Here is a 144,179-nt window from a genome sequence, read left to right on the forward strand (position 1 = left end):
TAAGGTAGCCTATAATGGTGAGGTTGTTTTAATAGTCAGATACCCTATAATGACAACATCTTTGGCTCGCCATTATAGGCTACCTATAGGTTATAACATTCTTGTCTCGACGTTATAGCCTATAATGGCGAGTATTAACTCGCTATTGTAGAATATAACATGAAGAATTAACTTGTCGTTATAGGTTGGCTATAACAACGAGACATGGATCTCATCTATAATGGCAAGACAGGAATGTCGATGTTATAGGCTATAAACTTGCAAATTGAAAACTAAATATTAGTTAAAAAAAATTTACATTAAAAAACTTCAAATATACATCCTCAAACATTCAACACACTTCAATATATTGACATACAATTTAAACATACATTTAACAATAACTTCAAATATATACTTCAAAAAACAAACATTATACACTTTAAAAAATAAACATACACTTCAAAAATGCAAACCCCCTATATCCTCTCCAAGCCCGCAACAACTATATTTTAAATACAAACCCACTACATCCTCTCTAAGCTTGCAATAAACACACTTCAAATACAAACCCCTTACACTCCCTATATCATCTCCAAGCCTAGAATAAACATATACACTTCTAATATTCATATAAATCAAAATTTAATTATAGAAATTATAACAAAAAGTTTAGAAATCAAAACATATACACTTTCTCCCTTGAAGTATCACCAACCTATGATATGAAGTCGATCATGTCTAGATGTTCACCTTGGCTGGAGGGTGGTGAACTGATCCATAGAAAATAAGAACACACATATCCTCATCGTGAATTATATGTTGACATATGTTAATTTTATACAAACAATATTAGATCAAACTAAACTGTACAAAATTAAATCATACAAGAATATTCACTATCATAAAAGAACAATATTAAATTTGATATATATTACAAATAACTAATTCAAAAGTTACAGATATATCAAATAAACAACAACAAAAAGATCATGTAGTTAAAATAACATGTTATGAAATATAAATAAGGGCTATATACATTTTTTAACTCATTTTTAAGAGAGAAAATGAACATAAAGGCAGAAAACAGAGCAATAACATATGCACTTATAGTATGTGAACTCTCGCAATGATATCGAGGTAGATCCAGTGAAGGCGGAAGCAATGATGGCATGTAAACCACTGAAGAGTATCACAGAAGTATGTAGTTTCTTAGGCTTAGCAGGCTATTACAGGTGATTCATTCAGGACTTTGCCAAAATAGCATCCCCCTATGACAAAGTTGTTAAGAAAGGAAGCCAAGTATGTGTGGACTTCGCAATGTGATGAAAGTTTCAGGATTTTGAAAGAGAAGTTGACTTCAACCCCAATTTTAGCCTTACCCAGTGGTTCAAGAGGCTTTATTCTATATAGTGATGCTTCTGGTATTGGTTTGGATTGTGTGTTGATGTAACATGATAGGGTAATTGCTTACGCCTCGAGACAGTTGGGGATCCATGAGCGAAATTACCTGACACATAACTTGGACCTAGCTATAACTGGTTTTGCATTGAAGCTATGGATGCATTATTTGTATGGTGAGACCATTGAGGTTTTCTCTGACCATAAAAGCCTCAAGTATATTTTTTTCGCAAAAATAATCGAATTTGAGGTGGAGGAGATGACTACAATTTCTGAAGGATTACGATTTCTCTATATCATACCATAAAAAAAGTCAATATTATTACAAATGCATTAAGCAAAAAGGCCTCAGTTTTTGTTTGATCAGCCAAGATTGGGATCTCCTGTAGAGTTTTATTGATTGACAACCATTTATGAAGAGTTTTGGCCATATTTTGTGTTCTAATCTGGTCGCCAGACTAGAGATATTAGACTGGATCGCTTTTGCTCCAAAAGCAAGTCCTGATTATGAGAAGTTGGTGATGTCAAAAACTAAAAAAGATGACTGTCAATTTAGAGAAAGCACATGAGAAGTGAGTAAGAAGTGTGAGATAAATGCATAAAAAATATAAAAAGAAATAAAAAAGAACATAGAAAAAGCATGTATGAAACATGTGGAAAGCATAAGAGGTGGGAGAATTGAGATTCTCATCAAGTTTCAAAAGCAAGGAGTATCGTGCTTCCGAAGCAAGTTTTTAGGAAGTGTGCTTCCCACCTATCTAAGAAGCTTTCAATAACTTTGGTTTGGAACCCACGAGCATAGCAAGAATTATCCCAATAAAATGATTGGCGAATAACACGTGAAGTTAACAATAAAAGCAACCCTATTGAGAAGGAAATAAGCTAATAATATTTGTCCTCTGTGATCATATATTAACAAACATTTACAAACTTGTGGTGTGATAAATGTGCCAAAAATTATAAACTTTAAAATGCATTCAGTTTCTAGTAAGTGCTCTAGTTGCTCTACCAGTAATTTATTGGTCCTCAATTATTGTCAATCATGGAGATGTCAATAACCAAAATGGCCTGAAAGTGCACACTATGATGCTCTCTTAAATGCAATAGTTGCACCCTAAAGTAAAAACCAGGTGCAGAAGTGTGAACTGCAATTGATTATGGGATACAACCAAGTCTGCACTTCTCATTTTTTTCTTGACCACCTTTTGCACTAAAGTAATCGACTACCACGACACGGTTACCCTGAGCAACCCCACAAAGAAAAAAAATAAATTTGATACAAGAGTGAAAAGAAGAAGAGGGTACACACCAACCAAGCTATACTATGTCACTATTTTTGGACTAAGGGACCTTTCAAGGTACATATAGATCTAATGAACGAGTCCTCAGAGGTCCATTGACTACAACATTTAGCATGCCCCATAATTGCTCTTAAAGTCATTCATGAACCCCACTAATGGCTCTTAAACCCTTGTATGCACCCACTAACGTCGAGAACATTGGGTTAGCCATAAAAATATTATTCAAAGCCAAGACCAAGACCAAACCAAACCAAACTAAGCAAATCTGAGTCTGAATCCAGATTCAAAGTTCAATTGACAAGCCCTTGAGGGCCTTTCCCTCAAAGTCAACTCTACATATTTTAAATCCAATGTGTTTCTTAAAAATGTTAGGGATTAAACATATTTCACAAAGTGAACTTTTCCTTCAAAATTCATTTCTCAAAAACTTAGTCAAAGAGAGGGTTATTTGGCCAAAGAGCTTGGTTGAAAAGGCTAGAAATTTTGAGCCAAACAACAATACATTGTGCATCTAAAATGTTGCATTCTTTAATATGAAGCATTGCACTAGGTTGAAGTAGTTTCCAGATTTCTCGCATGGGCAGAATTCATTGAAAATCCTCGACCTCTCGAATTGCTAGAGCCTGGAGAAACTGCCAGATTATGTTTGTCTGTTGGGTTCTCTTGAAACCCTTAGACTCTCTAGGTGTTCCAAAATTAGAGATGGCTGTGAACTGAGGTAAAGCGGGGCCCTGCCCCACCTCGCCCCGTTTGGACAAGGGATAGAGGACATGGAGGTGGGGATGAAGGTTAAAATCAAAGCCCATGCGGGGATGGACTTCTGCTTTCCCCACCTCACTCTGCCCCATTAGTAAAATAACTAAAATACCTTTAGGGATGACAGTGGACCGGGGATGGAGGACATGAAACAGAGATGGGGATTAAAATCAAAACCCGTGCAGGAATGAAGGCCAGGATGGAGAGCAAAATTTTGAGACAGGGTGGAGGTGGAGACCTTATCCCCCGCCTCCGCCCCAGTCCACTGCCATCCCTATACAAATTTGCAACTTTGTCTCAACAGTTGGGAGATTTTACGTCCTTGAACGAGCTTCTCCTTGACCACACCCTTTTGGAAGAACTACCTAAATTTACTACATCGTTAAAGAACCTTTGTCTTCTATGTATGGACTTAAGCGATCTGCAACGGATTCCAGATTCCATTGGATCATTGATGAAACTTGAGAAACTAAGTGTTGGAGGGTGTGAGAAAATTGCTGAATTATCAAAATCCATTGGGAAACTCGAGTCCTTGATGGTTCTTCGTGTGATCACTAAAAGAACGGGTTCAGTAGGGTCACTGACGAAGCTCAAGGAATTGGACTTGAGCAATTGAAGATCGTTCCACACGTTAACTCCGGCTGTTGGAAATGCAAAAATATCTTGCTGAGCTGCTCTTCGATGACACTACAAAGAATTATCAATCTATAAAGTTTCTAGGCAAATTTGAGTATCTATCAACAAAGGGATGTAAGAATCTCGAATTTCAAAAAATGAGAGCACATATTTAGAACTGCAATAGGTGCCTTCTTGATGAGGAAGTACATGCAACTGTATAATGAAGTCACAAACTTTTAGCATTTTATCCAATCAGTTGAATCTTTGGAAAGCTCGTTGTGTTCATTTTTACTGTAAAAGTTCATCTTTTTGTTTTCTTTTACAGTTGTTCTAAACTTCTAATGAGATATTATTTGCCTTGAGGGAAATAAAAATATTTCACTCCTATAAAAACACTGGTGCATATAAATTTTAGAAAAAATTGTAACCTTTTGCAACCTGGTTGAAGCCAAGGGCGTAGCTAGGGGGGGGCCGAAACAGTTAATTTTTTTTGTTTTTTTGTTTTAAAGCCCAGTCCTAGCCCCCTGATTCCATATGAAATAGTTTTTTATCCATTTTTGTAGCCCAGTCCAGTCCTAGCCCAGCCCTGACTGCAGCAAATAGTTTGATTTGTCCATATGAAATAGATTTTTATTAATAATTGTAGCCATTTTTTATTTTATCTCAAAAAAAAATTTCGGGGTTTATTATGTCATGAACTTTAATATCCTGAATGACTAAAAACAATGGGTATGGTTGATCTTATGGAGGTTTTTTTCCTGCCCTTATGTGTGAGAGAGCGAAGAGTGAGTGTGCGTGCATGGTCCCCCATTGGTGAAGGAGGATCAGGTGCAATGTGATTGCACACTTTTAGTTTGCCACTGCACCTGATAGCCAACAATCTTGAAGATATAGCCTGCTAGTTGTAGGACCCAACAGCGGATGCTGGGTGATCAAGTGTAGTAGCACAGTAAAAGTGTGCAATCACATTGCACCTGATCCTTCCTGACGACTTGTAAAAGAAAGGCATGGGGGCAGTGTAAACCACTCTGCTTTTCCGAATCCTCCGGGCAAAGGGCATCGATAGATGGTACCAGGTGGGCTCACACAAAAGTCTGGGTGCTTTCCTTTTTACCCAGAGAGAGAAAGAGAGAGATGGAACGAGTCGTGGCTCATTCTTGTGGCAAACCAGGCAGAATTTGAGCTTATATGATCCCAGATAAGCCAAATAAGACACCTATATTTCATGTTCACCCTATATATACATGAAAAATGTGTGTATACATTGTCATCGGGCTGTGGTGCACTCATGTGATAAACTTAGAAATATATTTTAAACAAGTACAACAATATATTGTTCAAATTTCATAAAATATCTAATTATCAAAAAAAATTCCCATCCGCATCCAAATTTGTAGATGTAAAACATGCATGGTTGCTTCTAGATAAATATGATAAAACAATGTAAAAGCCTGATTTACTTTAATAAAAAGTTAGATTTTGTTTTTAACGATTGGATCTATACAACTCATGATATAACCACCATAAGAGATGGACTTTCATTAATTACCACAATATGGAAGAAGGATTTTATAACATTTTCACAAGTTTCAGAACCGTTGATCTTTTGTAAAATCCAATTTATGTATTAAAATAAAAAAAATGCTATTTTTTTATCCTTAATTAAGCAAGGCATTTTAGCATTGATAGTTTCATTTGCAAGTCATTGAACACCTAAAGCGTGCAATGTGATTATTGCACCTGATACTGCCGCACCCTAGACCTCTTGCATGATCCTATGGGTGTAATGAAGCAAATGCCTCAGCCTGCATATATTATCGATATTTTGTATATTTGGTAAATAGAAAAGCCATGCTCATTAATCAAATAGCCAATTCTCTCTCTCTCTCTCTCTCTCTCTCTCTCTCTCTCTCTCTCTCTCTCTCTACACACACACAACCAGTGGCATTAAAAACAAAGCATACAATTATATGATTTGTTGATTTGTATAAATAGGGTATATAATATTAGGTCTTTGTTTTGATATTATCCTACCTGCGGGACTCACAGGACGAAATCATAGAGACAAACTAAGACCATTTGGGGTTTATTATGTCATGAATTTTAATATCCTGAATGACTAGCTGAATTCGCTCTAAAGGGAGTGGTATAGTGAATGAGAGAGCTCCTCAGAGGCTGAGATAAACAAGGATGCGTCATAAACTTACTGCAGAAGTTGTGGGATCTACCACCTAAGACAAATATTGGTAGTTATGTCTCCTAATTCTGATGACTAGGGATGTCAAGTCATTGTCACTCTAGAAACACAGTAATTAATAACATTTTTTATTGAAGCTTGTACCACCTACCATATCTCTAAATAAGAACCAAGTATGAATGGGTTATTGGGTCCTCTATTATTAAAGGGGTTTACCATATTTGCATATGCCTCATGCTAGTAGGCATCATCTACCCATTCTTACCTAGAGAGATGATAGGTTCTCATATTTGCGTATTATCATAACTCATTTAATATGCTCTGGTCTTTTAAACCGATTGAACATTTTACCAATGAAGGTAATCTCATGATTAAATAAGCATGTGTTTTTCCTTAGTACGGTGCAATATTGCACTTCGGGGTTTGTCATAAACCCCAATTCATCAACAAGTGTATGGGCATGCCTCGCATGTCATATAGTATAATAATAATAATTGTTCACATGCAATTTGTATGTCATTTCTTGTGGCATAGTAAACAAGCATATCATAATGTAGATCAGTACGACAACGCAACCACATGCAATATTATATTCTAACAGTAATCTACTACGAGAATTCAGGTTTTTCCTTAAAATTAAATCATTTGTATTTTAAAAACAACACATGCATATCACACATTCTCGATGAAAAATTCGGCAATTATCACCAGAATTGTAAGTCGGGATAATCCAGAATTTTCAAATGCATATGTATTAATGGCCTACTTTTGTACAATTTAATGCTCGTATATTACTATCTAAAAATATGCAATATGCATTGTCTGAAATACGAACATGTATTCATAAATGAAATATGTATACATAAATGTAAACTTGCGTATGTAAATAAAACATGTGTATGCAAATTTAATTATGCGTATGTAAATAAATCATGCGTACACAAATGAAATTATGCATACATAAATAAATCATTAAGTATACATATGTATATATATACATATATATATTGAAGTAAATAAAAATGCATACATTAGGACCGTACAAATATGGACATCGCATGTACTTCTCTACCTAAAAATACGTGCAATTTTTTGGTGAATCTGAATATATGAGAAGGCTTGTTGGTGCCTCGATATTTATGTTGAAGGTATGTGTGATATGTGGTTCTGACGATATAGGGGGGCAGCGAGATTGCGGTGAAGCACCTCGTGTGGGTGCAGTTATGAGCGGCAGGCGAGTCAACTGAACAACAATGGTCAGGATGCTCGATTGGGCTAAGCTAGCTTGGGATCTTGCTTGGCTGGGCTAAGCTCAGTTGAGCTCTGCTTAGTTGGGCCAAGCTTGCTTAAAACCGAAAGGGGGTGGGGGTGAGAGGGGCGTGGGAGGAGTCATGCAAGGGGGAAGAGAGGGATGCAATCGGCTCGGCCGACTGCTGCTGCTACTATTTGTAGAAAATAATAGAGGAAGGAGGCAGAGGGGGTTTAGGGCTTGGTGGTCATCGGCTGGAATGGGGTGGCCCAAGGGAGAGGTGGCACCAGGACGGTGCCATTGCTCAGGGAGGAGGGTCGGCACTAGGAAGGTGCTGCAACCCAAGGAAGGGGTGGCACCTTGTGGTGGTGCTGCTTCCAGGTGGAGGCAGGAGCATGATGCTCCCATTTTCACAGTAGACGAGAGAGGGAGGTGGAAGAGGGTGGGTCGACCACCTCCTCACCTACAGTGAGAGAGGGAGAGAGGGAGAGAGCAAGAGGGGAGAAAGAAAACATGAGAGAGATATAATTGCATGAAAGAGAGAGGGGGTTATAGGGTTTTAGAAGGGAGGGGTTGCGTGAATCGTGGAGTAGGGGTGATGGGTTTGGGTTGGGTCCATTTGGATCCAACCCCAACCCATGTGGGTTAAGGGATGTGAGTAAGAGATTTTGGGTTGGGTCCACTTGGATCCAACCCAAACCCATATGGGTTATGGGGGTTAAAGTTCTTGGATCCTCTCCTAGATCCAAGCCTACTATGACTTTCAAATCTACTGGGTCTAACTTACTCCAATTGGATATTCCAGACTCAAAATTACATAGGTTGTTTTTATCAAATCCTTACCAAGATCTAGATATGAATACCTCTATCGACCTCGTAAATCTAAGTTTAATAATTGGATAACCTAGATTCTCTCACTTAAATAAACTATTTAATTTTATTAATTAAATATGCTTAATAATTAATAGCTAAATAATTTATCCAAAAAATAGTAATATGATAATTTAACTAAATGCTCAAATAAGTGCCCAAAAACTCTTTTTATATATTAAAAAATTCTAAGAAATTTATGAACTTTACAGTATTGGAGTAGAGGAATTTGGATTCTATTAAATACATAAGTTGATAGTCAACTCCTTTAAGCATAGCCAAACTGGAGTAAATGGAGAGAGGTAGAGGGATTGCCTCTTTTTGACTCGGCTGACTTTCTTTTTTGTTGAACCAACCTTAGTAATAGGTATCATGGTCTACTTTAGAATGACTTGCACATCTTCAAGCTCTACATAGATTTGTGGTATAACCACCACATTAAATTGCCTTTCTTGAGAGAATATTCCATGGCATGGAATATGCACTTATTCAAATGTCCCAACAATATTAAGTTGTTGATGACCAGAAAAAGGGTTTTGGGATATTCCCATATCCCTATTACTTGTCGGTTATCAAGATAATCTTGGATAATATGCCTCAATGTAATGTATTATTTTGTGTAATGACCTAATGCTTTGTGAAACTTGCAAAACTATGAGGGATCCTTGCCCTTGAAGTGAAAATCATATTTCATTTAGATCCAATTAAGTTCCTTTAAAAAAAAATGGTTTTGATGGAAAGAATATCCGGATGGCATGTCTTATGAATTTCAATTTAAAGTATGTTCCTTAAAAATCAATTAAGTGCTAAGCTCTAGCCAATCATCTATCAAATTTACATCTAGATGATAAAACAAGAATCAAAGATGATTTCCCTGATGAAGACATCCTGAATTTGGAAGAAGACAATGATATTTGGGAATTGTATTTTGATGGATTGAGAAATGTTAATGGATTAAGAATTGGAATTGTGATCATAACCCCAAAAAAGAAAGAATGTCATATTCATTAAAACTAGACTTTCCTTGCACACATAATGATGTAGAGTATGAATCTTTGATCCAAGGATTAAATATTTTGATTGAATTGGGAGTTAAGAAAGTGAATGTATCGGGAGATTCAATGTTAATCATCAAAAAGGTCATTGAAAAATGGATGATGAAGCATGAGAAACTGATTTTATACAATAAAATTGTTAAAGATCTCATAATAAAATTTGATCTTTGTAATTTGTCCCACACTAGAAGAGAAAATAATCAATTTGTGGATGGTCTAGCCAACCTTACATCGAATATGAAATTGGAAAAGATCAAAAGTATCGATCATTTGAAATTGGAAAGATAGAAAGACCATCTTTGGAAGGGAGAAAAGAAGTAGCCCAAAAAGAAAAGAATGAGAAAGTTAATTTGGCATAAATAGATGACGAAAAACCATGGTTTTATGATATAAAGAATTTCTTGAAGAAGAGAGAATTTCCTGCAAAAACTACTTCTAGAGATAAGAGGCAACTCAGAGAAATGACAACTAAATATTTCATCATGTCAAGAGTTTCATACAAGAAAGAGTATAATAAGGAGCCCTTGAGGTGTATTGATAAAAAAAAGGCTCAAATCATAATGAAAGAATGTCACAATAGAATTTGTGAAAGGTATATTGTCTCTTGCAGGATGGCAAAGAAGTTACTTTGGACAGGATATTATTGGCTGACCTTAGATTTAGATTGCCATACCTATGTCAAAAGATGTCCATAATGCCAAATTCCTGGCAACATCATTCATGCATCTTCATCAACATTGTATTTTGTTGCATCACCTTGGCCTTTTTGCATGTGGGCATTTGATTTCATAGGACCCATATACCCTACAGCTTCAAATGGTCATCAATACATCCTCATTGCCATTGAGTATTTCACCAAGTGTGTAGAGACTATCTTATTGTCTAGTGTCTAAGGTCAACATGTTTCATCATTCATTTATAAAATTCTTGTCATTTTTTAATTCCAAAAGATTTAGTTTTTGACAACGACACTCATTTTAAAAATAAGAATATTGCAAAGATTTATAAAAATTTCAGCATTTCTCAATATTTTTCCAGTCCCTATTATCCTCAAGGGAATGGACAAGCTGGGGCAACTAATAAAACCTTGGCTGGCTATGTCCTCTTCTATGCAGATATAGTGTTTTGGCTATATCTCGCAAATTGTATGTTATATCGATGTGCAATTTAGTGTGTAGGAAAGCTATTATCTTCCTCTTCAAAAACAACTTTGAGTTCAGAGTCAAAATCAGCTATTTGATTAGTCAAAAATTGACTTGAAGTTGGTTATACTTTCCAAAATCATTTTCTTGAAACTAAATTTTGTTTCACTCAAACTTTTCACTTTGATGTCTGATCGAAGTAATTTTTTTTTAGTTGAAAAACTTAAAACCTCTAGTTATTAATGAAAACATTTAGAGGATGTAGTATTGAAAATTAAATATGGTAAAAACTGAGTTTTGGCCAAAATGCTTTGAAATATGCTTGAATTCATTGTGGTGGTTTTAGAAAAAGGGTTTTCTCTCATGATTCAAAGAAATTATGCCCAAAGTACTAATCAACCTTCCACAAAAAGGGCTCTTCGCGAAGTGTCTCTCTCCTTTCATGTGAGGATACTTCAGGTTCACATCCGAAAGCTTTAGAGTACAAACAAACCATCCCATTTCTGACGAGTCATCGAGGTGACTCTAATGTGTCAAGGCCAATATTTATGTTAGTTAGAAATCCAAAAAAAATTGGGTGTCAACAAATGCCCCACTTTAATATCGAGCGTGCAAAGCTCGGTTGATAACAAAAAAGTTGACACACCCAAAAATTGATCCAGTCAAAGCTGGAGGTTCTCTTCGCAAGAGAAGAATACATAGTCAGAGATAATGTGAAGTTGGTGGGGGTTTGATTTAGCATAATTTTGTTTGAATACTTCTTTACTCGAGGGTTACGACTACCTGAGCCAAGGTCATGTTGAACTTGTGTCGGTGCTCAACGATCTGTTGTGTTGGCTTTACTAGGACAAGTAAACAACTTGTTTCATAGGAGGGTGCCCCGAAGATGGGGGTCTTGCCAACGACCAACCATAAGCAAGAAAAGATACTTTTAATTTTTTAGAGAATTTGGTTGAAATCTTTGTTCTTGAATTTCTTTTCTTTTGTTGAGAAACTTGCAACTTGTAGTGGATACTCTATTAAAGCTCATGGGGTTCTTGTCTCATGGATAACTCAGACAATGAACATGTCTAAAATGTGATGACTTGTTCTGAGAACAAGGTTGAAAGACATGGATGTCTTTCCAAAAACATGTTTGCAAAGGTATAGAGATACCTTCGGGGAAGAGGGGGACCCTCTGAAGATTTTCATGATGTAATCTTGATTTTTTCTTGCATTCTTTTCAAAGATTTGATCACGACTTTAAGGTTTTCGAGATTTTTGATGTTTTTTCTAAAATTTTCATCATTTTTTTTAATAGTTTTGTAATAACTTGAGGTTTTAGATTTTTGAATGATTTTTACCCCTTTTATGGTTCACTTTCTCAAAAAGATATTCGTGTTGGGATAAAAGTGAAGAAAAAATGGTGATGGAGGTTTTAGATGCTTACCTTTTGAGCAAATCTGTGATGGGACAAAGGTAAGGATTTTCAAGAACCTCGAGGAATATTCACTGGATTTTAAGGATTTGTGTTTGAAATTTTATCCCATATAATTGATTTTCTTTGTGTACTTATTTCTATCGTGATAGGATGCAATAATTTTAATAATTTTATTAAAAAAATCATAGATTTTATAATGATTTTTTAATCATCTTTAGGATTTTTTATGTTGAGATATTTTTTCTTTACTTTTCATGATTTTTGGTGATTTTCAAGGATTTCTCGTGACCAATGATGGAATTTTTGTCAAGAATTTCCAATTTTGATGATTCTTGAATCATTATTTTTGAATTTTGATGCTTCAAAGAGAACATTTTCCTTGATTTTATCAAAATGTTCAAGGATTTTAGATGAATTATGCAATCTTTATTTTTAGGGATTTTCCTTGAATTTTTTGGAAATTTTCTTATATATTTTTATTTTCTATGATTTTGTTATGATTTGACTTTAATTATTTTCCTTTATATTCATTCTTTGACGCATGAATAAAAGGAGAAAAATAAAATTGAAAGATTCTGATTTGCTTGGAAAAATAAAAGTTTTTAAGCATTTAGAAAACATTTTGAGAGGATTTTGCAAAAGAAAATTTTGAAATTGGTGGGTTTTTTGGTCAATTTTTTTGAAAATGGGGTCAAATTGGATTTTTAGGAACATTTTGACAGCTCAAAGGGCATTTTTGCCAAGAGCTGGCGACAATATTACCCCCAATCCTATAAAAAGTGCTTGGGAGGGTTGGCTTACCTTAAAAAATGTGCACTTTTGGTCTTTCTCTTTCATTTTCCTCTCTTCTTTTTTTCATATCTCCCTCATCCAGATTTTTTTTTTCGAGATTCTTGGATAGATTTTCCACACAGTATGGTGCTTTAGATATAGGAGTTATACCAGGCTCCAAATCTATTAATAACTCCACGTCTCTTGGTGGCGATAAACCAGGCAAATCCTCGAGAAACACATGTGTGAACTTGTGAAAGGCCTTTACATTGTGAATCAATACCTTCTTGTAGTTCAAGGCAACCATTCTAGTGAGGAACATTTGACCACCATAATGTATGAACCTCAAGGCTTTCATAGAAGAAATCACTCTCCCATTACTAGAGGGTCGAACAACACAAAACTCGATTAGGAACTGACCAGGTCTCTCCAACAAGGCCCTGTGCCCACGACACTCCAAACTAGTGAAGTGCTCACAAAGCCAATTCATCCTCAGAATAACATCAAAGTCCATCATCTTGAGAAGGATGAGGTTCACTGAAAACACCTGACCTTCGATCGATATCGCAACTCTGAGGAGATGCAATATGTAATATGTCCTCGCTCCTAAAAGTGTGGCTATCGCCACACAACTATCCATCTCAACCGTTGGAGTGTCCAACAACTGAGTGAACACCTTTAACACAAAGAAATATGGCGCACTAGAGTCGAATAACACTCGCACATAAAAGTCAGTGATGTTAAAAGTACCTTCAATAACTTGATGACTCAAGTTTGCCTCGTCAGTTGTAGTCGTGTACACACAGCCCACAATCCTCTTCTATTGTTGGGCCTGCTGGGACTACTGATGTTGAGGATGTTGGAGTTGTATCTGCTGCGGTAACATCTATTGTTGCAAAGGTTGAGGAGCAGTCAGTCTCCTCAAACAAAACCTAATATAGTGGCACTTATGGCCACAATATAAACATGCACCCGTCTCTCTGGGACAAGGCTATCTCGCATGGTCCATCTGGCATCTCCAAGCAGATTATCTTTGTTGCTTCTGTGATTGCTACTACCTGCCCTTGAATCTCTGATGCTTTTGATAGGAGGGTAGCCTCTGATTCTTTCTTTGTTGGTTCTTCTAGAAGGGTTTCTTAAAGGACTTTTGGGAATCCTTCTTCATTTTGGAGGATGATGGGGATAACTCAACCTTGCTCTGATTCTTCTTTGAGGACCTCCAATCCTCATCAATGATGTTGGTTGCCTCAATCACCTCCAATTGTAACACCCCAAATTTTGTATCCCAAAGATCATGATTTTTTTGAAATACTTTTATGAAATTGCAGTGAAAAACTAAATGTGACAAAAACTTGGCATGTTACTTTTTTATTACTTTTACATCCACACATGCAATAAATTCATAAATTAAACATTCACAAACTAAATATATGTCTATTACACCCTATAATTAAAATAATGATGGTCCATTTAAAATTTAAATAAATGACCAGAGTTTCGAGCATTCTAAAATGCTCACAGACAGAAAACACTCAAAGGATGAGAAATGGCTTGGCTCGGTCTCCATCGCAACCTCCCACCATCGCGTGTGAAATCACTCGCTACCTGAAAATATTTTAAATCAATAGCGTCAGACAAACATGTCTTAGTAGAGTAGAGCTATTTAGAACACATAAACAAGAACCAGTAAGCAAGAATTACTTTGATTTTCCATATATTTAATATGATTAAATGCAACATAATATATAAACATCAATTTCTAAAATATCATTCAGGCATACATTTGCGAAGATGCATTCAATAAGTCATTCACTTAAACATGAATATTTAAAAATGCATGAACAATTAAAAATGCATGCACTTACCATCGTAGAAGCTAACTTTATGCATGAGCCATTTATTAGCTTTAATTACGTTTTCTTTCTTATATAATGCATGCCATGTCTATCTAATGCATAATTAAATTAAGTTACAATTTCTTATCCCTGTGGGTATAAACACAGACAATAGTCCTGGGTTAAGGCCATGGTAAAGATGACCTTTTCAATCAAGGGGTGGCTTTGACCTGGTCGGGCGCCATTCGCTAGTGTCAGGTGAGGGACACCAAGAACGAGAGAAGTTTTCATACTACCATCCTGATGCATTAGATTTTACTCATGAGATTATGTACCTCTACACTACAGTCTAATGTGGAGGGATCCCCTATCTTTATCGTTGGGGAGGAACAACCTTCCGTGCTCAATTCGATACCCACAAATACAAACTAGTACCACTTACCTTCTCTTAGAATGTATCAATCTTTTAATGTTATATGTTTAGCTTTTAATTACTTATTTTACATAAAACATTCACATAATAGTTTTATTCAAAGAATTCAGCCACTTTAGGTCCTATGGAAGCACATTTGAAATATTTAGTTCGATATCATTGCATATGCTTTATTCTTTTCAAAATCATGCGTATATGAATAAACAAGGCAATGAAGTTTCTTAAAAAATAAATGCATCAATTTATTCACATTGATAATTTCATGTACATGGCAGTTATATGAAAGAAATTACAGCATGTACAGTTCATTAACATTTTCCATTAATTCGCAATACAGATGCCTTGGTCCCTTAATTAGTGAAAAGCCATAAAGGCAAGCTTATGCATTCACTTAACATTCAGTTCATGCCCTATGGATGGGCACATAATTCCCTGCAGAAAATCTACTTTTGACAATGCATATATAGTCTGACATTCTTTTGCAAAGGCATGCATAACTGTGCACAAAATATGCAAGTGTTTGATAGTTGGTTCCTAAATCGATTTCAAACTTGTAAAAACCCAACTTTGTTCAACTGTTACAAAGGTTACAAAAAATTTTATAATTAACAGTCAGAGCTGAATTTCTCACAGTTTGTAGAGAATCTTGTTGGCTTTCCTATGCCATAAACCGTTCATAAAAATTCATCTGAATGAGGGAATTACGAACGTTTTGGTGTAGACCTCTACTTTTCTGTTTCGACTTTTACCAAACAGTGCTTAATCCATAAACATAGCTTAAAATTTTATAGTAGTTTAAAATTTTGTTAACTTTCCAATGCAACAAACTTCTCATAAAAACTCCTCCAAACGAGTTACGGGAAATATTTTTACTAATTAGATGTCAAGCCAAAAATAAGTAGTTACGGGAAATATGCATTCGGGTGGACCAAAACAGGCCACCAGAATTCATAATTTCAAAATATTTTTACATGAACATATAAAGAAAATTCATAAAAACCATAAAACACTATTTTTTTTTAATCTACCTTAGACATATCTCATTTTCGCAGTTGTTAGGCCAAAAAATAGACATGTCTCCTCGAAGCCTATTTCCTTAAAAATAGTTTCGGTAAAATTTGCAATAAAGCATATGAAAACACAAATTTTACCATTTAAAAAAATCATGCTAATCTTTACAGTACAATCACATGATCATTAACTACTATTTCTAATTAAGATTTGAAGGAAAATAATTAGGTATTATACGTATTTTCTAAAAATTACAGATTTTATTTCTAACAAAACTAATAGCACACATACATGTTTTTTTTTTACTTCACTAATTCAACTACTTTTGGAGGTGAATCTATTTCTTCTAAGAGAAATTGAAGTCAAGCCCTTATTCTTAAGTCCAATATGATTTTCTTACATAAGTTCATGTTTTATTATTTTATCAAAAGTTTGAATCGGGTTCTTAAACTCGATTTTAGAGAAATCAATTTTTAGAGGGGGTTTTCCTTTGAAAACTCCTTTCTATCTTATATTTCGACAACCCTAAGCCAAACCCACGTGTGGGAGGCATGGTTTAGGGTCTGTCCTTATAAAAAATTGGAGGAACTCGTGCCTACGAGTTTCAATTTATGTATAGAAGATAGAAATCCCTACCTCTTTAGTGAACTTCAACCATGAACCGGCTGCCCAAAGCGTGTGATGACCATGCCAACAGACTCCTTGTGCTCCTCACACACATGTGTGTACTCCTTGTTGGGCCAAGAGAGGATGCACAAGGAGTATGTAGGGAAGAAGAGAAGAAAAAGAAGGGAAATAAGGGAGCAAGCGGAAAAAAGGGAGCAAAGAGGGGGAAAATCTTCAAAATATCAAATAGCAGGGGCATGAGCCCCTCCTGTGTCTTGTAAGGGCAGTGTTAAGGCATACACATGGCACGTGTAACTGTTGTTGTGCGTAGTACTGCGGTGCGCATGGGATGCGTGTAACCGCTGCAGCACGTAGCACCGCAGCACACGTGGGGTGTGCACAATTGTCACCAGGCTAACGAACATGTGAGAATCACGCGGCCTTGCTGGCTGTGTGGGTCTGCTTCACGTGTGCAGGAAGTGAGGTTGTTGTGGAAGGCGGTCTAAACCTATAGCATGTGGTCGGGGTCGTGCAAGACTTGTTCAAAAGTGGCGTTAGTGGGGCAAGGCTACGACAATGGGGTGAATGATTTCAAGACACATCAATAGTGAAATGACACCCTACCAAAAATTGTGAAAAATTATGAAAATTGCTCAAAGAAATTATGGGTATTACACCACAGTGTCTCGGGTTGCTCCATGAAGACATTAATACGCAATCCATCGCAAAGTCCCCATGCTAACTTCAGTGCTCAGGCCTTATCAGTGGAGAATGTGTTAGAGCAGTACCACTCCAAATGATGAAACCTGCTCGTGTACCCGATTTTTCCTTGAAGAAAGGGGATCCAAATTCATAAACATCTTGTACGTAATTCCCTGTGTTGTTTGTGGTTATGCCTGGATCTGGGTTTGCACAGTCTAGGTGAGCTTCATGAGGGCTTATAAAATGAAGTCCCTTTGGATAATCCAATCTCCTAGATATCACAACATCTAGAAAAAATAATCAAATACCTGAATCACCATAAGAGCCCTCGGCTAAGTTACGATGCACTAAGCAAACAATCAATCACTACAATTACAAAGTCAATCTACCATAAAAGCATTATCTACCAAACCTCTACCCACTCTAACCAGGTTAGGCAGTTGACGGGATGCAACACTTGAGCTTTTGGATCAGATCTTGGACCATTATTGAAACTCTGCTCTGATACCAAGTCTCTAACGACCCCAAAAAATTAAGCCATTTTTTTTTAAATAGAACACACAACAGACTAACAAATTTTCAAATTTTTGAAATCATTTTGAGTAAAGCTCATCACATAGTGGAAGTAATACATTTTCACAAAAAAATGTTTGTATTGATGTGTATGATAAGTTTACAAAATTATAGTGGTGAACTTCAATAATTTTTTACAAAATTTACACTATAAATATTTTTGATGAAAACCCAAAATACACACAGAGCTCCAAGGAATAGAAAAATCCATGATCCAGCTCTAGGTATACTCCAGTTCATCGCATTCATCGTCATCGAACCCACCTACTTGTGGGTACCTGAAAAAATGAAAAAAAAAGCAAACGTGAGACAAACAACATGTTTCAACAGGTAACACAATCACTCATCTCACGATAGCGAACATGGATAGGTCGCCAAGCCAAACTGGTCTCCAATAAAGTCCAAGGCTAAACAAAAGTCTAAGTCTTGACTCCCTGTGGGATTTGACTCAACACAACTCCTAGCCCAAGAGGTAACACTACGAACCATGCACAACCTAAATGCATGTATATGTTTCTCTATTTAAGTTCTTTTGCTTTCTATAAAATGCACATAAACAATTATTTAATTTTGATAAGATTATTGTTTTCATGATGGTACCATTGCTCGGACCGTTATAGGCTCACCGGTCTACATGGGAGTGTATTTTCAACTAAGTTATTTTACATATTTTATTTTTAACCCCACAAGAACTTGGTTACAACAATACCAAGGTCCGAAACCCTTTATTTAGGTGTTTCTTTCCTTAAAAAAAGTCATAGTGTATTACCGCTAGTGTACGTAGCTGAACTTCCAACAAAAAGGAGTTTGTGTTCTCCAAGCCACCGTTGTTAGGGACTGGTCCATCATAGTATCCAAGGGGGGGGGGGGGGGGACAACAACAACACACCACTAGCAGCTGAGAAGGAGTCTGTTGTCAACTCAATACATCCCACAGGGTTAGTGCAAACTCGCTCTCAAGAAAAATACAATTACCCCATCTTTTAGGGCATAACTAAACTGAATTGTGTAACTTGTTTTATATTTAATTAAAATTCATTTTAAAATTTAGTTCACATCGTACCCTATAGTACACAGGGCCTTGCCCAACAAGCTATACTGAAATCTCTAACTTAAGAGAAAATTGTCTTTAATGAAGTTAGTGCAATCACCTCATTGCACTCTTAGGTCTCCTTCGTGCTTGAAGCCTTAAGCTCAATGAGTCTTTACTGCACCGTACAATAGGCTCAAACTTAAGAAAATCATTTCCCAAGGTCTAACGAGAAAATTGGAAAACTTTGTAAACCTCAAGTTTGCGAGACCCAAAACTCAAGTTTACGAAGATCCATACAAAAATCCAACGAACAACCACTTACCTTAACTAAGTTCAACCCACACACACACACACACACACACACACACACACACACACACACACACACACATATATATCAAACAGTTTACGTTATGCTTTAAATCTTTGAATGTATCATTTCTATTTTTTTTTTTAATAAAACCTAAAAATCTTCATAAACCACATTCGAAGCATGATTTTGTAATGAAGTGTATGTTAAGCTCTTTTTTTTTAAATTAAACTTAAGGTTTAAATTCATTTCCTAAGTTCCTATCATTCACAAACATTTTTAAAAAAGAACTCCTTTAATAAAATAAAATCCTAAATGATTTCAAGGGTTTGAATTAATTGAATATATATATATATATATATATATATATATATATATATATATATATATATATATATATATATATATATATATATATATATATATATATATATATATATATATTTGCTCTAGAGTTACGCATTCGTATATATATATATACATATATAGGGACAAGTACACATACATATACCTATACATGTATATATAGCCTCATACATGTACCTTGAAATTCTATCATTCACTGAATAATTTTCTCAAAAATTTCGAGGGTCGTACACCCTACCCTCCTTAAAAGGATTTCGTCCGCGAAATCACAAACACAAAACAACAAAAAGGTAGGGATAGATTTCCCCATACTAGCTTCAGGCTCCCATGTGCATTTTTTGATGCCATGGTGTTGGCAACACACTTTGACCAACAGAGTAGTCTTGGTATGCAAAAAATTATCTCAATGATTAATGATCTTGACAAGTTTCTCGTTCATTGTCACGACTTCTCCTTCGATGGAGCCTAATCAGCATAAACTGAATCTCCATTGGCTTTCTTCGGACAAAACTTAGCAATATGCCCTGGCTGCTCACACTTAAAGCACTTGCCATCATAGAGAGGGCAAACTCCGAAGGGATGATCTTTGTCGCATCATCGACACTTTTGCTGGACATTTGGTTGTTGCGATTTCTTTCATTGTTTGTGGTCTTCTTTACGCTTTTGCTTTTTTGTAGGTGGTGTGAAGTTCTTCCCGCTAGGATTCCTCTCACTAGTACTCGCATGAATCTTGATTTGTGGTCCGGTTTTATTCTGTTGGTTCTTCTGCTCCTCAATACAGTCTTCTTCCAACGATGTTGCTACCTCGATGACCTCATCGAGCGATTTTGGCCCACTAGTGAACACTTTGGTTCTCAAAGTTGGCTTCAACCCACAAGCAAACTTCATTGCTCGATCCTTTTTCATGACGTAAACATTTGGACAATATCGCTCCAAACAACGAAACTTAGTGATGTAGTCTGCCAGGGTTGTTGTCCTCTATTGTAGGTCTAATTTTTTTTGCATTTTCTTACTTCATTCATACTTAGAAAAATATGCAGAGTTAAAAACCTCTACAAAATCATCCCATGTAATGTTCTTATCTTGAAACTTAACCGCAGAAATCGTGTCCCACCACTTCTCAGTGTGGTCCTTCAAATGCTAGGTACCAAAGTTCACCTTCTGTTCCTCTGGGACAACGAAATTCGCTATTTTGGCTAAATTTCAAAATGTCAAATTCTGATTTTACAGTCATAATATGTTTGGCAGCATGTCATCATGCCTCATACTGCGTTTTATCATCATTGGATTCAATTTGAATTTCGAAATCTCAATTTTACATAGTTTTCCTTCAAAAAACCCTGATTTTAAAGATGTAACTTTAATTTTAGGGGTATTTTGGTCATTTTAACCTCAATTCCGAATTTCAAATTGTTTTCTACTGAATTTCTAGCATTTTCATCATTTCAAATATCAAGGAAGTATGAGAATAGGGTTTATATCCAATTAAGTCCAATAATTTCATAATATTATTGGAAAATCTTGGAAAAACCCACATATTTGAGCTAACCTTATTTCAAGTTTGGCAGGGACATTCAAAAGAAAGAGCTGAAGCCTGCAAATTTCTTTTACTTCCTTTATTTAGTGATGTAATAATGTAAATTTTGGAATAAGAGAGTTAATTTCCTGCTTAGACTAGGATGCATATCATATAGTTTGAATTTATGCAAATATCCTGCTTATGTGATGCATACATCTTATTTCAAAAGCACTATGGATGTTCACGAATGGCACGTGCACCAACTCTTAGGGAGTTGATGGACTCGGTGGGATCCATATTTACGGCCCTAGTCAGAATATGGACGAGACCCAGATCCATCATCTTTCTACTAGTCACATTGAGCCTACACTCTTAGGCTATCTTAAAATGCACATCATATTTCCAAAGTTTTCAAAATCATGTGCATCAAATCAACTAAATTCCGAATATATTCATGGCCACAGTCAGGATATGTGAAGGATTTATTTTGACTTCATACACATTTTTCAAACAAATTTCTTAGAAAAGCTTTCAAAGTGCATTCATTCACTCATATCATTTGTATCATGAAATCATTGGTTTTCTCGTGATTTTCCCAAGAAAGTTTCATTCTCAAGAAAATCGATTTCTCAAGAAACTCTGAGTATTTTCCAAAATCGGTTTTTCCAAAGTCAAGTTTTCACAGTTTTTCATGAAAACCAGTCTCTCAAGAAACTTCTAAGTTGGATTTCCAAAATCAAAGCTTTCCCTCGATTTTCCCTGGAAAATGTTATTTCCTTAAGATTTCCAAAAGAAGTTTCCAATTTTCCTCAAAGATCAAACTCAAATTCCAAGTGTTTCAAGGTAAAATTCCCAGGATTTCGATTCCCCAAGTTTTGAATTTTCTTCTCCAATGAGTTTTCCTATAAATCTTCCATCATTTTCCTAAGAAAACTCTCAAAGTCCAAGTTTTCCTAAGAAATATTTTCCTTTTCAAAAGGTTCATCTTTTCTCAAGAATCACTTCCATTTTCCCAGGATTTTCAATCATTCATGATTTTCCCACAACTTCATGAACTTTCCCGTGACTTCAAAAACCCTTTTTTTCACATGAGTTTTCCTGAGAAATTGACTTTCATCTTTTTCCTAAGAGAATCTTTTTAACTCCAAATATTTTCCAAGCATACATCATGTTTTCCCAAGCTGCATTTTCCAAAATCTCATAGCACATGCCTGAATTCTCTGTGCATTTAGGATAGAACATAACTTTGATAATTTCTCTAAGTCAAGCACAATTTTGGTCCTTGGTTCGATTACCCCTGTTAAAGGCGACAGGAACGGTTGAACCTCGTACCGACAGGTCGAGCCCCATCCCATGGATTTTTCCGCAATTTTCAAAACGGAGGCGAGTATTTCAAAAGCAATTTCCAAAATCCGGTCAAGTTTGAATCACGAAAGCGTTTCTCCCTTTCTCTCTTTCGCAAGGAAGGGAAGACGGGGAAAAATTTCGCGACGATAACAGGTTTGGCGACAGTGATGGGACCTGTCCTCGTCTGGTCAAAGTAGTGCTTGACTTAGTTCAATCATCGAAATTATGTTCACAAAATGTCAGCTCTTTACTTTTGCTATCATGCGAACCTAGGAGCCTAGATTCTGACCTAGCTGACATTGATTGCATATAGCTTAGGCATGGTTTGGTAGGACCATATTGAGGAGATATTTTCATGCTCACATAGACTTAGGTCTAAACACAACTCTCCTTAATTTAGGATCTGAATGCAAACAATGTATGCTTCTTCAAAAGATTTTCAAAAGTCTATCTCTCTAGGACTTAGAGCCCTCTATTTCTTGCATGTGATCATTTTTTCAAACCCCCATTACCTATCATTACCCGGTCTTCACGTTGTTGGGCTCTCTTCCAGAACCCTAGTTCGGGACAGAGCCTCACAACTGGGCCAACTATTTGGGTTAACACCCCCCTACCACGTACCGCGGGCCACAGTCCGAAGTATATCGGTAGGCGCTCAAGGATGTTGGAAAACCTTACCTTAGAACCGGAGTTGAAACTCTATGCCACGTACCTCGGATTTCGATTCGGGTATATCGGCATAACTGGATTGGACAAAGATGATCTGAACTTAGAGTTAGGATTAAGGTCCTACAACTGTTTTCAAAATGATGCATCTAGAGTCAACTTCTTAGGGAGTGCTGAATGTGCATAAATGTTTATGCAGGATGTGAGTTTGTATGCTACTTTTATTTCTCTCATATTTTTCCAAAAATATCTTTCCAAATATCCATATTCTCATCTTTTCCTTTATTTTCTAAAACCCTGGATGATTTTCAAATATCCCATTTCTTCCAAAACTCCAGGCGATTTTACATTCTACCTTTCTACTGGATCTCGAATTTCTAGCTGCATTTTTATCCTGCCTGCAAAATTTTTTTCAAAATTTTTCACATTTTCCTAAGTCTCATTCTGAGTCTTCCTCTGCTTTCAGTTCGATGGCATCCAGTCAAGTCGATCCTATCTTTCCTGAAGGTCACATCTCCTTCGAGGTGCGACAAGGTCGTCCTGAACATCGAGCCCTTAGCACCGGAACTTTCATTCCCCGGTGGTATTATTCCTGGCTAAAGAGCTTTTCCCAAATGTTCCCGGACCATTTGAGCGAGTGCGGATTGGAGCTGGCATCAGCAGTCGGAAAACAGACCATCAATGGCAACCTGATCCATGCAATGGCAGAGCGATGGAATCCTCGAACGTGTACCTTCTGGTTCCCGTGGGGAGAGATGACTGTTTTAATGGATGAATTTTCAGAAATCATGGGGTTGCCAGAACCAGCTGGTCGACCAAGCGACCCATTAGAGCATCAATTCCTTATCAATGTCAAGGGTTTGGACCCCCGAGACTCCTTAGCTCGTATGACAGGCCGCTGATCTTGGCCCCTGATCCAGTTAGAAGGAAATGAATATGTTGACCTACTTGAGTTGTACCGCCAGTACGGGACCTTCGTCGAAGTCAGCTCGCTTTCAAGAACAGCCAAAGAAAGGATTCAGAATGCAATGGTTCTATGCACTGTAGGACTGTCCCTTTTCTCAGATGGACAGAACTACATGGACATCAGGATAATCCAACTTATGAGAAGATGGGGAAGTCGGCAAACCAATCGCCTCTCTATAGCCATGGCAGCGCTCGCCTTCCTTTATCGAGGTCTGACTCGATTCTCACTTGGAGAATCCATTTTAGTTGAAGGATGCATCTACGCACTTCAGTCCTGGTTTTTCCAGCATGTTCCAGCCCGAGCAAGCTCTTTCAGATACAATGGTCAAGAACTCCTTCCAGTGGCGCAGTACCGGTCCATGATCAACAACATTCAAGAGGATGACGTTGTTTGGGACTATTTTGATCGGCAAATATCTCCTCCCAGATATACCTACGCTTATGGCAAGCGGTTCAAGTTGCTAGGACCATTCTTCTGCACTTATTACCAACCAGAGAGATGTGTTCGGCAGTTCTCTCAAAGGCAGCAGTACGTTGAAGCCCGACTGTTATCAGGAGCTATGGCAGAGTTTGATCTCACTTCCGCACAATGGTCTGGGGCATATCATTCTGCCCGATACGGCTGGGATTCCTTTGTCTCTCTTAAAATCTTTCCAGGTCCTAGAGTGTCTGCCGACTATCGTGAATGGTGGCAAATCGTCTGTCCTCCACCTCTTTGTCAAGATCAATAAAATCTTATTCTTCTCTTTTTAAATAAAATTCTCTTTCTTTCTATTATGGTTTGACGACCTCGCCTAGGTAACAAGGCATATTTTCGTTGTTTATTTCTTTTGCAGAAGGAATGACAACACAATTGTCGTGATTCCCACGACGACTCAGTCCCTAGTAATGGGACATCTTTTCCAAATTGTCTACCATATTTTTAGCAAATATTTCTTCCAAAAGCTAATTCCTTCATAATCTAATCAGGTCTTTGCCCTGCAGAGAGCATCCATACCATTTGATGGTTGAGACAAGATTAGGCAAAAGAACCACGGCATCCCAGTACTCATCAGCCTCGGAAGAAGAAATGGGTTCCCCCGGGTCTGAGAAGAGTCAAGAGCAGCAGCAAGAGGATGATGGCATAGACCCTCAAATGTATGCCATGTTCAGAAAAATGATGAATAAGATGATGAATGAGCAGCCCGGGACCAGCTCAGAAAGGAATCCATTCAGAGAAAAGTTCCATGGTCGTAGGAGTAAGAAGGCTCCCAAAAAGCAGATCCAGCCAGCAGAGATTTCAAATGAATCAGACTCAACTGAAAACACAGATGAAGAATATGAGGTGCCTCCGGCATTTCAGAAGCGTGGCCAAAGTAAAAGCCGCAGATCAAAGAGCAGAGATAAAGAAGAGCCTTTGCAAGCGCAGTTTAAAGAAATGGCCCGAGTTGTCAAAGATCTACAAGCCCGCGATAAGGGCAAGAAAGTCTTCACCAGTGAGGACTTCTATGACGGCTTAGAAGGGGATGATGATCTGGAGAATCTCCCCCGAAAATTCATCAAGTTCGATGGTTCTGGCGACCCAAAAGCGCACCTTGCCACTTTCTTTGCTGAATGCTCTCGGTTTAAGAGGGATAACCGGGCATTGTTTCTATGTTTCCCCCGCAGCTTGGAAGGAGTCGCAGCTAAGTGGTATGCTGAGCATATCAACCCCATCGAGCTCAAGGAGTTCGATAAAGTTGTGAATCTCTTTATTGAACGCTTCTTGTTCAACACAGAAGTGCTACCTACATTGAGTCATCTCTGCAATTTGAGACAGAACGAGAATGAAAAAGCATGGGACTTCATTCACAGATGGAGATCAGCCTGTAATAAGATGAGAGATCCTATCTCGGAAAGGCATGCATTGTCCTTGATCCTCAACAATTTTTCGCAGCCGTTAAGAGGATTGATCTCCACAGCACCATCCAGGACCTTCATTGAGTTGACTGAACGAGCCGAATGGCTCGAGCTGAGTGTGGAAAATGGAGTCTATGAAAGCTTCACCTTTTCCAAGAACAACTCCCATGGTGAGCAGAAGAAGAAAGCTCACTTCACTTATTCTGCCAGCAACAACAATAAAGGCCAAAATCGATATAAAGGGCAGAAGAAGGATTACTGCTATGGCTCAGGCAGTTCGAATAACAAGGACCAAAAGGCAAAGCCTGCTCCTCAGTACAGCAAGCCTCCTCAGCAGGATCAAGGACCGAAGCTGCGCGAGAAATCTAAACATGAAGGATGGAGTTACGACAGAAAGTTTACTCCTCTTTACCAATCACTCGAGGATGTGCTCGAGTACATGCTATCGAAAGAGATGGTCAAATTGCCCAGATTGGCCGATCCCCCTGTGCCCATGGGGAAATGGAAAGATCAGTTCTGCAAGTTCCACAGGACAGTGGGACACAACACTGAGAACTGCTTTGTTCTCAAAAACATCATGCAAGATCTCATTGAAAAGAATCTATTGGTAGAAGGAGAAGAAGAAGAGAAAATGGACATTCTCAATCACCCCTTCCCTTCACACACCACAGCTGTAGTGTCTGCACAACCATTTCTGCCGCATGAGCGTATCAAGCCATGTTCTGCGCAAGACCTACAAGTTCAGCACCAGGTATCGGTACTACGACAAGCAGCTCCAGATTCTAAGAAGATGGACTTAATTTCGGCATTCGATAAAATGAAAGTTGCGGAAGCACCTTTGAAGTCAGTTCCCAAATCAAAAAGAACTCCTGACTTCTTCAAGCAAATCGTTAGACCCAGGCTGGAGAATTCAAGTCAAAAGCCTCTGACCGCTCTATCCAATGTCTCCATCCTTGACTTGGCCAAGAATTCTAGCAAGCACCAGCAAGTACTGGATGATTTACTCAGGAAAATCAAAGTTAAGCCCAGTACCACTCCTGAAGACATGGCACAGATGGTGAACTCTGCCATGACCAATGCATCAATCACCTTCTCAGATGAGGACCTTCCAAAGCCTCATTCCTTTCATAATAATGCCTTATACATTGTCGTTCGAGTCAGAGGAATGACAGTTCCCCATGTGTTGGTCGACGGAGGCAGTAGCCTCAACATATGTCCTGAAATGACCGCAAAGGCCTTAGGGATCAAGGACGAGGAATACATTCCAGATCCCATCACTATCTATGGGTTTGACAATCATGGTCAAACGGCCAAGGGCAAGATATTCTTGGAGGTGTTTATCAACTATTCGGTGCACTCCGTCCTTTTCCACGTGGTTAATGTACCACCAACCTACAACTTGCTGCTTGGAAGGACATGGATTCACAATGCTAATGCAGTGCCTTCCACCCTACATCAATGTGTGAAGTGGTCCAAAGGTGGAATGATTACCACAATACTGGGAGAAGACCCAGAAGAAAGGCTCCCGCAGCCCATGATTCCCCGGCCATCATTCAATGCAGATATTCCCAGCATCAGGGAGAGTGAAGAGATCAATCTCGGAGAGAATCGAGAAATACTTCAGGCACCATCAGAGCCATCTCTGCACACAGTAGCCATAACACGATGGAAAGGTCCTCAATTCTTCAAGGTTGGAGGTCGAATCGACTACAACACCATTAAGGATCATCCCTTGTTTCCTCAATTCATGAAGTCAAGAAAGGGATTCGATTTGCTCCTGAAGCATGGCTATCAACCCTTCAAGGGACTCGGCAAAAACGAAGATGGCCGCATTGAGCCAATGATCCAGAAACATCGTCCCCACAGAGCAGGACTAGGGTTTGCCGGCGGAAGCTCATCAAAGAAGATTGTTTTTGTCAAAGGGGCACAATAAAGACCATTTGTTATTTTCTTTCTATTCTTTTCCAAATAAATGTCTCATTTTACCAATGTCATTGATCAATTCAATCAATAAAATTCCAAGTTTCTTTGTCTATCCAGATGCCATCTACTCCCTTTCTGTCTATCTCATCATTTCATAATTCAATGCCATTTTATGCATGATTCTCTTCAAATGATTGCTTGTCTTACTATAGGCCGATTTGTTTGAACCAGATTTCTTCTCCAAAATTTCAGAATGACTTCTCGGACAATCAAGAAGCTCGTTCTCAATCCCAAGGCCTTTCAGAAGTCGACAACAATTCACAGAATCAAAGCAAGCACCGGAAATGATAAGATTGCAAAGCAGTCAGATGATTGTGCTGAATACGATCAGTCCCTTCAGGAATTACCGGAGTTCACCGCAGTTCAGAAGCAGGACGAACCATCTCATCTAGTACAAGATCCAACTGAAGGTGTCAATATCGGTTCAGAGGAAGATCCAAAAATTCTCCAGATCGGAACCAGTCTGAGTCCAGAAGAAAAGAAAAGGCTTATAGATTTTCTCAAGCGGCATGAAGAAGTGTTCGCATGGACATATGAAGACATGCCAGGCTTAGACCCCAAATTAGTCGAGCACCGTCTTGTCTTAAAGCCGGATGCTAAGCCAGTCAAGCAGAAGCTGAGGAAAATGGATCCCAGAATAGAACAACAAGTCAAAGAAGGACTTGAAGATTTGCTCAGAGCAGGATTTATTCGAGCTATTGACTACCCAGATTGGTTAGCCAATATCGTCGTTGTCCCAAAGAAAAGCGGCAAAGTAAGGATCTGCATAGACTTCAGAGATCTCAGCAAGGCAACTCCGAAGGATGACTATCCACTTCCAAGCATCGATCTTCTAGTCGATAGCACGGCAGGACATGCCATGTTCTCTTTCATGGACGGATATTCCGGCTACAATCAGATTAAGTTGGCCGCCCGCGACCAATCAAAAAATTCCTTTACTACGCCTTGGGGCACTTTCTGCTATACGGTTATGCCTTTTGGGCTCAAGAATGCTGGAGCAACGTATCAACGGGCAATGACTGTCATCTTTCACGATCAGATGCGCAAAATCATGGATGCGTATGTTGATGATATTCTCGTGAAATCTAAAGAGGAAGAAGATCACCTCGAAGCACTTGATCAAGTCTTTAAGAGACTCATTCTTTACAAGTTAAGGCTTAACCCGCAAAAATGTGTCTTTGGAGTCGAATCAGGCAAACTGTTGGGTTTTCTGGTAAGCAAAAAGGAAATTGAAGTTGACCCGGCCAAAGCCAAAGCTATCATTGATATGACACCCCCGAAGAATCTCAAAGAACTGTGTAGCCTTCAGGGACGTATGCAGTCAATCCAGCGATTCATTTCCAATTTGGCGATGAGATGTGAGCCCTTCAACCACTTACTCAGAAAAGGAGTTAAGTTCGAATGGGGACCAGAATGTCAACAATCGTTCGATCGAATCAAGAAGTATCTCCTCAATCCTCCAATCCTGAAGCCGCCAGAATTGAGAAAACCTCTTTTGTTATACATCTCAGTTAATCAAGTCGCATGTGGTGGATTCTTGGCGCAATACAAAGAAGGCAGCTTGATAGAGCACGCCATTTATTACGTGAGTAAGACTTTCATAGATTATGAAAAGAGATACTCTCAAATAGAGAAGATCTGCCTAGCTCTGGTATGGATGTGTCAGAAGCTAAGACACTACCTGTTGGCATCAGAAGTCAAAATTTTGTCTAAACTCAATCCCCTCAAGTATATCTTAGAACAACCTTTCCTCAGCGGACGAGTCGCCAAATGGCAAGTCTTACTGATGCAGTATGACTTAGAATATGTCTCGCAGCAGTCAATCAAAGGCCAAGCAATCGCAGATCAATTGGCGGATTTTCCTCTGGCCGAAGAAGTGAAAGCCGAAGATGACTTCTCTGATGAGCAGATTTGCAATATCCAGCAATTTCCAGTCTGGAATTTATTTTTCGACGGTTCTAAGAACATGGCCGGCATAGGTATCGGAATCCTATTAATCACTCCTGAGAAGGAGATGATTCCATTTTCTCTCAAGTTAGATTTTCAATGTACCCACAATATGGCTGAATATGAAGCCCTGATTCAAGGTCTAAAGATTTTATTAGACTTCAATGTCAAGAGAGTACATGCCTACGGTGACTCATTACTTGTTGTCAATCAAGTCCGAGCCAAATGGCAAGTCAAAGATCAGAAGTTATTTCCCTATCAGAAAATTGTTTCAGCTCTCGTCAGCAAGTTCGAAGAATTCCAGTTATTTCACATCAAGAGAGATTTTAATCAAGTGGCCGATAGCCTAGCCAGTTTAGGCTCCATTATGGCATTCAAGAATGGAGAATCTTGTCGCTCTTTTGAAATTGGCAGACTTGACCAACCTGCTTTCACTCCAGCAGGACAGGTAAACCAAGCTGAGCAAAGGAAGAAGCCTTGGTATTACAACATCAAAACTTTCATAGAAACTGGCGAATTTCCTCCAGAACTCTCAAAGAAAGAGCAGCGAGCAATCCAGCGTATGTCTACTCGATACTTCATTTTGGCAAATGTCCTCTATCGTCGTGGATTCAGTTCAGAGTATTCCAGATGTTTAGATGAAGACGAAGCCAAAGAAGTCATGCGAGAAGCACACGAAGGCATCTGTGGTGGTCACGTTGGCTACCAAACCCTTGTCAAGCAAATCATAAGAGCAGGGTACTATTGGAAGACTATGCAACAAGACTGTTATCATTATGTGAAGAAGTGTGTACAATGTCAGATACATGCACCTTCCATCCATGCTCCAGCAACTTATTTACAGTCGGTTGTTTCTCCATGGCCGTTCTCCATGTGGGCCTTCGATGTCGTAGGTCCCATCACTCCTTCAGCTTCAAATGGCCATAAATATTTCCTCGCCGCAACAGAATATTTCACCAAGTGGGTAGAAGCTATCAGTCTCCGCACAGTAGAAGGCCGACATGTGGTCTCTTTTATTCACAAGAACATCCTTTGCCGTTTCGGCATCCCACATGACATTGTGTCAGACAACGGCAGTCATTTCAAGAATGAAAAGTTGAAGACATTCTGCTCAAAATTCAAGATCTATCACCATTTTTCCGCTCCATATTATCCTCAAAGGAATGGTCAGGCAGAGGCCACCAACAAGATTTTAATTCGTATTTTGGAGCGAACTGTGGAAACTGGCCGTGACTGGCATGAGAAGATCCACAATGCACTATGGGCCTACCAGACCACTATTCGAACTCCAATGAATGCTACTCCATCAGAACTGGTCTATGGAACAGAAGTAGTATTGCCGCTACATGTTCAGAAGCCCGCTTTGAAATTTGCTTCACTTCTGCAATTACCTCTTGATCAATACCAGCAACAACGACTAGTGCAGCTAGACTTACTCGACGAAAGAAGGCTAAAAGCAGCAGAGCATGCTCAATCCTATCGCCAGAGAGTAGCCAGGCAATACGCGAAATCTATCATCGAAAGAAGATTCAAAGTCAATGATTTAGTACTTCGATCCACATCTTATCTCAAGCATCGTCACGGCAGCAAATGGTCGCCAAATTGGGAAGGTCCCTATGTTGTCAAAGAAGCATTACCCCGCAACTCATATCGACTCATCAATGCCGATGGGGTAGAATTGCCAGATCCTATTAATGCTCGACACTTGAAAAAGTTTTATACTTGAAACATTTATCCTTCTCTTGTAATCCTTCCTGTTTCTTTCAAATAATGATCCAACTTTCTTTCCCAGTTACACTAGGGCATTTTAAAATTTTGTTCTATATGCAGGCAGGATAAACAAATTCCTCATTTCATGCATGTATGCATTCATATGCATCAATTCATATTCATTTGCATTCAACTGCATTAACAACAATCTGGTCAGTATTGGGATTTCAACAAACAGTCCCATCACAATTCCTAATGATTCAAAATCGAAAGGTCATCACCAATACTGAACAAAACCCAGCGCTCGGACTGGTATTATTTCAAAATCCAGTACTCAAACTGGCACATTTTCAAAATCCCAATTTTTCAGAAAACCAAGTTCCGACTCGGGTTTTTATTCAAATCATTTTCATCTGTTGATCCGAGTTCCGACTCGAGATCTCTCTATGTATTCGAGCTCAGATTCGAGCTCCTCATTTTCATTTATTGATCCGGGTTCCGACTCGTGATCTCATTATCTTATTTGAGCTCTGATTTGAGCTCTCATTTTCTTCTGTTGATCAGGGTTCCGACTCGTGATCTCATTACCTCGTTCGAGCTCAGATTCAAGCTCTTCATTTTTCTCTGTCGATCCGAGTTCCGACTCGTGATCTCTCTACATCATTCGAGCTCAAATGCGAGCTCTTCATTTTCTTTTGCTGATCCGGGTTCCGACTCGTGATCTCTATTTTATTCGAGATCTGACTCAAACTCATCATTCTCCTTTGATTGATCCAAGTCATTTCAATCATCAGGGTGTGTCAATTGCTCAAATTTGATATTTTGCCTTCCAAATTTCAATTTAAATCTTCAAATCAGGCAATTCTCCAATTTCAACCTCTGGGTCACCCAATCTCCAATTCTCAATTTCAATTACCAATTTCCAATTTTCGACCTTCGGGTCAATCAATTTCCAAATATCGACCTTCGGGTCAATCGATTTCCGATTCTCGACCTTCGGGTCAATCAATTTCCAATTTTCGACTTTCGGGTCAATCAATTTCCAAATTTCGACCTTCAGGTCAATCAAATTCCAAATTTTCGACCTACGGGTCAATCAATTCTCAATTTCGACCGTCAGGTCATCCAATTTCGACCTTTGGGTCATTGAATTCCAGCAACCAATTTTCCAATTTTATATTTCAACCTTTGGGTCAATCAATCTCAATATCCAATTTCAATCATTTTCTCTTGCGAGAGACCCCTTTTAAGGAGAGCACGAGGGAGCTCGTTCTTTTCGCATGTTATCCAATTCGTTCACTTAACCCCTTTTTAGGGAGAGTTTGAAGGGACTCGCGTCTTTGTGAATCGTTTGCAAAACAATTTCCAATTTCACACGAGGAACCCTTTTAAGGGAGAGGCTCGACGAAGACTCGCTTTTCTTGTGACCCCCCAATTTCATACTAGGCCATTTTTCGTCATGAAGGACCCTCTTTGCAAGGAGAGTGTGATGGACTCATTCCTTTCATGACCCAATTTTCAGACCTCACTATTATCGGCCCCCTTTCCATAAGAGAAGCCTAATATTAGGGAGCTTTGACGAAAGCTCAATTTCTCTTCGAAAGTTCATTTTGCAAACACCTCCTCTTTAGGGAAGAGAGGAGTATTTCCCAATTCCCATTCAGGTAAGGGCCAAGCCTGAGTCTCTCTTTTTGGGGAAAAAGAGAGGAGAATTTTCGTCACGGATGGGTTGAGCCGGATTTCAAATACTCATTTTCACCAAGGATTTCAAGAAAATTTTGTCAATGTGTCAATCAATTACCTGTTGATTTCAAAAATTTTATTGCATAAATCTTTACCTTAGTTTACCTTCAGCATTACTTCCAAAAGAGTGAAGCTTTTGCGAAAAGAGATTCAATCTTCAAATTCTTTCTATTTGACCAACCAAAAGGATGAAGGATAAATCCTCGATATGGCTAGAAAAGAAGATTCAATGTTATTGAAAAGCCGTAGATGATCGATATTGATCGCAGTCAATGGCGCATCTTTAAGGTTTATTCTTGTAAAGACAAAGCAGTGGAAATATCCTGAGCGCTAGAAAAGAGAGCGTTTACCCAAGCCCCGTTTCCTCAAAATCACCTAAGCTGCAATTAAATATCCGCAAAAGGGAGCTCTCACCTGTCGTCAAGATGAAGGCGAATTAGGCGAGTAGACCCCCAGGGCCAAAGAAGATTCGAAACATCTCCAAGATGACGAAGTTTGTGACGGGTCCTTCCAGAGAAAGTCCAAAGCACTGTCGAGATGAAGGCAGATGCGATGAACCTCTCGACAATCCCTAAAAGATATTTAATTTCAGCTATCGCCCAAAGATTTCCAAACCCATCATCCAAGAAGGATCGAAACATCTCCAAGTTGAAGGAGTTTGTGACGTACCCTTCTCAAAAGAGACCAAGAGAGGAAAAAGAAAGAGAGAAAAAGTCAGAACATCTCCAAAATGAAGGAGAATGTAGCCAAAACACCAGAGAGTCAAAAAAAAAAAGTGCAGAAAGATTGTCAAGAGAGAAGCTCTCAGGATATCAAACTGCCAAATCTATCAAGAATCCTCTTTAATCTTGTGAAATTCTACTATCAATATTCTTTCATCAATTGCTTTCATAATATCAAATTCTCTTTTCTGCTCATATCAAGGAAATTGATAGCTTCCTTGAAGAAGGTCAATTGCAAGCAATTTGGACTTCAAGTCTCAATTCTACAAAGTGAAACTTGTTTGGAGGTAATGCTTTGGGTAGAAAAGAAAGAATATCTCTGCAACCATGTGCAACATTTTCAAAAATTTTGAATCAACAACAAAATTTCCAACATTTTGACAATATTTTCTAGCTATCCTGACATGAAGTGAGAGCTTGATGTCCACTTTCGATGCATCCTGACACCAATTTTAAATCCCTCCTAAGGACTTGATTCCTTCCCTTCTTTGAGAGCATGAACTCTCAGATTTGCACACTTCCCTGTGTCCCCACTGTCCCACCATAGACAGTCCCATTTCGGTTCGAGGTCGAACCACCAATCATTTTCTCGTGAAAGGCAATTTCAAAAGCTGATTTTAGTCTCAGCAATGAGACGCCCAAAATCAGTCACTTTTCGAGCTTTAGGGACCCCATTTTTCTTCCTTTTGCAAAACCCCTATCGGATTTACTGTGCAAAATCTAAAGGTTCCATCATGGTCTCTTCCTTCGAGGATTCCATTCATTTTCCGCCCGATCAGGATAAGGGTACAAACCTGAGCCTCATTCAAAGAGGTATTCCATTTTCCGCTCGATCAGGATAAGGGTACTAACTTGAGCCTCATCCAAAGAGGTATTCCATTTTCCGCCCGATCAGGATAAGGGTACAAACCTGAGCCTCATTCAAAGAGGTATTCCATTTTTCGCCCGATCAGGATAAGGGTACAAACCTGAGCCTCATCCAAAGAGGTATTTCATTTTCCGCCTGATCAGGATAAGGGTACAAACCTGAGCCTCATTCAAAGAGGTATTCCATTTTCCGCCCGATCAGGATAAGGGTACAAACCTGAGCCTCATTCAAAGAGCTATTCCATTTTCCGCCCGATCAGGATAAGGGTACAAATCTGAGCTTCATCCAAAGAGGTATTTCATTTTCCACCCGATCAGGATAAGGGTACAAACCTGAGCCTCAATCAAAGAGGTATTTCATCTTCCGCCCGATCAGGTCAAGGGTACAAACCTGAATCTCATTTCAATGAGATATTTCATTTCCCCAATCAGGTTAAGGGTTCAAACCTGAGCTTCGTTCCATGCGAGGTATTTTTGTCCCATCCAGGTTAAGGGCATGAAACCTGAATTTCGCTCTCACAGAGTGAGTCTTTTCTCTCCATATCTACCATCTTCCTTGGGCTAATTTCTTCACACCCAGTCAGATCCTCCTAACTGGGGCATTTTTTTATGTATAGCCCAAATTTGGTGTGTTTTTCTTTGCCACTAAGCTCGGCCATGAGCCGGCTTAGTAGCAAAGAGGGGCATCTGTAAACACCCCAAATTTTCACTCACCTCCCCGACATTTTCACCAAGCATCATCATCCAGCCTCTGAAATCGCTGGAGGGCAAAATGGTCATTTTCTGAGCCCGGACCTTGCAAAAGTCCAAATTTCATCTGAAACTCTCAATTTTCTCTATTTTTATCTCAGATATTCAAGATTTTACTCCTGACAGGAGACAGACATCTCCAGAGTCTTGGTTCAAGATTGCATTTCATAAGACATGACATTGCATATCATTGCACGAGCATTTCAAATCACTGCATTGCAAAGCATGTCATTTCGAAGTTCAGAACTCTTGATTTCAAAATTTTCAATCCAGATTAGAATTTCAACTCTTTTCAAAATTGATTTCAAAACCCTGGGTCTTCAAAATTATCAATTCTTCTCATTTTACCCCCAGGGCTCTGAATGTCAAAATATCTTCTCAGGAAAACGATCTGGATAGTTTTAATATGGATTTCAGTCACTTCACCTCAAATTTTGCCCTTTTTGACAATTTCAAATATCTTTCTTTTACAAAATCGCCCTACAAGGGCAAACTCTTTCCAAAATTCCTGTTTTGCCCATTAGTCCAGATTTTATGAAAATTCCAAAAAGAAGTTGTTGTTTTATCCTTATTTCAATAAAGAAGCAATGTGGGACCCACACTGAGGTGGTGTCACACAGGCTTTTCTTTTGAAAATTTTGAATTTTGAAAAACCCAAAAATATAGGAGCCTTGTCCCCTGGATTGGCTCCACTTGTCTTTTCTCTCTCCTCCCATTTACATGCCATGTGTCAGCATAGGGTTCACCTAGAGTTGGTGCCACATGTCACCTTCTCTCTTCTGCCACGTGTCAGTGTGGGGCTACCTTCAAAAGCCGCCACATGTCATCCCAATTATCTGCCATGTGTCACCCTATCCATCCTGCGCCATGTGTCATTGCAGAGACTACCAGGAGATGCCAAGTGTCATAGGTTGTCCTGACTAGAAAAGTGGAGCTTGTCTCCTCTGAGGTGGCGCCACTTGGAGTGTGTCTTCTGCAGAGGACACATGTCAACCTCTCCCTCCTTCTAGAAAAGTAGCCTGACACATGTCTCTCCCTACTTTTCTCAGAAAAGTAGGAGACACATGTCACTCCTAGACTCATCCAGAAAAAGTAAGCTTGTCTCCTCTGAGGTGGCGCCATCTGGAGTGTGTCTTCTGCAGAGGACACGTGGCAAGCTCTCATTTTCTCAGAAAAAGCAAGTGCCATGTGTCATTTTTTGCTTTCTTCAGAAAAACTAGAATTCAAAAGTTCAAAACGCCTCATAGGTGGCGCAAATCCTGAACTTCTACCTTTTTCATCTTGTCTGAGATGGCGCCACATGGCTTGGCTCACCTTCTCTCCCCTCTGCCACGTGTCATTCTCTGCTTCTTTCAGAAAAAGTAGAGGACACATGTCTTCTCCCTACCTCTTTCAGAAAAGTAGGAGACACATGTCACTCCTGGCCTTCTTCAGAAAAAGCAAACCATTTAAAATTCAAACAAGGCACTAGGTGGCGAAAATCCGGAGCTCTGATTTCCCAGATGGCCTATGAGAGCGCCACATGTCCCTTCCCTCCTTCTCATCCCTCTGCCACGTGTCATCTTCTGCTTCTTTCAGAAAAAGATGGTGACACATGTCTCCTTCTCACTCCTTCAGAAAAAGTAGAGGACACATGTCCTCTACCTACTTTTTTCAGAAAAGTAGGAGACACATGTCACTGCCCTCTTTTTCCTCCCTCTTGCCACATGGCATTGTAAGAGCCACCCTGAGGTGGCGCCACATGTCCATCCTCCATTCCTTCAGGGCCAACCTCCATTTGAAATTCGAATTCTCCTCTGAGGTGGCGCCATCTGAAGAACCACTCCAGCAGGCTGACACTTGGAACCATCCTGGACTGCCATATGTCCAGATCTCCTTTCACCAGAAAAAGCAAAATTCAAATTCCTCTGAGGTGGCGCCTTCTGAGCCCACTGCTCTGACCTTCTGACATGTGTCAAACACCTTTTGAGGTGGCACCATTCCAGGACTCCACTTGGCTCCATTTTTATTTTTATTTTATTTTTAATAAAGGTAGCCCACCATGAGGTGGCGCCACCTGAGGACTCCCTACAAAAAGTGAGTTTGAATTTCAAATGCCAAGAAAACACCCTCTGAGGTGGCGCCTTCTGGGAGTTCCCTGCAGAGAGAATCAAGCAAACTTTTGAAAAATTCCAAATTCCCCCTGCTGAGGTGTCTCACCCACAAAATTTCCATTTTTTTTATTTTTCTCAAAAATTAAAACACCTTTTGAGGTGGCGCCACCTGAGGGCTCCCTGCAAAAGACAAATTCGAATTTCAAATCCCTCAGATGGCACCTCCTGAGATGGCGCCACATGGAGGGCTCAGATCGAGCCTGTTTGAATTTCAAAATTTTTCAGAAAATTTATAAAAACAAGGGTTCACGCCCAGCCTGAGGGAGATCATTTTTTTTTAGCTCTGGTGAACTTGGAAAATCCGACCTAGCCTTCCTAGAATCAGATTTGGAACTGTGGAAATCGTGCCCCCTTTGGCGCATTGAAGAAGGTGGAGTAGAGCTCGTGCTGTGGCCAATTCGATTCCAACAGAGGTCGATTTTTGTGAACCATCTGAAGCCCGGAGCGAAGAACGAAGGAAGCTCGTGATAGCCGCCCCTTTCAAGAGCTTCTACGCTGCGTAACGAAACAAGGTGCACTTCTTTTCCCATTGATTTGATTCTATAATTTGAATCGGGAGTCGTTTGAAGAAAGAGCTCATCCGAGGGATGGATTGAGCTATTCTCATAAAACGCCATATATCAAATGTTTCATTATGCTTCCTTGATGATTTTTAACATTCATGCATTTAGCTAGGTTTAATTTGCATTTTATTTCATTCATTTAGCATATTTCATGAATTAATTAAGATTAATTTAGCATCTATTTCAATTCTGCTTATTTTCAATAGGTCTCTGTTTTTGTCAGTCAGTCCACACGTCATTTCATGCATTTAGTTTTTATTAAAAATCCCAAAAAAATCACGGAATGCGCCCTTAGGTGTCCCTAAAATTTTTCCAAAAATTCGGAGGCATTTGAATTTGTTTACTGTGGTAAACATTCAAAATGGCAAGTCGGGTTTTGTTACCCGGGATGCGTTTTGAAAATCATTTGACGACTTTTAAAATCGAGATATCCCTCATGGGAGATCCAATTTTCTATCCAAAACATTTTCTGAACTCGGTAGAATGTCTAGTTTTTAATATGATTTGTTCAAATTTTTCTGATTTTTTTTTATATCTGACAAAAATCCGAGAGTTCGGGACACGTGTCAGAGCCTAATTTGGGCCTCTGAGATCTTGGATCGACTTAGGGCTATGGTTTCTCTTTGTGTGTTGCTTCAAATACGAAACTGTAAAAAGTGAAAGTGGTGTCCGAGATGTCCTATGTTTGCATCTGAAAGTCTGTAATTTTTAGAACAGTGTTGACCCCTGATTCGGATTTTTCTTGTCAGTCCCCTGTTTTGCTACATTTGTCTGATCTGTTAGTTTAGGCAGGAATAGTTCTATTTTTATCTGTGTTTCTGTTGATCAAATGCCGAAGTCATAAACATGAACGTTGTTCATGTAGGTGTCGTGCATATCTCTGATTAATTGCATAAATCTCCATGGCTGTTTTATAATTTTTTGTTATTTTACATCAGATTAGTATAATTTTTACCTCTGTCAGAACTAAATCCCTGTTATTGAACTCACCATGGCTCAAATCCCGAGGCTGTAAAAACCAAAAATGTTTCATTTTGGGTCTTTTAGCAGTTTGCAAAATATCAGAAGTTTCCATGGTGTAAATCTTGCATTATCATATTAGGCATTGCATTTGGTTCGGATCCATAGGCAAAATCCACCATTTTAGGACTTTCTTTGAATTTTGGCATTTAAATCATATCGTTTCATGATTTTTAGCATTCTAGGCTGTTTATCAGAGTAAGTAGATGCTTCATATCGAATTTGGTACAATTTGGAATCCATTTGAGGTTCGGATTAGCCACAATACCAAAACAGGGTCCCGCAGGACCCGGATCCAAGTGAAAAACAAGCGAAATTCGCTATTTTGGCTAAAATTCAAAATGTCAAATTCTAATTTTACAGTCATAATATGTTTGGCATCATGTCATCATGCCTCATACTGCATTTTATCATCATTGGATTCAATTTGAATTTCGAAATCTCAATTTTACCTAGTTTTCCTTCAAAAAACCCTGATTTTAAAGATGTAACTTTAATTTTAGGGGTATTTTGGTCATTTTAACTTCAATTCCGAATTTCAAATTATTTTCTACTGAATTTCTAGCATTTTCATCATTTCAAATATCAAGGAAGCATGAGAATAAGGTTTATATCCAATTAAGTCCAATAATTTCATAATATTATTGGAAAATCTTGGAAAAACCCACATATTTGAGCTAACCTTATTTCAAGTTTGGCAGAGACATTCAAAAGAAAGAGCTGAAGCCTGCAAATTTCTTTTACTTCCTTTATTTAGTGATGTAATAATGTAAATTTTGGAATAAGAGAGTTAATTTCATGCTTAGACTAGGATGCATATCATATAGTTTGAATTTATGCAAATATCCTGCTTATGTGATGCATACATCTTATTTCAAAAGCACTGTGCATGTTCACGAATGGCACGTGCACCAACTCTTAGGGAGTTGATGGACTCGGTGGGATCCATATTTACGGCCCTAGTCGGAATATGGACGAGACCCAGATCCATCATCTTTCTACTAGTCACATTGAGCCTACACTCTTAGGCTATCTTAAAATGCACATCATATTTCCAAAGTTTTCAAAATCATGTGCATCAAATCAACTAAATTTCGAATATATTCATGGCCACAGTCAGGATATGTGAAGGATTTATTTTGACTTAATACACATTTTTCAAACAAATTTCTTAGAAAAGCTTTCAAAGTGCATTCATTCACTCATATCATTTGCATCATGAAATCATTGGTTTTCTCGTGATTTTCCCAAGAAAGTTTCATTCTCAAGAAAATCTATTTCTCAAGAAACTCTGAGTATTTTCCAAAATCGGTTTTCCCAAAGTCAAGTTTTCACAGTTTTCCATGAAAACCAGTTTCTCAAGAAACTTCTAAGTTGGATTTCCAAAATCAAAGCTTTCCCTCGATTTTCCCTGGAAAATGTTATTTCCTTAAGATTTCCAAAAGAAGTTTCCAATTTTCCTCAAAGATCAAACTCAAATTCCAAGTGTTTCAAGGTAAAATTCCCAGGATTTCGATTCCCCAAGTTTTGAATTTCCTTCTCCAATGAGTTTTCCTATAAATCTTCCATCATTTTTCTAAGAAAACTCTCAAAGTCCAAGTTTTCCTAAGAAATATTTTCCTTTTCAAAAGGTTTATCTTTTCTCAAGAATCACTTCAATTTTCCCAGGATTTTCAATCATTCATGATTTTCCCACAACTTCATGAACTTTCCCGTGACTTCAAAAACCCTTTTTTTCACATGAGTTTTCCTGAGAAATTGACTTTCATCTTTTTCCTAAGAGAATCTTTTTAACTCCAAATATTTTCCAAGCATACATCATGTTTTCCCAAGCTGCATTTTCCAAAATCTCATAGCACATGCCTAAATTCTCTGTGCATTTAGGATAGAACATAACTTTGATAATTTCTCTAAGTCAAGCACAATTTTGGTCCTTGGTTCAATTACCCCTGTTAAAGGCGGCAGGAACGGTTGAACCTCGTACCGACAGGTCGAGCCCCATCCCATGGATTTTCCCGCAATTTTCAAAACGGAGGCGAGTATTTCAAAAGCAATTTCTAAAATCTGGTCAAGTTTGAATCGCAAAAGCGTTTCTCCCTTTCTCTCTTTCGCAAGGAAGGGAAGACGGGGAAAAATTTCGCGACGATAACAAACTCATAAGCAAATTGCTAAGCGCATACATTTTATGCATGTTTTCATCACCAAGAACAACTGGGGATCTACAATATCCTCCAATGGGGAAATCCAAAGATTCAACTCGCACAAACATGGCTTTAGCCTTTTGTTCAAAAGGTCATATTCAGAAATATACCCTTCATCAAGAATAGTGTTACGAACATATCCAACGTAGTTGGAAAACAACATAAAACACTAACTTAGAGTCTCATCAGACGACTCTTATCAAAATCATATCGTCTTCAATACGATTGGTGTAATAGTTTTGATAGTCATTACAATTCATCAATCGTCTCCACTCAAGTAATGTGGAACGAGGAAGTGAAGCTGGTGTGTACTAATAAGAAATCGATGAAATACGTAATTAGTCTCTGGGTTTAATTCAAGAATTTCAACTCTCACGGGAGTTGGCACGAACTAGCTTGGAAAACTGCATCCTCAAGCGTAACAATGTTACCTTTCCGAAACTCTACACCAAACTTCAACTGGCACTCAATCTCTAAGTGTTTTCTCAGGCCATAATAGGCGCATATACCCAGTTTACAGGGACAAATTCGCCCCACATGTTCAATCTTACATCTCGCACGAAGAGGTGCTCGGTTCGCAAACACTTGCATGCTTTGCATAATAGTCTGAACCGCTTGGTTCAGGCTCTCGATGCCTTGAGCCTAATCATATAAAGCTTTAAGCATAAGGTTGTGTCTCACGTCCGACGACAATCGATAAAACATACGTATTTATCTAATCATGCAAGAAAAAACAAATACAATAATAAACACACAATTCTGCTGAGTCAGGTATACTTACAGAGCGATGGTCGATGCATGCAGAGTCTTGAACCACACTTCTAAAACACTACTCTGATGTCAGTTCTGTAGCGCCCCAAAATCCCAACTTGGAAAATCCATTGAATTTTAGAGTAATTTTTTTTTAAACACTAAGCAAAGCGGAAAATCAAAAGGGGAAAAGAGTTGGAAATTCTGAGCAGTTAAAGGTGAAACCAACAAATAGAAATAACATATTGCCATTGGTTTTCAAAATGAGACGGAAAGATTTATAAATTATTTCTTTACAAATTTTCTCTCAAAGAGATGCGATATTTCCCCAAATAACTGTCAGAATCACTAAGTTCTAGAAGTGTGGGATTCAAGTCTCACAACACATCAAACCCCATCGCACATCTTGTCAAACACCTGTATCCCTATAAAACGGGGTCAGTACTCTTGCAAGTTGGTGAGATAAATCATCCATATAATACCATTTTAAAGGAAAAACATGAAGTATGAAACATGAAAGCAGATATGACATCACTCAGAAACTATAAATAACAGGTTATAGCTAACATGATGGCACAATTAGAGACATTAAATTAAAGTACATGTGCATGTGAGCAAACATGTGCAGTGCGCTAACATAGCTAACCATAATAAGAGTAACAATTCATAGCCAACAGTGCTATGATAAAACAGTTAGAAACATGTAATCAAAGTACGACATCTACTGTACCTCTACTACGAGAAAGCACGAGTACAGAAGTATGTAAAACTACTCTAAACAACCAAACAACGTAACTAACAAGGCAAGTCAATCTGTGATTGGTTAGTAATTATGTTCTTCAGATTACTCATTCGGGTACGCGAAGGAACCTCATATTCTGTGAGACGTGCACCCCGACGTCTGTTATTCAATCTCTAATGTGGTAACCAGGGATGCTACAGACCGAGTAACCTCATGTGGGTTGCTCGCAGCCGTGAGAAACCACGCATAGGTAATGGATTGCAATCCTCACTACTGCAGTAGTGGAGATACCTTAACAGGTAACCTCGACCTCCCTAACTCTGAGTGACTGGAGGTCAAAGGATGCCTCAACTCCTATAAACTTGTCGTAGTAACGACTTGTCACTCAAGGTTGTACCATCCACCCTCTCTAAGATGAATCATTTTGTGAATGGGGCAACAATGATTTATCTTTCTTAAGTTGGTTTGACAATCACACTTCCTTATGAGGTGTTTAGACATACTTGCCTCGTGGTCCCCGCGGGGTACGCAAACGAGGACTTAGTCTGCCCATTCACATGCTTGACCTCACATGGCCAAAGGAGAGTACATCATCGGTGAAGGCGATCTTTAACACTATTTTCATTTTTAGGGTATCACAACACGTGAGCTCTCTCACGGATATGGAACGTTCGCCCAACATGACTTCGGAGGAGTCACACAACCACAACTGGCATCGTGTGCATCAAATCAACTAAATTCCGAATATATTCATGGCCACAGTCAGGATATGTGAAGGATTTATTTTGACTTAATACACATTTTTCAAACAAATTTCTTAGAAAAGCTTTCAAAGTGCATTCATTCACTCATATCATTTGCATCATGAAATCATTGGTTTTCTCGTGATTTTCCCAAGAAAGTTTCATTCTTAAGAAAATCGATTTCTCAAGAAACTCTGAGTATTTTCCAAAATCGGTTTTCCCAAAGTCAAGTTTTCACAGTTTTCCATGAAAACCAGTCTCTCAAGAAACTTCTAAGTTGGATTTCCAAAATCAAAGCTTTCCCTCGATTTTCCCTGGAAAATGTTATTTCCTTAAGATTTCCAAAAGAAGTTTCCAATTTTCCTCAAAGATCAAACTCAAATTCCAAGTGTTTCAAGGTAAAATTCCCAGGATTTCGATTCCCCAAGTTTTGAATTTCCTTCTCCAATGAGTTTTCCTATAAATCTTCCATCATTTTCCTAAGAAAACTCTCAAAGTCCAAGTTTTCCTAAGAAATATTTTCCTTTTCAAAAGGTTTATCTTTTCTCAAGAATCACTTCCATTTTCCCAGGATTTTCAATCATTCATGATTTTCCCACAACTTCATGAACTTTCCCGTGACTTCAAAAACCCTTTTTTTCACATGAGTTTTCCTGAGAAATTGACTTTCATCTTTTTCCTAAGAGAATCTTTTTAACTCCAAATATTTTCCAAGCATACATCATGTTTTCCCAAGCTGCATTTTCCAAAATCTCATAGCACATGCCTGAATTCTCTGTGCATTTAGGATAGAACATAACTTTGATAATTTCTCTAAGTCAAGCACAATTTTGGTCCTTGGTTCGATTACCCCTGTTAAAGGCGACAGGAACGGTTGAACCTCGTACCGACAGGTCGAGCCCCATCCCATGGATTTTCCCGCAATTTTCAAAACGGAGGCGAGTATTTCAAAAGCAATTTCCAAAATCCGGTCAAGTTTGAATCGCGAAAGCGTTTCTCCCTTTCTCTCTTTCGCAAGGAAGGGAAGACGGGGAAAAATTTCGCGACGATAACAGGTTTGGCGACCGTGATGGGACCTGTCCTCGTCTGGTCAAAGTAGTGCTTGACTTAGTTCAATCATCGAAATTATGTTCACAAAATGTCAGCCCTTTACTTTTGCTATCATGCGAACCTAGGAGCCTAGATTCTGACCTAGCTGACATTGATTGCATATAGCTTAGGCATGGTTTGGTAGGACCATATTGAGGAGATATTTTCATGCTCACATAGACTTAGGTCTAAACACAACTCTCCTCAATTTAGGATCTGAATGCAAACAATGTATGCTTCTTCAAAAGATTTTCAAAAGTCTATCTCTCTAGGACTTAGAGCCCTCTATTTCTTGCATGTGATCATTTTTTCAAACCCCCATTACCTATCATTACCCGTCTTCACGTTGCTGGGCTCTCTTCTAGAACCCTAGTTCGGGACAGAGCTTCACAACTGGGCCAACTATTTGGGTTAACACCACCCTACCACGTACCGCGGGCCACAGTCCGAAGTATATCGGTAGGCGCTCAAGGATGTTGGAAAACCTTACCTTAGAACCGGAGTTGAAACTCTATGTCACGTACCTCGGATTTCGATTCGGGTATATCGGCATAACTAGATTGGACAAAGATGATCTGAACTTAGAGTTAGGATTAAGTTCCTACAGTTGTTTTCAAAATGATGCATCTAGAGTCAGCTTCTTAGGGAGTGCTGAATGTGCATAAATGTTTATGCAGGATGTGAGTTTGTATGCTACTTTTATTTCTCTCATATTTTTTCCAAAAATATCTTTCCAAATATCCATATTCTCATCTTTTCCTTTATTTTCTAAAACCCTGGATGATTTTCAAATATCCCATTTCTTCCAAAACTCCAGGCGATTTTACATTCTACCTTTCTACTGGATCTCGAATTTCTAGCTGCATTTTTATCCTGCCTGCAAATTTTTTTTCAAAATTTTTCACATTTTCCTAAGTCTCATTCTGAGTCTTCCTCTGCTTTCAGTTCGATGGCATCCAGTCAAGTCGATCCTATCTTTCCTGAAGGTCACATCTCCTTCGAGGTGCGACAAGGTCGTCCTGAACATCGAGCCCTTAGCACCGGAACTTTCATTCCCCGGTGGTATTATTCCTAGCTAAAGAGCTTTTCCCGAATGTTCCCGGACCATTTGAGCGAGTGCGGATTGGAGCTGGCATCAGCAGTCGGAAAACAGACCATCAATGGCAACCTGATCCATGCAATGGCAGAGCGATGGAATCCTCGAACGTGTACCTTCTGGTTCCCGTGGGAAGAGATGACTGTTTTAATGGATGAATTTTCAGAAATCATGGGGTTGCTAGAACCAGCTGGTCGACCAAGCGACCCATTAGAGCATCAATTCCTTATCAATGTCAAGGGTTTGGACCCCCGAGACTCCTTAGCTCGTATGACAGGCTGCCGATCTTGGCCCCTGATCCAGTTAGAAGGAAATGAATATGTTGACCTACTTGAGTTGTACCGCCAGTACGGGACCTTCGTCGAAGTCAGCTCGCTTTCAAGAACAACCAAAGGATTCAGAATGCAATGGTTCTATGCACTGTAGGACTGTCCTTTTTCCCAGATGGACAGAACTACATGGACATCAGGATAATCCAACTTATGAGAAGATGGGGAAGTCGGCAAACCAATCGCCTCTCTATAGCCATGGCAGCGCTCGCCTTCCTTTATCGAGGTCTGACTCGATTCTCACTTGGAGAATCCATTTTAGTTGAAGGATGCATCTACGCACTTCAGTCCTGGTTTTTCCAGCATGTTCCAGCCCGAGCAAGCTCTTTCAGATACAATGGTCAAGAACTCCTTCCAGTGGCGCAGTACCGGTCCATGATCAACAACATTCAAGAGGATGACGTTGTTTGGGACTATTTTGATCGGCAAATATCTCCTCCCAGATATACCTACGCTTATGGCAAGCGGTTCAAGTTGCTAGGACCATTCTTCTGCACTTATTACCAACCAGAGAGATGTGTTCGGCAGTTCTCTCAAAGGCAGCAGTACGTTGAAGCCCGACTGTTATCAGGAGCTATGGCAGAGTTTGATCTCACTTCCGCACAATGGTTCGGGGCATATCATTCTGCCCGATACGGCTGGGATTCCTGTCTCTCTTAAAATCTTTCCAGGTCCTAGAGTGTCTGCCGACTATCGTGAATGGTGGCAAATCGTCTGTCCTCCACCTCTTTGTCAAGATCAATAAAATCTTATTCTTCTCTTTTTAAATAAAATTCTCTTTCTTTCTATTATGGTTTGACGACCTCGCCTAGGTAACAAGGCATATTTTCGTTGTTTATTTCTTTTGCAGAAGGAATGACAACACAATTGTCGTGATTCCCACGACGACTCAGTCCCTAGTAATGGGACATCTTTTCCAAATTGTCTACCATATTTTTAGCAAATATTTCTTCCAAAAGCTAATTCCTTCATAATCTAATCAGGTCTTTGCCCTGCAGAGAGCATCCATACCATTTGATGGTTGAGACAAGATCAGGCAAAAGAACCACGGCATCCCAGTACTCATCAGCCTTGGAAGAAGAAATGGGTTCCCCCGGGTCTGAGAAGAGTCAAGAGCAGCAGCAAGAGGATGATGGCATAGACCCTCAAATGTATGCCATGTTCAGAAAAATGATGAATAAGATGATGAATGAGCAGCCCGGGACCAGCTCAGAAAGGAATCCATTAAGAGAAAAGTTCCATGGTCGTAGGAGTAAGAAGGCTCCCAAAAAGCAGATCCAGCCAGCAGAGATTTCAGATGAATCAGACTCAACTGAAAACACAGATGAAGAATATGAGGTGCCTCCGGCATTTCAGAAGCGTGGCCAAAGTAAAAGCCGCAGATCAAAGAGCAGAGATAAAGAAGAGCCTTTGCAAGCGCAGTTTAAAGAAATGGCCCGAGTTGTCAAAGATCTACAAGCCCGCGATAAGGGCAAGAAAGTCTTCACCAGTGAGGACTTCTATGACGGCTTAGAAGGGGATGATGATCTGGAGAATCTCCCCCGAAAATTCATCAAGTTCGATGGTTCTGGCGACCCAAAAGTGCACCTTGCCACTTTCTTTGTTGAATGCTCTCGGTTTAAGAGGGATAACCGGGCATTGTTTCTATGTTTCCCCCGCAGCTTGGAAGGAGTCGCAGCTAAGTGGTATGCTGAGCATATCAACCCCATCGAGCTCAAGGAGTTCGATAAAGTTGTGAATCTCTTTATTGAACGCTTCTTGTTCAACACAGAAGCGCTACCTACACTGAGTCATCTCTGTAATTTGAGACAGAACGAGAATGAAAAAGCACGGGACTTCATTCACAGATGGAGATCAGCCTGTAATAAGATGAGAGATCCTATCTCGGAAAGGCATGCATTGTCCTTGATCCTCAACAATTTTTCGCAGCCGTTAAGAGGATTGATCTCCACAGCACCATCCAGGACCTTCATTGAGTTGACTGAACGAGCCGAATGGCTCGAGCTGAGTGTAGAAAATGGAGTCTATGAAAGCTTCACCTTATCCAAGAACAACTCCCATGGTGAGCAGAAGAAGAAAGCTCACTTCACTTATTCTGCCAGCAACAACAATAAAGGCCAAAATCGATATAAAGGGCAGAAGAAGGATTACTGCTATGGCTCAGGCAGTTCGAATAACAAGGACCAAAAGGCAAAGCCTCGTCCTCAGTACAGCAAGCCTCCTCAGCAAGATCAAGGACTGAAGCTGCGCGAGAAAGCTAAACATGAAGGATGGAGTTACGACAGAAAGTTTACTCCTCTTGACCAATCACTCGAGGATGTGCTCGAGTACATGCTATCGAAAGAGATGGTCAAATTGCCCAGATTGGCCGATCCCCCTGTGCCCATGGGGAAATGGAAAGATCAGTTCTGCAAGTTCCACAGGACAGTGGGACACAACACTGAGAACTGCTTTGTTCTCAAAAACATCATGCAAGATCTCATTGAAAAGAATCTATTGGTAGAAGGAGAAGAAGAAGAGAAAATGGACATTCTCAATCACCCCTTCCCTTCACACACCACAGCTGTAGTGTCTGCACAACCATTTTTGCCGCATGAGCGTATCAAGCCATGTTCTGCGCAAGACCTACAAGTTCAGCACCAGGTATCGGTACTACGACAAGCAGCTCCAGATTCTAAGAAGATGGACTTAATTTCGGCATTCGATAAAATGAAAGTTGCGGAAGCACCTTTGAAGTCAGTTCCCAAATCAAAAAGAACTCCTGACTTCTTCAAGCAAATCGTTAGACCCAGGCTGGAGAATTCAAGTCAGAAGCCTCTGACCGCTCTATCCAATGTCTCCATCCTTGACTTGGCCAAGAATTCTAGCAAGCACCAGCAAGTACTTGATGATTTACTCAGGAAAATCAAAGTTAAGCCCAGTACCACTCCTGAAGACATGGCACAGATTGTGAACTCTGCCATGACCAATGCACCAATCACCTTCTCAGATGAGGACCTTCCAAAGCCTCATTCCTTTCATAATAATGCCTTATACATTGTCGTTCGATTCAGAGGAATGACAGTTCCCCATGTGCTGATCGACGGAGGCAGTAGCCTCAACATATGTCCTGAAATGACCGCAAAGGCCTTAGGGATCAAGGACGAGGAATACATTCCAGATCCCATCACTATCTATGGGTTTGACAATCATGGTCAAACGGCCAAGGGCAAGATATTCTTGGAGGTGTTTATCAACTATTCGGTGCACTCCGTCCTTTTCCACGTGGTTAATGTACCACCAACCTACAACTTGCTGCTCGGAAGGACATGGATTCACAATGCTAATGCAGTGCCTTCCACCCTACATCAATGTGTGAAGTGGTCCAAAGGTGGAATGATTACCACAATACTGGGAGAAGACCCAGAAGAAAGGCTCCCGCAGCCCATGATTCCCCGGCCATCATTCAATGCAGATATTCCCAGCATCAGGGAGAGTGAAGAGATCAATCTCGGAGAGAATCGAGAAATACTTCAGGCACCATCAGAGCCATCTCTGCACACAGTAGCCATAACACGATGGAAAGGTCCTCAATTCTTCAAGGTTGGAGGTCGAATCGACTACAGCACCATTAAGGATCATCCCTTGTTTTCTCAATTCATGAAGTCAAGAAAGGGATTCGATTTGCTCCTAAAGCATGGCTATCAACCCTTCAAGGGACTCGGCAAAAACGAAGATGGCCTCATCGAGCGAATGATCCAGAAACATCGTCCCCACAGAGCAGGACTAGGGTTTGCTGGCGGAAGCTCATCAAAGAAGACTGTTTTTGTCAAAGGGGCACAATGAAGACCATTTGTTATTTTCTTTTTATTCTTTTCCAAATAAATGTCTCATTTTACCAATGTCATTGATCAATTCAATCAATAAAATTCCAAGTTTCTTTGTCTATCCAGATGCCATCTACTCCCTTTCTGTCTATCTCATCATTTCATAATTCAATGCCATTTTATGCATGATTCTCTTCTAATGATTGCTTGTCTTACTATAGGCCGATTTGTCTGAACCAGATTTCTTCTCCAAAATTTCAGAATGACTTCTCGGACAATTAAGAAGCTCGTTCTCAATCCCAAGGCCTTTCACAAGTCGACAGCAATTCACAGAATCAAAGCAAGCACCGGAAATGATAAGATTGCAAAGCAGTCAGATGATTGTGCTGAATACGATCAGTCCCTTCAGGAATTACCGGAGTTCGCCGCAGTTCAGAAGCAGGACGAACCATCTCCTCTAGTACAAGATCCAACTGAAGGTGTCAATATCGGTTCAGAGGAAGATCCAAAAATTCTCCAGATCGGAACCAGTCTGAGTCCAGAAGAAAAGAAAAGGCTTACAGATTTTCTCAAGCGGCATGAAGAAGTGTTCGCATGGACATATGAAGACATGCCAGGCTTAGACCCCAAATTAGTCGAGCACCGTCTTGTCTTAAAGCCGGATGCTAAGCCAGTCAAGCAGAAGCTGAGGAAAATGGATCCCAGAATAGAACAACAAGTCAAAGAAGGACTTGAAGATTTGCTCAGAGCAGGATTTATTCGAGCTATTGACTACCCAGATTGGTTAGCCAATATCGTCGTTGTCCCAAAGAAAAGCGGCAAAGTAAGGATCTGCATAGACTTCAGAGATCTCAACAAGGCAACTCCGAAGGATGACTATCCACTTCCAAGCATCGATCTTCTAGTCGATAGCACGGCAGGACATGCCATGTTCTCTTTCATGGACGGATATTCCGGCTACAATCAGATTAAGTTGGCCGCCCGCGACCAATCAAAAACTTCCTTTACTACGCCTTGGGGCACTTTCTGCTATACGGTTATGCCTTTTGGGCTCAAGAATGCTGGAGCAACGTATCAACGGGCAATGACTGTCATCTTTCACGATCAGATGCGCAAAATCATGGATGCGTATGTTGATGATATTCTCGTGAAATCTAAAGAGGAAGAAGATCACCTCGAAGCACTTGATCAAGTCTTTAAGAGACTCATTCTTTACAAGTTAACGCTTAACCCGTAAAAATGTGTCTTTGGAGTCGAATCAGGCAAACTGTTGGGTTTTCTGGTAAGCAAAAAGGGAATTGAAGTTGACCCGGCCAAAGCCAAAGCTATCATTGATATGCCACCCCCGAAGAATCTCAAAGAACTGCGTAGCCTTCAGGGACGTATGCAGTCAATCCGGCGATTCATTTCCAATTTGGCGATGAGATGTGAGCCCTTCAACCACTTACTCAGAAAAGGAGTTAAGTTCGAAAGGGGACCAGAATGTCAGCAATCGTTCGATCGAATCAAGAAGTATCTCCTCAATCCTCTAATCCTGAAGCCGCCAGAATTGAGAAAACCTCTTTTGTTATACATCTCAGTTAATCAAGTCTCATGCGGTGGATTCTTGGCGCAATACAAAGAAGGCAGCTTGATAGAGCACGCCATTTATTACGTGAGTAAGACTTTCATAGATTATGAAAAGAGATTATAAGACCCGCAATTTTTCAGAAAATATCTGAATAAAATTCATGAGGCATTTACCGGTAAAAATAGCATTTCTTCTCAGAATGCGAAACGAATCAATTCCTGCGAGCCAGTTATACTTAGGATATTCGTCGAATCGCGAATATATGCCCAAACACTCTGGAAGCCATAACTTCCTACCTGAACGAAATCAAAGGATTCCTGCGAGCCAACTTTCTTAGTTACGTCAATATAAAGGGAATGGCGTACTCAGAATTTTTCAGAAAAAAAACGCCGAAAACCCGAAATTCTTGCGGGACCCATGAAAATATTGGTGGGACCCACAGGAATATTCCTCAGAAAATATCTGGTGGGACCCACAAAAATATCCCATGGAAATATCCAAGTGGGCCCCACTCTAAGGAACCTCTTGGAATTTCCGGAATAGCCAAGGGTAAAAAGGAGATTCTGAAACTTGGGGCCCAAGTTTCAGAATCTATAAATAAAGGAGCCCCCCTCTCTTTAAAAATCGCCAACCCCTCTCTCTCTCCTCCTTTCCCAAACCTCCCCTACCTAGCCTAGCCCACCTGAGCCCACCTGACCTGGTCTGAGCCTGCCTGACTTAGTCTGAGCCTGCTTGACCTGGTCTGAGCCTGCCTGACCTGGTCCTAACCCACCTGACCTAGGTCTGAACCTACTTGACCTAAGTCTGAACCCTGACCTGAACCTGGTTTGGTTCAAAGTCAAAGTCCAAGTCCTTTTTTGTCCGAAGTTCGAAGTTGATCCTTTTTCGAAGTCGAGCCTCGTTTGAAGCGTTTGAAGCAATCAGAGTCGTTTCTTCCACGATTTGAAGTAAGTTCGCTTCATTAAACCATTTCTCTCAAGTATTTGATTGTTTGTATATAGCATATACTTTCTAAAGTAGTATCTTGCTTTAGTTCTTGGTTGAGCCCTCTAGGATGCTTCGGTATTCACGCACTCGCCTCGTAACTATCGTCGGATATATATGTTCGAATACACAGTATATGCGTTCTTCAAAATAGTATCTCACCCTAGTTCTTGGTTGAGCCCTCTAGGACACTTTGGTGTTTACTCGCTCGCCTCGTAACTATCGTTGGATACAGATCTAGGTGTATATCTGTTGATACTGCCGACACGTCTTATATCGCACAGGCCATGTAATTTACCTTTGCCGTCGCGTCGTATGATGCCAAGGCTCCTGCTTTCTGCAATTTACGATTACTGCACTTCCGATTATGCATTTACTTACGCCGTTGCGTCGAACGATGCCAAGGCTTCTGCTTTCTGCAATGTATTTACTTACGCCGTTGCGTCGAACGATGCCAAGGCTCCTGTTTTGTTATATATGTAGAATATTTCGTTCAGTTACACACCCTGAACAATAGTATATGCATTTCCTTTATGCCGCCGCTGTATAAAGCACAGGCTTCTGCTTATATTACATATATGGCGCGTAAGTGAGCGTTCAAACAGAGATCAACTCCAAAATCGCCCATGCGATTCCCTTACCGCTCCTCGTGCAAGATTCTGCTTGACGAATGAAGCCCCTATTGGAAAGGCTTCGCCTTTTGGCAAAATGCTCTTTACGTAAAGACTAAATCAATTATGTATGGCCTGGCTATGGCCCAAGGTTTATGCAACCTTGATGGATGCAAAGTACGCACAACAGTGCGCATCCATTTCCCGAGTTAAGCGTAGCGATTTCCCACCAAAGAGGGGAGATGTCGCTGAAATGGATAAGAGAAAACGCACGCTTTCTCCGTTAAAGAGAGGAAGTGCTGCTGAAATTCCTGAAGGAGCTAAAGAATGGCTCAGAAAGAACGTAGCAGAAGTGCTACCCAGTTATGGAACGCCTTCTACGATGTAGAAAGGTTCGTCGCACCACTGCCGGTAGAGCAGAGAAGGTGTTGACAAAATGGTTGGCAGAAGAGTTGCCAGAACCAGTTAAGTGGCACAATGATGTCCTTTGTTGGAACGATGTCAGAATGACTCGTCTCCCTAGCACCTGCAAGGGCACCATACTTGTAAGGGTCGTTGCGCCAAAGTAGTGGTAGCACCTTGACGAGGTCCTGAGCTCGTTGCGTAAAAATACGTCGAGTAGCCGATCCGTAGAGATCGAGTCATGTGCATGCTCATTAAGAATTATCAGACAACCAGACTCGTAAGGGCCGCTGAGCCGGAGTGTGTTGTTTCCACCAAAAGAGGTGAAGTGCTCGTCAAGGCCGAAGTGCCAAGAGCAGAGTTAAGCATGCATATGAATAAAACCTTTGTTCCACGGTGAAAATCGTGTGGTTGATTGGGGTCGGGTACATACTTCTCAAAGGCTGCCCTATAGGCATGCAATGTTCGTCAAGTAATTGTAAGACCGGCAGGCCCCTTTCAGAATTTCTCACCGAGGAAGACGGTGATGGCGCAGCCTTGAGTGGCATATATTTCACCCGAACCTGATAGAGTTCATTGATGGCCTTTGTCACTCAGAGGTATAGAGGTCGTGGTTATCCTTAAATATCTAAGGATTGAACCCAACTACTGCAGTAGCAGAATGCATTCGGATACCTAGTAAGGATCTCTTCCGGTATGTTGTACCGTCCTACTAGGGGGATGGGGTCAACAGGCCTCTGGGGTATCTAAAATACATAGAATAATCAACCCCCAGATCGTCGCGTTGTCACCCAGATATGAGTCCCCTAAGCCCAGGGGGAGGTGCAATTATCGAAACAAAGCATTAGCTTAGGTACAGCGCTACTTTGAATATATGAGTGGATGACGTTGTTGAGTCAGTCTTGCATAACCTTTGTGAAGGTGTCATGGTCGGTATACTACTGGACCGATTGGGAAAGAACCCCATTAATATCCGTACGACTAAGTGAAGCTCGAAGAAGCTGTCCTTAGATTCGTAGGATACGGATGTGCCAAGCATAAAGGCTTGAGCTAGACATCCATTCGTGACTCTGAGGAGGTCAAGGCTAAGTCGTAAAGACTTAAGAGGTTATTCTAACTCACAGCCCTGAAGAGGCTGATGCGAAGTCATGAAGACTTGCGTGGATGTTCAACTCATAGCCCTGATGAGGCTTTTGCGATATACGCTAAGTCATGGAGGCTTGAGCGTCGTATTACGAACTGCGACCCTGAGTGGTCTATGCATTTACTTGAGTTGAATAGATAGGTGTTTGCCTACTTACCAGACCATCAGTGGTTCTAACCACGTTTAATGGGGATTTCAGGTGTTGAACCTGCGTGGCGATATGCGGAGCAAGGCGGCATCGAGTTCCAGGGTTTCTCTAGACAGAGTTGTACTGCTTCCTTTTTATTGAACCTGCACTGCTTTTCTAAGCAGTAGTGTTGTAATAAACATGTGGCTTTCGATAAAATGGAACACTTTGGTGGTCAATGAGTTGCTTGGCCACATACCTGCAACGTGCTCGGAGTTTTCTAAAAACTGACGACTCATTATCGTCTGATTCCGCTGCTAAAAGCTTTTCTAAATTCCGCTGCAAAGAAAAAAAAAAAAAGAAATTCATGAAAATTTTAACTTAGCTTTGTTTTGGAAATCCGGGGCGTTACAGAATTGGTATCAAAGCAAGAGTCTGAGAAACCTGGTTTGAGATCCGACTTGTCCACTATATCACACTGTAAGTGTATTTTATACTTCTTGTTCTGATCTGGGTGCATCTTTGTATAGATGGCAACTCACGACTCCAAAGGATACTGCTATCGTTGCGGGATCATGCACGATGAGTGGGTATGCCCATATGAAGTCCAAGACTGCCAGTATTGTGGCGAAGAAGGGCATTCCGTCAACGAATGCCAAATGAAGCATACCGCCGATATGGGTCGGCGGGGATCGCTTGGTCTTAGGGATGAGACCTCGCGTGTTAGTGGGCCACATTACTCCAGTAGAGGGAGTAGTCGTACCCCAGCGACTTCTGATGAACTACCATCTCTGGTAGGATTTGACTTGAACTTCCTTGAGGGATTTGGTCAATCGCAAGGCTATCAACAGGCATCATGTACGCCTAGCTTGCACAGTCGGGAGGAGGGATGCAACAACTCCTTCTATAATCCCATTATGATTTCGGATTCCTCGAATCATAGTACGATTATATGGGGGAACAGAGCGGCTTCACCAACGCTGAGCCTGAATGGCCAAGGAGAGGGATACAACCTATATCATCCTGTTATGGTCTCGGATTCCCCGAGCCATGATGCCACTGAATGGGCAAGTGGACCGGCATCACTGATCTATCCACAAGAGTCGCCTGAGAGTGCGGAAGTGCCGCCCAAGCCAAAACTAGTAGTGCCTGCACCAAGGCAATGTGGAAGTAAACGATACTTTGGGTTCTTTGGGTCAAGAAAGAAGTTCAGTTCCTAGAAGAGACTGGTAGTGTTTTGGAGTCAATAGACTCATGTACATAGTTTCTCAATGCCTAAAAGTCTGTCAGTGTGGCATGATGTTTTGTTTAAGGCGATGCTTGTGTAAATGTGATGTATATTAAGTAAATAGAACTTTGCTTCAATATATACATTGTGAAACTAAAACACGTTGTTTGTATGTGGTAGATAAATGGCTCCTACAACGAGGAGAACCATACCAAGCGAAGAGTCCCATACTCAAGGATTTCTGCTGGAAACACTCAATAATTTGGTTACTGTCATTCGAGAAACAAGCCCAGAACCAGTCGCACCTCGAAGCGAAAACCTTGGTGGAATAACCTATGAAAAAATTCCTCAAGCTCGATCCACCAGTCTTCGCCGGTAGAGCCGATCCTGAACTGGCAGAAAGTTGGGTCGAAGAGACCGAACGTGCCTTCCTGGTGCTGGGAGTACCAGAAGAAAAGAAGACCAACTTTGGCACGTACAGGCTGAAAGACAACGCACGGAAGTGGTGGGATACCACTAAGATTATCCAGTTCTCGGAAGTTGCAGTCATTCCTTGGACTGACTTCCGGAGAGCTTTCATGGATAATTACTGTCCATTACACTCCAGAAACAAGAAGAAGATGGAGTTTCTAGAATTGGAGCAGGGTGGCATGAATCTGATTGACTATACCACCAAATTTCAAAATCTTGAATGGTACTGCTCCCGGTTATTTGAGACCGACCAAGAAAGGGCCGACAAGTACATCAATGGACTGCGAGAAGGGCTAAGGTCACGGGTTATCACCAGCATGCCCCAAACATTTCAAACGGCTGTGGCAGCAGCTTCAAAAATACAAGTGGATTGGGAGCGATCAAAAGTGATCATAGCAAAAAGGCCCATAGTTGATGGTGGGAGCAAGAAGAGAATGTTTCCAAGTGGCCAGGGTTCACGACAACCCTTTCAGAAGAAAAGGTTCCAAGGTGGGAACAACACTCAACAAGTTGTAAGGCCAAGGCAGAACATGGCTCCAAACAACCTGCAGTCCAACCCAAACTGCCCAAAATGCCATGTTAATCACGCAAGAGGACCATGTCCACGTGACACAGGTGGATGCTTCTATTGTGGCAAAATGGGCCACATTACAAGACAGTGCAGGAAGAAGCTTGCTGATAAGCAAAGGAGGAATGCCGGATCTGCCGGACCCTCTCAACAAGTACCACAACGAACACTAGTCCAACGACCCCCACCTAGAGTAGAACAAAGGCCTGCTGCAGGTCGTGTATACGCTGTAACGACTGAACAAGTCGAAACCGGTGACCTCATTGAAGGCACCGTACCTGTTAATGGACATGCAGCTTACGTCTTGTTTGATTGTGGTGCTACTCATACGTTTATCTCTGACGATTTCACCGAACAACTCCACGCCTCGGTGCAACCGATTGATAAAATGATAGAAGTATATAACCCGTTGGGTTCACGCACCAAATGTATCCGGTGTGTGAAAAATTTGGATATTGAGATAGCAGGGCAACACTTGCCTACTGACGCCATCCTGATCGATATGATACAGTACGATGTCATTCTGGGAATGAATTGGTTGGCTCAGAATAATGCAAAGATTCTGTGCCGCGAGGGCAGAGTGATTCTATCTCGACCCGGATTGCCTAAGATGGAATACCGATTATCCAAACCAGTTCCACAAAAAAGGCTCATATCAGCACTTAAGGTACAAAAATACCTTAGGAAGGGTTGTGTGGCCTTCCTGTTGAGTCTCTCGGTGGAAAAATCCAACGACCAACCCCTTGAGAGTTTGGAAGTGGTGCGGGAGTTTCCCGATCTGTTTCCTGAGGAATTGCCAGGACTTCCGCCACTTCGTGAGGTTGAATTTGGAATTCAATCCTTACCTGGAACAACGCAATATCCAAAGCCCCTTATCGTATGGCACCAGCTGAACTCAGTGAGTTGAAATGTCAGTTGGAAGAACTGATGGAACAAGGGTTCATCCGACCAAGTATGTCACCATGGGGAGCCCCAGTGCTGTTTGTAAAGAAGAAGGATGGATCCCTTCGGTTATGCATCGATTATCGGATGCTTAACCAGGCAACCGTTAAAAATAAGTACTTGTTGCCTCGGATTGAGGACTTATTCGATCAGCTCAGAACAACGAGAGTGTTCTCCAAGATCGACCTCAGGTCTGGATACCATCAGCTCAGAGTTAAGGAGGAGAATATACCTAAGACTGCCTTCAGAACGAGATATGGCCATTATGAGTTCGTAGTAATGCCCTTCGGACTTACTAATGCGCCTGCTGTCTTTATGGACCTGATGAACCGAGTGTTCAAGCCATACTTAGACACTTTTGTCATTGTCTTCATTGATGACATTCTCGTGTATTCAAAGAATGAGGAACAACACAAGGAGCACTTGAGAATCGTCTTGAAAACCCTTCAAGATAATCAGTTATATGCCAAGTTTTCAAAATGTGAATTCTGGCTAGACAAAGTAATGTTCCTTGCCATGTGATCTCAAAAGATGGAATCACAGTAGATCCTGCGAAGGTCGAAGCTGTGATAGACTGGAAGCAGCCAGAAAATATCATTGAGGTCCGCAACTTCCTTGGACTTGCCAGATATTATCGGAAGTTCATACAAGACTTCTCCCGAATCGCCGTACCGATGACAAAATTGTTGAAAAAGGGAGTCAAGTTTGAATGGATTGACCAGTGTAAGGAGTGCTTTGAGGTTCTGAAACAGAGGCTTACCACTGCCTCTGTCCTTACCTTACCTGCTGGTCAGGGAGGCTTCGTTGCTTATACCGATGCCTCGGGAACAGGTCTGGGTTGTGTATTGATGCAGCATGGCAAAGTAATCGCCTATGCATCCCGTCAGTTAAGAATTCATGAGAAAAACTATCCAACCCACGATTTTGAGCTTGTCGCGGTAGTGTTCGCGCTTAAAATCTGGCGACACTACCTATATGGAGAGAAATTCGAGGTCATGTCGGACCATAAAAGCCTAAAATACCTCTTTTCTCAAAAAGAACTCAATATGCGACAACGACGATGACTGGAATTCCTCAAAGACTATGAATTCACGCTTTCCTATCACCCTGGAAAAGCGAATGTTGTAGCAGATGCCCTTAGTCGCAAGACTGTTGGCACTCTGGCCAGCCTCACCGGACAATGGAAGCTGATGGAGGATTTTGTCAGTTGGAAGCCATTCCTGGCTGACCCAGGAAAGATTCGATTGTCATGCCTGACAATCCATATCGAGATCCTCGATCGCATTGTAGCCGAACAGTTTAAGGACCCCCAGTACTTAGAATTAAAAGCTCGTGCCGAAAGAGATGACACTTTCTTCCATTTAAAAGAAGATGGAGGAATATGGATGAAAGAAAGGATTTGGGTTCCAAATAACCCTGAGCTAAGACAAGAAGTACTCCAGGAGGCTCATAATAGCAAGTACACCATTCACCCTGGGGGTACGAAAATGTTTCGGGACTTACAGAGAAAGTACTGGTGGAGGGGTATGAAACAGGATGTGGCTACATTTGTCTCAAAGTGTTTGATCTGCCAGCAAGTAAAAATCGAGCATCAACGACCTGGTGGAAAAATGCAACGGATCGAGATTCCAGAATGGAAATGGGAGGGCATTACGATGGATTTCATCGTTGGATTGCCTCGGTCCAAGAGACAACATGACTCAATATGGGTGATCGTAGACAGACTCATCAAGTCTGCTCACTTCCTGCCAATCAACACTCGATACTCAACTGAATGATTGGCGGAGATCTACATTCGGGAAATCGTTAGACTCCATAAAGTGCCGATTTCGATCATATCTGATCGTGACCCGAAATTTACCTCTCACTTTTGGGAGCAGCTTCAGAGAGCCCTGGGGACGAAACTCAAGTTCAGTACAGCATTCCATCCCCAAACAGATGGGCAATCAGAACGAACCATACAGACTCTCGAAGATATGCTAAGAGTCTGTATGCTAGAATGGAAAGGTGATTGGGATTCCCACCTAGCGTTGGCTGAATTTGCTTATAATAATAGCCACCACGCTAGCATTGGGATGGCACCGTATGAAGCCTTGTACGGGCGACCTTGTCGATCACCAATCCATTGGGGTGAAGTGGGTGAGCGAATCTTGGACTCGCCCATAGTGTTGCAGCATTATACTGAGCAGGTCCACATGATCAGGAAGAAGCTACTGACTGCTCAGAGTCGACAGAAGAGCTACGCTGATCAGCGGCGTAGGGAACTCACTTTTGCGGTTGGAGATAAGGTTTTTATCAAGGTCTCCCCAACCAAGAGTGTGTTTCGTTTCGGAAAGAAGGGGAAGCTCAGCCCCAAATTCGTTGGTCCCTTCGAGGTTTTGAGCCGGATAGGAGAGACCGCCTACAGAGTAGCATTGCCACCGCAGTATACACAGATACACAATGTATTTCATCTGTCAATGCTTAGAAAATACGTTCACGACCCTTCCCACGTCATCCAACATGAAGATATTGACATCCAGGAGGATATGACGGTGGAAGAAAGGCCAGTAGAGATCATGGACCGACGGGAGCAAGTGCTAAGGACAAAGGTCATTCCACTTGTCAAAGTGAGATGGCAACATCACGGAATCGATGATTGCACTTGGGAGCCTGAATCGGATATGCGGGATAAATATCCTGAACTCTTCACCTTGTACTCTTAGCTGAATTTCGCGGACGAAATTCCTTTAAGGGGGTAATGATGTAAGACCCGCAATTTTTCAGAAAATATCTGAATAAAATTCATGAGGCATTTACCGGTAAAAATAGCATTTCTTCTCAGAATGCGAAATGAATCAATTCCTGCGAGCCAGTTATACTTAGGATATTCGTCGAATCGCGAATATATGCCCAAACACTCTGGAAGCCATAACTTCCTACCTGAACGAAATCAAAGGATTCCTGCGAGCCAACTTTCTTAGTTACGTCAATATAAAGGGAATGGCGTACTCAGAATTTTTCGAAAAAAAATCGCCGAAAACCCGAAATTCTTGCGGGACCCACGAAAATATTGGTGGGACCCACAGGAATATTCCTCAAAAAATATCTGGTGCGACCCACAAAAATATCCCATGGAAATATCCAAGTGGGCCCCACTCCAAGGAACCTCTTGGAATTTCCGGAATAGCCAAGGGTAAAAAGGAGATTCTGAAACTTGGGGCCCAAGTTTCAGAATCTATAAATAAAGGAGCCCCCCTCTCTTTAAAAATTGCCAACCCCTCTCTCTCTCCTCCTTTCCCAAACCTCCCCTACCTAGCCTAGCCCACCTGAGCCCACCTGACCTGGTCTGAGCCTGCCTGACTTAGCCTGAGCCTGCTTGACCTGGTCTGAGCCTGCCTGACCTGGTCCTAACCCACCTGACCTAGGTCTGAACCTACTTGACCTAAGTCTGAACCCAGTTGACTTGACCTGAACCTGGTTTGGTTCAAAGTCAAAGTCCAAGTCCTTTTTCGTCCGAAGTTCGAAGTTGATCCTTTTTCGAAGTCGAGCCTCGTTCGAAGCGTTTGAAGCAATCGGAGTCGTTTCTTCCACGATTTGAAGTAAGTTCGCTTCATTAAACCATCTCTCTCAAGTATTTGATTGTTTGTATATAGCATATACTTTCTAAAGTAGTATTTTGCTTTAGTTCTTGGTTGAGCCCTCTAGGACGCTTCATTGTTCACGCGCTCGCCTCGTAACTATCGTCGGATATATATGTTCGAATACGCAGTATATGCGTTCTTCAAAATAGTATCTCACCCTAGTTCTTGGTTGAGCCCTCTAGGACACTTCGGTGTTTACTCGCTCGCCTCGTAACTATCGTTGGATACAGATCTAGGTGTATATCTGCTGATACTGCCGACGCGTCTTATATCGCACAGGCCATGTAATTTACCTTTGTCGTCGCGTCGTATGATGCCAAGGCTCCTGCTTTCTGCAATTTACGATTACTGCACTTCCGATTATGCATTTACTTACGCCGTCGCGTCGAACGATGCCAAGGCTCCTGCTTTCTGCAATGTATTTACTTACGCCGTCGCGTCGAACGATGCTAAGGCTCCTGTTTTGTAATATATGTAGAATATTTCGTTCAGTTACACACCCTGAACAATAGTATATGCATTTCCTTTACGCCGCCGCTGTATAAAGCACAAGCTTCTGCTTATATTACATATATGGCGCGTAAGTGAGCGTTCAAACGGAGATCAACTCCAAAATCGCCCATGCGATTCCCTTACCGCTCCTCGTGCAAGATTCTGCTTGACGAATGAAGCCCCTATTGGAAAGGCTTCGCCTTTTGGCAAAATGCTCTTTACGTAAAGACTAAATCAATTACGTATTGGCTATGGCCCAAGGTTCCTGCAACCTTGATGGATGCAAAGTACGCACAACGGTGCGCATCCATTTTCTGAGTTAAGCGTAGCGATTTCCCACCAAAGAGGGGAGATGTCGCTGAAATGGATAAGAGAAAACGCACGCTTTCTCCGTTAAAGAGAGGAAGTGCTGCTGAAATTCCTGAAGGAGCTAAAGAATGGCTCAGAAAGAACGTAGCAGAAGTGCTACCCAGTTATGGAACGCCTTCTACGATGTAGAAAGGTTCGTTGCACCACTGCCGGTAGAGCAGAGAAGGTGTTGACAAAATGGTTGGCAGAAGAGCTGCCAGAACTAGTTAAGTGGCACAATGATGTCCTTTGTTGGAACAATGTCAGAATGACTCGTCTCCCTGACACCTGCAAGGGCACCATACTTGTAAGGGCCGTTGCGCCAAAGTAGTGGTAGCACCTTGACAAGGTCCTGAGCTCGTTGCGTAAAAATACACCGAGTAGCCGATCCGTAGAGATCGAGTCATGTGCATGCTCATTGAGAATTATCAGACAACCAGACTCGTAAGGGCCGCTGAGCCGGAGTGTGTTGTTTCCACCGAAAGAGGTGAAGTGCTCGTCAAGGCCGAAGTGCCGAGAGCAGAGTTAAGCATGCATATGAATAAAACCTTTGTTCCACGGTGAAAACCGTGTGGTTGATTGGGGTCAGGTACATACTTCTCAAAGGCTGCCCTATAGGCATGCAATGCTCGTCAAGTAATTGTAAGACCGGCAGGCCCCTTTCAGAATTTCTCACCGAGGAAGACGGTGATAGCGCAGCCTTGAGTGACATATATTTCACCCGAACCTGATAGAGTTCATTGATGGCCTTCGTCACTCAGAGGTATGGAGGTCGTGGTTATCCTTAAATATCTAAGGATTGAACCCAACTACTGCAGTAGCAGAATGCATTCGGATACCTAGTAAGGATCTCTTCCGGTATGCTGTACCGTCCTACTAGGGGGATGGGGTCAACAGGCCTCTGGGGTATCTAAAATACATAGAATAATCAACCTCCAGATCGTCGCGTTGTCGCCCAGATATGAGTCCCCTAAGCCCAGGGGGAGGTGCAATTATCGAAACAAAGCATTAGCTTAGGTACAGCGCTACTTTGAATGTATGAGTGGATGACGTTGTTGAGTCAGTCTTGCATAACCTTTGTGAAGGTGTCATGGTCGGTATACTACTGGACCGATTGGGAAAGAACCCCATTGATATCCGTACGACTAAGTGAAGCTCGAAGAAGCTGTCCTTAGATTCGTAGGATACGGATGTGCCAAGCATAAAGGCTTGAGCTAGACATCCATTCGTGACTCTGAGGAGGTCAAGGCTAACTCGTAAAGACTTAAGAGGTTATTCTAACTCATAGCCCTGAAGAGGCTTATGCGAAGTCATGAAGACTTGCGTGGATGTTCAACTCATAGCCCTGATGAGGCTTTTGCGATATACGCTAAGTCATGGAGGCTTGAGCATCGTATTACGAACTGCGACCCTGAGTGGTCTATGCATTTACTTGAGTTGAATAGATAGGTGTTTGCCTACTTACCAGACCATCAGTGGTTCTGACCCCGTTTAATGGGGATTTCAGGTGTTGAACTTGCGTGGCGATATGCGGAGCAAGGTGGCATCGAGTTCCAGGGTTTCTCTAGACAGAGTTGTACTGCTTCTTTTTTATTGAACCTACACTGCTTTTCTAAGCAGTAGTGTTGTAATAAACATGTGGCTTTCGATAAAATGGAACACTTTGGTGGTCAATGAGTTGCTTGGCCACATACCTGCAACGTGCTCGGAGTTTTCTAAAAACTGACGACTCATTATCGTCTGATTCCGCTGCTAAAAGCTTTTCTAAATTCCGCTGCAAAGAAAAAAAAAAAAAAAAATTCATGAAAATTTTAACTTAGCTTTGTTTTGGAAATCCGGGGCGTTACAGAGATACTCTCAAATAGAGAAGACCTGCCTAGCTCTGGTATGGATGTGTCAGAAGCTAAGACACTACCTGTTGGCATCAGAAGTCAAAATTTTGTCTAAACTCAATCCCCTCAAGTATATCTTAGAACAACCTTTCCTCAGCGGACGAGTCGCCAAATGGCAAGTCTTACTGATGCAGTATGACTTAGAATATGTCTCGCAGCAGTCAATCAAAGGCCAAGCAATCGCAGATCGATTGGCGGATTTTCCTCTGGCCGAAGAAGTGAAAGCCGAAGATGACTTCCCTGATGAGCAGATTTGCAATATCCAGCAATTTCCAGTCTAGAATTTATTTTTCGACGGTTCTAAGAACATGGCCGGAATAGGCATCGGAATCCTATTAATCACTCCTGAGAAGGAGATGATTCCATTTTCTCTCAAGTTAGATTTTCAATGTACCCACAATATGGCTGAATATGAAGCCCTGATTCAAGGTCTAAAGATTCTATTAGACTTCAATGTCAAGAGAGTACATGCCTACGGTGACTCATTACTTGTTGTCAATCAAGTCCGAGCCGAATGGCAAGTCAAAGATCAGAAGTTATTTCCCTATCATAAAATTGTTTCAGCTCTCGTCAGCAAGTTCGAAGAATTCCAGTTATTTCACATCAAGAGAGATTTTAATCAAGTGGCCGATAGCCTAGCCAGTTTAGGCTCCATTATGGCATTCAAGAATGGAGAATCTTGTCGCTCTTTTGAAATTGGAAGACTTGACCAACCTGCTTTCACTCCAGCAGGACAGGTAAACCAAGCTGAGCAAAGGAAGAAGCCTTGGTATTACAACATCAAAACTTTCATAGAAACTGGCGAATTTCCTCCACAACTCTCAAAGAAAGAGCAGCGAGCAATCCAGCGTATGTCTACTCGATACTTCATTTTGGCAAATGTCCTCTATCGTCGTGGATTCAGTTCAGAGTATTCCAGATGTTTAGATGAAGACGAAGCCAAAGAAGTCGTGCGAGAAGCACACGAAGGCATCTGTGGTGGTCACGTTGGCTACCAAACCCTTGTCAAGCAAATCATAAGAGCAGGGTTGTAAGACCCATAATTTTTCAGTATCTTTTTGAAGAAATTCACGAGGCATTTTCAAGAAAAAATAGCATCTGAACCCGAAATACGAATCAGATCGATTTGTACGAGCCAGTTATACTTAGGATATTCATCGAATTGCGAATATATGCTCAAACACTCTGGAAGCCATAACTTCCTAACTAAACGAAATCAATAGATTCGTACGAGCCAACTTTCTTAGTTACGTCAATACGAAGAAAATGGCGTACTCAGAATTTTTCGGAAAAAATCGCCGGAAACTTGAAATTCTTGCGGGACCCACGGAAATATTAGTGGGACCCACAGAAATATTCCTCAGAAAATATCTTGTGGGACCCACAAAATATCCTATGGAAATATCTTGTGGGCCCCACCTCAAAAGGAACCTCCAGCAATTAAAATATAGCTCAGGGGTAAAAGGGGCATGGAAAAACCCAAGAGGAGGTGGGCTTGGGCTATAAATAGCCCTCCCCACTCTCTCTCTTCTCATAATTTCGACCCCCCTCTCTCTCTTGCCTTCTCTCTCTCCTAAACCTCCCCTAGTGAGCCCAAGTGAGTCTGAGCCCACCTGACCTGACCTGAACCCACCTGACCTGGTCTGAGCCTGCCTGACCTGGTCCTAGCTCACCTGACCTGGGTCTGAACCCACTTGACCTAGTCCTAACCTAGTTGACTTGACTTGAACCTAGTTGGGTTTAAAGTCAAAGTCAAAGTCCCTTTTTGTCCAGATTCTGGTTTGGATTTCTGAACCCAGACTTAGCCTACTTGAGCTGAGTTCGAACCTGCTGAACCCAGTTGACTTGGATCGAACCCTGTTTGGTTCAAACCACTTAGGTTGAGTAGCTTGACCTACTCTACCTCTTTCTCAACTAAGTCAGCTTCATCTGACTTAGTCTGACCTCTCGAAGGAAGGCTCGAAGCCAAAGAAGCAACCCAGAGCCGTTTCTTCCACGATTTGAAGTAAGTTCGCTTCGTTGATCCATCTCTCTCAAGTATTTGGTTGTTTGTATATAGAATATACTTTCTGAAGTAGTATCTTGCTTTAGTTCTTGGTTGAGCCCTCTAGAACGCTTCGGTGTTCACGCGCTCGCCTCGTAACTATCGTCGGATATATATGTTCGAATGCGCAGTATATGCGTTCTTCAAAAATAGTATCTCACCCTAGTTCTTGGTTGAGCCCTCTAGGACACTTCGGTGTTCACTCGCTCGCCTCGTAACTATCGTTGGATACAGATCTAGGTGTATATCTGCTGATTCTGCCGACGCGTCTTATATCGCACAGGCTATGTAATTAACCTTTACCGTCGCGTCGTATGATGCCAAGGCTCCCTGCTTTCTGCACTTCCGATTACTGCACTTCCGATTATGCATTTACTTACGCCGTCGCGTCGAACGATGCCAAGGCTCCTGCTTTCTGCAATGTATTTACTTACGCCGTCGCGTCGAACGATGCCAAGGCTTCTGCTTTGTTATATATGTAGAATATTTCGTTCAGTTACACACCCTGAACAATAGTATATGCATTTCTTTACGCCGCCGCTGTATAAAGCACAGGCTTCTACTTATACTACATATATAGCGCATAAATGAGTGTTCAAATGGAGATCAACTCCAAATCGCCCATGCGATTCCTTGACCGCTCCTCGTTCAAGATTCTGCTTGACGAATGAAGCCCCTATTGGAAAGGCTTCGCTTTTTGGCAAAATGCTCTTTACGTAAAGACTAAGTTAATTACGTATGGCCTGGCTATGGCCAAGGGTTCCTGCAACCTTGATGGATGCAAAGTACGCACAACGGTGCGCATCCATTTCCCCGAATTAAGCGTGGCGATATCCTACCAAAGAGGGGAGATGCCGCTGAAATGGATAAAAGAAACGCACGCTTTCTCCGTAAAAGAGAGGAAGTGCTGCTGAAATTTCTGAAGAAGCTAAGAATAGCTCAGAAAGAACGTAGCAGGATACTCTGACATATAGCAGAGTGCTACCCAGTTCATGGTTTGCCCTCTACAACGTAGAAGGGTTCATCGCACCACTGCCGGTAGAGCAGGGGAGGTGCTGACGAAATGGTCGGCAGAAGAGCTGCCGGAACCAATGGAACGGCATAATGATGTCCGTTGATGGAACGATGCCAGATCGGCTCGTATCCTTGTGCCTGCAAGGGCACCTTGCTCGTAAGGGCCGCTGAGCCGGAGTAGAGGTTGCGCCTTGGCTAGGTTTGGACTCGTTGCGTAAAAATACGCCGAGTAGCCGATCTATTTAGATCGAGTCATATGCATGCTCATTGAGAACGGTTACACAACCAGACTCGTAAGGGCCGAAGAGCCAGAGTGTGTTGTTTCCACCCAAAGAGGTGTGATGCTCGTGGTGGCCAAAGTGCCAAAGAGCGGTGTTCTGCATGCATATGAATAAGACTTAAGGTCGCACATACCCCGCGGTTGAAGATCGTGTTAGGGGTACCCCTCAGTAATGACTGTGTTGGGGAAGACTGAATGGGGTCGGGTACATACTCCCGTAGTGCTGAAAGCACGGGCTGCCTAAATGGCATGCAGATTTTGTCAAAGTAATTGTAAGACTGGCAGACCCCTTCAGGAATTATGCTCACTGTGGAATGACAGTGATGGTACAGCCTTGAGTGACATGTATTTTACTTTGGACCTGATAGAGTCCACGATGGCCTCAGTCACTCATGGGTTTTGGGGTCGTGGTTATCCTTAAGATCTAAGGATTGAACCCAACTACTGCAAGTAGAGGATGCATCCGAATATGGGCCTAGTAGGATTCTCCCAGTTGAAACACACTGCCCTACTATGGATAGGGTCAACAGGCCTCTGGGGTATCTAAAATACATAGAATAATCAACCCCCAGAACGTCGCGTTGATGCTCGGACAATAGCTCTACCTGCGTACCAAAGGCGGGAGCGGTTAATTATCAAACAATGCATTAGTTCTAGGTACAGCGATGCTTTGAATGTATGAGTGGATGACGTGTTGAGTCAGTCCTGCATAACCTTTGTGAAGGTGTCATGTTCGGTATACTACTGGACCGACTGGGCAAAGACCCGTGTTGTATCCGCACGACTAAGCGAAGCTCGAGGAGTTGTCCTTAGATGCGTGGGATACGGATGTGCCAAGTATGAAGACTTGAGCTAGACATCACTTTGAGACCCGGTAGCGGTCATGGCTAAGTCATGGAGACTTAAGCGGTTATTCAAATCACAGCCCTGAAAAGGCTTGCTCTAAGTCATGAAGACTTGAGCGGATGTTCAACTCATAGCCCTGAGGAGGCTTCTGCGATAACGCTAAGTCTTGGAGGCTTGAGCGTCGTTATTGCGCATTGCGACCCTGAGTGGTCATTATTGTATTTGAGTTGAATAGATGTATGACTGCATGCTTACCAGACCATCAGTGGTTCTGACCCCGTTTCATGGGGATTTCAGGTGTTGTACCTGCGTGGCGATATGCGGAGCAAGGCGGCATCGAGTTCCAGGGTTTCTCTAGACAGAGTTGTACTGCTTCCTTTTTATTGAACCTACACTGCTTTCCTAAGCAGTAGTGTTGTAATAAACATATGTTTTCGATAAAATGGAACACTTTGGTGGTCAATGAGTTGCTTGGCCACATACCTGCAACGTGCTCGAAGTTTTCTAAAACTGACGACTCATTATCGTCTGATTCCGCTGCTAAAAGCTTTTGTAAGTTCCGCTGCAAAGAAAAAAAAAAAAAAAAAATTCATGAAAATTTTAACTTAGCTTTGTTTTGGAAATCCGGGGCGTTACAGAATTGGTATCAGAGCATGAGTCTGAGAAACCTGGTTCAAGATCCGTCATGTTTGCGGTATCGCACTGTAAGTATAAATCTTATACTTTCTCTGATTTTGGTATATTGCGTGAATAGATAAATGGCACCTAGGACGAGGAGAACCATGCCGAGCGAGGAGTCCCATACACAGGGCTTCCTGCTAGAGACACTCAACAGGCTTGCGTCTGCCATTCGTGAATCAAGGCAAGCACCAACCCCACCTCGCAATGAGAACCTTGGAGGAATAACATATGAAAGGTTCCTCAAACTCGACCCACCTGTTTTCGTTGGCAGTGTCGATCCAGAGCTCGCAGAAAGCTGGATCGAGGAAACAGAGCGTGCATTCCTGGTATTGGGAGTACCAGAGGATAGAAAGACTAACTTCGGCACATATAGGCTGAAGGATAATGCACGAAAGTGGTGGGATACCACTAGGATTATTCAGTTCTCACTTCACGAAGTCATCCCTTGGAATGATTTTCGGAGGGAATTTTTGGATAACTACTTTCCGATACACTCCAGAAATAAGAAAAAGATGGAGTTTCTGGAACTAGAGCAGGGTGGTATGAGTCTTATCGATTATACTACCAAGTTTCAGAACCTTGAGCGGTACTACTCTCGGTTATTCGATACTGACCTAGAGAGGGCCGATAAATATATCAATGGATTTCGGGAAGGGCTACGATCTCGAGTCATAACAAGCATGCCCTCGACTTTTCAAGCTGCTGTGGCAGCATCTTCAAAGATTAGCGAGGATTTGGCGCGGTCTAAGGTGACCATAGCAAAGAGGGCCGTAGTTGATGGTCGGAACAATAAAAGGACGTTCCCAGGTGGCCAAGAATCGCAACCACCTTTGTATAAAAGAGATTTTCAGGAAAAGAATTTCACTCCACCGGCCGAGCGGCCATTGCAGATGGTAGAAGTCAATCAGCCCTATCGACAGTCTAATTTTCGATGCCCGAGGTGTAGCTCAGATCATCCCGGAGGGGTTTGTCCTCGCGATACAGGAGGTTGCCTGTATTGCGGCAAACCAGGGTATCATGTAACAGAATGCCGCAAGAAGGCCTCAGATCTTCAACGAAGAAATATGGGATATGGAGGACCCTCTCAACAACAACGTCTGCCATTACCTGGGGCAGAGCAGAAACCCATGGCAGGTCGTATCTATGCGGTGACAGCCGAACAACTCACGAATGATGACCATATCAAGGAATCTGGATACCTTGATAGATAGAGTTGTAATGGGTAAAAAGCTATCAAAGGACAAGATCCAATAATCACTCGAGACAAGAGGCTTATGACCTTGTGTACGGTCATCTGGATCGATATGTATCCTTGCTCCTTAAAGTAATTTTGGATTTGTCAAATTAAAATCTTAAGTGCTTATACCCAGAAATTGATGGCTATAGACTCCATGATTGGGAAATTAAGTTTGTGTAATTATAAACGCTAAAAGTTACTTAATAAAATAAACCATTGAGGAATTGTTCCCAAGAAGAGAGTCCTGTGAGGTTTTACATATTCAAGATCAGATCGACTAGCCAGAGTGAGCCTGTGCGGGTATACAACTCCGTGCGAGTGTATATGTTCCAAAACCAGTAGCTTGGTTAGTATGATTCTGTGAGGGTGTACTGATCCAATATCAGGTAAGTCTGACGAGGGCGAACCTGTGAGGAGGTACGTTTCCAATACCAGGTAGTCTGACAGGGGACTTATTCCAATATGGTTAATCTCTAGAAGAATGATCTGTGTGTATGAAATAGTTACACAAGATGGCTATGTTGATAGCCGGTTGGAAGAACATTGATTCAACAAACTATCGTGGTTGTAGCATAATTTGAACTCAGATATGAGAAACATACCTCATTGATCAGGAATCATGATATGAGGTTATGACTGAAATAAATACGATGTTGAACTAAGTGAACAACATTATGAATCTAACATATGGGAGAAATATCCCGAGTTACGCACTTAGTACTCTTAACTGAATTTCGCGGACGAAATTCCTTTAAGGGGGTAATGATGTAAGACCCATAATTTTTCAGTATCTTTTGAAGAAATTCACGAGGCATTTTCAAGTAAAAATAGCATCTGAACTCGAAATACGAATCAGATCGATTTGTACGAGCCAGTTATACTTAAGATATTCGTCGAATTGCGAATATATGCTCAAACACTCTAGAAGCCATAACTTCCTAACTAAACGAAATCAATAGATTCGTACGAGCCAACTTTCTTAGTTACGTCAATATGAAGAAAATGGCGTACTCAGAATTTTTCGGAAAAAATCGCCGGAAACTTGAAATTCTTGCGGGACCCACGGAAATATTGGTGGGACCCACAGAAATATTCCTCAGAAAATATCTTGTGGGACCCACAAAATATCCTATGGAAATATCTTGTGGGCCCCACCTCAAAAGGAACCTCTAGGAATTAAAATATAGCTCAGGGGTAAAAGGGGCATGGAAAAACCCAAGAGGAGGTGGGCTTGGGCTATAAATAGCCCTCCCCACTCTCTCTCTTCTCATAATTTCGACCCCCCCTCTCTCTCTTGCCTTCTCTCTCTCTCCTAAACCTCCCCTAGTGAGCCCAAGTGAGTCTGAGCCCACCTGACCTGGCCTGAACCCACCTGACCTGGTCTGAGCCTGCCTGACCTGGTCCTAGCTCACCTGACCTGGGTCTGAACCCACTTGACCTAGTCCTAACCTAGTTGACTTGACTTGAACCTAGTTGGGTTTAAAGTCAAAGTCAAAGTCCCTTTTTGTCCAGATTCTGGTTTGGATTTCTGAACCCAGACTTAGCCTACTTGAGCTGAGTTCGAACCTGCTGAACCCAGTTGACTTGGATCGAACCCTGTTTGGTTCAAACCACTTAGGTTGAGTAGCTTGACCTACTCTACCTCTTTCTCAACTAAGTCAGCTTCATCTGACTTAGTCTGACCTCTCGAAGGAAGGCTCGAAGCCAAAGAAGCAACCCAGAGCCGTTTCTTCCACGATTTGAAGTAAGTTCGCTTCGTTGATCAATCTCTCTCAAGTATTTGGTTGTTTGTATATAGAATATACTTTCTGAAGTAGTATCTTGCTTTAGTTCTTGGTTGAGCCCTCTAGGATGCTTCGGTGTTCACTCGCTCGCCTCGTAACTATCGTCGGATATATATGTTCGAATGCGCAGTATATGCGTTCTTCAAAAATAGTATCTCACCCTAGTTCTTGGTTGAGCCCTCTAGGACACTTCGGTATTCACTCGCTCGCCTCGTAACTATCGTTGGATACAGATCTAGGTGTATATCTGCTGATTCTGCCGACGCGTCTTATATCGCACAGACTATGTAATTTACCTTTGCCGTCGCGTCGTATGATGCCAAGGCTCCCTGCTTTCTGCACTTCCGATTACTGCACTTCCGATTATGCATTTACTTACGCCGTCGCGTCGAACAATGCCAAGGCTCCTGCTTTCTGCAATGTATTTACTTACGCCGTCACGTCGAACGATGCCAAGGCTTCTGCTTTGTTATATATGTAGAATATTTCGTTCAGTTACACACCCTGAACAATAGTATATGCATTTCTTTACGCCGCCGCTGTATAAAGCACAGGCTTCTGCTTATACTACATATATAGTGCATAAATGAGCGTTCAAATGGAGATCAACTCCAAATCGCCCATGCGATTCCTTGACCGCTCCTCGTTCAAGATTCTGCTTGACGAATGAAGCCCCTATTGGAAAGGCTTCGCTTTTTGGCAAAATGCTCTTTACGTAAAGACTAAGTTAATTACGTATGGCCTGGCTATGGCCAAGGGTTCCTGCAACCTTGATGGATGCAAAGTACGCACAACGGTGCGCATCCATTTCCCCGAATTAAGCGTGGCGATATCCTACCAAAGAGGGGAGATGCCGCTGAAATGGATAAAAGAAACGCACGCTTTCTCCGTAAAAGAGAGGAAGTGCTGCTGAAATTTCTGAAGAAGCTAAGAATAGCTCAGAAAGAACGTAGCAGGATACTCTGACATATAGCAGAGTGCTACCCAGTTCATGGTTTGCCCTCTACAACGTAGAAGGGTTCGTCGCACCACTGCCGGTAGAGCAGGGGAGGTGCTGACGAAATGGTCGGCAGAAGAGCTGCCGGAACCAATGGAACGGCATAATGATGTTCATTGATGGAACGATGCCAGATCGGCTCGTATCCTTGTGCCTACAAGGGCATCTTGCTCGTAAGGGCCGCTGAGCCGGAGTAGAGGTTGCGCCTTGGCTAGGTTTGGACTCGTTGCGTAAAAATACGCCGAGTAGCCGATATATTTAGATCGAGTCATATGCATGCTCATTGAGAACGGTTACACAACCAGACTCGTAAGGGCCGAAGAGCCAGAGTGTGTTGTTTCCACCCAAAGATGTGTGATGCTCGTGGTGGCCGAAGTGCCAAAGAGCGGTGTTCTGCATGCATATGAATAAGACTTAAGGTCGCACATACCCCGCAGTTGAAGATCGTGTTAGGGGTACCCCCTCAGTAATGACTGTGTTGGGGAAGACTGAATGGGGTCGGGTACATACTCTCGTAATGCTGAAAGCACGGGCTGCCTAAATGGCATGCAGATTTTGTCCAAGTAATTGTAAGACTGGCAGACCCCTTCAGGAATTATGCTCACTGTGGAATGACAGTGATGGTACAACCTTGAGTGACATGTATTTTACTTTGGACCTGATAGAGTCCACGATGGCCTCAGTCACTCATGGGTTTTGGGGTCGTGGTTATCCTTAAGATCTAAGGATTGAACCCAACTACTGCAAGTAGAGGATGCATCCGAATATGGGCCTAGTAGGATTCTCCCAGTTGAAACACACTGCCCTACTATGGATAGGGTCAACAGGCCTCTGGGGTATCTAAAATACATAGAATAATCAACCCCCAGAACGTCGCGTTGATGCCCGGGCAATAGCTCTACCTGCGTACCAAAGGCGGGAGCGGTTAATTATCAAACAATGCATTAGTTCTAGGTACAGCGATGCTTTGAATGTATGAGTGGATGACGTGTTGAGTCAGTCCTGCATAACCTTTATGAAGGTGTCATGTTCGGTATACTACTGGACCGACTGGGCAAAGACCCGTGTTGTATCCGCACGACTAAGCGAAGCTCGAGGAGTTGTCCTTAGATGCGTGGGATACAGATGTGCCAAGTATGAAGACTTGAGCTAGACATCACTTTGAGACCCGGTAGCGGTCATGGCTAAGTCGTGGAGACTTAAGCGGTTATTCAAATCACAGCCCTGAAAAGGCTTGCTCTAAGTCATGAAGACTTGAGCGGATGTTCAACTCATAGCCCTGAGGAGGCTCCTGCGATAACGCTAAGTCTTGGAGGCTTGAGCGTCGTTATTGCGCATTGCGACCCTGAGTGGTCATTATTGTATTTGAGTTGAATGGATGTATGACTGCATGCTTACCAGACCATCAGTGGTTCTGACCCCGTTTCATGGGGATTTCAGGTGTTGTACCTGCGTGGCGATATGCAGAGCAAGGCGGCATCGAGTTCCAGGGTTTCTCTAGACAGAGTTGTACTGCTTCCTTTTTATTGAACCTACACTGCTTTCCTAAGCAGTAGTGTTGTAATAAACATATGTTTTCGATAAAATGGAACACTTTGGTGGTCAATGAGTTGCTTGGCCACATACCTGCAACGTGCTCGGAGTTTTCTAAAACTGACGACTCATTATCGTCTGATTCCGCTGCTAAAAGCTTTTGTAAGTTCCGCTGCAAAGAAAAAAAAAGAAATTCATGAAAATTTTAACTTAGCTTTGTTTTGGAAATCCGGGGCGTTACAAGGGTATTATTGGAAGACTATGCAACAAGACTGTTATCATTATGTGAAGAAGTGTGTACATTGTCAGATACATGCACCTTCCATCCTTGCTCCAGCAACTTATTTACAGTCGGTTGTTTCTCCATGGTCGTTCTCCATGTGGGCCTTCGATGTCGTAGGTCACATCACTCCTTCAGCTTCAAATGGCCATAAATATTTCCTCGCCGCAACAGAATATTTCACCAAGTGGGTAGAAGCTATCAGTCTCCGCACAGTAGAAGGCCGACATGTGGTCTCTTTTATTCACAAGAACATCCTTTGCCGTTTCGGCATCCCACATGACATTGTGTCAGACAACGACAGTCATTTCAAGAATAAAAAGATGAAGACATTCTGCTCAAAATTCAAGATCTATCACCATTTTTCCGCTCCATATTATCCTCAAAGGAATGGTCAGGCAGAGGCCACCAACAAGATTTTAATTCGTATTTTGGAGCGAACTGTGGAAACAGGCCGTGACTGGCATGAGAAGATCCACAATGCACTATGGGCCTACCAGACCACTATTCGAACTCCAACGAATGCTACTCCATCAGAACTGGTCTATGGAACAGAAGTAGTATTGCCGCTACATGTTCAGAAACCCGCTTTGAAATTTGCTTCACTTCTGCAATTACCTCTTGATCAATACCAGCAGCAGCGACTAGTGCAGCTAGACTTACTCGACGAAAGAAGGCTAAAAGCAGCAGAGCATGCTCAATCCTATCGCCAGACAGTAGTCAGGCAATACGCGAAATCTATCATCGAAAGAAGATTCAAAGTCAATGATTTAGTACTTCGATTCACAGCTTATCTCAAGCATCGTCACGGCGGCAAATGGTCGCCAAATTGGGAAGGTCCCTATGTTGTCAAAGAAGCATTACCCCGCAACTCATATCGACTCATCAATGCCGATGGGGTAGAATTGCCAGATCCTATTAATGCTCGACACTTGAAAAAGTTTTATACTTGAAACATTTATCCTTCTCTTGTAATCCTTCCTGTTTCTTTCAAATAATGATCCAACTTTCTTTCCCAGTTACACTGGGGCATTTTAAAATTTTGTTCTATATGCAGGCAGGATAAACAAATTCCTCATTTCATGCACGTATGCATTCATATGCATCAATTCATATTCATTTGCATTCAACTGCATTAACAACAATCTGGTCAGTATTGGGATTTCAACAAACAGTCCCATCACAATTCCTAATGATTCAAAATCGAAAGGTCATCACCAATACTGAACAAAACCCAGCGCTCGGACTGGTATTATTTCAAAATCCAGTACTCAAACTGGCACATTTTCAAAATCCCAATTTTTCAGAAAACCGAGTTTCGACTCGGGTTTTTATTCAAATCATTTTCATCTGTTGATCCGAGTTCCGACTCGAGATCTCTCTATGTATTCGAGCTCAGATTCGAGCTCCTCATTTTCATTTGTTGATCCGGGTTCCGACTCGTGATCTCATTATCTTATTTGAGCTCTGATTTGAGCTCTCATTTTCTTCTGTTGTTCAGGGTTCCGACTCGTGATCTCATTACCTCGTTCGAGCTCAGATTCGAGCTCTTCATTTTTCTCTGTTGATCCGAGTTCCGACTCGTGATCTCTCTACATCATTCGAGCTCAAATGCGAGCTCTTCATTTTCTTTTGCTGATCCAGGTTCCGACTCGTGATCTCTATTTTATTCGAGCTCTGACTCAAACTCATCATTCTCCTTTGATTGATCCAAGTCATTTCAATCATCAGGGTCTGTCAATTGCTCAAATTTGATATTTTGCCTTCCAAATTTCAATTTAAATCTTCAAATCAGGCAATTCTCCAATTTCAACCTCTGGGTCACCCAATCTCCAATTCTCAATTTCAATTACCAATTTCCAATTTTCGACCTTCGGGTCAATCAATTTCCAAATATCGACCTTCGGGTCAATCGATTTCCGATTTTCGACCTTCGGGTCAATCAATTTCCAATTTTCGACTTTCGGGTCAATCAATTTCCAAATTTCGACCTTCGGGTCAATCAAATTCCAAATTTTCGACCTACGGGTCAATCAATTCTCAATTTCGACCGTCAGGTCATCCAATTTCGACCTTTGGGTCATTCAATTCCAGCAACCAATTTTCCAATTTTATATTTCGACCTTTGGGTCAATCAATCTCAATATCCAATTTCAATCATTTTCTCTTGCGAGAGACCCCTTTTAAGGAGAGCACGAGGGAGCTCGTTCTTTTCGCATGTTATCCAATTCGTTCACTTAGCCCCTTTTTAGGGAGAGTTTGAAGGGACTCGCGTCTTTGTGAATCGTTTGCAAAACAATTTCCAATTTCACACGAGGAACCCTTTTAAGGGAGAGGCTCGACGGAGACTCGCTTTTCTTGTGACCCCCCAATTTCATACTAGGCCATTTTTCGTCATGAAGGACCCTCTTTGCAAGGAGAGTGTGATGGACTCATTCCTTTCATGACCCAATTTTCAGACCTCACTATTATCGGCCCCCTTTCCATAAGAGAAGCCTAATATTAGGGAGCTTTGACGAAAGCTCAATTTCTCTTCGAAAGTTCGTTTTGCAAACACCTCCTCTTTAGGGAAGAGAGGAGTATTTCCCAATTCCCATTCAGGTAAGGGCCAAGCCTGAGTCTCTCTTTTTGGAGAAAAAGAGAGGAGAATTTTCGTCACGGATGGGTTGAGCCGGATTTCAAATACTCATTTTCACCAAGGATTTCAAGAAAATTTTGTCAATGTGTCAATCAATTACCTGTTGATTTCAAAAATTTTATTGCATAAATCTTTACCTTAGTTTACCTTCAGCATTACTTCCAAAAGAGTGAAGCTTTTGCAAAAAGAGATTCAATCTTCAAATTCTTTCTATTTGACCAACCAAAAGGATGAAGGATAAATCCTCGATATGGCCAGAAAAGAAGATTCAATGTTATTGAAAAGCCGTAGATGATCGATATTGATCGCAGTCAATGGCGCATCTTTAAGGTTTATTCTTGTAAAGACAAAGCAGTGGAAATATCCTGAGCGCTAGAAAAGAGAGCGTTTACCCAAGCCCTGTTTCCTCAAAATCACCTAAGCTGCAATTAAATATCCGCAAAAGGGAGCTCTCACCTGTCGTCAAGATGAAGGCAAATTAGGCGAGTAGAGCCCCGGGGCCAAAGAAGATTCGAAACATCTCCAAGATGACGAAGTTTGTGACGGGTCCTTCCAGGGAAAGTCCAAAGCACTGTCGAGATGAAGGCAGATGCGATGAACCTCTCGACAATCCCTAAAAGATATTTAATTTCAGCTATCGCCCAAAGATTTCCAAACCCATCATCTAAGAAGGATCGAAACATCTCCAAGTTGAAGGAGTTTGTGACGTACCCTTCCCAAAAGAGAGCAAGAGAGGAAAAAGAAAGAGAGAAAAAGTCAGAACATCTCCAAAATGAAGGAGAATGTAGCCAAAACACCAGAGAGTCAAAAAAAAAAGTGCAGAAAGATTGTCAAGAGAGAAGCTCTCAGGATATCAAACTGCCAAATCTATCAAGAATCCTCTTTAATCTTGTGAAATTCTACTATCAATATTCTTTCATCAATTGCTTTCATAATATCAAATTCTCTTTTCTGCTCATATCAAGGAAATTGATAGCTTCATTGAAGAAGGTCAATTGCAAGCAATTTGGACTTCAAGTCTCAATTCTACAAAGTGAAACTTGTTTGGAGGTAATGCTTTGGGTAGAAAAGAAAGAATATCTCTGCAACCATGTGCAACATTTTCAAAAATTTTGAATCAACAACAAAATTTCCAACATTTTGACAATATTTTCTAGCTATCCTTACATGAAGTGAGAGCTTGATGTCCACTTTCGATGCATCCTGACACCAATTTTAAATCCCTCCTAAGGACTTGATTCCTTCCCTTCTTTGAGAGCATGAACTCTCAGATTTGCATACTTCCCTGTGTCCCCACTGTCCCACCATAGACAGTCCCATTTCGGTTCGAGGTCGAACCACCAATCATTTTCTCGCGAAAGGCAATTTCAAAAGCTGATTTTAGTCTCAGCAATGAGACGCCCAAAATCAGTCCCTTTTCAAGCTTTAGGGACCCCATTTTTCTTCCTTTTGCAAAACCCCTGTCGGATTTACTGTGCAAAATCCGAAGGTTCCATCATGGTCTCTTCCTTCGAGGATTCCATTCATTTTCCGCCCGATCAGGATAAGGGTACAAACCTGAGCCTCATTCAAAGAGGTATTCCATTTTCCGCCCGATCAGGATAAGGGTACAAACCTGAGCCTCATCCAAAGAGGTATTCCATTTTCCGCCCGATCAGGATAAGGGTACAAACCTGAGCCTCATCCAAAGAGGTATTTCATTTTCCGCCCGATCAGGATAAGGGTACAAACCTGAGCCTCATTCAAAGAGGTATTCCATTTTCCGCCCGATCAGGATAAGGGTACAAACCTGAGCCTCATTCAAAGAGGTATTCCATTTTCCGCCCGATCAGGATAAGGGTACAAACCTGAGCCTCATTCAAAGAGGTATTCCATTTTCCGCCCGATCAGGATAAGGGTACAAACCTGAGCCTCATCCAAAGAGGTATTTCATTTTCCACCCGATCAGGATAAGGGTACAAACCTGAGCCTCAATCAAAGAGGTATTTCATCTTCCGCCCGATCAGGTCAAGGGTACAAACCTGAATCTCATTTCAATGAGATATTTCATTTCCCCAATCAGGTTAAGGGTTCAAACCTGAGCTTCGTTCCATGCGAGGTATTTTTGTCCCATCCAGGTTAAGGGCATGAAACCTAAATTTCGCTCTCACAGAGTGAGTCTTTTCTCTCCATATCTACCATCTTTCTTAGGCTAATTTCTTCACACCCAGTCAGATCCTCCTAACTGGGGCATTTTTTTTATGTATAGCCCAAATTTGGTGTATTTTTCTTTGCCACTAAGCTCGGCCATGAGCCGGCTTAGTAGCAAAGAGGGGCATCTGTAAACACCCCAAATTTTCACTCACCTCCCCGACATTTTCACCAAGCATCATCATCCAGCCTCTGAAATCGCTGGAGGGCAAAATGGTCATTTTCTGAGCCCGGACCTTGCAAAAGTCCAAATTTCATCTGAAACTCTCAATTTTCTCTATTTGTATCTCAGATATTCAAGATTTTACTCCTGACAGGAGACAAACATCTCCAGAGTCTTGGTTCAAGATTGCATTTCATAAGACATGACATTGCATATCATTGCACGAGCATTTCAAATCACTGCATTGCAAAGCATGTCATTTCGAAGTTCAGAACTCTTGATTTCAAAATTTTCAATCCAGATTAGAATTTCAACTCTTTTCAAAATTGATTTCAAAACACTGGGTCTTCAAAATTATCAATTCTTCTCATTTTACCCCCAGGGCTCTGAATGTCAAAATATCTTCTCAGGAAAACGATCTGGATAGTTTTAATATGGATTTCAGTCACTTCACCTCAGATTTTGCCCTTTTTGACAATTTCAAATATCTTTCTTTTACAAAATTGCCCTACAAGGGCCAACTCTTTCCAAAATTCCTGTTTTGCCCATTAGTCCAGATTTTATGAAAATTCCAAAAAGAAGTTGTTTTATCCTTATTTCAATAAAGAAGCAATGTGGGACCCACACTGAGGTGGTGTCACACAGGCTTTTCTTTTGAAAAATTTGAATTTTGAAAAACCCAAAAATATAGGAGCCTTGTCCCCTGGATTGGCGTCACTTGTCTTTTCTCTCTCCTCCCATTTACATGCCATGTGTCAGCATAGGGTTCACCTAGAGTTGGTGCCACATGTCACCTTCCCTCTTCTGCCACGTGTCAGTGTGGGGCTACCTTCAGAAGCCGCCACATGTCATCCCAATTATCTGTCATGTGTCACCCTATCCATCCTGCGCCATGTGTCATTGCAGAGACTACCAGGAGATGCCAAGTGTCATAGGTTGTCCTGACTAGAAAAGTGAAGCTTGTCTCCTCTGAGGTGGCGCCACTTGGAGTGTGTCTCCTGCAGAGGACACGTGTCAACCTCTCCCTCCTTCTAGAAAAGTAGCCTGACACATGTCTCTCCCTACTTTTCTCAGAAAAGTAGGAGACACATGTCACTCCTAGACTCATCCAGAAAAAGTAAGCTTGTCTCCTCTGAGGTGGCGCCATCTGGAGTGTGTCTCCTGCAGAGGACACGTGGCAAGCTCTCATTTCCTCAGAAAAAGCAAGTGCCATGTGTCATTTCCTGCTTTCTTCAGAAAAACTATAATTCAAAAGTTCAAAACGCCTCATAGGTGGCGCAAATCCTGAACTTCTACCTTTTTCATCTTGTCTGAGATGGTGCCACATGGCTTGGCCCACCTTCTCTCCCCTCTGCCACGTGTCATTCTCTGCTTCTTTCAGAAAAAGTAGAGGACACATGTCTTCTCCCTACCTCTTTCAGAAAAGTAGGAGACACATGTCACTCCTGGCCTTCTTCAGAAAAAGCAAACCATTTAAAATTCAAACAAGGCACTAGGTGGCGAAAATCCGGAGCTCTGATTTCCCAGATGGCCTATGAGAGCGCCACATGTCCCTTCCCTCCTTCTCATCCCTCTGCCACGTGTCATCTTCTGCTTCTTTCAGAAAAAGAAGGTGACACATGTCTCCTTCTCACTCCTTCAGAAAAAGTAGAGGACACATGTCCTCTACCTACTTTTTTCAGAAAAGTAGGAGACACATGTCACTGCCCTCTTTTTCCTCCCTCTTGCCACATGGCATTGTAGGAGCCACCCTGAGGTGGCGCCACATGTCCATCCTCTATTCCTTCAGGGCCAACCTCCATTTGAAATTCGAATTCTCCTCTGAGGTGGCGCCATCTGAAGAATCACTCCAGCAGGCTGACACTTGGAACCATCCTGGACTGCCACATGTCCAGATCTCCTTTCACCAGAAAAAGCAAAATTCAAATTCCTCTGAGGTGGCGCCTTCTGAGCCCACTGCTCTGACCTTCTGACATGTGTCAAACACCTTTTGAGGTGGCACCATTCCAGGACTCCACTTGGCTCCATTTTTATTTTTATTTTATTTTTAATAAAGGTAGCCCACCATGAGGTGGCGCCACCTGAGGACTCCCTACAAAAAGTGAGTTTGAATTTCAAATGCCAAGAAAACACCCTCTGAGGTGGCGCCTTCTAGGAGTTCCCTGCAGAGAGAATCAAGCAAACTTTTGAAAAAATCCAAATTCCCCCTGCTGAGGTGTCTCACCCACAAAATTTCCATTTTTTTTATTTTTCTCAAAAATTAAAACACCTTTTGAGGTGGCGCCACCTGAGGGCTCCCTGCAAAAGACAAATTCGAATTTCAAACCCCTCAGATGGCACCTTCTGAGATGGCGCCACATGGAGGGCTCAGATCGAGCCTGTTTGAATTTCAAAATTTTTCAGAAAATTTATAAAAACAAGGGTTCACGCCCAGCCTGAGGGAGATCATTTTTTTTTAGCTCTGGTGAACTTGGAAAATCCGACCTATCCTTCCTAGAATCAGATTTGGAACTGTGGAAATCGTGCCCCCTTTGGCGCATTGAAGAAGGTGGAGTAGAGCTCGTGCTGTGGCCAATTCGATTCCAACAGAGGTCGATTTTTGTGAACCATCTGAAGCCCGGAGCGAAGAACGAAGGAAGCTCGTGATAGCTGCCCCTTTCAAGAGCTCCTACGCTGCGTAACAAAACAAGGTGCACTTCTTTTCCCATTGATTTGATTCTATAATTTGAATCGGGAGTCGTTTGAAGAAAGAGCTCATCTGATGGATGGATTGAGCTATTCTCATAAAACGACATATATCAAATGTTTCATTATGCTTCCTTGATGATTTTTAACATTCATGTATTTAGCTAGGTTTAATTTGCATTTTATTTCATTCATTTAGCATATTTCATGAATTAATTAGGATTAATTTAGCATCCATTTCAATTCTGCTTATTTTCAATAGGTCTCTATTTTTGTCAGTCAGTCCACACGTCATTTCATGCATTTAGTTTTTATTAAAAATCCCAAAAAAATCACGGAATTCGCCCTTAGGTGTCCCTGAAATTTTGCCAAAAATTCGGAGGCATTTGAATTTTTTTACTGCGGTAAACATTCAAAATGGCAAGTCGGGTTTTGTTACCCGGGATGCGTTTTGAAAATCATTTGACGACTTGTAAAATCAATATGTCCCTCATGGAAGATCCGATTTTCTATCCGAAAAATTTTATGAACTCGGGAGAATGTCTAGTTTTTAATATGATTTTTTCAGATTTTTCTGATTTTTGTTTATATCTGAAAAAAATCCGAGAGTTCGGAACACGTGTCAGAGCCTAATTTGGGCCTCTGAGATCTTGGATCGACTTAGGGCTATGTTTCTCTTTGTGTATTGCTCCAAATCCAAAACTATAAAAAGTGAAAGTGGTGTCCGAGATGTCCTCTATTTGCATCTGAAAGTCTGTAATTTTTAAAACAGTGTTGACCCCTGATTTGGATTTTTCTTGTCAGTCCTCTGTTTTGCTACATTTGTCTGATCTGTTAGTTTAGGCAGGAATAGTTCTATTTTTATCTGTGTTTACGTTGATCAAATGCAGAAGTCATAAACCTGAAAGTTGTTTATGTGGGTGTCGTGCATATCTCTGATTAATTGCATAAATCTCCATGGCTGTTTTATATTTGTTTGGCATTTTACATCAGATTAGTGTAATTTTTACCTCTGTCAGAACTAAATCCCTGTTATTGAACTCACCATGGCTCAAATCCCGAGGCTGTAAAAACCAAAAATGTTCCGTTTCGGGTCTTTTAGCAGTCTGCAAAATATCAGAAGTTTCCATGGTATAAATCTTGCATTATCATATTAGGCATTGCATTTGGTTCGGATCCATAGGCAAAATCCACCATTTTAGGACTTTCTTTGAATTTTGGCATTTAAATCATATCGTTTCATGATTTTTAGCATTCTAGGCTGTTTATCAGAGTAAGTAGATGCTTCATACCGAATTTAGTACAATTTGGAATCCATTTGAGGTTCGGATTAACCACAATACCAAAACAAGGTCCCGCAGGACCCGGATCCAAGTGAAAAACAAGCGAAATTCGCTATTTTGGCTAAATTTCAAAATGTCAAATTCTGATTTTACAGTCATAATATGTTTGGCAGCATGTCATCATGACTCATACTGCGTTTTATCATCATTGGATTCAATTTGAATTTCGAAATCTCAATTTTACCTAGTTTTCCTTCAAAAAACCCTTATTTTAAAGATGTAACTTTAATTTTAGGGGTATTTTGGTCATTTTAACCTCAATTCCGAATTTCAAATTGTTTTCTACTGAATTTCTAGCATTTTCATCATTTCAAATATCAAGGAAGCATAAGAATAGGGTTTATATCCAATTAAGTCTAATAATTTCATAATATTATTGGAAAATCTTGGAAAAACCCACATATTTGAGCTAACCTTATTTCAAGTTTGGCAGGGACATTCAAAAGAAAGAGCTGAAGCCTGCAAATTTCTTTTACTTCCTTTATTTAGTGATGTAATAATGTAAATTTTGGAATAAGAGAGTTAATTTCCTGCTTAGACTAGGATGCATATCATATAGTTTGAATTTATGCAAATATCCTGCTTATGTGATGCATACATCTTATTTCAAAAGCACTATGGATGTTCACGAATGGCACGTGCACCAACTCTTAGGGAGTTGATGGACTCGGTGGGATCCATATTTACGGCCCTAGTCGGAATATGGACGAGACCCAGATCCATCATCTTTCTACTAGTCACATTGAGCCTACACTCTTAGGCTATCTTAAAATGCACATCATATTTCTAAAGTTTTCAAAATCATGTGCATCAAATCAACTAAATTCCGAATATATTCATGGCCACAGTCAGGATATGTGAAGGATTTATTTTGACTTAATACACATTTTTCAAACAAATTTCTTAGAAAAGCTTTCAAAGTGCATTCATTCACTCATATCATTTGCATCATGAAATCATTAGTTTTCTCGTGATTTTCCCAAGAAAGTTTCATTCTCAAGAAAATCGATTTCTCAAGAAACTCTGAGTATTTTCCAAAATTGGTTTTCCCAAAGTCAAGTTTTCACAGTTTTCCATGAAAACCAGTCTCTCAAGAAACTTCTAAGTTGGATTTCCAAAATCAAAGCTTTCCCTCGATTTTCCCTGGAAAATGTTATTTCCTTAAGATTTCCAAAAGAAGTTTCCAATTTTCCTCAAAGATCAAACTCAAATTCCAAATGTTTCAAGGTAAAATTCCCAGGATTTCGATTCCCCAAGTTTTGAATTTCCTTCTCCAATGAGTTTTCCTATAAATCTTCCATCATTTTCCTAAGAAAACTCTCAAAGTCCAAGTTTTCCTAAGAAATATTTTCCTTTTCAAAAGGTTCATCTTTTCTCAAGAATCACTTCCATTTTCCCAGGATTTTCAATCATTCATGATTTTCCCACAACTTCATGAACTTTCCCGTGACTTCAAAAACCCTTTTTTTCACATGAGTTTTCCTGAGAAATTGACTTTCATCTTTTTCCTAAGAGAATCTTTTCAACTCCAAATATTTTCCAAGCATACATCATGTTTTCCCAAGCTGCATTTTCCAAAATCTCATAGCACATGCCTGAATTCTCTATGCATTTAGGATAGAACATAACTTTGATAATTTCTCTAAGTCAAGCACAATTTTGGTCCTTGGTTCAATTACCCCTGTTAAAGGCGGCAGGAACGGTTGAACCTCGTACCGACACGTCGAGCCCCATCCCATGGATTTTCCCGCAATTTTCAAAACGGAGGCGAGTATTTCAAAAGCAATTTCCAAAATCCGGTCAAGTTTGAATCGCGAAAGCGTTTCTCCCTTTCTCTCTTTCGCAAGGAAGGGAAGACGGGGAAAAATTTCGCGACGATAACAAACTCATAAGCAAATTGCTAAGCGCATACATTTTATGCATGTTTTCATCACCAAGAACAACTGGGGATCTACAATATCCTCCAATGGGGAAATCCAAAGATTCAACTCGCACAAACATGGCTTTAGCCTTTTGTTCAAAAGGTCATATTCAGAAATATACCCTTCATCAAGAATAGTGTTACGAACATATCCAACGTAGTTGGAAAACAACATAAAACACTAACTTAGAGTCTCATCAGGCGACTCTTATCAAAATCATATCGTCTTCAATACGATTGGTGTAATAGTTTTGATAGTCATTACAATTCATCAATCGTCTCCACTCAAGTAATGTGGAACGAGGAAGTGAAGCTGGTGTGTACTAATAAGAAATCGATGAAATACGTAATTAGTCTCTGGGTTTAATTCAAGAATTTCAACTCTCACAGGAGTTGGCACGAACTAGCTTGGAAAACTGCATCCTCAAGCGTAACAATGTTACCTTTCCGAAACTCTACACCAAACTTCAACTGGCACTCAATCTCTAAGTGTTTTCTCAGGCCATAATAGGCGCTTATACCCAGTTTACAGGGACAAATTTGCCCCACATGTTCAATCTTATATCTCGCACGAAGAGGTGCTCGGTTCGCAAACACTTGCATGCTTTGCATAATAGTCTGAACCGCTTGGTTCAGGCTCTCGATGCCTTGAGCCTAATCATATAAAGCTTTAAGCATAAGGTTGTGTCTCACGTCCGACGACAATCGATAAAACATACGTATTTATCTAATCATGCAAGAAAAAACAAATACAATAATAAACACACAATTCTACTGAGTCAGGTATACTTACAGAGCGATGGTCGATGCATGCAGAGTCTTGAACCACACTTCTAAAACACTACTCTGATGTCAGTTCTGTAACGCCCCAAAATCCCAACTTGGAAAATCCATTGAATTTTAGAGTAATTTTTTTTTAAACACTAAGCAAAGCGGAAAATCAAAAGGGAAAAAGAGTTGGAAATTCTGAGCAGTTAAAGGTGAAACCAACAAATAGAAACAACATATTGCCATTGGTTTTCAAAATGAGACGAAAAGATTTATAAATTATTTCTTTACAAATTTTCTCTCAAAGAGATGCGATATTTCCCCAAATAACTGTCAGAATCACTAAGTTCTAGAAGTGTGGGATTCAAGTCTCACAACACATCAAACCCCATCGCACATCTTGTCAAACACCTGTATCCCTATAAAACGGGGTCAGTACTCTTGCGAGTTGGTGAGATAAATCATCCATATAATACCATTTTAAAGGAAAAACATGAAGTATGAAACATGAAAGCAGATATGACATCACTCAGAAACTATAAATAACAGGTTATAGCTAACATGATGGCACAATTAGAGACATTAAATTAAAGTACATGTGCATGTGAGCAAACATGTGCAGTGCGCTAACATAGCTAACCATAATAAGAGTAACAATTCATAGCCAACAGTGCTATGATAAAACAGTTAGAAACATGTAATCAAAGTACGACATCTACTATATCTCTACTACGAGAAAGCACGAGTACAGAAGTATGTAAAACTACTCTAAACAACCAAACAACGTAACTAACAAGGCAAGTCAATCTGTGATTGGTTAGTAATTATGTTCTTCAGATTACTCATTCGGGTACGCGAAGGAACCTCATATTCTGTGAGACGTGCACCCCGACGTCTGTTATTCAATCTCTAATGTGGTAACCAGGGATGCTACAGACCGAGTAAACCTCATGTGGGTTGCTCGCAGCCGTGAGAAACCACGCATAGGTAATGGATTGCAATCCTCACTACTGCAGTAGTGGAGATACCTTAACAGGTAACCTCGACCTCCCTAACTCTGAGTGACTGGAGGTCAAAGGATGCCTCAACTCCTATAAACTTGTCGTAGTAACGACTTGTCACTCAAGGTTGTACCATCCACCCTCTCTAAGATGAATCATTTTGTGAATGGGGCAACAATGATTTATCTTTCTTAAGTTGGTTTGACAATCACACTTCCTTCTGAGGTGTTTAGACATACTTGCCTCGTGGTCCCCGCGGGGTACGCAAACGAGGACTTAGCCTGCCCATTCACATGCTTGACCTCACATGGCCAAAGGAGAGTACATCATCGGTGAAGGCGATCTTTAACACTATTTTCATTTTTAGGGTATCACAACACGTGAGCTCTCTCACGGATATGGAACGTTCGCCCAACATGACTTCGGAGGAGTCACACAACCACAACTGGCAATCACGCTAATACCCTATGTGGTGTTAACCTCCCAACCCTTTGTCGGGCTACATCAAGTGCGTAGTGTGCGATAATGCATCCGTGTAGTGCCCAGGGTAACATGATCTATCGTAGCGCATAATCCCAAACATGATACTTGATATAAACAATAAATAAAGCTAGTTTAGTGTCAAGATGTGCTAAGTGCGAGTGTGAAGCATGCACATATTCAATCTTATAATTTTTTGCACAAGTCTCGCATGTGAAATAGTAATTATTTCGCAAATCACATCAAACCATATTGCAACGTGCCCATATGTGCAAGAGAGAGTTGCCCAAACATGCGATGCATGACTTAGACATGTAATTTTACAAATCTTCTTGTGATTTGACACTAAACACATAATTAACGAATACTATCCATGCACATGCTTAATGTGTGAGTGGTGTTCGTTATTTATGCATTCGAACTGTAAAATTTTGCATTAAATGTATACATGCGACATTCAAAAAACTCTTTGCCTTTGCCATACACTTAATTAGAGAACTAACTCGCCACCATGCACGTACATCATTACAGATTTATTACCTTTGCACATGCCATGGAAAAACCTCAAAAGTAACATACTTTTTAGTGGCATACAATTGAATTTAAGGAGTCGCGCTATGCAGCCATGCGTGCAATGTGGATGCACACGAAACACCGGGTGACCAGGCAGCCCGCTATCTCTGCCCGGTGCCACACTGCATCGGTCCATAGGACTTCAAGGCGTAACAACAGTTTTGCGGCTAGCACAGTAGGGTTGTGGCCAGCACAGCAGAGTTGCGGCCCTGCACAAGCTGGAAACATGGCCAACAACAAGGGATGGCTTGTTGCCGATACCGGAAGCAACAACAACTAAAAAGGGTGGTACATCACTATCAGGCCAGCAAGGGCCAAGGGAATTGCTGTGACACAGGCGAACTAGGTGGGCAGCAAGTTTCCACTTGCTGTCCACCTCCCTGCTGCCACGACATTGTAGAAGGGTGCGCCATGGCACTCATGATGGACAACACATCGGGCCACGAGGGCCAGCACAACATGCCGAATGTGGGGCCTGCGTGCGGCAACGAAGACCTGACCGGACAGGGTGCAGGCTGCGACAGGGACCAGCAACCCCAGGTCCAGACATTCAGTCCAGGCCTGTGCTGGTTGGACTGGGTGTGCGCAGTCCATGTGCACAGTCTGGACAGACCTGTCCAGACTGAGTATGGCACTGCCACACCCGACAGCTCCAACTGAACCAAACTCGGTTCAGTTGCAGCCAGCCCGGATGGCCTGGGTCTGGTTTAGACCCATGCCCATGTGTCCGGGCCCTGAGTCACGGTATGGACTAAGGCGTCCAAACCGACTAGAGTGCAGGCCGCACTAAAACGAGAGGCTTTACAAAAGATATCTGTCTGGGCTCAAGGAGCGGGAGCGCTCAACAACCAAAAGACCAACGTTTTTGTGAGGCTTACAAGCGGATTCAGCCTCGAAGCTGAACACGAAAGTTGTGGAGCTATCTCTTAGCTTTCCACAAACAAAAAAATCAGGTTTTCATGGAGCGAGCCAGGATATATCCCAAAATTACTAGACACTGTCCAGAATGTTCTGGACTGAACAGTGATTGACGATAGTCTGAATTTTTGCCATCTTGACAGAGATTTTGCAGGACCCTACGGACCAAATCAGGCCAAGTTCTAAACTAAAAAGTTGAAGGACTGGGTCTTAGCTTTCCATAATGCCTAAGAACACTGAAAACCGACTTGTATCCAAGGAGATACATTCGATTTACTAAGGTTGTCTCTGACAACTCGGAAAAATCGAGAAAACTGAATCATAAAAGAAAGACCTAGTGCGTGTGTGAGCATGGATGTGTGCATAACATCAAACCACGACACTCATTGTATCAGCTAAATCCACCCAATCATCTTACATTTTCATAAATTCAAGAAGGATACGAGGCTTCATGCTCCCATCAAGATATTCATGCACATTATTCTGATAAAAATGGTAAAAATGGTAAAAATGGAAGAAAACCTCACCTTGATCGGTTTGAAGGTTGGAGAAGGAAATGATGTGCTTCTTGGAATGGAGCTCCACCACACACACACACTTAGCAATATTCGGTGGAGGGAGATGGAAAGAGAAGAGAATGAGAGAAGAGAAAGAGTAGGGAAGGAGAGAAGAGAAGGAGAGAATGGTTTTTCTCTCTCCTCTCCCTTCTCAAGCTTCTTATAGAGTTGAGAGAGAGATGGAGGGCTGAGGTTAGGAGGATGAGATGGAGGGCTCTCCATGATCACCCCTCCCCCCCCTAAATCCTCCTCCTTTTGACTTTGAAGCCCCCTTCAATAAATGCTACACACTCCCCTCCAATAATGCTACCAACTACCCCCCATTTTCCTCCTTAAAATAAGACAATTTTTAAGGCCTTTTGACTTTTCATCCTTTATTTTTTTTTTAATCAATATTTTTTTTATGTAGCATGGGTTGTACTTGATCTCAATGGCTTCATGCCAACTTCTTCCAAATCCCCAAACCAACCTACTTTTCAAAATTTTAGAAAACCACAAATTGATTTTGTAAAATTTCATTTTGGCTCTTTATAAAACCCTCAACATTTTTCATTTCATTTTTTTTAAAGTTATGCTTTAAATCTTTGAATGTATCATTTCTATTTTTTTTTTTTTGATAAAACCTAAAAATCTTCATAAACCACATTCGAAGCATGATTTTGTAATGAAGTGTATGTTAAGCTTTTTTTTTTTAAATTAAACTTAAGGTTTAAATTCATTTCCTAAGTTCCTATCATTCACAAACATTTTTAAAAAAGAAGAACTCCTTTAATAAAATAAAATCCTAAAAGATTTCAAGGGTTTGAATTAATTGAATATATATATATGTACGCATACATATATCTATACGTGTATAGATATATAGGCTCATACATGTACCTTGAAATTTCATCATTCACTGGATAATTTTTTCAAAAATTTCGAGGGTCTTATTGATTCGGTGTTGATGATTGTGATACTAGATGAATATCCACTACAAGCTGAAGCTTTCTAAGCACTTATTGGGTGCTCTATTGAGGCCTAGTAAAAAATATTTGAGACTTGGAGATCAAGGTACCTATGATGAATTATCCCAAAAATGGGGACTGCGGCTGTCTAAATGAGGTAAAGAGAATAACCTAAAATAGTTTATGCCTTTTTTGTTGTCTACTTATTCTATTAGCCTCTTCAACTTGTCCTTAGAAAATGGATTGTCCTTTTGGCATGTTAAAGCAGATTATTATTGAAAGTTTAGGTAATATAGTATAGCATAATGCTATGTAAAACAACACTATATATGTTAGTTCGTATATACCCTTTAAAGAAGGGGCACAATAGTCATTTTCAGACTGTTTCTTTTTGTTGTACTAAACGGGGTCGGACCCTCTGTATAAATGGTTTTCTTTCATGATATGGAATGAACAGTGTGATGTTCTTCTCCCCCATTTTGTTGTGCCTCATCTAACCCTAACCTCCCTTACTCTTATCTCTTTGGATTTTTGACATGGTATCAAAGTCATTATCAAGAGGAGGAGAGAGGGATGTGTGGGGGTGCCTTTGGAGGAGAGAAGCTTCGTTCCTGTTCTACTACAATGTTGTTCTTGTTTGTGTGCCTCGAAAGTGACATCCGTATAATTTGGGGGATATCATCAGGTTGAGGTATGCATTTGCTAGAGCATGATTTTAGAAGCCATACAAACCAAAAATCGTGGAGATTGGTTGAGATTTGAAATTTCTATGATTTTTTTTTGTATTTTCTGGATTTGGGGGTGAACAATGTCTAGTTTGAAGAAATACGTCGATTCCAATCTTATCGGGGGTTCTTAGTGGCTTAGATTTGTCCTTATCATGTCGTTTTTGCCCTAGAAAACTTTTAGAAGAGGTTTGGTGGGCTGTTGTGGTGATTTGGAGGAGTTTTGTCAAGGTTTTGGTGGGTTTCTATGTGGCAGTAACACGCAACACGTGTTACTGTTTTGTGGTGATCAGTCTGATCACTTTGCTTGACTGAAAAAGGGTGTAATCAGGTCGTTTTCACCCTATAAGATTGTTAGAACAATTTTAAAGTGTTAATGTGGTGATTTGGAGGAGTTTTTGTCAAGTCCTAGCATTCCTAAGTATGATGATAACTGTTTTTTTGGCTATTACTTTTTTAAAATAAGAAAACAATGAAGCAATGTATTGCTCTCTCTCCCTCTAGTATTCCTCTAACTGATCAACTGCAAAGAGAAGACTCGAGATGTTTTGGTGGTTGAGATTAACTTTCTGTGGAGTTTTGATTGCTCTTTTGAAGAAATATTTGGGGTGGTAAACCATATTTTGAGATTTTGGCTATTGAAATGCTAATTTATAGGTGTTTATTTTTTTATCTAAGTACTCAATCTTTGGCATAATGGGTGCACTGTTGTGCTATTTTTTTGCTAGTTTTCATACAAACTGGGCATCAGTAGAAAAGAGTTTATCTTGCTTGTGGTTTCAACCAGTTAGTTTATCAAGTTTGCTATACAAGGTATTGGGTCTTTGTATTGCTCTGGTGTGTCAAGGTCCATCATTTTGGAAGTGTGTATGTTGTGGCCGTTTATGTGGGTAGTTGAAAAGAGGTGTTATTGAAGCTTTGTGGCTTGAAAATCTATCAAATACTTGTGACTTCGTACAACATATTGTGGTTCTTTTGTTGTATTTTGCTAGTTTGTGTAGCCATCAAACAGTGTAGTTTTGGGGGTTGGTGAGTTATGGAGAAGGATAATGTCATGACTGTATCCAGGCAGATAGGTGGCATAATTGGTGGTAGAGTAATGAGTAGTGGGCAATTTCAGAGATTAGAGCAAGTTTAACAGGAAATTCAACATCATATTTAACAGTTGCAACTTCTTTTTCAGTCAGTCGTTGACCCTTCTTTTTCTGTCACTCCTGCCTCCTCCTCTGGTACTGTTTTCTCAGGTCCATCATCTGGTTGGCTAATAGACTCTAGGGCTTCATGTCATATAATACCTCATGAGTATGTCTTAGCCAAATGTCGTCTCTATAGTGACATCTTTCGCATTGTAGATGGTTCTTCTATATTAGTCTCCAAAATAGGTTCTATTACTTGTGACTCTTATCATGGTAGTAAATTCAATCTTTCTCAAGTTTATCATGTTCTATCTCTTGCTATGAATCTTATTTTTTGTGAGTCAAATTATCAAACTTTAATGTAATGCCATCTTCTCTTTTGTTGGTTGTGTTGTGAAAGATCAATTGTCAAAGAAGAAGATTGTGATTGGTCATAGAAAAGAAGATCTTTACTAACTGAATTTGATTGATATGAGGAAGCAAAAGGAAGTTAAAACCGGATATGGAGCTTCAATTTTGGATGAGTATGTTTTGTGGCACCAAAGACCAGAGCATATTTTCAGCTCTAGGTTGCAAAGTTTAGTGTCCTCGAGAAGTTTTGAAAAATTCAAGCTAGTTATATCAAGTCATGTTAAAGATTGTGTGAGTTGTAGATTGGCCAAGAATCATGATTTATCATTCAAGTATAATGATAGAGAATCAGAAAGCTCTTTTGATTTGATACACTCTGATGTATCTGTTGTGTCAAAAGGAGGATCATCCTATCTTGTGACTTTCATAGATGATTGTACAAGGTTTACATGAATATATTTTATAAAAAATAAAAGTGATCTTTTTGAAATCTTTAAGAGCTTTTGTGTCATGATTGAGAATCAATTTGCAGCTAAAATCAAAACTCTGTGTACTGACTCGGGTGATGGATATGTTAACTATGTGTTTAAAAAGTTTTTACAAGAGAAGTATAGTTCATTAAAAGTCATGTCCTTACACTCCTGAGAAAAATTGTGTAGTTGAGAGAAAAAACAAGCATATCTTGAAAACAACAAGAACTCTTATGTTTGGGAAAGAGGTACTCAAAGTGCTTTGGGCAAATGCAATTTAATTAGTCATCTATTAGATAAATTGTATGTCCTCTGGAGTGCTTAAAGGCATATTCCTTTTCAGAAACTGTAAGGAAAAGTTTCAAACTATGATATGTTAAAGGTGTTTGGTTGAGTATATTTTGTTTTGCTAGCTGACAAATACAGGGATAAGTTATCTCTTAAAGCTGTCAAATATTATTTTCTTAGTTTTGTTAAGGGTCAAAAAGGGTACAAGTGCTATGATCCTGTTGATAAGAGAGTGTCGGTATTCTGACTTATCTTTTTTGGTTTCTTTTGAAGAAAGAAAAAGTGAGAGAGAGGAGATGGAGAATCAAAGTGAGCAAGTTCTAGCTAGAGAAGATAGGTTTGGTCAGACCTATTAAAGAAGACATGAAGGTGTAGAACAGGAAAATGAAGAGACCAATCGTCATCAAATTCCTACGACAACAACAACAAAACTTAGACGTTTGGGTGCTGTGATTCTAGCCCCTGCTCCTTGTGAGCTGACTTGCACTTTCATCCTGAGGTTATGGCTCTCCCTACACTGGATCAAGATGGTCACTCACGTTGCACCCTTCACTGCAAGGCCTGTATCTGATCATGGTGATCGTGCTCACCCTACCACCTCATTCGCTGAACCCCTATTTCCTTCTACAAGGACCGTGATGCATATTCACTGTCGATGACCCTCTCGTTGCATCTTCTAGAGCCATTCAAGATAGTGTATCTTCTGCTGTTGAACCCCAATTCTACCACCGACTCGTTCTACCTACTCGTCTATCAGCCGTCACAACCTTATTTACAGCAGACTTATATACGATATAGGTTGGTATAGCGGGTGACCAAGGCTTGCCACCCACTCCAACTTCGGGGTCTGAATCCACCCCTCATAAAGTGATAGTTCAGTACTAGTCCAACCCTAGCCTGAAAATCACCACTATACCTCTTAACGGGTACAACTATTCACCCTGGTCTAAGGCCTCAAAGTTGTATCTTGTGGGAAGAGAAAGCTCAACTACATCACGGGCAAAAAAGCTGCCCCTATCCCTCGAACCCTGCGTATGAGGAGTGAGAATCCAATGACTACTTAGTCATGTCATGGCTCCTCAACTCGGAAGCAGATCAGGTCATGCTGAACATGAGCGTTTTTTCTCATGCTGACATCGTGGCCATCAGATTTGCATTTCAAAAAGCTCAAAGTCAACAAAACCACATGGCATTCATCCAAAATGCAAACAGACGGCCACGATATCGGCATGAGCAAAAACGCTCATGTTCAGCAAGACCTGATCTGCTTCCCCTCAACTCACCAAGGACATTTGGTAACTTAAGAAAAGGGACAAACCTGTGAGTCAATACCTGAGAAGATGTAGAAGAACATGTAATATAGTATAGCGTAGTGTTATATAAAATAGCTTTATATATATATATATATATATATATATACACACACACACACACACACAGTGTGTGTGTTAGTTTGTATATACCCGATTAAAAAAGGGGCACAATAGTCATTTTCACACTTTTATTTTTTGTACTAAAGGGGAGAGGGTGTTGCGTCTTCTCCCCCGAACACGCACTGTAGCTACAGTGCGTGTTGGGGGGGGTTATATAACCTCCCCCGACTAAAGGGAGTCTACCCTCTATGTGTAAATGGTTCTCTTTCACGACATAGGAATGAATAGTGTGATTCTCTCCCTATTTTGTTGTCTCATCTAACCCTAACCTCCCTTTGATCTCTTGACAATTATGATCAGAAAGCCTAATTATCATTTTGTGACACTGTTTTATGCATCACATAGATGTATTCAATTTTTTTGTAATTGGATACCATTTTACAATCATCAAAACATCATCTCTAAATTGTTGCTCACTTTCATGTATCTCAAGTAAAAGAAGATGACTGCATCCATAAGTCCTTACCCTGATGAGGTTGCTGGAGGGGTATTAGAGAAGTTCCCCGATCGGCTTAGTGCTGTGCCGCCCAGAATTACTAGTGGATCTGTTCCAGGGGTCACTGTAGACTTGTTTAATGCGGATAACAAAGTATGGAGGAAACATGTAAATGCTTACAAGAAAATCAATAAATATGTTGGCACAGAGAGATACCGCAATATGATCGATATGAATGCGGGTTTGTGAAGTTTTGCGGCAGCTCTTGAATGTTGTGCCTACTATTGCTGAGAAAAATAGGTTAGGTGTTATATATGAACGGGGTTTGATTGGCATTTATCATGACTGGTATGGTTATCTGGCCCTGTCTATTTTTAGGTTTCTGTTAACATTCTGTTTTTGAGAAGGCAAAAGGTTTCTGTCAACATTCTAAGGTTACCATAATCCTGCATTAATTCCTCTCTTTTTTTATTTGATGGCACATTTTTCTTGCCATGATTTATTTGATGATATACATCATTAATCCATCAGAGAATAGGTCATTCTTCTCCTTACTGTTTGTGTGGTTGAGTATACTGTGGATTTCATTTTTAGGCTTCCAATACATTTGATTTGAGTTGAGATTTTTCTCTGTTTCTCCACACCTAGGTTCAGGATTTCATTTGACTCTTGTTATACAAGACTTGCATATTAACTTATATCACAAACTGAATGGTGCACCCACAGATTTTTTAAAAAAAGAATATATCTTCCACATTCTGAAGTATCTCTACTATGAGATTTTCCTACTTTCTGCTGATTTTCCAGACACTGTAATAGGAACTAGTGTTTCCCCTCAATGTTTTGTTTTTCTTGCTGCTGCTGAAATCATTTATTCAAGTCTCTGCTTTATCGGAATTTCAGGCTTCTTACGTTAGATGATTCAATTCACTTAGGTGCATTCATTGGCAAATGATGGTCACACTTGTTCTTAAATTTCCATTCTTTGCCATCATTTCAAATTGAATGTGTTTTCTGACAACAGAGTTTACTTGATTCATGCCAAAACGGGGTTGACATAAGATGTAACTGAAAAAAAATGAACCAATATAAGTTGCACGTCTAAAGAAGAGTTATTGAAATTTCATATGCAAAAAGTGGTGCCTATGGTTAACTGAAAAAAAAAACGACAGGTAAATGCCATGAAGAGATTGCTGGCTTGACAGGTTGGTCTTTCATTCCAAACTTTTGGAATCTAGGATTATGACATAACAGAGCGTTGCCTTCTCTATCTTCAATAGAACATTGCAGTCAGATCTGGGGGCGGAAGTGTGGAATTGTAGACGTTCAAAAGCTGACAATTGAGGTTTAAGTCTTACAGTCTCTTGCAACCCTTATGATGGGTGTCATTGCTTCTAGGTTGAGCACATTCCATATGGGTATCCTGTACCATCTTGGTGGATCTTGTTCATGTTAGATTGGTGGATTTAATGGTGTTTGTATTTGATGGACCTGCATTGTTAGGTTTTAGTGTGAAAATCTTATGTAAAGGAGTCTGGGTCCCTTAGGGTGAATATCTTTTTTGGGGTGGGGGTTCTGAGAGAAAATATGCCCTGAATCTTGTTTCCTGGGGTCTCCTATCTAAACCCTTTCATCATGGGGGTTTGGCCATTAAGGATCTGAAGAAACTAAACTCGTCATTTCAGATTAGTGGCTTTGGTCCTGAGCCTTTCCAATCGATCTTGGCTTTCTTTATCATAATTTAAGGTCTGGCTCGAGTCAGTTCTGACTTCTGAGTTCCCTCTTTGTTTTTGGGATCAGGCCATCCAGTTGGCTTTCGCAGGAACATGCCTGAACAGTCCAATTCCCCCCCCCCCCCCAGTGATAAGGGGCTACAAGATCCACCACTTTCATTACAGCTTCCAAGCCACTGTACTAGATGTGCATGTAGTTGTAGTAGTTGACCCATCATGCCCCTGTTCTATGCTTTCTGTATTCTTATCTAATTCACCAACGTTACCAACCACACAATGTATCTAATGGAATTATTACTATTATTGTAAGAATAAAACCTGTTCTTATAGAGATTTCCTGAAGTGATCTAATTTTTTTCATTGGGTCTGGGTGGAGACTAACAATCTTGATTGATGCTTCTTAGCTTATGTCCGCAACTCATTGTGATCAATTGATAGAGTCCGAACTTGACAGCTAGAGGTCATAGATTGGAAGCACTATTTGGTGCTGTAAGAAAAATGGTCTCATCAGCAGAGTTTACCATTGACTATTTCGTGTTAGGACCTTGCTTGATGATACCCTTCCTAAATGGTGTGATAACGGGATCAGTGGATGACTATCTTATCTGACGTGTCCTAGGTTTAGATCTTGTCTGATGCTGTTCCTCAGCACTATAATTTAAAATGCAACACTGAAAATAACTGGAGTTATTCTTGGAGATCATATGTGAGACTGATTGGTGGTGGTTCTTCAGTTGGTGGGTGCATGATTTTGCCTTTTAGTTTGTTTCCAACATTTGTTAAACAGTGATGTTTGCTGGTAACTAAATGCTTGCAATCTTCTTGCTTCAGAATTGCAATGTCTTATTCTATTCATGTTTTGCCACTAATAACTTTCATCTTTTCTCTTTGGAATGATTGTTCAAATTGATCTTGACCATTCATGTTTCTCAGGTATGAAGCCTTTTCTATCTATCCGAGGACATATGACCTAATCCACGCAAATGGTGTTTTCAGCTTATACCAGGACAAGTAAGTTTGTTGATTTTATTAGATTTCTTACAGCTGTACGAAGATTAGATGAACTGATTAGAGGCTCAGTTGATTTGATGAAATTACAAAGTTTAAATAGCAGGGCTCCAATTGACCGTTGTGTCTTCTTAGTTCTGTACCGCTGCTTAGCCTTTTAGCAATTGCTGCATGTTCATAACCTAAAGAATTGAGTTATGCTGCAACTATGATTGAACCAGGTGCAACATGGAGGACATTCTCTTGGAGATGGACCGGATACTGTGGCCGAAAGGTGCAGTCATATTTCGTGATAACGTAGACATCTTGAACAAGGTGAAGGCATCAGTCAGCGGCATGAGACGGGATTCGAAGATGGTTGATCATGAGGATGGCCCCATGGTCCCAGAAAAAATCCTGGTAGCTGTCAAGAGGTTATGGGTTGGATCTGGAAACCGCACGGCTCAGAAATGAGTAAACCTGGGGACAGCCTAAAGTAGAAACAGAGAAATATTGAATGTTGTAAGAGGATGATTGTAGTGACTTTTGCAGCACCATTGGGCGTCTGGGATTATCTATCTACAATCATTGTGAGTGCATCGTGGGAGATAGTTTTGGAGATGGGTGATGATGTTTGACGTAGAGCTGTTATTTATTTGCTAACTTAGGGTTTTCCATATTGGTCATTGTTCTACTTTGTGCTCCTACGTCCTATTTTGTAGAACTTTTCACAAAGTCTATGAGGGCATTAGCTCTCTTGTTTCTTATGTGCTTCTTCATTGGTCTTCACTAAATTATTGAGAGAGAGAGAGAGAGAGAGAGTACTGGTTTGCAAACTATGAATTTTCAGTTCGCTGGGTAGATAGTAACGCTTTAGTATATTATATATAAGATTTGGCTTGGAACTGGATTAGCCGAATTTAGACCTAACTGGATCTAGTATTGTTGGATATGAAGCTAGATTCTGGCCCAGGTGATGGAAACCCCTAGCCGTTTTACATTTATAAGTCTGGTGTAGCTCGGTTACTTTTAGATTTTCTTGGGATCTGGGTTATGAGAATGAACCTGATCGAAGTGTGTTTGGGTGGTTGCAAGTAGGGCTGAGAAACGAACCGAGCAACCTCTGGCTTGGCTCGTCTCAAGCTTGTTTGTATTTTGGTTAATTTGGAAGGTGAGCCCCGAGCACGAGCTTGTTTGTTATAGATGACCGAATCGAGCATGAACAAGGGGCGTTTGTCTCTTGGCTCGGCTCATATAGGCTCATTTAAATAGCTTATATAGAACTTATTTATCATGCATGTCAAAAAAAGTTAGCTCACTTGGGTGGTTAGATATACTTGCAACCAAGGAACCAGCTTGCAACCAATGTCAAAAAAAGTTGCATTCTCACTATGAACGCTTTGATAAAAAATGAAATTTTGTTTAGGCGAGCCAGCTTGGGCTTGTTTTTTGGCTCGGGCCCATGCGAGCTGAATGCACGAAGCATTCCTAGCATAGGCTCTTACCTTCACCTCGCCTTCCTTTTCTCGGATAGGCAAATTGGGGTATAAGATTCGAACCCAAGACCCATTGGTTATGTTAGTGTGACCTGACCATCCAGCCAGCTCGAATTCGACCGCGGTTCTCACCATTCACTTGCAATGCTTTGCCTTCATGAACGATTTGCATAAAGCAAATAAAATGGTAGATTTATTTATTCAATATTTGCTGGTCTCCATCACCTACTATGATTCAGGCACTTATTTGGGATCAATTTCCTAATCCCTGCGGTGATATATCTGAAGTCTACTGGGAATAGCCAAAATGTTGGGTATGTTTTTGCAATTTAATTCAAAAGGCAACATTCTTGCCTTCAGCAGCAATTTCTCAAGAAAGAACTTTATTTTTATTTTTAATTTTAATTGCTTTCTTTTATGAACAAATGCAGAGATATAATTGGTACCCATATCTTATGTAAATGAATAATCTTTCTTTCCAACTAAAGGGGAAAAAGAAGGCAAAATGATCTGATAGAGACAAGCGCCATTTATGTGCAAGAATGGAAACAAAATAGAAACAGAATGCAGCTGTCTAGACTAAGGTTGCCAAGAATGGAAACAGAATAGAAAAACGTTTTGAGAAAACAAAATGGAAAATGAAACTTTTTTTAGGCTCATGTAGAATGGAAACACTATTGAGAATATTATAGTCTACACAAATTAAATATGTGAGGTACAATGATAAATATCTAAATAAAGTGTTTAAATGCAACAAAAGGCTTTAGTGTTCCCAAAATTTAGTGATGTAATATCCGAAAATTTCTAAGTTCTTTTCTATAGCATTGTGAAATGTCTTGAATTTCATGTCAATATAGAACCCTAATTTCTTTAAAAAAAATTAATGTTCGAGTATATTTGTAAGGCTTAGGGGGTTTAATAAGGTTGAATTGTAGTAAATATAAACCCTACACGGTTTGAATAATTGAGAAAACCCTAAGTGATGCCTAATTGAAAATGTCTCTCTTAAAAAGAAAATGTTGAATTTTCTTTAAGTAAAATTAATTAAATAATGTGAATTAACAAAAGTAGGTTGTGAACATATACATATTAATATGCTTAATAAGTTGTAATTAGTGAATACTTAATGTCTTTACATTTTATATGATTTGTGGTTGTATAAAACAAAAACGATTTTTATTGGAATTTTATTGTTATTTAATTATAGTTTAATAAAATAGATTTTTGTTATAAATTAAACCCATTTTATTAGTTTAGTAGGAGCCAATATGTGGGCCGTCCCATCCTATGTGGCATCTTACTTCAAATTTATTTTGAAATTAAAGGCCTAGTGATTTTCAAGCTTATTTAAAGCTTAACTAGTCAAATAGAGAGATTAAGGACTCTCATTGGTCCTCATGTTTTGATCAAGGGTTGGAATTAATTCCAACCCATAACCTAACTTAAAGAGGGTTATAAAATCCTCCCATAGCCCATGCCTCCCTCATTTGTGCTGGAAAAAAAAGGAGAACTTCTCTCTCCCCCCAAAACCCTCTCCTCTCTTTCCTCTCTTTCCCTTCCTTATTCTCTTCTTTTTAGAGTTTCTTTTGATTCTTGAGTGCAAGATCCAGACCTCAAGGGGTGTGGTGAGGAGATCTAAGGTCCTCATCTTGCTAGAAGGAGGAGTTGATCGGTGGATCAAGCAAAAAGGGTCGTTCATCCATCAAAAAATACATTTTTTTTCAACAAAAGGTAGGGTTTCTATGCTTTTCTTGCAAGAACGGAGTTCTAAAATTTGAAGTAAGATGCCACATAGGATGGGACGGCCCACCTATGGGCTCCTACTAAACTAATGAAAATAGATTTTAATTTATAAAAAAGAAAAATTATTATATTAAACTATTATTGAATAATCATAAAATTTTAATTAAAAATCATTTTTGTTTTATATAACCACAACTCACGTGAAAATGTAAAGGAATTGAATATAAGTTAATTCCATCTTATTAAGCATATTAATATGTATATTTTTAAAATCTACTTTTGTTAATTTACTTTATTTAAATAATTTTACTTAAAAGAAAAATCAATATTTTTTTTAAGACGTTTTCAATTAGACATCACTTAGAATTTTCTCAGATATCCAAACCATGTAGGGTTTATATTTACTACAATTCAATATAATTAACCCCCTTAATCCTTACGAATATACTCAAACATTAATTTTTAAAGAAATTAGGGTTCTATATTGACACGAAATTCAAGACATTTCACAATGCTATAGAAAAGAACTTAGAAATTTTCGGATATTACATCCAATCTTCCTTAAAAAAAATTCTTCTTCGAAATTTGGTTAACATTACGTACCGAACAAGTGTGGATATTTAGCTCTCATATCGGCCTCGGGCTCCCAAGAACACTCCTCCAGCCCGTGGTGCTGCCATCGTACTTTAACAAGTGGAATTGACTTATGTCGCAGCACTTGTTCTCGTCGATCTACTATCTCTACCGGTCGTTCTTCAAACGTGAGGTCTCTCTGAACCTCGACTTCGTCATACTGAATAACATGAGTAGGATCTGGTACATATTTCCTCAACATTGACACATGAAAAACATCGTGGATGTTGGAAAACTGAAGGGGAAGTGTCAATCTATACGCGGTGCCTCCTATCCTCTCGAGGATGAGAAACAATCCTACATACCTCAGACTCAATTTCTCTTTGTTGGCGAACTGAAATACGCTCTTCGTTGGCGATACCCTGACAAACACATGATTACCAACCTCGAAAGAAACCTCTCGCCTCTTTGGATCTGCATAACTCTTCTGATGGCTCTGCGCTATCAAAAGCCTCTTACAAATCAACTGTACTTGATCCGTATAATGCTGCAAAACTATAGGCGATTCAACAGTTCAATCACCTACCTCGCTCCAACAAACAGGAGACCTACAGGGTCGCCCGTATAATGCCTCATATGGAGCCAAACCGATACTCGAATGATAATTGTTATTGTAGGCAAACTCCGCTAACTTTAGGTGCTTACTCCAGTCACCTTTCCACTCCAATGCACACGCTCGCAACATATCCTCGAGTGTCTGAATAGTCCTCTCTGACTGACCATCCGTCTGGGGGTGAAAAGTTGTGCTAAACTTAAGCTTTGTCCCCAAGGCTTTCTGAAGTTGTTCTCAAAATTTTGACGTGAATCTAAGACCCCTGTTTGAGATAATCGAAACAGGTACCCCATGTAATATGACAATCTCGTCGACATATAAATCCGTCAAACTCTCTAAGGTTTGATTCGCCATGGTCGGTAAGAAGTGTGCCGACTTTGTAAGGCGATCCACAATCACCCAAATGGTGTCATACTGCTGGCGTGTTTTGGGTAGACCTACCACAAAGTCCATGGTAATGTCTTCCCACTTCCACTGCGGAATCTCAATCGACTGCATTACACCTCCCGGTCTCTGATGCTCTATCTTGACCTGCTGACAGATTAAACATCTCGACACGTATTCAGCGACATCCTTCTTCATACCGGGCCACCAGTAATTACATCACAATGAAGAGATTCATGAAATAATGTAAAAATAGTGTCATTACATCAAATTATAAGGATTTTCCATTTCATCTAGCATATTACATCCTTTTTTTACTTTAATAATATGTAAAAAACTATTTTTTAAACAAGTAATTAAAATTTTTAAATAACACGTGTCAACTTTTTTTGCAAAAATTTTTTTTTTAAGGAAAATGTGTGAGAAACATGTTTCCATGTAAAGTAAACAGGCTTCCCGTTCAATAGGAAACATGTTCCCTGTGTATCTCTGCAAGTATCTCACAAGTTTGGAAAATATTAAGTTTTGTGTTCTGGAAACAGTTTCCCACATGCTGGTAGAGTTTCCGGTAAAGCTTGGTCTAGAGAAACCCATCAGTATAACAAAGGGAAAAAGGAAAAGAGTGAAGCAAGCTTGCAACAAGTATAAATTGCTGTGGTTAAAAGATATGAAAATAAAGATCCTTTCAACAATGTGTCGTCTTCTGAGACATATCTAAGAATTACAAGCATTTTGAGATTGAACATTACCTAGAAAAAAGAATTACACATCATTGAGTCCCTCCTTGTGGTTTTTCTGTAGCAACAGCTTCCTGGTCATGCATTAGCTTTTCTGGAACAGCAGTTTCTTGGTTCTGAATTTCCAGGAGAAGCTTTGCTTCTTCATCATCAGCTTCTGCTTGAACCTTTGGAGGTGCACGCTTGGTAGTTGATTGCTGATACATGATCCCTCCAAACATGCATATCAAAAGGCCAATTGTCCCTATAAAGGTTGAATGATTATCCCAAATCATTAAATTTATGACCACTGTCAGAAGCTTGTTGACAATACCAAGAACAGTAAACCCAGTGGCAGAGATGGACCTCCGGCATGCGAACCCAAAAAAAGAGATAGCAAGTCCAAATAAGCAAGATAAACCCACTGGCAAAATCACACCAAAGGAATACCAACTTGATTCATCTGAAATGTCGTGCTTAATCTTCTTCAGCTCTCCCATAATAAGCAATTCAATTGGAAACAGGAGCAAAGCTTCCAGGTTGTTGTACAGCACCAAACCCCATGTGTTCAGTCCAATTGTCATAACCACATGTTTTATGTAAACAAAATCTATTGTCATACTCACAAGATAAGCCAAAGCCCATGTATAAGCAGTAACAGTAAACTGATAATCCGTGATAACATAAATCACACTTCCACCAAAAATAGTAGCAAGAGACAACCAAGTTTTAAGTGATGGCCATGGCTGCTTCAAGTAGATGGCTTCTCCAATTGCAACAAATATGGGGACAGCTGATCGGAAAACTATGAATGTATCCACATTGGCATGAAGCAGAAGTTCACTATTTGTGAAAAGGGAAGTATAGAATATGATGGCAGCAGGTAAGAATTTCCACATGGTACGTAGGTCCAGTTGGTCATAGTCAATAATTTTGAACGATCCACAGATCAAGACACCAAGTGTGCTTGTGAAGTATTGCAAAGCAGTCAACGCACCAGGATATGGGAATTTCATGATTGCCCATTTGTTGATTATTGATAAGAGTGACGCAGAAAGACAATATCCAGCTGCTACCCCATAAACAGACGCCTGTTGCAGCAAGTTTTTGAGCACATCATACCAAGTTTCTTCAGCATCTTTAGAGAGAGAGATTCCATCAGCACTTCTGCATGTCTCATCCTTGGATCTGCCATCATTATTAGACATCTGCAACAGCAAATGAATATCTAGATAACAGAACATTAAAATTTATAAACACTAATTACATAAACAGATGCATGTAATTTGAAGGATTGAAGCTGCCAACATGCATCCAGCATCAACCTAAACTAGTTTCAGACAGACTCTAAAACACTGAAAAAGTTTACAACTAGCAGGAAGTGAAAAAGCGGTGCCATTATTAGTTGGTTATCATGGGACGAACTCTAAAAGAACATACAAAAATATTTTCAAAAAAGTCTGTGCAAATAAAAATTTCTTAGTAAGCAATTAGAAGAGGTTTCAAATTGCCAATAACTTTGTCTCCCACAATGATGACTCAACTGATTGACCTGTTTCTAGACAGAAAGTAAACATTTGCTGATAAACTTTAAGCCCCATATCCACTGCACAACTGCCATTCCAAACAACAACTTATGTGCTTGAGGGCAGAAACACCTTCCATGTTTGAGATATCAATCTCTAAGAACAACTGAGAAACGAAGGACTCGGAGGAATGATATAGGAGACACGTAAATAATAGAAAGGGAGATATGAGAGCTCCTACCTAAGACCTTTCAAGCTCTGAAGTAATTCACTAAGGGTTTCACTGATCAGGATCCTGGGGGGACTGGTGGCCTACGTTCCCAAGTTTTACCAGTAATCACTGCATAGGAAACCTCTGAATCAACTGAAGATAAGGTAGCTCCTCTTGAACATGGCATCAAGAGAACGATGTTGATACCATCACCAATGGCGTGGCCTTCACAAGAAGGGAGATAGAGAATCAACAAGCCCTACGAAACTCATTATGCATAGCCACTAACAAAAATAACATTGCAACACAATAAGCATAACAATTAAGTCATAAAGCATAAGCAACTAATAAAATAGATTGTAAACGAAATTAAAAAAAAATCAAGAAGCTCCACAGAACCCATTTTAGCATAGAATCAAAAGCCCCAAAATCAAATAGTCAAAGATCCCCAAAAAACAAATACAAATTTCATTAACTATATACCTCTAGAGCATCATCATCGAGAAATTTCGGAATGCCCAAAACCCCCAATAACATTATTGAAAAAAATTGAGAATGTCCAAAAAAACTATTAATAAAAACTCTAAATGCTAATGACCCACGTATAATACAATCAACACAATACAACCACCAGTATAGATTTTGGGTACACACACATTCACAAAGAGAGAGAGAGAGATCTGGGTTAGGACCGTGCTTGCCGGAGAGACCCTCGCCGTCAACAGTGGAAGCCGGAACGAGATGAAAAGGCCACAAGCGTTGAAACGAGGGAGGGTCCGTGGTTGCACTGAGGGTGGAGAAACCCCCTAAAAAACAAACCTTGGCATTTTTTTTTTTTTTTAAAATTTACAAATACCTTCAAAACGTTTGAGATATTTAGAATACCCGCTCCACCCTTGAAAAAATACCAATGTACACCGGTTCTCAATCACCTGCCAGATGTAACTCAAAGGCCCTCACCATAGTTGTCATAACGGGAACAGTACAAGAATCAGAATCGGGAGTCAATCAATCAAAAATTTTAGAGAATTCGAGAAGCGGAAATCAAAATGCTAATAAAAAGCGGTGGGGAGAATCGTTCAGAAAGTAGTATAAGAAGATAAAATGATGCATGTAAAAAGATAACTTTTACAGAATGAAGTTCTTTGAAGAAAAATAAAGTCTGTCAAAATGAATAATTACGAAATAACATTCATAGTTGACAATTATATATATCATCTTATTAAAAAACTACTTAAAATCATTTATTAGAATAACTAAATAACATGTACAATTAATAAAAAATGCAAAACTATTATTTTGAAGTTTGGATACAAAGCAAATAATAAAAATTTGTACTGCAATTGTTGTGTAACTCATCCCACATATTACAATTCTAAGATACTAAAAAATAAGCCATTTATTTAAAAAAAAAACTTAAAATATAAATTTAGTTATATGAAAATAAATAATATATGACAAGAACACAGTTTGAAGGATAATCTTGAATCTTTAATTATATTATAAAAATTTATTTTTGTTTGAATATAGGAGTTCATTATGTATATATATGTGTCCTTGTGTCAAATTTTATAAATTTTCCCTACAGGGATTATAGGGAAGTAAACAAGCCGGATTTAACCATTATAGAGTTTGACCTAATTGTATCTAACATAATCAGACTCCAACTGGGATGGGATCAGACAATATCAAATCCAAATTCGACTACCTTAAAATCTGATATTTACACATAATCGGATTCTTTTTCGGACTTAAATGCAAAACTCAATACCAAATCTGGATTCTTTTTCTGACTAATCAGATTTGAATTCAGAAGTCAGACTACATCCAACCCATTGACATTCCTAAATCCGTATCATGTTTGCAAGTCACGTATGTGCATGCCTCAAAAAGGGGTTGGCATAGTAGGGTGGGGCCTTGGATACTAGACGGGCAGTCAAGGTTCGATTCCCATGGGTGTCACCTCTCTGCGCAAGCCAATGCCTAGCATAGGTCCCGAGGGCAGGAGTTCTAGCCTCAGAGTTTTATACAGCCAGCACAGCGACTGTAGGTATGGCAGGCACGATCAGGTCTTCGTGCCAAGTGCAGTTTCTTAGAGTTATAAATTCAAAAAAAGTCACATATTTGCACGCATCCATGCTTTTGTGGCGTAGCGATTAAGCCAAGTTAGATCTCAATTAAATGGAGAGTAATAACAATAATACCTTCAACTCACTAAAACACCTCACTTCTATTTTATATAAGGGTAAATAAGTATTTTTGGGTTTCAAAGGGCTATATAGAAAACTGAAAGTCACATTTCTCAAGATAATGAAAGATTAACCCAAAGTTTTTCTTTGGCAGTTTCCAGTAAAAAAAAGGCACATATTTGAAAATTCAGAAAAGCAAGGCCTTTTTCTTAGACGGGCAAAAGATTGGTCGTCAAATGAAAATTTTCTTCTTAATTTGATAATGACTAAGTTCCTAGGCGGCTAGACCTCACGCGGTCTAACGACTCAAAAATAGATCTGTTATCGAGAAACTAAAACGATAGTTGATCCAAGTCCTCTCCACGGGATCTCATCTCATGCATGTAAGTTGTTGCTTTGATCAAATCAGATCACATATACGTGATCTAACATCGTCCATTTAGCCAAGATCGTCGTTAGAATTCAACTTGTGTGCATGTAGCGATGTTTTTATAAGCGATAATCTCTCTGACACCCAAGCCTTTATGGAGCTCGCTAATGAAAAATACCGGTACAATGTTGGGAGTTGAATTTGAATTTGGGACTAATAGGTCAACAACACCTTCTCCTTAATGCCGCTATCACTTGGTATGTGCAGGTAGGAATGTCAATGAATCAGATTTTATCCTATATCCTACTGAAATTCAGTTTAGTTGCATTTGGTAAGCCAAAACCATATCCAATCATAATCGGATGCGAATATAGTTTTGACTTTTTGCTACCGGATCCGACAAACTCTCGAATTTGATCTGATATATGTGAGTTTTTCACCATCTGAATCCAAATCCATTTAGCCAACATCCTATTAGTTGAATATGGCATTGGTCGCATCCAATCCCAACCGTCTACATCCCTATGTGCAGGATTTTTTGAATATTAAAAAACCAATGGCCGAAAAAAGCATTTAAATTTGGTGATTTAAAAGATTGTGGTTTTTCCACAACTCACTCAAAGATCCATTCCTATTAAATTGATCATGTTAAATTCATTTATAGGGTCAGATTTGATCAAAACAACTTGTATCAATGAGATCCAAAATATATCATGAGAGAGAGAGAGTACCTGCTAATGGTGTAGGCTCAGCAACAGGGAGGCGATGGTGGGAGTTGGGGGGAGATTCCAACTTCCAAGCCTGAACATGAAGGGGGTAATGAGAGGGCAGCTCTGGAATGATTTAGCTTTTTTTCTTTTAATATGAAAAAGCATTCTGTACAAAGGACAAAAATTAGGCAAAGAGTGAGAAGATTTTTGACGTGGTTCCGCATATTGACTGCATCCACCAAGAGAGAAGTCATATCCTTCTTTCTCTCTTTTTCTTGTCTGCTACATCTCCTCGCAATTCAGCAACCCAACTCAAAAGTCATGTATCCACGTGTTAACTTTTTTTTTTTTTTGCATAAAGACACAGGTAGGTTGTAACACAAAATAAAAACCAGCAGCTGCCCAACTCCATAGGCAGCCTGCCTAACAAGGTTGGCCTTAGCCACTCACAGCAACATCCTTTTTTTTTTAATTCAGGAATCTGGCTAGAAAAACAACTCACCTAAATCTCGTGTTGGGCTGGCTGGTAAACGAGTCCCCCAGCCCGAGCTAGACTCTTCAGCTTGTCATGAGCCAAGCTAAGCCTGAGCTTGTTAAGCTCGGCTCTTCCGTTAGTCATGAGCCCGAGCTTATTACGAGCTGGCTCGTTTCCTTTAAAGATTTATTTTTAAATAGTATTTAAGCTTGTTAATATATAAAATATATAATATTACAAAAAATAGGTATAATATATAACATATATCTAATATGTATATAAAATATATAATATGTAAAACGATCTTATACGAGTTGAGCCGAGCTTCTAGTCTCTTAGTCCTGTGTGGATGGCGAGGGGCAAAACATGATTTTGCGAAAAATCAAGTTTTTAGAAACCTTGATTTGCTAAACTCAAAGAAAGGACTTTTTGGGTGACCAAAAATCTAGTTTTCAGGTTTTCGGTCACTAAAAACTTAAAAACTATTTTTTAAAAAGTAAAGCCGGCCCTTTTTTGGCAAGCCATAGGCCAGAAAATAGTATGGCCGAAAAAACGCCGGTCAGCCATTAACTATGAAAAAAAAAAAGGGAAATGGCTGGCCTGGACCGGCCGTGTCTTGCGACCTCAGGTTGGCAATTTCCTGGCCAATGGCTGGTCGGAACATGGCCGGCCATCTGAAAAAAAAATAAGAATGGTTGGTCCGCCAGCCATTAACGTTTCAAAAATGTTAGAAAATAAAGTTTCCGACTATTTTTCGGCTGGAAAATAGCTGGCTATGTTAGTAGTGGTGGGGGTAGAGCAAAGAGGGTGGGGAGGGGTGAGGAAGAGCTCCTCTCCTTACCGATAAACTTGGTTGAAAAACAAGGTGGGGGGGATCTTTTGCAAAACTGAGTTGAAAACCTACTTTGCTCAAACGAGATTTACTCAAAATCTGGTTTGGTAGCACTAAAAGAGCCACCAAACCAGGTTTTGGGAGCAAAACCAGGTTTGACACTCGTCCAAACACACCTTAATGAGTTCCCCCCCTAGTCACTAATGAACCCCCTTTCTAGATAGAAAACCCGAGTGTCCTAGCTCGCAAAGGAGATCCACCGAGCTAGCCGTTGGTATGATTCAAGAGAGAACCAATCTTGAGGCAAAATTGATTTTTTTTCTACCAATGTTTGTTAAAATCGGTTCACTAGATGAATTAAATCGATCTTGAATCAACTCTTTTTTACCATCAAAAGACATGATTAAAAAATAAAAAATATTAACCTCTTTAAAAATATTTAAAAAACAATTTTGAATTGACCTTGTATCGGGAATCGCCAATTCAGGCTGTTTGAGATCAATTTTTAAAACATTGGTTTCCACCATCTTTACAAAATCCATCATAACCACTTGGGCAGGCAAACAACATTATGTCCTTATTCACATCCACATTCAATGCGATTTCTGGAATGTTTCTCTAAAATTATAGCAATTTTTTCCTAATCCATTCAAGAAAATGGATATAGCTAAAGTGGAAGAATTCCCGCAGAATACATTTTTCGTAGCAAATATTTTCTCTCATTGGGACCATGAAAAAAAAAAAATTAACTCCGCCTGAGTAGTTATACACTGCCGGTCCCAAGCCCGGATAAAGGAGGAGGGTTGCGGTAGGCCTGTGACAGCCAGCATAAAAACTTTGTCATATCCTATGAAAATGAACCAATATGAGAATTTCGTTGGGGCGTTCCCTACTGAGCGACGCGCTGTACTCTCTAGGCCCGGAGGCAGTGATAAATGTGCAAGGGTTGCTAGGTCGTCGCCCAGAAGCGACGCGTCACACCGGCGCCCGGGTGTGGTGTCAAATAGGCAAGGGTTCCCTCACTTTGTTGGACGGGTGGGGGTAAAGAAGTTAGTCCAAGACCATAAAATTAGGTTAGCCACTTGGAACATAGGGTCTTTAACTGGTAAGTTGGTAGAGTTAGTAGATGTTATGTGTAGGAGAAAGATTGATATTTTATGTCTTCAAGAGACCAAATGAGTAGGTGAGAAAGCTAAAGTGATAGAACCTTGGGGATATAAGATTTGGTATACAGGATTAAATAGGAATAAGAATGGAGTAGGGATTGTTATGAGTCTTCAGTTTATAGATAATGTAGTTGAGGTCCGTAGGAAGGGTGATAGAATTTTACTTATTAAATTAGTATTAGGTACGGATATTATTAATATTATTAGTGTTTATGCACCTCAAGTAGGTTTAGATGATTCCATTAAGCATCAATTTTGGGAAGATTTAGATGGAGTAGTACAAGAGACATCTTATGGAGAAAAGCTTTTCATCGGCGGTGACCTTAATGGACATGTAGGCATTAGTAGGGATGGATTTGAGAATATCCATGGAGGCTATGGTATAGGAGAAAGAAATGAAAGTGGAGAAAGGATTTTAGATTTTTGTTTGTCCTATGATATGATCTTAGCAAACACTTGGTTTAGGAAGAGGGAGTCTCACCTAGTAACATTTAAAAGTGGGGTTTATACGAGTCAGATAGATTTTTTCCTACTTAGAAAGAGAGATAGGGGTTGTTGCATCAATTGTAAGGTTATACCAGGAGAAAGTGTAGCTACACAACATAGAGTCTTAATTTTAGATCTTAGAATTAGACAATGCCGCAAAAGGGATAGACATAGGATAGATCCTAGAATTAAGTGGTGGGCACTGAAAGGAGCTAAACAAGGAATGTTTGTAGAGCAGGTAGTTAAGGAAGTTGATTAGTGTCTCGAGGAGGATTCAGAATCAATGTGGAATAAGATAGCGGGTGGTATGAGAAAAGTAGCTAAGGAGGTATTGGGTGAGTCTAAAGGCGGTGCACCACTAGGTAAGGATACATCATGGTGGAACGAGGATGTCAAATTAGCTATTAAGGTTAAAAGAGAGTGTTATATAAATCTAAGTAAGAGTCGTGATAATGAGAATTTGGAGAAGTATATGATAGCAAAGAAGGAAGCTAAAAAAGTTGTTCGAAACGCGAGGGCTAAGGTATATAAGGAGGTTTATGACAAGTTGGATACCAAAGAAGGTGAGAAGGATATTTATAGACTTGCAAAGATGAGAGATAGGAAATCGAAGGATTTGGGTATGGTTAGATGTATCAAAGATGAAACGCAAAGGGTTTTAGTCAAAGATGAGGAGATTAAGGAGAAATGGAAAGATTATTTTGATAAGCTATTTAATGATAGTCATGCTCAAGATCTTGGAGACTTCTCCATTCCTTTTCATGAGATAAATCGTGACTTCATGCGCAAGATTCAAAAGAAAGATATTGCAGAGGCTTTGAAGAAAATGAAATCAAGAAGGGCAGTTGGCCCAGATGGTATACCTATCGAGGCTTGGAAATGCTTGGGAGAGAAAGGTTTAGAATGGTTGACAAATCTTTTTAACTTGATTTGGCGAACAAATAAGATGCCTAATGAGTGGAGGAAGAGTACTTTGGTGCCTTTATATAAGAATAAGGGTGATATACAAGATTGCACAAACTATCGTGGTATAAAACTCATGAGTCATACTATGAAACTTTGGGAGAGGGTGATTGAGTCTAGGTTGAGGAAGATTGTCATGATATCGGAGAATCAATTTGGTTTTATGCCTGGAAGATCAACTATGGAAGCTATACATCTTCTTAGACAACTTATTGAAAGATATAGAGAGAGGAACAAAGATTTGCATATGGTTTTTATTGATTTAGAGAAGGCATACGATAGAGTACCTAGGGACGTTCTCTGGTGGACAATGATGAAAAAAGGTGTTTCTCTCAAGTACATTAGTATAATTAAAGATATGTATGAAGGAGTAGTAACCAATGTCCGCACTTGTGGAGGGGTGACAACCAATTTTCCGATAACGGTTGGGTTACATCAAGGATCTGCTTTAAGCCCTTTCCTATTTGCGATAGTGATGGATGAGCTTACGAGATCAATTCAAGAAAATGTACCGTGGTGTATGTTGTTTGCTGATGATATTGTTTTGATTGATGAGTCTAGAGCTGGGGTTAATGCTAAGTTAGAATTATGGAGACAGACATTGGAAGCTAGAGGTTTTAAGTTGAGTAAGAGTAAGACTGAATACATGAAATGTCGGTTTAGTAAGCAACGAAGTAGTGATGGGAGTGTAGTGAAGCTTGGTGAGCAAGATATACCGGTGAATGATTATTTCAAATATTTGGGATCCATCATTCAAAAGTATGGAGAAATTGATGGAGATGTAAATCATAGGATAAAGGTTGGGTGGATGAAATGGAAAAGTGCTACTGGAGTGTTGTGCGATCGTAGAATGCCATTGCGGTTGAAGGGAAAGTTTTATAGGACGACTATTAGACCCGCTTTAATATATGGTACGGAATGTTGGGCTGCCAAGAGACATCATATTCAAAAAATGAGTGTAGCTGAGATGCGGATGCTTAGATGGATGTGTGGAAATACAATAAAAGATAAGATTCGGAACGAAGAGATACGTAAGAAGGTAGGTGTTGCACCCATTGAAAATAAGATGCGAGAGAATCGTTTACGGTGGTTTGGACATATTCGGCGAAGGCCTAATGATGCTCCAGTTAGAAGGTTGGAGAAATGGGAAAATATATTAGTTAAAAGAGGTCGGGGTAGGCCTAGGAAGACTTGGATGGAGATGATAGGAAAGGATATGAATGCTTTGAACCTCACCGAGGACATGGCGTTGGATAGAAATGATTGGAGGAAAAGGATTCATGTGGAAGACCCAAAATGAATTTCTTTTTTGGTTCATATCGCTGACCCCAATTGTTTTGGGATGAAGGCGTAGTTGTTGTTGTTGTTGTTGTGGGACCATGAAAAAAATTGTATTTTTTCTTTCCCACCACTATTTTGCTGATCATTTTCTCACTTCCAAATATGCCCATAGTTGCATTTCATGTTCCACCTCTGATGGTACAGTTGTTTGGATGCAACTGCGGAGTGATGGAGCTGTTGGTCTTTTTTTTTTTGCAATGTGCATGTTAGATCTGTTTTTTGGCTCTCTATGATTGAAAACATGCTAATAGACTTGCGTCAAACTTTTTTGATGTGTACATAGGATTTTACAAGGATAAAAAAAAATATCAACAGTTCTAAATTTTGTGAAAATTTCTACCTTATAAAATCTTACAAGTGTCTAATAATATATTTTTAACCATAGAGATTGCAGTTATACAATCAGATTTTTCAAAAAATATATTGAACATACAGATTTTGAAGGGGAGGATAAGGGGTAGACCATTAAATGGATTGCCCATATACATAGGGAAAATATTTGCTACTAGTGATGGTAAGGAACTAATGAGCTAGAAATCATAGGTGCAAGTTGTATCGACTCAATCTAACCACATAGATATTTTCAACATGGTTTGTTTGCTAAGGATCAAGCTTTGGATCGTTCTTTTCTGATGTAAAAATGTGATCTTTTGAATTATAAAATTTTGGCACATTGTGGGCCGTTCTTATCTGATGTAAAAATGTGATCTTTTGAATTATAAAATTTTGGCACATTGTGGGCCATTGATTTTTGGGATTTTGGATATATAAATAATTAATCCAAGCATCTTAATAATCTCAATAATTATAATATCGCATGCTTTAGATATGATAAACATTTTTTCTAGTCACATTGGGATACGATGAAATACCCCATTCATGCATAAACAATTTTTTTTAATGCTCATCCTGGAATAAGCATTTTTATTTGCGTAACAAATCTTTGCACTTTTTGTCTTGATTAGAATTATTTCATAGAATTTATGATTATTCCCTCTAATGTTAGGGATGAAATATTCATTATAGGGAAGGTATTTCTTCTGGAGATCCTCTTGGGAAAGAGTGATCTCTAGAATTTTGAGAGAGAATTTCCTCATCAGCTTTATAGATATAAGGGCTGATTTCTTTTTCTTTTTCTTTTTTATCAGTGGCATAGATGGGGACGAAGACTCCATTTTTACTATTCTTCCATTAATGGGATTTTCAGGGGTCTTTACTGCATCTTTGTAACTCATTTTCTATGCAGAACTGACATAAGAAATCATATAGTGAATAACTTTCACCTTTTATATATTCTATGTCAAAATAAAAAGCAGATAATATGGCTTATCATCTAGAAAATATTTGCTTTGAAACTATGTTTTAAACATCTTTTTATAAGATTTATGTTGCTCACTTGTCGTCACCCCTTGATAAAAATTTCTGATTTAGTAAGTCCCCTTGAAATTTTGAAATCATTTTTACAATTGCTAAAATTTCTTTTTTAATAGTAGAATAATTTTTCTGGGTTTTATTTTAGACATGAGACATAAATCTTACTATTTGTTCTGGATTATGTTGGTCAACCTTTTGTTTTATGATACCTCCATATCCAATTTCAGAAGCATCATTTTTTACTATGATTAAATATTTGTAGAGAAGGCAATGTTTTTACCTTGCTTTTAATGTTTTTTACCGCTTCAAAATGATCCTTTATCCATAGAGGTAAATTCTTCCCTAACTTGTGGCTTAGCAATTTTCTAACTTTCGCAAGGTTTTTATAGAAATTGAAAACATAGTTTAGACTTCTGTTACGGTCCAGAATTGGCCCTAATTTACTTTGGTATCCTTTAGATTTTAGTTTGATTTAATGTTTCAATGTTTTGCTCTAATGGAGGGGGTGTAGCGGGTCATTGGATTTGGATGTTAGTATTTGATTCATTTAATTTTATCGAAGTGAGTCAGTATGGATCAAGGTCCAACAGTTATTCTTGACCCAAATCTAGATGTAGCTCCAAACTCAAGAGGAGATTCAGATCTAGATGGTGCCCCAGATCTAGTGTTGAGGTGGACAACCTAGTCAACGTGGGAGCCACACATGTTGATATGGCGATTTAGGTGATGGATCTAGAGTGAGACCAATACGAGACAAGTGTCAACGTCCTATAAACTTTCTGGAGTTGAGATGACATCTACAACATGTCTTGACACCATAACAAAGGAAAGCAAGTCAACGGGGCCCACAAGGGGGGTGTCCTCCCCTCTCTAAAATGTCTCCTACTTTCCATTCATGTCTATAGTTTAATATGATATGCTTAATTGTCTTTTATGATTTTAGGCTTATATGGAGTCATGTCAAAGATATGACTCTAAAATCCTCTTTCTAGTCTAGTTCTTGTTTCACAATAATACTCTTTTATAGCTTATGGATTAGTTCTTAGATTAGGACTTTACTCCAGACCTTTATGCTATAAATAAAGGTATGAAAAACTCCTTTGAATTATAGATTGATTTATGCATTGAATTTTCTCAGAAGGCCTAGTCATCCCCCCTCTCTTTCTCCTTTTGTCTTTCTGGCATCACTACTCTCTCATGCCCTCTTTTCTCTCTCCTCCCTCTTGGACGTCTTTGTCTCTCTGACATCTTCTTCTCTTCTCTTCCGCTGATCTCACTTGGAACCAAGTGTGTGGTGGTGGATCCAGCCTATGCAAAGGGCCCAAGCTCTTCACATGTTTCCTTTCAAAGATCCAAGAAGGCTATAATGCCTGAGAAAGCGATTTGAAAGGCTCTACAGTCATGGTTCTATTCTACTTCTCTCTACGAAGTCTAACTCAGGTACTCAGCCCTATAACCCTCTAATATTAAATTCTTAGACCTGTAACCAAACCCTAGGTTGCTTTAATTTGCTTTCCATAGCCGTAGAACCAAATTCACGTCTATTTGACCTTCCCAGCCTTTCAACAACCTATTTTATTTTTTCCTCACCTATAGTAGCTATCCTAACCATGATACATATCCCTAGGTGACCAGAAAACCCTTGGTTCAGTATATGTCATATTTAAAATGAAACTCTCCTCTGATTGGCCCCAGGGTCATTTTTAGCCTACGAGATTTTCCTGTTTCATTAGATCTTTTCCTGAAACTTACACCACAGTTACCCTTAGACCTCTACCCCATCGTGTCTAGTAGGGGTCTCAACCCATCCACAAAGCATTAAGAACCTCAGGTTCAATCATCTCGCTTCTGTCAGGCTTAGACTAGAGTACATGTCTGTTGCTAGCCTGAGGCTCCCTTTATAAGGAAATGAGGATCTTCCACAAAAGGCAAATGCTTATAATCGATGTCTATTAAAGACACTACAATCATAACCCAAAAAAGGGTATAAAATAAATAACACAAAGATAAAATAATAAACTTTATTTCATTCACATGAAAATGCTTAAGAAGCATTGATACAAAGAGAAGGGGAACACCCCTATTTATATACATTAAGAGAGGGAGAGAAAGAGGCTTAAAGGGGACTCAAGAGAGTCGTTGGCGCTAGTCCAACGACTCTAATTGTAGCCGTTGAAGTAGCTCCAACGACTATCTCAAAACTAGTCAAAGGTTTGACTAGTTTTGAGTCTAGTTCAATATGAGCTAGACTTGGCCTAAAAATACAAAAATAAATAAATATAAATATTATATATAATATAATATATAATAAATTATATTATATTATATTATATTATATTATATATACTTTTTAACACTCCCTTTCAAACTTACAGTATAATGAGCGGAAGTTTGTTTAAAAGGAAATGAAATCTAGGAGTAGGGAGAGATTTGGTGAAGAAATCTACTAATTAGTATTCTGATGTAACATATGGCAGATCAATAGTTTCATGTAGATACTCCTCTCTGACATAGTGATAATCCATTTCAATATGTTTGGTGTGTTCATGAAATGTTCAATTGTTGGCAATATAAATCGCACTCTTGTTGTCACAGCATATGCGTGAAGCTTGTGTCACTTCAGCTTGAATGTTAGCTAGTAGTCTTCTAAGCCAAACTACCTCCATTGTTGTGGTGGCCATGGCTTGTTACTCAACTTCGGTGGATGAAAGAAAGACTTTCTACTACTTTTTGCACCGCCACAAAATCAAGGATTCACCTATGAAAACACAAAAACCAGTGGTTGAGTGTCTGTTATTAGGATCATCTCCCCAGTCAGCATCAGTATAAGAAATTAAATATAATGACGATGAAGCAGACAAGAAGAGGCCTCGTGAAAGGGAAGACTTGATGTATCTAACAATACACAAAATTGCTCCCATGTAAACATACGTGGAAGCATGGTAAAACTAACTAGCTGTGTGTACAACATGTGTTATATCAGGTCTAGTAATGGAAAGATAGGAAAGTACTCCAATAAGTTATCTGTAAGGATTGAGATCATCAAGAGGTTCTCCATCATCGATTCTCATTTTGATGTTGACAACTTTTGAAGTATCCACTCTCTTATCATCTATAATTCCAAACCTGTAAACAATATCAAAAGCAAATTTAGATTGAGATAATAAATAACCTCGAGGAGAATAAGCAACTTTAATTCCTAAAAAATATCTCAATAAACCTAAATCAGTCATTTCAAAATGATTTATAAGAAACTTTTTAATGTTTTCAACTCCCTGTTTGTCGCCTCCAGTGATCATGTTATCCATATAAAGAAGAAGAATAACAATCCCTGAATCAACAATCTTAATAAACAAAGCAGTGACAGTCAAACAAGTTCTAAATCTAATATCAAACATATCTTGACTAAACCTATCATACCAGGCTTTTGGTGCGTATTTAAGACCATAAAAAGTCTTTTTTAAATGAAGTGCCTTACCCTTAGGAATACTAATACCAGGTAGTGCTTTTATATAAACTTCTTTAACTAGGTTTCTATTGAAAAAAATATTTTTGACATCCATTTGAAATGTGAGTCATTTTCTAATAGAGGCTAAAGCTATTAGTGTCCTGATGGGGGTCATTCAGGTAGCTGGAGCAAAAATTTCTTCGTAATCGATGCCATACTGTCGGGAATACCCCTTGGTCATTAATCCGACTTTATATCTTTCAAGAGTTATGTCACTCTTGGTTTTAACTTTATAAACCCACCTACAGCCTATAGGTTTATTTCCTTATAAAATATCTTGAATAGTCTAAGTGTTAGCCATTTCTAATGCTTTCAATTCTGCCTTTATGGCTTCAACCCACTCTGTATGGTTTTTGGCTTGAGTATAGGATGAAGGTTCTATATACAAGTGTATTAATGCAATAAATGCCTTATATGTGGGTAAGAAAGATTTGTAGGACACAAACTTTTTGGGAGGTTTAAAAATTCTGGATGACCTTTTGGTTTGTGCTTTAGAATATTTTTCCAATGCACATAGAAGATTGGATTCTCTACGTCTTGAGTATTATAAACTGGTGTCCCTATAGGTTTGCTCTTCATTAGCAACATTATGTTCAGAATCAACAGTACCTTAACCATTGTCTAGGTCATATTCATAGTCACATTCATCAGATCTCGAAGTCAAACCTATCAAAAAGGAATATTCGGTTACTTCCTTGGTTTTTTAAAAATAAAAAAAACTTTTCTTTTCCAAGAAGGATATATTTCTTGATACATATAATTTTTCATTTTTAAAATCAAAACAATATAGCCTTTTTTATTATCTGCATAACCTAATAAGGCATAAGGAATGGCATGGGGGGAGAGTTTATCATTTTTGTTGGTGAAGACAAAATATTTGCATAAAAAATGCTAATCTATAGTAATCAAAAGATATTTTGACAAGTTTTTCAATTGGAGTTATATTTTTCAAAGAAGAAGCTGGCATTCGGTTAATGAGATAGGTAGCAATTACGATTGTTTCTACCCAAAACTCTTTTGGAACTTGATTTGCTATCAATAAAGTCCTAGTAGTTTCCATAATATGGGTATTTTCGTTCAGTCAAACCATAGATCCAACTCTAGTTTTCGAACATTATAACAAAAGGCATTCTTTGGTAATTTCAAAAAATCCATATAATAGAGTCCTCCTCTATGGCCTTCCCAAATCAGCTTCCTTGAATAGTGATCTTGTATCCAACAACCATGAGAAGAGAAGTAGATTTTATACCCATAACCATATATTTGAGAGACAAATAAAAGATTTAAATTTAGTTTGGGAATATATCTAACTTTTGGAATAAATAATTTTTTAGATTTTTGAAGGTTTTCAAAATTTTCTATTCTTTTTATTTCAAGAGATGTACCATTAGCTGTAAAAATATTTGACACACTTGAGTTATTGTTAAAACATTTAGACAAACTATTGATATTTGGAGTTATATGAAAAGAAGCACCAGAGTCAAGGAGCCAAAAAAAGTTACTGGGATCGAAGAAGGATGCGACAACAACTCTGGTTGAGGCTTCAGTTGAGGAAGATGCTCCTTTGAGAAGAGGTTGAAGGATTTTCATTAATTATGCCATAGATACAGGTGCATCTTGATTGGTTTGATCTTTTAGTTCTTGTGATGAACCAACATATGCAACTATTTTTTTTTCTCCTCTTTAATTTAAGACATTGAGGCCTATAGTGCTCCGGTTCATGGCAATGATGGCAAATGACTTTTCTTTTGTCATAATCATTATTTTGCTTACCAAAATGAAGCAGCTTATAAGCATGGATATAATTTCCCGGTCTAGATATGGCTAGAACGAAATCTTATTCATTCTTTTAAGTATTCTTCTTAAGACTATTTTCCTCTATAGTTAGCTCCTCAATAGTGTCAATAATAGAGAAAAGTTTTCCTCTATGTAAAAGGGCCGATTTGTTTGTTTTAAATTTTGGCCTCAAACCATTTATGAATTGGTAAAAAAGTTCCATATCAAGTTATTTTTGGCAAAGCTCGATATATTCGAGACAATGCCACTTTGGCTCAAGAAGAGCCAACTATTCCCAAAGTTCGAACAACTCATTATAATATTCTATAATACTTTTATTTTTTTGAGTCAAAGTCTGAACTTTATCTTGCAAATTGCACACATGTGCAATGTCTTTAAGGGAATATATATTTCTAAGATATTTCCAAGCCTTATTGGCATGCTCAAATTTGGCTAAACTAGAGCATTTCTTGATGTCTATCTTAAAACTAGCCAAAAAATTGACTAATTTTAAGTCTAGTTCAATATAAACTAGACTTAGCCTAAAAATACTGAAATAAATAAAAAAATAAAAATATATAATTATTATATATAATATAATATATAATAAAATATATTATATTATATATAGTTATATACACTTTTAACACCCTTCTGGTCCAGACTCTGTATTGATCCAATCGAACCTTGAAGAGGGCCTAACAAAGTGGTATTAGAGTGAAGATTCATTTGACAACTATAGATTGTGCGACTTGTGATCAAATTTTGATGGGGCTAAAAGAAGTATATCGTGAGCTTGCGTCCTTACGGAAAATGACAAATTCACAGTATGACCAGAGCATAGAACTCTAAAAAACTTTCAAGAATAAGAGTGAGTATGTGCTCAGCTCATGTATAAAAAAATAGTAGACACCATGTTTGTGCACATCACTGGTAAGCACGATACAGAGTGGCCTTTGGAGGTCCCAACCCTTGCACGACATATCTATGAAGTTGAATATTTCACCATTCGATTTTCCATCGGTAGTGATTCCTCCTCCAGTGTGGCCTTCACTAATGCCACAACAATGCTCCACGGGTCAAGAGCATGTCTATCAAAGTTGGCAGCTCAACTAGCCCACAACATACAATTCCAACCGTGATGACAATGGTCATGGGTTCAATAGCACTGAGTGCAAGGATATACCCTTGTGCACAACAATGAACTAGAGCCCTCAACCTGTTGATAATGATGCACGATCGGGGGTATAGGGCACTCAAACTTAGTCACCCCTGGCTTGGCCAGACCAGCAGTCGAACACAGTTGACTGCATAAAAAATTTGGCAACAGTCTGATATGTGAGAGTACAAATAGAAGGCATGCTCATCGGACACATGCTTGGGACATGTCCTATGGACATCACCACCCCTCCCTTATGCAATTCACACATTGGGCAGCGGTTATGGAACAATGAATGGTTAACCATGGAATCACCATAGTACATCATATATATCAAAACCTCGTGTGATCCGGGTGGAGAGGTCAAGCAATTGGGTCGTGGTCGCTCCCACTTTGGGGGCACAGTGATGCAAAGCACTATGGTGTATTACAGTCCAGAATCGACCCCAATTTACTTTAGCATTTTTTGGATTTTAGTTAGATTTAATGTTTCATTATTTTGCTCTAATGGAGGGGGTGTAGCGGGTTATTGGGTTTGGACATTAGTATTTAATCCATTTAATTTTAAAGAAGTTGGTCGGATCTGTATGGATCAAGGTCCAATAATTGTTCTTGACCCAAATCCAGCTACAACATCAGACCTAATAGAAGATCCAGATCCAACGAAAAATCCAGATCTAGATGGTGACCCATATCCAGTGTTGCAGTGGACAACCCAATTAGCATGGGAGCTAGACATGCTGATATGGCAACTTAGGTGGTGGATCAAGAGTGGGCCCTATACGAGACAAGTGTTAACGTCGTATTGACTTTCTGGAGTTGAGATGGAATCTACAACATATGACACATGTCGACACCATAACAAAGGAAAACAAGACAACAGGGCCCACAAGTGGGCATTCTCCCCTATATAAAATGTCTCATATTTCTCTTGAATGTCTAGAGTTCAATTAGGTATGCTTAATTTTTTTATGATTTTAGGATTTTAGGCTTGTGTGGAGTCATGTCAAAGATAGGATTTTAGAATCCTCTCTCTAGTCTAGTTCTTGTTTCACAATAGGACTCTTTTATAGCTTATGTATTAGTTGTTGGATTAGGACTTTACTTCGTACCTATATACTATAAATAAAGGTTCAGAGAACCCCTTTGGATTATAGATTGATGAATGCATTGAGTTTTCTCAGAAAGCCTAGTTGTCCCCACTCTCTTTCTCCTTCTGTCTCTCTGGTGTCCCTACCCTCTGACACCATATTTTCTCTCTCATCTCTCTTGGATGTCCCTACCTCTCTGACGTCTTCTTTTTTTATCTCCCTCTAATCTCACTTGCCACCACATGTGTGGTGGTGGATCCAGTCTATGCAAAGGACCCAAGCCCTTCACATGTTTCCTTTTAGAGATCCAAGAAGGATACACTACTAGGAAAAGTGATTTGAAAGCCTCTACCATCGTGGTTCTGTTGTACCACCCTCTCCCAAGTCCAACTCAGATACTCAACCCTATAACCCTCTGATATTAGTTTCCTAAACCTGTAACCATACCCTAGGTTGCATTAGTTTGCTTTCTATAGCCTTAGAACTAAAACCACATCTATCTGATTAATTTGAAAATTCATGTTTTCACTATTTGACCTTCCCAGCCTTCCAACAAACTATTTTACAGTTCTCTGACCTAAAATAGCCTATTCTAACATTGAAATATGTCTCTAGGTGACTAGAAAGCCCTTGGTTCATTACATATTATATTTGAACTGAAACCTTCTCTCAATTGCCCCCCAAAATCATTTTTAGCCTACCTGATTTTTTATTTCATTAGATTTTTTCCCAAAACTACCTGAAACCTACACCATGGTTACTTTTAGACCTCTACCCCATCATTTTCAGCAGAGGCCTATGATACGGTCTCGCTAGAACCGTACCCAAGATCTATGCCCTTTACAACTTCAATTGCATTTCAACAAACATGTAGCGTGTGGTATGAATTTGTTACCATGTTTTGAGCTCATATGTAGAGATTTGCAGAAAAATGATTTGAATTCACTGTAAGCATTTGTTGATGAATATTCAATTAACTCTATACATTGATAAAGCCTTGATTCAGCAGGTCATCTGTGTGGATCATTGATCACAGTATACACTTGATAGGCAACGTCTAATAACTCTATAACTTCTCGATTGAGCTACTGAACAACTCTATCCTTGCATTCATCTCAAATCTTTAGTATCCTCATGTGACATTGTAAGTGCAAGACTATTGAAGTCCTCGCATATGCATCCAGACGTCAATATACCTTGATCACAGTGAGAGTACGCATACAACAAATTCTTTCGCTCTCACGCATTCTCTAAGACTCATAGATGATAGCATCTAGCCAGATCTTCTGCACGGTTGTACAGTCTGTTGATGACTGAGATTTCGATGCAGGATGCTTCTCATCATCAGTCGTGAGCTGCGGTAACGAATTGCTTCAGCTTGTAAAGGAATTTCCCGTACAGATTCTAGTTTGGATGATGCTCGCTTTAGATCTTACCAGAGAAATGGTTTCAGATCTGAAGGCTTAGGATCGGGGATTGATCTAAACTTGTATTGATTTCTAAAACTCAATCTCCTGTTCGATTGAACGGATCACCTAATTCTTGAAGTCTAGAAGGCGAATTGGAAGAAGTGAAGATGATCCTACACTGGCTGATGGAAGGAACCAATGAGGCCAATCCAACACTAGCCAATGGAAGGAACTAGTGTGGCCTATTACTCAAATTGAGACCTCTCCACGAATGGAGCCAAACTTCCAGACTTTACTTCTGAAAGGAATTACAATTCTCAATTTTCCCCAAAGACTACGCTCCTCCCCTTTACACATATCGTGAGCCTCTATTTATAGATTGAATCTTGAGGCGGTCTACTTTGGCCAGCTAGGTCAAAGTCTAACATGGCTTGGTCAAGGTTGGCTGTTGAGGGCTTCTCCAATCAGCATGCGCCAGCTAAACCGAACTAGCTCACTCATTGTTGACTCATAGCCATGTTCGTGAATGCACTAACGTTTGTGCATACTCAGGCAATCTGACGCTCACCCATTGCAAGCACACACACTGCATCACGCAACTCTTAAGTGTTGTTGGCCCTTCATCGCATGCTTGCGCGCTGGCCCATTGATGTTCTGTCGCCACGCCCTGCTTGCACTACCACATTCTTGCATGACATGCATGCTTGCTGACCCAAACCTCTAATGTGCCATGTGCACCCTCTTACCATGTTTTGTCGAGATTGTGACCTTGTAACGCCTCAAATGAGACTACAATTACCCTCACTGTACAAATGCTTTGGCACTTGAAATGAGGTTCGTATCAATTCACCATGCTCTGTTTAGTCTTGTCCTCAAGACATCTTCCAAACCTGTGGGTTATGGTCCTCCAACTCCATGCTTATTTCACATTTTTGACTGCGCTACTCTGATCTTATTATATGCTAATTTTTCTAATTCTACTAGCCACACTTTGATCTCCATCCATTCTTCAACCTCCTGGATCACATGAAAATTTGTTCCATTCTGGCATTGGTAAGGTAGGTTGCATTTGGATAATGCGCAATCTCTTCTCATCCACTAGGCTTTGGCCTAATGGTCTCCCTTTCTGCCCAGTCACCCTCCAGTCACTTAACAAATGCATATGGTAATGTCGTATTGCAAGCAACCATGGTCCTTCCTTGCTCTTACACTCTTGAACTAGAAACAACTTGACTTCTAAGAGACTAGCTCGAATTGGTACACTAGTCGGCTTTTCAGTCACATAAGGCAGCAAGTTACTCCCTTCCAACTGTTGTTTCACCTCATTTTGGATGCCTACGCCTTTCTTGTCATCTTGCACAAGTTTGGTGTCTTTGCTGCACACCACAATTTGTCCAGAGTCACACAACAATCATGGACTTTCTCGGGCTCTTCATAGGTTCTTAGTTGAATGGAATCTGTCAAAATTAATTCAATTGCTTCTTGTTTATATTCTATTAGAACCCATGTTGTATGATTGATCAACTCCCGCTCTATAGGTGCAACTGCTCGCAACAACCTCCTCAACTCACAGCTAGGATGAGACACTAAGTCTAAAACTTTTTTTAGTCTCTTAATCGATGCATCAATTCACTTTAGGCACACCACTTCGGTATGAGGATTCTCTTTTTTAAGGTGATGCTCAATCTGCCTGCCAATACCTCAAATTTGAAAATTCACATTCACAACAACGTACATTGACTCTTCACTCCAGCTCTTGACTAAATCTGGTATGTATTTCTGCAGCCAGACACTCAACTTCCATAAAGATTTATTCAACTGCATCACTTGCTCCATTGTTGTCACATTACAGAAACTCTCGAATGTGGATCAACGTAAGTAGGCATTCTAATACATGGTATCGGCTGCAGCACTACAATGTGTTATGGTATATGCAGCGTTGCGGAATGCGGCATAAACTGTTCTGTGGTACGCTGCAAGGTCGGCGACTAGCAACTCTATATTTCTGCAACAACGATATGAAGCCGTGTACTACAATGTGTTGCGAAGTAAGCAACACTGCAATGCTTGCGACAATTGACACACCAAAGATTGTTCTAGCAAGTACAATATTTGCAAATGAGGTGCATTGTCGTATGCTACTGAGTAGTTGTAGTTAGTTGGTACGACGATTTGAGGCCTGAAATGCCGTGAAGAGTTTCCAACTCCGTGCGTGGCTAGACACTACACAGACAGGATGCCCAGTCACACTGCACTAATGGGCTGGCATGCTATAGTGTGCAGGTATAAAGTGCAGGCTCTGTCGTGTGTTGAGGCACGCAGCTCTGTCTAGTGCTGAAACACGCAGCATTGACATATGCAGAAGCACGCAGTTGCGCTACACATGGTGCTAAGTATACTACTGCAGTCTTCAATACTCTACCAATGTTACAGAACTGTGGTGCTTTCACACTTGATGTGTGATGCACGACAAGGAATGTGAAATGTTTCAGAACACGGCACAGCAGCTGCGCTGTAGTCGACTTGATATGCCATTGATGAGAGGCAAGGATACGCATTGCCGGATGGAGATGCATCGGTTGCGCAACAAGCTGAGGCACTCTGAGTTGTGCTGATGCACTGACACACTGATGTGTTACTGTTGCACTACAACAGCGCACATTGTAGTATGTGGTAGTGTGTGTCGCAGTGCTGCTATGCGCTATGGCAGACGCAACACTCTGAAACTGCTATAGACTCTTGTGGCAACTGTGTGTGTGCAGTAAGCTCTGCGGACGCAATGCCAATTAAACATTGCTGCAGTGCGATGGGAAACTCGCCAATGTGGCTACAAGTGAATGACAAGTTGTGGCTCAGTTGTGCCTTCAGATGACATACTGCAGTCTAGCAGAAGGCGCGCGTAAGACAAATGTGCACTGAAGATCACTTAAGTGCAACAAGTGCACTGGTGATGCAGACTTGGCACTTTCACAAATGCAGTAACTCTTGTAGATTGTGCGCAGGCATGCAGGAATGTAACAACCTTAGCTAAGGAGTTTAACGGTGCTGAAATGCATGTTGCACAACACTGTCGTGCTTTGAGGTAAGCAACGTGAACAAGTGCTAAGGTCAACATCAGGCTCTCACAGGAAGGCACTGTTGTGATTCGCAAATGCAGATTCAGAAACCCAGAACATGGGTTGTGTTGGGTAGCACATAACTAACACATATGCAGTTGTGGTGCGGATTCAGGAAGAACATATGTTTACAACTATGGTGTCTGATATACTGGATGCAGCTAGCACGCAGACACACTCACTTCGAATACCTTTAGTAAGCACACAAATGTGCAGTGATTGTGCAACCTGCTGAGATGCACATGAGTGCTTAAATGCAATGGATTGAATGATTTACAGAAGCAATGTTGGGTGAACCAAACGAGTTTTGCTATGCACGTGTACGCTGAGCTATGGTAAGTTGTAAAATCTTCGGTCGGCTCACACTGATGATAGCATACTCACATGTATGAGTAATGTTAGGACTCACAGTTGATCCGAATTAGGCATGTCAGCTATACTTCAATAATGACTTCTACAGGATTTGATGGACTATATCTGCAAAGTTTTTGTTGGTTCGTGCATGGAGCATTCCTGCTAGGATCTGTACTAAAAAATTTTTGTTATTCCTGCAGGAATTTGCAGGCATGCATAACAGCAATGTGTTGTGATAGATGCAGCTTGGCACCAACTGCTACACTACAGTATCTCGATGAAACAATGTGTCACAGTGACTGCGCAGTACTTATGATGCACTAAAGTTCTCTGTTATACTGCACTAAAGTTCTCTATTACACTGGTCAAAAGCTCAAATGTTTGTGTTCTCGCGAAGCTTGCGCAATCCACTTGCTGCTCCTGCGGAGGAGCCTCAAGTGATGCTCCTTCAATTCTCGGCAAAATCCATAAAAGTTTTCTGCTGCATGCACATTGAGATCTGATTTAACAGCTAAACACAAATGCAATTTCCACTCATTCTTGAGCACACTCAAGCTGATAAAGCTTGGATATAAGTAGCAAACCACGATGCACGACAATCGCAGAGGCGTGCCAACGACTTTGCGTAATTACTGTGCAAATTTAGACAAGCCACTTCAAATTCACTTTCAGAAGTCAATTCAACTCTGATTTGGACATGTGAATACTTGTTTTGATAGTGCTCGATCTGAGGAATCAGAATCTGCAATTAGAATTGTCATACAAGCTCTCAACTGACCAGAATAAAATTTGGAACATAAAAGACGTTCAGAATTTCTGATGAAGCTTGTTGCAGCTTGATCAACGATCTGCTGTAGGATTTCAGCTCAATTCATGCCAGAACTTTGTGTTAATCAGCATGAGGCTCTGATACCAATTGATACGATCTCGCTAGAACCGTGCCCAAGATCTATGCCTTTTACAACTTCAATTGCATTTCAACAAACATGTAGCGCACAATATGAATTTGTTACCACATTTTGAGCTCATTTGCAAAGATTTGCAGAAGATTGATTTGAATTCATTGTAAGCATTTGTTGATGAATATTCAATTAACTCTATACATTGATGAAGCCTTGATTCAGCAGGTCATCTGTGTGGATCATTGATCACAATATACACTTGATAGGCAACGTCTAATAACTTTGTAACTTCTCTATTAAGCTATTGAACAACTCTATCCTTGCATTCATCTCAAATCTTCAGTATCCTCATGTGCCATTGTAAGTGCAGGACTATTGGAGTCCTCGCATATGCATCCAGACATCAATATACCTTGATCACAGTGAAAGTACGCATACAATAGATTCTTTCGCTCTCACGCATTCTCTGAGACTCATAGATGATAGCATCTAGCCAGATCTTCTGAACGGTTGTACAGTCTGTTGATGACTGAGATTTCGATGCAGGATGCTTCTCATCATCAGTCGTGAGCTGCGGTAATGAATTGCTTCAGCCTGCAAAGGAATTTCCCGTACAGATTCTAGTTTGGATGACGCTCGCTTTAGATCTTACCAGAGAAATGGTTTAAGATCTGAAGGCTTAGGATCAGGGATTGATCTAAGCTTGTATTGATTTCTAAAACTCAGTCTCCTGTTCAATTGAACGGGTCACCTAATTCCTGAAGTCTAGAAGGCGAATTGGAAGAAGTAAAGATGATCCTACACTGGCTGATGGAAGGAACCGGTGAGGCCAATCCAACACTAGCCGATGGAAGGAGCTAGTGTGGCCTATTCCTCAAATTGAGGCCTCTCCACGAATGGAGCCAAACTTCCAAACTTTACTTCTAAAAGGAATTACAATTCTCGAATTTCCCCAAAGACTATGTTCCTCCCCTTTACACAGGTCGTGAACCTCTGTTTATAGATTCAATCTTGAGGCGGTCTACTTTGGCCAGCTAGGTCAAAGTTTGACCTGGCTTGGTCAAGGTTGGCTGCTGAGGGCTTCTCTAATCAGCACGCACCAGCTAAACTGAACTAGCTCACTCATTGTTGTCTCATAGCCACATTCTTGAGTGCACTAACGTCTATGCGTACTCAGGCAATCCGACACTCACCCATTGCAAATACACGTGCTGCATCACGCGACTCTTAAGTGTCACTGGCCCTTCATCGCATGCTTGTGCGCTGGCCCATTGACGTTCCGTCGCCACACCCTGCTCGCACTACCGCATTCTTGCGCGACATGCGTGCCTGCTGACCAAACCTCTGATGTGCCATGTGCACCCTCTTACCACGTTTTGTTGAGCGTGTGACCTTGCAATGCCTCGGATGAGACTGCAATTACCCTCACTGTATAAATGCTTTGGCGCTTGAAATAAGGTTCGTATCACCTGTGCCTCAGACGCATCTAACCCAACCTTAGAGGGTCGAGAACCTCAGATTCGATCCTCTCACTTTTGTCAGGCTTAAACTAGAGTACATATTTGTTGCTAGCTCAGGGCTCCCTTCTGGTCCATACTATATACCGATCAAGCCAGAGATTGAGGAGGGCCTAGCAACATCCCAAAAACTTTTGCAACTAAGTATTTTCTTTAATTTCATCAAGAATTTTATTTTTTTGCCAAATCTATGGTTCTTTGAATTGGAAAAATGTTATCACATTGAATTTTGTATCCTAAGAACCTTATGTTTATCTGAAATAGGTTTATGATTTTTGCATATAGAACAAGTCCATTTTGTTGTATAATGTTGAATAAAATCCTTAAATGTTTCCATTGTTGATTGATCATGCATAATATTTGCATTTTATTAATCATTATTTATGCATGATCCGTGTTAAAATCGCTCTAAAAACACATTTTTATTGTTAGTTCTGAGAAATTGCATTGAATTGAATTTTATCAGAAAATCGTATTTTTCAAAGCTTTCCCTGCATATATTTTTTTAGTGTTTCTATTATAGTTAGAATGTCTTAATCATAGTTTAGTTTGCTTAGGTTTTTATTAGCTAATTTTTAATCAGTTTAGGAAGTTTGTTTGTTTGTTTTTAAACAATAAAACATGTTTTACTAAAATGGGTCTTTTGAAAAATATTGAAAATTGTGGACTTGTTTTGAATTTTTTTGTTTTACCCTAATTTAATATTATAAGTAGTCTTCTACAGCAGAAAAAAGGGACGTCTCTCTCTTGGAAACTCACGCCCCCTCCCTCCCTCTCTCTCTCTCTCTCCAACCGGTTTCCTCTTCTTCTTCTTCTTTTCCTCTTTTTCTTTCCTTCCTCTACCATTTCCCTTCACCAACATCTTCTTCATCGTCTATCATCAAGGGGTGCAGCGTGACGGGCATAGATCGTGAGAGGCCGCTCTCTCCTCAACCCCTCTGTGGAGGCAACCCTCAACGGTTTGTTTCTTTGAGCCTGTTTTCTGTAGATACAGTGGCATAGTAGGGTATATTAGATTTGTTTATCACATTTAGTTTAGGTGTAACATCTGAAATACAAATATATATATATATATATAAAATAGTTTAGTCAATGCATGTTGTTTTTCTTGAATCTCAGCGTTTTATTATTATTATTCAGTCATTTTTAGCATCCTATTCAGTAATCTGCATATTCCTTTGTTCAGCTTCAGCGTTTTCCCATTTAGGTTTTGTCATTTTTGTTTTTGTGTCAAACTGCATGTTAAATTTTTTTTTACTCAGTCGGCTTTAGCTTCAGCACTTTTTTTAGCTGCAACGTTCTTGTTTGTTATTAGTTGCAATGTTCTTTTATTAGCATTAGTCATTATTAGTTCATTGATGCAGTAAATGTTTAGATTCTAGCAATTGACGTTAATAGGTAGATTTCTTAGTTTAGTTTATTTCACTTACGCTGTAGGTTATGGGATTTGTTATGTTAGTTTTTTTTTTATTGTAATTAGTTGTTTTAGTTTTCATAATAAGTTTTGTTTCAGCTTTAAATTAATTAGACATCTATCCTTCGTTCATGTGTTAGTGAATTAGATCTCTTCCATTAGTGATAGCATGTTAGGTGTCATTAGATTTATATTGTTGCATGATTGATTAATCCATAGTATAGTTTACGATCTTTCCTTGTTAGCGCCGAGTCATCTAATAGTTTAGCATTAGTTGATGTTATTGTTAATTTAGTTTAAGTTAGTAGTTAAATAAAATTTTCCAGCTTTATCTTTGTGATTCAACACTTCTTGTAAAGTGGTTAAGTTGTTATATGTTGATTCTTTAGTGAGTCATATGAATTAATGTGTTTTGTGTTCTGTTATTTAGTGATTGACGTTAATTGAGGGCTGTAAGTTTTTAATTAGATAACAATTACATGTTTGAACAGCATAGGTCTGTAAGTTATTAGTTTTTCACTCTGTTTAATATTTACTTTCAGTCGGTTCTTCAGTCAGCAAATTTTTTTTGTTAGGTTTAGTCATTTTGTGTTATTTAGTTTCAGCGTTGTGTAACATTTATGTTCATCGTTTGTGTAGTTCTCATTTAGTAATGTTTCTGTCATAGTTTTTGTTCAGCATTTGTTTATCACCTATGTTAGATAATTCCATTAGTTGTTTATTAAGTATTTCATTGCATAGGCAGAATAGTCAATGTTAGTTCTTAGTTATGTTGTTTTGTTTACATAAGCAACATAGTTTAATTGTTAGTGTTTAGGTAGTTTTGAATTTTTGTCTTTTAGTGTTAGGATAGATTAGCTGTTCATGTTTAGTTTAGTTAATTCAAATCGTGTATGTGCTGAATATTTTTAGTCATTAGTATTAATTTCTTGTTTAGTTTCGTCGTACTGCTTTGTTTTTGTGTTTTTGTGTTTTGCAGGGAAGCGGTGGAACATGCGGTAAAGCCCTTTTTGTGCCCTAAAAAGTACCCTCTGAGGTCCCCTCAGAGAGGTCCTCAGGGAGCCCTCAGAAAAGCAAAGGTTTAAGAAAACATACATTACCTCAAGAAGGGACAAGAAGACTCGAAGCACTGAAGCCTTTTCTTTTCCTTTTTTTTAGATTAGGGTTTTATTTTGTTTTATTAATTGGGTCTGTAATAAAACTATTTATTTATTTTGTTTAAACCCTCTGCGTAGGGCCGTACTCCCTTAGTTAGTTAATTATTTAATTAATTCTTTTTATTTTGGCAATAAAGAGTAGTTTAGCTTGTGTGTTTGAATACAAGTATTTCCCGTTCCCTGAGATCGACCCGGACTCCACCACTCGTGCGAGCTGGTTTTTATTATTTGGTGTTTGGCTTTCACACTAGTTTTTTTTTTTTAAAAATATTGTTTTAAAAATCATTTTCCAAAACTCACACCAAATTTTTGGCGCCGTTGCCGGGGAACGGCGAAATACGAGTAGTCACTTTATTGCCTAGTGTTTGTTTTGCATTTAGGTTTAGAACCACGTGTGTGCATATTGTAGAGACGAGCTTACTTTTCCTGCACAGCCCACCCACTAGGATTCCTTTAGAGGTGACTGTGTACGATTGGTACCGTACACATAGATTTCATATTTCTTTTGCATAATCTCTGTTGTGTAACTGCGTGGTGTTTGGTTAGTTTTTGTTGTTTTTGTTTGACTCGCTTTGTGGTTTGCGTGGTTTGGCCGCTAGCGCGTTAGTTAGGTAGAAAACCTCATATTAGGACGTGTGCTACACCGGTCTACTCCAAGGTGTACGCAATGGCTGACGATCACCATTTGATCCGTCCTTTGAGGGAGTACTTCATGCCAAATACGTATACTCCCGCCTCCTGTATCACGAGACCTGATGTAGGAGCGAGCCATTTTGAGATTAAGGCCAGTGTGATTCAAATGCTACCTTCGTTTTATGGCCTTAGCAATGAAGACCCATATCGTCATCTCGATGAATTCCTTGAGATTTGCTCGACAGTGCGAATCAATAATTTTGGAGACGATTGATGATGCATGAAATGCACATCATGTAAACAAGTTTTTCATGCATTTTGTATCAAGTTTAAGGTTTTAAACCCATGTTTAGATGTGTTTTGATAGTAAGGGGCTATGGTTTGAATTTCAGAAAAATCGGAGTTAAAATGAGAGAGTTATGGCTATTTCAGTGTTTGGGCACGGATTTCGAGGTGGATCGGATCCATATCCGACCCAATTAGGTCAATTGGACCTTGGATCAATTCTTAAAAAACCCAAAATCCAACTCACACACATATCCATACCCATTTCAAAAAGGTTTTGCAGAAAACTCCTCAGAAAGTGGCGCCTAGTAAAATATTTTTTTATAACCTTGTTTCTGAAAACTATCAAAAGTATAAATTGTAGTTTCCAGCAAACCCTAGGCGTCTTTGGCATTGGAATTGGCGCCTCCTACAGTGATTCTAGCTCCAGCACCTTCCAACCTCTCATCCTACTTCATTTCCATCGAAAATTGGGTTTTTGCTTGGAAATCAAGCATTACTCTATCTCTCTTTCCATCCTTTTTCGCTTCTTTAGTATCCTTGCTGCGTTTTCTCACCATTTGTTGTGTTTTTGCAGGTGTAGCAGAGGTGGAGACCATTAATCTTGCTTGGAAGTGCGAAACACTCCAACAAGATGAGCCGGCCCTACCTCCATCCGGCTTTCTAAGCCCTCCGATCGCGAATCGGCACCCGTTCCATCTTCGGTGGATGTCCAACGTGTTGCAGATGTAGATATCCTGTTCGTGGTGACATTCCAGCATTCTCGAACCGTTCGGGACGTCAATCCAAGGCCATTGTCCGCTCTCTTCTTCCCCACGATCGTCGGATCGCCCTAGAGGTAGATCTTCTTCTCCCTTTTCTTCTAGCTAAAACCCAAATCGTGTGTGCTTGTTTTCGTGTTTTCTTTTCTGTGTGTTTGCTGTATTTTTCATGTTTCAACCTTAGTATAGCATTCGTGCACCGACCAACACGTTAGATCTAGGTGTTGTTTCATTGTTTCATGATTCAAGGATCGATTTTTATTGTTTTTATGCAAAACGTGTAAATCGGCTAGAGGTTCTTTTAGCCGATTTGTTTATTTTTGTTTACAGCGTGTTCTACAATGTTTTTTTACAGAAAACTTGTTTTAAAAAGTTTATTTTGATTTATTCTGGGCGTTGGGACTGGATCAAAGAACGTTTTTATTGAAAACCAATAAATCGGCTAGATCCATTCTAGCCGATCTTGGTTCATTTTGAGTTTGAGCCTTTGATCGGTTTTTGCAGAAAAACTGGGTTAGCAGACCGCATTTAGATCATATTCAAGTTGAGTTTGCTGAAGTTCCATGTTGATTTGAGTATATGGTGTCATGGGATTTGTTTTTCAAACATTCTTTGAATTAGAAGTGCATTTTTGTTAAGTGTGTGTGTTTAGATCGAGTAATCCATGTAGTTAGCTGTTTGTGTGGTAGATAACAGTCTTGTGAGATTGTTTAATTCAAAGTTCATAGTATTAGTTTCGTTCTAAATATTGTTTTTGATGTTTTAGTGTTATTAGTGTTTCGTTGTTTTTGAGAAAAATACAAAAATTAAGTTCTCGTGTGTTCTTGATTATAGTGTCCAGTTGACTGTCGTTTAATGTTCATTTAGTCTAGTTGTTACAGTAGTACTTTGTTGATTAATATTTAGTTAAAGTCGATTTTTATTTTGTGGTAATTGTAGTGGTAAGTATCTTCAATTTGTGGTGTTTTGTGTTAGGCGTGTAGTTAGGGTGTTGTTCATGTTCTATGTAATGTCTACTTCCAGTATCATATTTCATTAAAGTGATTGTCATTAGTGTAGTTAGATTGATTAAGATCCGTAGCATAGTATTATTTTAGTTTTGAATTTTTATGTTTTGAAAGGTCGATTTTTACTTAGATAGTTGTCTTCCCCAAGGAGGGGCGGCAGCCATTAGAGTTCAATTCGAGCTCTAGGCTGCTTTTGGTAGCTTGTTAGCTTTTTAGTAAGTATTTCAAAGTGTCTAGCTGCATTGTATTAGGATTTAGTATATTTAGACGTTTTCTTTTAGTATTTAGTAAGTTTGAATTAGGTGTTGTCGCCCTTAGTGTAGAGAGTAAAAATAATTTGGTAAGTAGGGATCTTCTAGAATCGTGTGGTTTGTCTAAAAAAAAAAAAATCTTTAAATTTTGAATGAGTCAAGGTAGAAGGGAGTTACATATTTAGTTTTGGAAATTTAGTTTGAAATCCAATTAAGTTGCCAAAAGGGGTTTCAACGGTTTTGAGAAAGAGAAGTTAATTATCTTCCAATTATTCTGAGAAAGTTCAAAACGGGTAGTCTTTGTGAGCTGGGCAATTTTTAATGATTTCCAAATTTATTTTGCAAAGCACTTAAGGAAAGACAATAACTCCTCTTGGTTGGGATGGTTTCTACTTTGCCAAAATATCAAAGTTGATTTAATCAAAGATTGTAACTCCCCTTCTAGTTGGACGATTCTGAGAATTATCACTTTCCAATATTATCTTTGACATTTACTATTTCATATTTCTCTAATCGTCCATAGTACTTTAGCATAAAGTATGTTTAATTATTTTAGTTAATAGAATTAACCTTAGTTACTAATTAGACCCCTAGTTAGATTGAGTTAATTAGAATTTACTTGATTCTTTTAGGTATATAATTAGTGTGAGTCTTAATTAATTAAGTCTTAATTTTAAGTGTTTAAATTAGCCAATGTCTAATTTAGTCAACCTAACCTAACCTAGTCAATCTAGTCAACCCAGTTAGGTTCGTCGTGTCCATAGTCTAAGTTGAGTACACCTAGTGAACCCAGTCACTCTAACCAAGTGTGGTGTGAGCTTAGTTCTATATTCAAACCATCACTCTTTGGTATTTAGTGAATTAGTACAATTTATTTTCAAGTTAGATTAATCTCAGTGTAAGTTAGTATAGGTTTTCATTTAGTCGATCTAATAGATTTTTCATTGTTTGTCTAAGGTGTTTGCTAACTATTTTTAGTAATTCAATTAGCTTAGTTGCAATTAGTTGGTATTCATTGCAGTCATTCATTCGTATAGTTAAGTGTATTTTTAAGTATATTAATTGCATTCGCATCATTATTTCATTTAAGTTTAGTCAAAAAAAAAAAGAAAAATTTTTTTGCATATCATATTTAGTTTATATTTTATTTAGCATCATTGCATTTAACATTAACTTACAATCTGTCATTTAGGTTGCATTAGATTTAATTTGCATTAATTAGTGTTTAAACAGATTTATAAAGTGAATAGTGCATTCAAAACAAGATCCAATTTTTGCCCTCTCGCACTGTGCAAAAATTTCACATTTTTAAATTATTATTTTTCTATTCACTTTATTAGTGTGTCAACTGCCTACAAACCAAATTTCAGCTCCATCAGAGTTGGTTTGGTCTGATTTTTAAGCATTTTGTGAAAACCGCTTTTTCTGGTTTTTAAATTTCGGGACTTGCGATATCCTGATTTTTCCCAGTTTTGAAACGCTTATATCTGGAGTACCAGATATTGTTTTTCAATTCTGTAAAAACTGTCAATTTGTTTAATCTGTCAGTTGCAGAACAGAACAAATTTCGGGAAAACCGGACTTCGTTTGCCTTGTCAAACAGTGGTTTTCCGATAACCTGTCAGCATGCTATTTTACACTAGTTAGGGACAGTTTCGTAATTTTTGTAGTTTCGGTAATTTAGACTTGTTTTCCATAATTTCTGCGTTTTAGGATTTGCATCATCATCATACATCATTAGTAGAGTGAAATTGGTTAATTTTAGAATTAATTTAGTATTTTATTTAGTTTTTGTTTGATAATTAGCATTTGTTTCGTAATTTTCGTATAATTAGAAATAGTTTTAGTTATTGTTTTAATTGTTAGAATAGAAAACTAACTTAGTATTTTTCTGCATTTTTAGGTTGAAAAGCATATTTAGTGTCCAGGGTTATTGACCAAGTTAGAAGATTCTCTACATGGCAAAAAGGACGAAAATACCCTTGGCGCGGAGCAGAAGACTGATTGCTTGATTACTTTTCTTTTAGTGATTATTTGCAGTTGTATTAACTTTATAATTGTAGGTTGACATTTGTCATTAATAAATTGAATTTTATAGAAATATTGTGGTTAATTCCTGTTCCCTGTGGATTCGACCCGTACTTACCACTTTGTGGAAAGTCGGTTTTTAAATTTTTGGTTGACAATTTTCCAAAGTTTTATTGAAAATACTTTTTTTAAAAGAGCACTCCAAAATATCAACCAAATTTTGGCGCCGTTGCCGGGGAACGGCGAATTAATTACTTTATTTCTTAGAGTTTGATTTATTAATTTGTTTTAGTTAGTTAATTAGTCGTTTTATTTTTAGTTAGTAGGATTAGTAAGTGAATATAGGATTAACATAGTTAGTAAATATAGGATTCACGTTCTGTTCTTTCTAGGATTCACTTAAAATTCATTCTGCAAGGAGCGAGTAGACAGGTGGGTTTTAGAAAAACTTAGTTGTGATTTCCTGTATTTATCTTTTCAGTACTTTAGAATAGTTTAATTTGTTATTTCATTTACTTAGTTAAATCATTCTGACATAGTTAGTTTAGCATAGTGTTTAGTAGTTGTTTATTTTGTGTATTTCCATTTTAGTTTTTGTGTTAGTTTATATTTTTTTTTTAGTTAGTTAGGTCGTTGGCTTACATCTGGTAGTAGTACCAGTGTATGCAGGGTCGACGAGGTCTAGGAACCCCATTACACCCATTTGTTGACAACCCAGAGAGAATTTTACATTCTCATCGACGTTCGGCAACAATGGCTGACATGGATCCTCCACCTCCACCCCGAGTTCTTTCACGCCCTCTGCGGGAATACTTCATTCCCACAGACTATGTTCAGGCATCCTGCATTCGGAGACCCGATGTAGGAGCGCCACATTATGAGATTAAGGCCAGCATTATTCAAATGCTTCCATCCTTTTATGGCCTTAGTCATGAGGATCCCTACCGACACTTAGATGAATTCCTCGAAATCTGTTCTACTGTTAAGATACAGAATTTCGATAATAATGCTTTGAGGTTGACTCTATTCCCCTTTTCATTGAAGGACAAAGCCAAGTATTGACTGAAGTCCTTAGATTCTGTAGAAATAGAGTCATGGGATCAATTGCAACAGGAGTTTCTTCGGAAATATTTTCCCATTGGTCGTACGAACCAATATCGTAGAGCCATCACTAGCTTTTCAGAGCTAGAGGGTGAGCGCTTTCATGAGACCTGGGAGAGAATGAAGGATCTCCTCAGGAAATGTCCCCATCATCAGGTGCCGAAATGGAAACTGATGCAGAGCTTCTACGATGGATTGTCTTACAAGAATCGTCAGATGATCGACTCTTCATGTGGAGGGACATTCATGCTGAAGAGCGAGGATGAAGCATGGAGGTTATTTGATACATTGGCCGAGAATTCTCTCCACCACGCTTCGAGCTCTCATTCTGATAGAGCCACACCCAGCATTCAGAAGAAAGCTGGTGTTCTTGAAATTGGTCCATCTACTGCACTACAGTGCAAGGTAGACATGATTGCTCAGAAGTTGGACCAGCTTCTTTCAGGACCATCCACTACACAGCAGGTGTGTACTCTTTGTGCCAGTCCGGCACACGAGATCACTGAGTGCCCTTCGGCAGCTCAGTACCCTGAATTTGTTCAAGAACAAGTTCAGGCAGCTCAGGGTTACGTCAGACCGCCAAATAACCCATTTTCATCGACATATAATCCGGGTTGGCGTAACCATCCCAATTTTTCATGGAAGAATCCACAGTCTTCCATGCAGATGCCTACTTCCTCTCAGCCAGTTCGGCAGCCATCTTTTACTCAGCCATTTCAAAGACCGAACTATTCTCAGTCTTCTTCTTCTTCAGTTCCTTCCCCGATTCAGCAGGAGTCTGCCCCGCAGACATCTTTTGAGGAAAGACTTCTCCAGGCATTCCAAGAGGTGAAAACCTCTAATCAGAATGCCTTCGAGAAGTGTAGCCAGATTTTGAGCTCACATACGCAGTCCATTGCGAAGTTAGAGTCGCAAATGGGACAGTTAGCTGAGGCTATTAGTAGGAGACCCGAGGGTACATTGCCGAGTCAGGCTGTCATGAACCCGAAGGGTAAGGACCAGATGGCTGGAGGCCTATTTCATACCGAGACACAGCAGCAGGCCAAATCGGTTATGGCCCTGAGGAGTGGACGTGAGTATCATGTCGAGAGCAGAGAGCGAGAGAGTAGAGAGAGGATACAGGAGCCAGAGACCGTTGTTTCACCCACGTCGGCTCAATCATCATCCCCATCCCCATCATCACCTTCACCATCTTCATCATCTTCATCCTCAGAGAAGAAGAAGAAGGATAGGAGTGAGCCTTCTCACAAAGAGGAGGACCCAGCAGAGTATATTCCCCCACCACCCTATCCCAAAGCATTAGAGTCTCCTGGTTATAGAGGGAAGCAAGGGGCGAAGATCCAGGACATGCTTGACATCTTCAAGCATGTGCAGATCAACCTACCTTTGCTCGATGCTATTCAGCAGGTGCCGGCATATGCCAAATTCCTGAAGGAACTATGTACGCAAAAGCGTAAATCTAGAGAGCGAGTTCCTAACAGGGTCCATCTGACTGAGCAGGTGAGTTCAGTACTTCAGCATCAGACACCACCAAAGCTCAAGGACCCTGGAGCCCCTATCATTGCGTGTACCATAGGGAACATCCGGATAGAACGCGCATTACTCGATCTTGGAGCAAGCGTGAACATTCTGCCCGGATATTTCTTTGATTCTTTCGGGCTAGGTGAGATGAGATCGACTCCGATTACACTGCAGCTGGCAGATCGTTCCGTCAAGGTACCGAGAGGTGTCTTGGAGGACATGCTAGTTAAGGTGGATGACTTTTATTTTCCAGTCGATTTCATTATTCTTGATATGGAAGGAGTGGATAGCCAGCACCAGACTCCGATTATTTTAGGTAGACCATTTTTGGCGACTGCCAATGCGTGCATCAACTGTAGGACCGGAGCCATGGATCTCTCATTTGGCAATAGGAAGGTAAAGCTGAATATTTTCAATGCCGCAATAGGACCAGCAGGAGACATGGACTGCTTTCATGTAGACATTGCACAGGAGTTAGTGGAGGAGCAGCCCGAGTTGTACATTACTGAGGATTCTTTAGATTTGTATCATATAGAGAAGAATAGCTGTGTAGATAGTGTAGACGTGTCTAGAGTGTCATCAGAGAGACCACCTTGGAGAGCTGTCAGGGAGCCTCTTCCACCACTTGCAGAGACCCCCGCCAAATCGTCGATAGAGTCGCCTCCGAAACTTGAGTTGAAACCCTTACCGGATTCACTCAAGTATGCATATCTCGGAGATGATAAGACTCTGCCTGTGATCATCTCATCCTTGCTCACTGAGGAGCAGGAACAGAGATTGCTGACTATTCTTCGAGAGCACAAGGCAGCGATTGGATGGGGAGTTGCTGATCTAAAGGAGATTGATCCTTCATTCTGCATGCATAGGATCCATTGTAATGAGGAAGTCAAGCCCTTTAGGGATATGCAGAGAAGGCTAAATCCCAACATGAAGGAAGTGGTGAAGAAAGAGGTGGTGAAGTGGTTGGATGCCAGAATCATTTACTCTATTTCTGATAGTCAGTGGGTCAGTCCGATTCAAGTTGTGCCGAAGAAGTCAGGACTCACTGTGGTTGAGAATGAGAAGGGTGAGAGAATTCCGATGAGGACCACTACAGGATGGCGAGTCTGCATCGATTATAGGAAGCTGAATGTGGCAACTAGGAAAGATCATTTCCCATTGCCATTCATTGATCAGATCTTAGAGAGACTCGCAGGACAGAGCTACTATTGCTTTCTAGATGGATATTCAGGATACAATCAGGTAGCTGTTCATCCTGATGACCAGGAGAAGACCACGTTTACATGTCCTTATGGCACCTTCGCATTTAGACGTATGCCGTTCGGGCTCTGTAATGCCCCGGCTACTTTTCAGAGGTGCATGCTTGCTATCTTCTCGGACATGATTGATGATGTGATGGAAGTTTTTATGGACGACTTTTCAGTGTATGGCTCCTCTTTTGAAGATTGCCTCCAAAAACTTGCTTGAGTACTGAGTAGGTGTGCGAAGACCAATCTCGTCTTGAGTTGGGAAAAGAGCCATTTTATGGTCCAGGAGAGGATTGTGCTAGGACACATTGTGTCCAAGCGTGGTATTGAGGTTGACAGAGCTAAGGTGGAATCTATTTCTCGTTTGACTCCACCCACCTCTATGAGGCAGATTCGATCATTTTTAGGGCATGCTGGATTTTACAGGCGGTTCATAAAAGATTTTAGCAAAATCTCTAGACCGCTTTGCACGTTATTGGAGAAAGACCAGCCCTTTGATTTCGGTGAGGATTGTATGAAGGCCTTTGAGATTCTCAAAGAGGCCTTGATTACTGCACCTATTTTGAGACCTCCAGATTGGACTCTCCCATTTGAGATTATGTGCGATGCATCTGATTATGCTATGGGGGCCATTTTAGGACAACGCATTGATAAGAAGCCCTATGTGATCTACTATGCAAGTAGAACTCTGTCTGATGCCCAGATGAATTATACTACGACAGAGAAGGAACTACTTGTGGTAGTTTTCGCATTGGATAAATTTAGGTCCTATTTACTCGGTTCGAAGGTGGTTGTCTATTCTGACCATTCTGCATTGAAATATTTATTGAATAAGAAAGACACCAAACCGAGATTGATTCGTTGGGTACTACTACTACAGGAATTTGATCTCGAGATTCGAGATAAGAAGGGAAACGAGAATGTAGTAGCAGACCATCTTTCCAGACTGATAGTGGAGACCACGCAGGATCAGAGACCGATCAGTGATTCTTTCCCCGACGAGCAGATCATGTCAGTCAGTACATCGCAGTTACCCTGGTTTGCAGATATTGTGAACTATCTGGTTTCGAGACAGATACCTGAGCATTGGAACAAGAATGAGCGTGAGAGATTCCTATCTCAAGTGAGGCACTATTATTGGGATGAACCAGAGTTGTTCAAATACTGTGCAGACCAGATCATTAGGAGATGTGTTCCGGAGGAAGAGTACCAATCCATTCTGAATTTTTCTCATTCATTAGCCTGTGGAGGGCATTTTAGTAGTAGGAAAACGGCTGCAAAGGTTTTGCAGTCAGGATTTTATTGGCCCACACTCCACAGGGATGCTCATGAGTTCTGTAGGCGATGCCTGCGATGTCAGCAGATTGGGAACATGTCCAAGAGGGACATGATGCCCTTGCTTACGATTTTGATAGTCGAGATTTTTGATGTTTGGGGCATTGATTTCATGGGACCATTTCCGCCTTCATTCGGAAATTTATACATTCTGGTGGCGGTTGATTATGTGTCCAAATGGGTCGAAGCGGTGGCAACCAAGACCAATGATCATAGAGTAGTGCTTAAGTTCATTAAGCACAATATTTTCAGTCGTTTTGGGGTGCCACGTGCGATGATTAGCGATGGTGGCAAGCATTTTAGGAATATACAGATAGCTTCTCTGTTGAGAAGATATTCTGTCAATCATAGATTCACCACTCCATATCATCCGCAGACTA

General features: G+C 40.0%; 1 protein-coding gene and 1 long non-coding RNA gene across 4 annotated transcripts; one reads left to right on the forward strand and one right to left on the reverse strand.

Annotated features, from left to right (window-relative positions):
- Positions 1 to 14,134: 14,134 nt before the first annotated feature.
- Positions 14,135 to 107,097, reverse strand: GONST3 (golgi nucleotide sugar transporter 3). Of its 3 annotated transcripts, none has more exons than XM_089993191.1 (2): positions 104,618 to 106,140; positions 14,135 to 14,364 (listed from the first exon to the last, which is right to left on the reverse strand). In XM_089993191.1, exon 1 carries the CDS (start codon positions 105,826 to 105,828, stop codon positions 104,638 to 104,640), a length of 1,191 nt encoding a protein of 396 aa, XP_089849317.1. In that variant the 5' UTR covers positions 105,829 to 106,140; the 3' UTR covers positions 14,135 to 14,364; positions 104,618 to 104,637. The 3 variants fall into 3 exon arrangements, with proteins under 3 accessions (XP_089849317.1, XP_089849318.1, XP_089849319.1); XM_089993192.1 differs by lacking the exon at positions 14,135 to 14,364 and adding an exon at positions 107,014 to 107,097 and having other exon boundaries at positions 104,502 to 105,792; XM_089993193.1 differs by lacking the exon at positions 14,135 to 14,364 and adding an exon at positions 106,352 to 106,580 and having other exon boundaries at positions 104,502 to 105,792.
- LOC149811950 (uncharacterized) lies at positions 92,055 to 99,841 on the forward strand. The gene is made up of 3 exons (XR_016428569.1): positions 92,055 to 92,191; positions 99,006 to 99,083; positions 99,302 to 99,841. It is a non-coding gene; the product is annotated as an uncharacterized LOC149811950 (long non-coding RNA).
- Positions 107,098 to 144,179: the final 37,082 nt, after the last annotated feature.

This window comes from Nuphar pumila, chromosome 17 (genome assembly GCF_984573655.1).
Source record: "Nuphar pumila chromosome 17, dmNupPumi1.hap1.1, whole genome shotgun sequence".
In the NCBI taxonomy this organism is placed as follows: Eukaryota; Viridiplantae; Streptophyta; class Magnoliopsida; order Nymphaeales; family Nymphaeaceae; genus Nuphar; species Nuphar pumila.

Excerpts from the sequence above, each read along its gene's own strand:
- GONST3 (XM_089993191.1), bottom strand. The coding sequence starts at position 105,828 with ATGTTCTGTTATCTAGATATTCATTTGCTGTTGCAGATGTCTAATAAT.